General features: G+C 39.9%; 6 protein-coding genes across 12 annotated transcripts; 5 read left to right on the top strand and 1 right to left on the bottom strand.

The window, feature by feature from the left end:
- Positions 1–4,167: 4,167 nt before the first annotated feature.
- Positions 4,168–16,959, top strand: LOC117474587 (tubulin alpha-4A chain-like). Of its 2 annotated transcripts, none has more exons than XM_034120461.1 (4): positions 4,168–4,188; positions 7,812–8,040; positions 8,140–8,288; positions 15,769–16,956. In XM_034120461.1, exons 2-4 carry the CDS (start codon positions 7,974–7,976, stop codon positions 16,744–16,746), a joined length of 1,194 nt encoding a protein of 397 aa, XP_033976352.1. In that variant the 5' UTR covers positions 4,168–4,188; positions 7,812–7,973; the 3' UTR covers positions 16,747–16,956. The 2 variants fall into 2 exon arrangements, with proteins under 2 accessions (XP_033976352.1, XP_033976351.1); XM_034120460.1 differs by lacking the exon at positions 4,168–4,188 and adding an exon at positions 5,064–5,150 and having other exon boundaries at positions 15,769–16,959.
- Positions 16,960–17,597: 638 nt separating this feature from the next.
- LOC117474778 (DNA polymerase lambda-like) lies at positions 17,598–24,444 on the top strand. The gene is made up of 8 exons (XM_034120783.1): positions 17,598–17,637; positions 18,805–18,957; positions 19,705–19,822; positions 20,134–20,472; positions 20,626–20,799; positions 21,945–22,073; positions 22,659–22,827; positions 23,430–24,444. The coding sequence occupies exons 2-8, from the start codon at positions 18,836–18,838 to the stop codon at positions 23,783–23,785; spliced, it is 1,407 nt and encodes a 468-aa protein (XP_033976674.1). The 5' UTR covers positions 17,598–17,637; positions 18,805–18,835; the 3' UTR covers positions 23,786–24,444.
- A 597-nt stretch (positions 24,445–25,041) lies between these two features.
- On the top strand, positions 25,042–38,957 carry wbp1lb (WW domain binding protein 1-like b). Of its 2 annotated transcripts, none has more exons than XM_034120462.1 (4): positions 25,042–25,288; positions 30,270–30,372; positions 33,169–33,330; positions 35,425–38,957. In XM_034120462.1, exons 1-4 carry the CDS (start codon positions 25,202–25,204, stop codon positions 36,249–36,251), a joined length of 1,179 nt encoding a protein of 392 aa, XP_033976353.1. In that variant the 5' UTR covers positions 25,042–25,201; the 3' UTR covers positions 36,252–38,957. The 2 variants fall into 2 exon arrangements, with proteins under 2 accessions (XP_033976353.1, XP_033976354.1); XM_034120463.1 differs by lacking the exon at positions 25,042–25,288 and adding an exon at positions 27,988–29,125.
- A 3,728-nt stretch (positions 38,958–42,685) lies between these two features.
- as3mt (arsenite methyltransferase) lies at positions 42,686–48,870 on the top strand. 2 transcript variants are annotated; one of them, XM_034120700.1, is made up of 12 exons: positions 42,686–42,956; positions 43,050–43,091; positions 43,384–43,432; positions 44,223–44,350; positions 44,445–44,595; positions 45,002–45,138; positions 45,240–45,309; positions 45,391–45,472; positions 45,552–45,683; positions 47,014–47,153; positions 47,227–47,349; positions 48,287–48,870. In XM_034120700.1, the coding sequence occupies exons 2-12, from the start codon at positions 43,075–43,077 to the stop codon at positions 48,389–48,391; spliced, it is 1,134 nt and encodes a 377-aa protein (XP_033976591.1). In that variant the 5' UTR covers positions 42,686–42,956; positions 43,050–43,074; the 3' UTR covers positions 48,392–48,870. The 2 variants fall into 2 exon arrangements, with proteins under 2 accessions (XP_033976591.1, XP_033976590.1); XM_034120699.1 differs by having other exon boundaries at positions 42,686–43,091.
- An 850-nt stretch (positions 48,871–49,720) lies between these two features.
- cnnm2b (cyclin and CBS domain divalent metal cation transport mediator 2b) lies at positions 49,721–93,490 on the top strand. 2 transcript variants are annotated; one of them, XM_034120696.1, is made up of 8 exons: positions 49,721–51,358; positions 77,769–77,912; positions 79,726–79,863; positions 81,730–81,899; positions 83,372–83,465; positions 84,312–84,374; positions 89,116–89,294; positions 90,044–93,490. In XM_034120696.1, the coding sequence occupies exons 1-8, from the start codon at positions 49,861–49,863 to the stop codon at positions 90,347–90,349; spliced, it is 2,592 nt and encodes an 863-aa protein (XP_033976587.1). In that variant the 5' UTR covers positions 49,721–49,860; the 3' UTR covers positions 90,350–93,490. The 2 variants fall into 2 exon arrangements, with proteins under 2 accessions (XP_033976587.1, XP_033976589.1); XM_034120698.1 differs by lacking the exons at positions 77,769–77,912; positions 79,726–79,863; positions 81,730–81,899; ... (2 more) ...; positions 89,116–89,294; positions 90,044–93,490 and adding an exon at positions 51,998–52,071.
- A 2,320-nt stretch (positions 93,491–95,810) lies between these two features.
- nt5c2b (5'-nucleotidase, cytosolic IIb) lies at positions 95,811–121,008 on the bottom strand. 3 transcript variants are annotated; one of them, XM_034120693.1, is made up of 19 exons: positions 120,805–121,008; positions 117,212–117,331; positions 112,669–112,742; positions 107,152–107,269; positions 106,444–106,539; positions 105,821–105,912; positions 105,575–105,632; positions 104,899–104,992; positions 103,857–103,910; positions 103,683–103,766; positions 103,534–103,575; positions 103,296–103,403; positions 102,393–102,459; positions 101,960–102,130; positions 101,591–101,677; positions 101,012–101,063; positions 100,693–100,753; positions 99,936–100,112; positions 95,811–98,940 (listed from the first exon to the last, which is right to left on the bottom strand). In XM_034120693.1, the coding sequence occupies exons 2-19, from the start codon at positions 117,310–117,312 to the stop codon at positions 98,650–98,652; spliced, it is 1,827 nt and encodes a 608-aa protein (XP_033976584.1). In that variant the 5' UTR covers positions 117,313–117,331; positions 120,805–121,008; the 3' UTR covers positions 95,811–98,649. The 3 variants fall into 3 exon arrangements, with proteins under 3 accessions (XP_033976584.1, XP_033976585.1, XP_033976586.1); XM_034120694.1 differs by having other exon boundaries at positions 101,597–101,677; XM_034120695.1 differs by lacking the exon at positions 101,591–101,677.
- Between the last annotated feature and the right edge of the window lie 2,158 nt (positions 121,009–123,166).

The following is a 123,166-nucleotide window of genomic DNA, read 5'->3' as shown; positions in this document are numbered from 1 at the left end:
ATGCCACTATATAAGCTTGGAACCACCAACATAGAAAATCATATTTTAGCCTTTGGTCGTTGCCTGTTTTCAGAGAAAAAAATTCACATGTAAGATAATATAACGTGTTGCTGCATGATTTGCAAAGTGTCATGCTTCCTCCTGCAGTAGAGGCTGGAGTTTAGATGGTACAGTTTTCTTGTTTGTTGAAAATAATAATAATCACCTACAATGTGTTGTAGCGCTAGCCAATAGAAGCGCAAGTGTACATAGGGATGTCACTATTTCGTGGAAATAAACAAAGAAGTCCAATGGAGGCGTTTCAGGCAGAGGGGGGAGTGTGTGGGAGAGCATTTACATGCTCAAAACCTACATAACCTATATAAAGGGAACAAAAATGATAATAGAGCCCCTATAAACAATGAAATTGTGCTGGGATGTGGTATTCATAATTGATATACCCAAATAATAACTGCGTGTACAAAAGATATTTCTGTTTTATTTATTTTGTCTTTATTTATTTCAACATTCACAATCAGAGTTTAGTGCGTGTCTAATATCTGTGGTTGCTCCACAGAGTAAACAGTGTCTTGTTGTGGAGATAAGTACGGACTTGGACCTCTTGATGATCGAATTGATTATATGACGTCAAATTCCTAATGCAATACATAAGTTTACAAGCACGTAAATGTTTCACTATTATAACCAGAGGTTGGTTGTATTGGATCTGTTTGTGTTCCCCATGATATACAGCGTACCATTCAAAGCCGTGTGATTTATTCTGAGTCTAGCGATCGTGATTTCCTCCCTTCTGTTTCTTTCTTTATAAATATGAATTGTAATTGTCTTTTGTACTTTGTGATAGTCTTTGCCTTTCTGGTCTTTCTCCCACCTTTTCTGCCAGATCTCCATCCCTTTTTTCTTTAGCCAGTGTTCTTGTTTTCCATGTGCTCAATAAAGTGTCTTTAACCTGTTAAGCCCTGAGCCTGTTTTTCAGCTTTCAGGCTCGAAAATGCCACTTACACAACAAAGACTATATCTTCACTTCTAAAAGGGGGAAATTAATAATCTTTTTTCTCAAAGCAAGGTTACATCTGTGAGTTGGATGAAGAAGTGTCAGAAATCAATATAGATGTTTTTATTTTTAAAATAAATTCATATGGAACATAGTAAAAACATGTAAATTCTATCTCCGCCTAAAAAAAACCCATTACAGATAGTGAAAACCACCCTTGGATGATGGGTTAGACTAAAAGCTTTAGGAATCCAAAGTACAAAATATAATAAGTACCCTGTATCAAGATTGATGCAAAACAAGATACATTTGACCTTTTTAGAGAGATTTAGAAAAATAAAGTCTAGGCGGACTCACCTCTGGGTAATTTGGGAACCATCAGTTCCATTTGACCTTTTTCACTGTAAAAATCATTTTATTACTTTGAATTATCACTATAGGTATTCATTCCATCCAAATACAACTGTTGTAAAAAAAAAATAAAAAAATAAAAAAAATATACAAAATGAAGTTTGACTCCAACTGGAGCAGATTTATTTAAAACTTTACAATTTAGCATGCCATTCCTCGTAACAATTTTTTTTGGAAGTGAAGCACAGAGGGACCTCACACTTTCTGCAGTACACAGCTGTCTTCACCTTCTTTTTGCCAGCATCATGGCAGTTCCTGCAGTTCTTCCTGATCCGGACATCTTTCCCATAAAACTTGGGCCCGCATGCGAGTGGTGGTGGGGGTGGTGGGGGTGGAGGTGTTCCAAATTCCAACATTTCTGCAGCAAGCTGCTCCCTGAAAGTCTTCTGTGTGTGTGGCTTTGTCCTGCTGGGGTCACTCGTCATCTTGTGCAGCTCCTTGTGGAATCACCTGGGAAATTGAAGTTATATGGCCATTTCTTCCTCCAGTAGTCCGATCGGTTGGGAACGGTGACGAGGCCTGAGAAAATTATAATGGACAGGAAAACATAGAAATCCCTCACAGTCAGCATTTTCCAAACATGCTTCTTTCCAGCCTGCAGTCTTTTCAGGGCGTTGGCGTTCGTGTTGGAAATGATTGTATGAACCACTGAAGCGCTAAAAAAAAGTCTGAAAATGGAGAGGGGAGACCATGCTACAGTGGAGTCGAGCGCTGGGCCTGGGACCCTGGCTGGTGTGAAATTCAGTGGCTCTGGTGTTTGGTCATTCTCCTCTCTGTTGTGCCACCCGAGTTCTTCTTCTGTCATTCTGGAAGAGGAAGAACCTTGGCCACGCTTCCTGCGTTTTACACATTTATCTGATGCTTTTCCTTTTCCTGGCTGAGGAGCGGGAGCCCCACCTCGGCCACGCTTCCTTTGGTTTACAGATGCATCTGACGCTGCAGAAAGCTGGTAGAAACCAGACGATGGTAAGTGAGTGCTTTTTGGATGCAGGCTGAGTGGCCAATACTGGTGCAGATCTCTTTCTGGAGGAATGTGATGGTGAGGCAGGTGTGGCAGGTGTGGTCTGGGTGAAAGTAGGCAGTGGTGAAGCCATTGCATCCTCATCTCCATCACTATGAAAAGAAATGTGGAAAAACAAAGAGATTAGATTAATTCCTGTAATTCCTGTTTCCTTGGCAGTAAACATGCCATTTTGAGTGTGTGAATGAAACACATTTAGTGACTATAGAGCCATTTCATCCCCATCACTTTGAAAAGAAACACTTTTTTTTTTTAGATAATGTCTCAGGGCTTCTTAAATTTATGAAACTATTAATGTGTAGCACCAGATTAACGGTAATAATCTCAGCTAACTGAAGATGTGAACCATTTTTAGCTAAAAGAAACACAAGAGTAATACCAAGCCTTAGAATTAGCATTTTGCGAAAAAATGCTAACTAATGCTAACGGAGTTTTGCACAGCACTCACTCTCAAAATGCCCTTATTACTTATCGTAACTGCACAAACAAGATATCCGATTAAAGCTGAGACTCCACATATTCCATACATGTAGTGTCATCACTGTACGACCCCGAATTTGCGGAGCTTTCAGCCAGAAAAGAGAAAGTAAACAACATCCGGTTTCAAAAATATTACAATAATTACATCTTACCTTTTTTGATTTGTGATCAAAAGTTGTGTTCAACGGAATAAAAACGCTGCTCAAGGTTAATCCAATGTGTCTGTGTCACGTAGAATTTTTTACTGATAATACATCATCATATTTATGGCAATAAACTGGGTATAAAGTTTTGCAGTCAAGGCTTGTACTTTCAGATGTGCTTCGTTTGTTTCTCTATTACCTCTTAATTATTTATTAACTATATGAATAATCGTACACCAAATAACTAAGTAATAGATAAAAACAGAGAGATTACATACCTTTCCCGTGGTGGAATTTCATCATCAGAGTCACAACGCTCCGGGTTCCGTTCGGGCTGCAAGAGGTCCTCGTCGTCTGACTCAGAATCAACAGGTAACATGTCTGCATCGCTGTCAGCATTAGTCACCATTTCCATTGCCTGTAAAGTCGTAAGCATCTCTTTCCTGCAAGCCATTATTACAAGTATAGAGCAAGTATAGCAAAAGTCCTAAACGCCAATCTTGTAGTCTGCTCCGTTATCTGCTGTCCGCTCTGTGCGCTCTGGGTCCTGCTGCAATTCCTCTTCTTTACGTAGTAAACACTGCGTAGAGTCTGCTGCGTAATGTGTGTGCCGCTGGCATTCACAATTTATACTTTACGCAGGACCATATCTATGGAACCCATTGGTCGATTTGAGTGATTTACACCTTTTTCTTAACCATTAGATCCAATAGAATCCGATGGGCAGTTCCAAAATCTACGTAAACATTACCATTGCGGAGGTAATAGAGAAACAAAGGAAGCACATCTGAAAGTACAAGCCTTGACTGCAAAACTTTATACCCAGTTTATTGCCATAAATATGATGAAAAAGAAGAGGAATTGCAGCAGGACCCAGAGTGCACAGAGCGGACAGCAGATAACGGAGCAGACTACAAGATTGGCGTTTAGGACTTTTGCTATACTTGCTCTATACTTGTAATAATGGCTTGCAGGAAAGAGATGCTTACGACTTTACAGGCAATGGAAATGGTGACTAATGCTGACAGCGATGCAGACATGTTACCTGTTGATTCTGAGTCAGACGACGAGGACCTCTTGCAGCCAGAACGGAACCCGGAGCGTTGTGACTCTGATGATGAAATTCCACCACGGGAAAGGTATGTAATCTCTCTGTTTTTATCTATTACTTAGTTATTTGGTGTACGATTATTCATATAGTTAATAAATAATTAAGAGGTAATAGAGAAACAAACGAAGCACATCTGAAAGTACAAGCCTTGACTGCAAAACTTTATACCCAGTTTATTGCCATAAATATGATGATGTATTATCAGTAAAAAATTCTACGTGACACAGACACATTGGATTAACCTTGAGCAGCGTTTTTATTCCGTTGAACACAACTTTTGATCACAAATCAAAAAAGGTAAGATGTAATTATTGTAATATTTTTGAAACCGGATGTTGTTTACTTTCTCTTTTCTGGCTGAAAGCTCCGCAAATTCGGGGTCGTACAGTGATGACACTACATGTATGGAATATGTGGAGTCTCAGCTTTAATCGGATATCTTGTTTGTGCAGTTACGATAAGTAATAAGGGCATTTTGAGAGTGAGTGCTGTGCAAAACTCCGTTAGCATTAGTTAGCATTTTTTCGCAAAATGCTAATTCTAAGGCTTGGTATTACTGTTGTGTTTCTTTTAGCTAAAAATGGTTCATATCTTCAGTTAGCTGAGATTATTATTATTATGAGAGTGCTACACATTAATAGTTTCATAAATTTAAGAAGCCCTGAGACATTATCTAAAAAAAAAAAAAGTGGGAGGGGTCCAATGGGGGGATCGCCGGGTTTAAGAGGTTAAAACAAATTCTAAAGAATTCAACCAATCAGAAGTGGACCCACTTGTCTTTTCATCCAATCAGATTCCGCAGCAATTGCGCCACGTAAAAATAAGTAGCCACGCCTAGTGTAGAAGATTCCAGTACCGCCAAAAAACGAAGAGAAGAAGAAGAAGAACATACCAGAACATACCCGTTACTTCTTACCCTGCTGTGAGAGATAACTTTGCCTTTTCCTCTTCTTTATCGAAACCCTCCGTTTTCACATCTTCAGAAAAATGGTGAGTACGATAGTACAGGTTTTCTCCACTTAGAAGATGTGTATTTAACCAAATGCAGCGCTCTGAACGTGTGTCATCATGCGAAAACGTAACCAGCTTAACGTTTTTCAACCGCTTACTCTTTAAAGAAGACTCATCATTTTTATAGTGAAACAAAAATGTTGCGGTATAAGCTGGTAAATCAAGCTTCGTCATTAATAACTCGTTTTAACTGTGGTGTTGGTAAATTAAGTGTAACTCGACGTCACAGTAAAGATGTTGAAGTGACGCATTTACAATTGGCGCGAATTGTTGGAAATAAATATACTTCCTGTCTCATTAGTGGTCAGGTTTAATGGTTTCATATTTAAAACATGATATTTAAGGCGAGACACAGCAGGCAAAAACATCGTTTTTCCTGCACTGGTCAATTTTGAGATTTTGTGCTATTTTGATTCCATAACATGTTTTCTTTCAGGCTTTTGGAAGGAAAACGTACAAAATACACATTTAGGTGTTTATTTTACTATAGTTTGTCTATTTGCGTCAGTAGATTTCTCCTACATTCACCAAAAGTTAGCTTTCTAACGTAACATAAAGTACCGCGACCGCTGTTTGCACCATGTCTTCAGAGGTATCGTTGGAAAGCTCCGTTTCTCATGCGCAATCTCATCGGATCCAAATATGGTCATTTCCTTTGTATCAGCAACCAATCGTGAAAGTGCAAAGGGGTCTTAAACCAAGAAACGAAATCTCATTGGCTGGTGTCAATTTCTGACAACGTGATTCGTTCAGATGCGTCACGTGGTGTGCTAAAGCACTTCCTGGTTAGCTTTCCGCTAGAAATTTAAATCTGAAAATGGCAAAATAACGGAGAAAAAAACGTTCACAGAGAAGACGACAACAATTGTCACTTGCACAAAGCAAGGTTATACAAAAAACAAATGACCCCGAACATGAAATACCTTCACGGAGTGCGTCGATGCGCAAGCTATCATCCAGATAACAGGAGGGTTTAGCTAGCGTCACACTGCAATCTTTAAAGGTCGTTTTCTCAAAATGAGTTTTTTCTCCTACTCTGAGTTCGAAATTTCCACTTCAGTAGCAGTTACATACACCAAACCTTCCAGTTATATTCCTATCAATATTATGAAGGCTTTTACAGAAGGGTTTGGTCATATATAATTCATAGCCTGAATTATATAACATTTTATACCTAAAAACATGGTGAAAATTGATATTTTAGGGCTGTTGACAGTATTTTCTGATTTATGGAGTGATACAAAGAGATATCCAAAATCCCTTCTGTAAAAGCCTTAGATACTAATATGACTACAAAATGAAACAATAATTTTGATCCTGGCTTTATCCAAAGTTCAGATTTCGGTTCCTGAAATGTGTTAAAATATGTGCATATTTCATGAGATAATGGCTCATTTGCATATTTAAACATGCTATTTCAGAAAACTTGTAATACAAAAAACAATTGCCTTATTGTAAGTAATTAACTGGAGAAATGTTTAGCTGATATCTTTAAGTTAAAAAAATTACCCTATTCACCTGGGGTGTCTCGCCTTAAGCAATAGCTCACGACAGGCCGTGGTATATGCTCATATCACAGCTAAGGGGCGTGGTTTTACTTGTCCGTTTTATAATAACACAGATACAACATTTACCGAATTTCAGTGAACCATGGCGTTTTTCCAACGTACGTCTGAAATGATTACTCTCTGCCGATATTTAAATTAAATGAACGGACGGATTTGTGTCAACCTCTGTTTAGTGTCTTTACATTACATTGCATTTAGCTGACGCTTTTATCCAAAGCGACTTACAATAACGTATTGTCAATAAGTGCATTTCGACCAAGAAGATACACACTTGAAGAAAACAGAATCATATAAGTACATCAGGTTTCATAGAGCCAAAACATTTCAAGTGCTACTCAACTGGCTTTAGATAAGCCAGTCCTTTATTAGTAGCTTATATAAGTGCGTTGTTAGTAATTGTATTGCTCGAAGTGGAGTCGAAAGGGATGAGTTTTCAGTCTGCGCCGGAAGATGTGTAAGCTTTCTGCTGTCCTGATGTCAATGGGGAGCTCATTCCACCATTTTGGAGCCAGTATAGCAAACCGACGTGTTTTCTCTAATGTCTTCACATTAGAGAGATGAGAGACATGGTTCCAATTTTTACTTTATTTAGGTCGAATTAGATGATTATTAGCCTACATGTATGTGTGTTTACGTTCTGGCCTGCCACGCCAGTCTCCTAAAGGGGTGTGGCAGTGGCGCAATCCGTGTGACACAGTTGCAGAAAATGTAAATGCGTAGGACCCTCTCTTAACACTGGCCCACATTCACGTCCAATCGTGCCACCTGTCTGCCAACAACTGCGTCATTGTGCTTTCGGTATTAGACATAGGCTATAAACAGTATTTAGCCTCTTTTTGTTTTTAATTATAACAGTCTTTCTGTTCAGATGACAAATGTGTGCGTCAGGTGACTTAAATCATGATATGATGTTTGGTTCTTATTAAAATAGCCTTTTTCTCTAGAGCAGTCCTCCCACATGTGATGATATGCCACTAGAATGTATGCATGTTACACTGTTTTTGCACAAGAATCAGCCATCTAGGCTTCCTTTTTATGATAGTTTCTTAACAACCTTTTTTTCCTTTTACAGCGCGAGTGCATCTCTATCCATGTCGGTCAGGCTGGTGTGCAGATTGGAAATTCATGCTGGGAGCTTTACTGCCTGGAACATGGGATCCAGCCGGACGGCAGGAAGCTTGGTGACCAGAACATCTCAGGAGGAGGAGGGGACGATTCCTTCAACAGCTTCTTCATGGAGACTGGAGCTGGAAAGCACGTCCCATGGGCAATGTTTGTTGACCTGGAGCCCACTATCATCGGTAAATTCTCATTAATTATAAATGATAAAAGTATCATAAATGCCTTTTCCCCCCTCTGTCATTCAAAACCTTAAATAATCTAATGCTCATTACCCTTAGATGAGGTGCGCACGGGGCCTTACCGCCAGCTGTTCCACCCTGAGCAGCTGATCACTGGCAAGGAGGATGCTGCCAGCAACTACGCCCGAGGACACTACACCATCGGAAAGGAGATCATTGACCCAGTGATTGACAGAATCCGAAAGCTGGTCAGTACATTTAGAACAGAAGTCAATTTTTCTGAAGAGTATTAAATGGAAATGAATCAGTTTATTGCCAAGTAGGTTTTCACATACAAGGAGTATGCAATCATATTGTGGTGAATGGCAAAAATAAGTATTGCAAAAGCCAAGTGTCATAACTAATAATAAATATGTGAAGTATATGTTTTAAAATGTAGAGCTGTACAGTGTTTTAAACAAACACAAGACAAAACAATCTCGTATCACTCTTTCAAAGTGAGCATATTTCCCCGATTCTGGCCCACTTGCATCGGCTTCCTCCACCCTGCAGAATTCAGTTTAAGATCCTCCTGATCGCATTCAAAGCCCTCCATGGTATGGCACCCTCTTATCTCTGATCTGTTTTCATTGAATCTATATGTTTACATGCTGTGCACTAATACGCTTTTTATCATTAGCTGTGAACCCTTGGCACTGCTGTCTTTGTATTATATAAATACATTTATTATTATTAGTGCGAATGCTGTTTACAGCATTCCACTATAGTTCTTCGAATCTTTATTCTTCCCCTTAATATTATTATTATTTCAGCCAATACTTTGGCACTCCATAACTTCAGCTTATTTTCAGCTACAGAAACCATTCAAATATTAAACTATTCAGCCTGTTCAGGAATCGATGGGAAACCTTCAACTTTTAAAAAATATTTTATACTTTTTGAAATATTCAGCTTTTTAAACTCTTTTTTTTAACATTGAAGTCAATGGGAGATGCCTTCAAATCCTCTTTTCCTACACTTTGCGCCAAATGCTACTCCTTCCACATACTTTCAGCTAGACACTTCATTCCAACTTTCAAATTATCACAACACCTTCAGCTATTCAAAATTGACTTTTATTTTTGATATCTTTTACACTTTTTGAGATAATTAACTTTGTTTGGAGCTTGGTAAAGAGGCTTTCTTCAGATTTTAACATTAGTGTGGATGGAGCAGCTCGTTAAGTCTAGAGTGCTTTGATCTCAAAACAGAGTGCAGCAGTGCTCCCCAAAAAATGTTTTAAACTTGCCATAATTCCCAAACCCTACATTCCTCAGACATAATTTTTCATGACAAACGTAGGAAAACATCTCGTAGCTTGAAAAATGACAAATAATTAAGTAAAATAATTAAACAAAATGCCTCTTGAGGGCATGAAGTGACAAAAACGTTCAACATGTCTCCATTAACCCTTGTGCCCTCCTCGAATTTTCAACCTTTCGACCCCTTCGTGGCAAAAATGTACACGCCCATAATAACTGCTACTAAATCATCATACATCAACATTTCTTTCTACTTTTTTTTTCATGAATCACTTAAACAACTTATAACGTACTCAAAACTACCAAACATTCAATAATTTTCAGGATTTTAACCCTTTAAATGCCTGTTTAATTAACTGAATTATTTCATTATTTATGACAAAAAACACAAAAAATGAATTTTTTTCAATATAATAATTAGTAGAGGGATGGAACTTTGGTGGTTATTAGAGTCTTGGATGTGTCAAAGATTAGCAATAAAATTGATTCGACTGCATTATTATTTTTTACGTAGTGTCAGATACTACCTCTGGACCCCTTCGTGGCAAAAATGTACACGCCCATAATAACTGCTATTAAATCATCATACATCAATATTTCTTTCTACTTTTTGTTTCATGAATCACATATACAACTTCTAACGTACTCAAAACTACCAAACATTCAATCATTGTCAGCATTTTAACCCTTTAAACGCCTGTTTCATTATTTTAATTATTTCATTTTTTCTTACGAAAAAACACAAAACATAATTATTTTTCAATATAATAATTAGTAGAGGGATGGAACTTTGGTGGTTATTAGAGTCTTGGATGTGTCAAAGATTAGCAACAAAATTGATTTGACTGCATTATTATTTTTTACGTAGTGTCAGATACTACCTCTGGACCCCTTCGTGGCAAAAATGTACACGCCCATATTAACTTCTATTAAATCATCATATATCAATATTTCTTTCTACTTTTTGTTTCATGAATCACATAAACAACTTCTAACGTACTCAGAACTAGCAAACATTCAATAATTATCTGGATTTTAACCCTTTAAATGCCTGTTTAATTATTTGAATTATTTAATTTCTCTTAAAAAAAAAACACAAAAAATGCATTTTTGTCAATATAATAATTAGTAGAGGGATGGAACTTTGGTGGTTATTAGAGTCTTGGATGTGTCAAAGATTAGCAACAAAATTGATTTGACTGCATTATTATTTTTTACGTAGTATCAGATACTACCTCTGGACACCTTCGTGGCAAAAATGTACACGCCCATAATAACTTCTATTAAATCATCATATATCAATATTTCTTTCTACTTTTTTTTCATGAATCACATATACAACTTCTAACGTACTCAAAACTACCAAACATTCAATCATTGTCAGGATTTTAATCCTTTAAATGCCTGTTTAATTATTTCATTTCTCTCAAAAATGCCTCATTGACTTCCATTCAGACCACATTTGTTGATCTCACTGCCATTGCAGTATAAAACCATGCATTTTGTAATGTCAGCATTTCATTTAGAAGAAAAGTAGTGATATTTGATATTTCTACTCTATTCCAACAGATTAAACCATTTTCCCACTGTAGGCCGATGCATGAAATTCTTACATTTTTGCCAGTTATATTATGGAGCCGTGTGACTACCAGGGGGCCCCGAGAGTGGTGTATGTATGTATGTATGTATGTGTGTGCGTATGCGTGTGCGTGTGTTTGTGCATGTGCGTGTGTGTGTGTGCGTGTGTGTGTGTGTGTGTGTCATTTCCAGCAGCAGACTAGCAGGTCCTGCAGCATGTGACCTGGTGCTCTCTCAGGTGATAGAACAACCATTTTTTAGGCCTGTGCACAACCAGCACACACCTCTCCTCCCTCTCCGTGTGTGTGTGTGTGTGTGTGTGTGTGTGTGTGAGAATCTGTAAGCATGCACAGATCATTTCATGGGAACAAAAGGCCATCTTTTGAGGGATGTGTTTGATGTGTCTTTGAAGAGCTGCTTGATTACTCAAAAACAAAAAACAACTGTTAGTGTGTTTATGCACCTGGCTACGAAAGATAAACATGCAGTTTGACCAAGGGCTTATTTCATTAGTGAGCAGAGAAGGAGAAAGACCTGGAGCAAAGAGAAGGAACTCAAATGAAGAAGCATGTCAGTGCATAGGAGACTTCAGAAATAATCTTGTAGCCTTCTTCTGCCAGCGAGCTGCAGGACTCATCTGAAGAAGACACAAGGTTCGAGCTGGGGTCTGACACTGAATGCTTTCTGGAGTCCAGCATTTCTTTGAGTTCCTCTGACCCTTCATCTGAAAGTGGAGAGGACACTGAGGGTCCCGTCCACAGTGAGGGGACAGAGAAGAACGGAGGTCGTTCTCCCAGGAGCTGGGGAAAACCAGGGTGTCCTCACAGATTGTGAGAAGAAAGCCCCCTGTGATGGTGGATGGTGGGCCGGACCCTCAGTGTCCTCTCCACTTTCAGATGAAGGGTCAGAGGAACTCAAAGAAATGCTGGACTCCAGAAAGCATTCAGTGTCAGACCCCCCCTCGAACCTTGTGTCTTCTTCAGATGAGTCCTGCAGCTCGCTGGCAGAAGAAGGCTACAAGATTATTTCTGAAGTCTCCTCTGCACTGACATGCTTCTTCATTTGAGTTCCTTCTCTTTGCTCCAGGTCTTTCTCCTTCTCTGCTCACTAATGAAATAAGCCCTTGGTCAAACTGCATGTTTATCTTTCGCAGCCAGGTGCATAAACACACTAACAGTTGTTTTTTGTTTTTGAGTAATCAAGCAGCTCTTCAAAGACACATCAAACACATCCCTCAAAAGATGGCCTTTTTTTACCCATGAAATGATCCGTGCATGCTTACAGATTCTCACACACACACACACACACACACACACACACGGAGAGGGAGGAGAGGTGTGTGCTGGTTGTGCACAGGCCTAAAATATTGTTGTTCTATCACCTGAGAGAGCACCAGGTCACATGCTGCAGGACCTGCTGGTCTGCTGCTGGAAATGACACACGCACACACACACACACACACACACACACACACACACACACACACACATATACACACACACATACACACACACATACATACACACACACACCACTCTCGGGCCCCCTGGTAGTCACACGGCTCCATAATATAACTGGCAAAAATGTAAGAATTTCATGCATCGGCCTACAGTGGGAAAATGGTTTAATCTGTTGGAATAGAGTAGAAATATCAAATATCACTACTTTTCTTCTAAATGAAATGCTGACATTACAAAATGCATGGTTTTATACTGCAATGGCAGTGAGATCAACAAATGTGGTCTGAATGGAAGTCAATGAGGCATTTTTGAGATAAATGAAATAATTAAAATAATTAAACAGGCATTTAAAGGATTAAAATCCTGCCAATGATTGAATGTTTGCTAGTTTTGAGTACGTTAGAAGTTGTATATGTGATTCATGAAAAAAAAAGTAGAAAAAGATATTGATGTATGATGATTTAATAGCAGTTGTTTTGGGCGTGTACATTTTTGCCACGAAGGTGTCCAGAGGTAGTATCTGACACTACGTGAAAATTAATAATGCAGTCAAATCAATTTTGTTGCTAATCTTTGACACATCCAAGACTCTAATAACCACCAAAGTTCCATCCCTCTACTAATTATTATATTGAAAAAGATTCATTTTTTGTGTTTTTTTTTAAGAGAAATTAAATTATTCAAATAATGAAACAGGCATTTAAAGGGTTAAAATCCTGAAAACTATTAAATGTTTGGTAGTTTTGAGCACGTTAGAAGTTGTTCAAGTGATTCATGGAAAAAAAAGTTTAATAAAATATTGATGTATGATGATTTAATAGCAGTTTTTATGAGCGTGTACATTTTTGCCACGAAGGGGTCCAGAGGGTGCAAAATGCATCACGAGAGTATACAAAACATGTAAGAGTAAACGACATTGGATTTCAAAAATGTGACTCAAAAGAAGACTTCTTGCAAAAATCCATGCCAAAAGCTGTAACACAGCTGAAATGATCACCAAATCAAAAAAAAAAGTCAGGAAAAATGTACAAAAATGCCCGAGGAGGGCACAAGGGTTAAAGCCCATTGTAATTTCAGGCTGATATTTCCTCACAGCAGCAGCCGCACACCTTTCTTAAACTGCCAAAAAGGCCACATTATTAACCCGAAAGTAAACAAAAATTACACTTCAGATACTCAACTTCCTTGACATGCTTCACGTTTTGAAATTTCACAGATATCTGTTATCGTTCTTCCACAAAACGTTCACATGTAAGAGGTTCATCTCTCATTCAGAACAATGAAGCCTTTGATCTATACATAGCTCGTTAGCTCAACTATAAACACCTGTGTTTGAACACGATGATGTCATCACTCCAACTGACAGTTTTCAGTTCTCTCTCTCTCTCTCTCTCTCTCTCTCTCTCTCTCTCTCTGTCTGCAAAATTGTCAGATATACTCCTCAATGCATTATTATGGGACTCAGTGCTGCAGTTGGCTGTCTTTGATCTCTGGACACACACACAGGTGTTATGATTGGGTGTTATGAGTAGGTGCTCAGGAACAACACTGACAGACTGGACTTTAACAGACTGTCTCAGCCTATTATTTTCTGTCTGATGGAGACTTCATACTACTTACATCTGATATTTAACTCCTTCAGCCTAATTTCAGCTGCAGAAACCATTCAACTATTAACTTATTCAGCTATTTCAGGACAATGTTCTTTTAAATATTAAGCTTCTTCACTATTTTTCCTACTCTGCAATGCATTTGAGCTGTAACAATTTTTATTCAAATCATTTCACTTTTCTGCATTTCTCCGCTAAGTTCAGCAACACACATACTTGGTTTTTGTAGCTACAAGCAGCATCTAATCAGAGCAGACATGCCCACAGACAGACAGAGACACAGGCCCCGGCCCCACACGAACGAAAACGGGTTGTATCCGCATATTTCTCTTGTGTATAGCCCTTTTTGCCACACGAGGCCGTAACGAAACGATAGAAACGGACCCCGCAAACGACAACGGGTCCAAAGGTGGATAGATCTGGGAACGGAGCGCTCTGGGGGGGTCCAACGGCTTGTGATAATGATGACACAATAGCCCTGCCTCCCCCCCCCCTCTGCTGCTCACCCCCGCAAAAGTACACTGCACACTGAATTCAGATTATTTATCTTTATCTCGATATGGACATAAACGCGAGTGAAGTCTAATCTGACAGGACGGAGACACGCAGCTCCTACCGCTGTGATGCAGCGGGAGCAAAACACACACTTCAAGTCAGATCATCACCCTTAGCTATTTTAATTACCTCTCAAACTAAACTAGTTATAAATATGTTTATTTTTACTGTCGAGTCATCATTACTGGATCAGCTGCTGCATGAGACAGACACTGACACTGTCAGAATAGAGGAAAAAGAGAGGCTCCGTATATTTTATTATTATATATCATTATATAGAGTCGTTATTCATTTGTTTTAAAGCTCAATAAATAACAAAGAAGACCTTTGACCGGCACTTTTATAATTTTGTCCGGAAGATTTAAACTTTAACACGCGTTGACCGGCGAAAAACTCTGCCCGGTTCCCTCGGCCCCCACCGCGGAGAATAAACAGAAGTGCAGCCATGACAACCATTCTTCTTCGCTGCTTTTGTGGAGGAAGTTGCTGCTTTTGTGGAGGAAGTTACAGTGCCACGTACAGGCTCGGCATATGTACTGCAGCTTTTCCAGAGGTTGGATGTAAACGGAGCTGTCTCATGTGGGCAGACACTATCCGGTGTATATTGCGTGTGGACGGAAGCTTTTTGGCGATTGCGTTTGCGTTAATCCTATGCGTTTTGCCGTATGCGTTCCCGTGGGGCCGGGGCCACAGACAGACAGACAGACAGACGTAAACAGGTATTTTGATAATGTCGTCACCATGGTAACCTTTGATCTCTGGGCTTACACACACAGGTGTTTGTAAACATTCCTTCACTACTACTTACATGTAATATCTTTATTTAACTCCTTCAGCCTAATTCCAGCTGCAGGAACCATTCAAATATCAAACTTTTCAGCACATGATGGGAAACTTTCAACTTTTTCAAAATATGTTATACTTTTTAAAATATTCAGCTTTTTAAAGTCTTTTTTTTAACATGGAAGTCATTGCAATGCATTTGAGCTGTAACAATTTGATTCAAATCATTTATCTTTTCTGCATTTCTCTGCTAAGTTCAGCGACACACTGACTTGGTCTCTGTAGCTAAAAGCAGCTACCATTCAGCTAATAACATATTCAGCTTTTTCTGCATTTTCAGCTAAATTCAGCCACAAATGTTCACAGTTTACAGCATTCACACGCATTTTCTGCAGGAAATGCATTTTCTAGTTATTTGATGATTTGCTCTTTTTCTTTCAGTCCGACCAGTGCACCGGTCTTCAGGGTTTCCTGGTTTTCCACAGCTTCGGAGGGGGCACCGGCTCTGGTTTCACCTCCCTGCTGATGGAGCGTCTGTCCGTCGACTACGGCAAGAAGTCCAAGCTGGAGTTCTCTGTCTACCCAGCTCCCCAGGTGTCCACCGCTGTGGTGGAGCCCTACAATGCCATCCTGACCACCCACACCACCCTGGAGCACTCTGACTGTGCCTTCATGGTTGATAATGAGGCTGTTTTTGATATCTGCCGTAGAAACCTCGATATTGAGCGTCCCTCTTACACAAACCTGAACAGGTTAATGAGTCAAATTGTGTCCTCCGTCACTGCCTCCCTTCGTTTTGATGGTGCCCTCAATGTTGATCTGACAGAGTTCCAGACCAACTTGGTGCCCTATCCCCGTATCCACTTCCCTCTGGCCACCTATGCCCCTGTCATCTCCGCGGAAAAAGCTTACTATGAGCAGCTCTCGGTGGCAGAAATCACTAATTCCTGTTTCGAGCCAGCCAATCAGTTGCTGAAATGTGACCCACGCCACGGTAAATACATGGCCTGTTGCCTTTTGTATCGTGGTGATGTCGTTCCCAAAGATGTGAACGCTGCCATTGCCACCCTCAAAACCAAGCGCTCCATCCAGTTTGTGGACTGGTGCCCCACTGGTTTCAAGGTGGGCATCAACTACCAGCCGCCCACTGTAGTTCCTGGTGGAGACCTGGCCAAGGTCCAGAGGGCTGTGTGCATGCTGAGCAACACCACTGCTATTGCAGAGGCCTGGGCTCGGCTTGACCACAAGTTTGACCTGATGTACGCTAAGCGTGCCTTTGTGCACTGGTATGTGGGTGAGGGTATGGAGGAGGGCGAGTTCTCTGAGGCCAGAGAGGACATGGCCGCTCTGGAGAAAGATTACGAGGAGGTTGGAACTGATAGCCTGGGAGATGAGGATGAGGAAGGAGAGGTGTATTAGAAAGGCAAACATTCCACTTTATTGATCTCTGATCCATGCTGTTTTGTTAATGTCAAGAAAATAAAGTTGTTAATTGACTGAACCTGAACCTATGCTTTCCTCTCGTCAATAAATACACTGTTAAACATTACCCATCTGCCTAGATGGGTTGTATGTTTTCACTTGCTCAGTTCAATCAAATGTTTTCACACAGAGATGCTATTGCTCAATTCAGTCACTTGGAGGCAGTGGTGTTTAACATGTGTGTGTGTGTGTGTATATGTGTATATATATATATATATATATATATATATATATATATATATATATATATATATATATATATATATATATATATATATATATATATATATATATATATATATATATATATATATATATATATAGATATATATATATATATATATATATATATATATATATATATATATATATGCCATGGCTGGTCTGTTCAGAGAAAATATATATATATATATATATATATATATATATACATATATATTTTCTCTGAACAGACCAGCCATGGCATATATATATATATATATATATATATATGCCATGGCTGGTCTGTTCAGAGAAAATATATATATATATATATATATATATATATACATATATATTTTCTCTGAACAGACCAGCCATGGCAATCTAGTTAAATGCTAGATGAATCACTAAATTATTATCTCAAGCTGGCAGACAGGTGGTGTTTAAAAGTACTTAGTTCTGCTGTTCACAGACTGGAAAATGAATGAAACTGAAAGCAATACAGTAGGAACATAGACTGTATATATAAATGGACGTAGGGTCCGTGACGTCACCCATAGGATTCTGCAGAGTTGCCGAGAAGCCCTTAGTAGGCGGAGTCGACCTTCTGCCACCAGCTGACAATGGGTAAGAGCCCAAATATTAGTTTTTAAAAGCGTTTTGGAAATAAAAGTACAGTTGTATTTTGTATGTATTGTAGTGAATTAAACCGGGATTTAAACATTGAGTAAAAATAACAGTTTAAACAGTTTTAATATCGATTGTTTAGGGTTAGAGCCCGATAGCACAAGCTAAAGAAAGTTAGCTAACACGATTTTATCGTTAAAAAAAATCTCGTGAGACATTATATTGTTATCACAGATTGATAATTAAGCCTTTTGTATTAACTGCTGTGTCAGCTAGCTGGATATCTGTACTGAGTACAAGCTGAAACTGATCCCACTGTTTTCTATTCCAGTGTGTTTAAATCATAGACTGTATATGGTTTAAATCAATATATAATGTTGACAATGCAGAGCAATGTTATGCAACAAGTGTACAAGAAGTGTACTGTTCTGTCATAGATAAATGAAAGTAATTCGAGATCAACCGGCATCAATGAAAAGGCAGTCCTGCAATAGCATTTACTCATTCATTTACTTAAGTACTTCAAACACATTTAAGGACCTACTAATGCGATTTAAAAATTATATATATTACTTTGAAGATGAATACTTTCATGCTTTCAACATAACTGATCATGTTAATTACAACGTTTTGTTAATATAAATGTAACTACTCCACCGACTCCAGACAAAATTACTTCCACAATGACCAGATTTAACATAAAATGCTGCACATACATTTATGGATGTATTGTAGTATTACATAATTTAACATTAACAGGTGGCAATAAGTCTGCATACACAGTCTGCATATACCTTTGCTACCTAGTTAATTAAGATGAAGATAAATGTGCTTAGTACATTTAGATTAGGATACTTGCATTACTTCATTATGTAAATAAGAATGCACTACATTTTAATATAGCATTCTTCCAGTGTAACATCGCTACTGTCAAATAGTAAAAACTATGGCATAAGTATCACACATTTAGCAGGCAAAAGGAGCGTTTTGCAAAGGTTTAATACTTGTATTCAGTCAATATTTCAATGTGTAACTACTGCCAACTCAGACATAGTTAAAATGGTTGCTCTTTATGGTATCACACAGACATTATTATAGGTTTGTGGATGAATTTTACTGAACGAAATTCTAAATAATAAATAAATACATCTGTTTACCATTTCACAGGCCTCTGGCACCCCCTCCTTCAAGAGACACAATGGAGCCTCGTCACGGTATTATGAAAGCCTTTCCCAAAGTTAAAAGAGCCCGAGTGTTACAGGGAAAGGATGCTCCCCCAGTGAAGAAGAAACCTGAAGAACATGATGTCAAAGGTTATTTGTGTGTGTGTGTGTGTGTGTGTGTGTGGTGTGTGTGTGTGTGTGTGTGTGTGTGTGTGTGTGTGTGTGTGGTGTGTGTGTGTGTGTGTGTGTGTGTGTGTGTGTGTGTGTGTGTGTGTGTGTGTGTGTGTGTGTGTGTGTGTGTGTGTGTGTGTGTGGTGTGTGTGTGTGTGTGTGGTGTGTGTGTGTGGTGTGTGTGTGTGTGTGGTGTGTGTGTGTGTGTGTGTGTGTGTGTGTGTGTGTGTGTGTGTGTGTGTGTGTGTGTGGTGTGTGTGTGTGTGTGTGTGTGTGTGTGTGTGTGTGTGTGTGTGTGTGTGTGTGTGTGTGTGTGTGTGTGTGTTGTGTGTGTGTGTGTGTGTGTGTGTGTGTGTGTGTGTGTGTGTGTGTGTGTGTGTGATCTTAAATTCCAGCCATAAAGATGTCTGCCTTCTCTCGAATAAAATGGAATTAATTGGCATTTGGCTTGTGGTTTTCAAAGCGCCCAAAAAATACATTTGGAAAACTCAACAACAATTTGTCATTTCATTAATCCTGAGTGTTTTACTCAAGATAATCCACAGATCTTGTTGCGAGCAGTTTTATATAGGAACTATTTTCTTTCTATTGACCTACTCTACTACTACTGTTCGGCTGTCCCTTTCAAAACGAAGCATTTCCACAAGTCCTTTGAAATGAAACGCCATACATATGTTTGAAAATGCAACGAGTTGTCAGTCTTAAAATCTCTTTTAATGTTCTCCCCACTTAGGCAATCTGAAACAAAGAATGAAAACATTGAAGAAGAGCTGCCAGATGTCCAGCCGACTGCAAACGCTATTGTTGAGCCAACGTCTGATCACAGCAAGCAAGAGGAGACCTTAGACATGGTAGGTATCCTGCTCCTGTGTACAGCTTTTGCATTCTGTAATCATTTTGTAAAGAGCTTTTTGAACATTAAAGCATGGAGACATGTCACAGTAGAGACACTAAATATGAACTTACAAATGAGCATAATAGGGTCTATTTAAGTCTGTAGAATACTGTTTAGCATTGACCTATCTGCAGCACCACAATACTTTATTAAGAATGTTTTTTTCACATATTTAGCATTTACCAAATATTGCACCAATTGCCATTTGGATATTGCACTATTCCATATTGCAATTTTGATAACATAACCTTCATATTTTACTCTCAGGCAGTCCTAGACACTCAAGAGGAAGTGCGCGGAGAGGAAGACGGGGTCTCTCAGAGTGACCTGGAAGCTCTTATCACTGGTCAGACCCCCCAAGAGGAGACTCCTGGCCCCAGCCTGGAGCCCGCTACAGACTCTGCTGCTCAGAGCGTCGTCCCAGGGAAGTGGGTCTGTGCCCAGTCTTCTCAGTCCAAAAGTAATAACTTCAACAAGGACATCACGGACAAACTGGAAGTGCTGGCCAAGGCCTACACTCACCAGGGGGACAAGTGGAGGGCACTGAGCTACTCCAAGGCTGTCAACGCTCTGAAGAGTTACCACAAGCCCATAACATCCCATCAGGTAGCCTGAAAGCCTTTTGTTGGTAGTGTCTGGACTGTGTGTGTAGCAAGTGCTTTTAATTTGATGACGGGCAAGTATACATATTATTCTAGTGCACAATAGGAAGATTATTTTTTGTTCATTTTAAATCAAACCTTTTTTAATTTGTTTTAGGAGGCTTGCCAGATCCGAGGAATTGGAAAACGTATGGCCGACAAAATCGATGAGATCATGGAGAGCGGTCACCTGCGGAAGCTAGACCACCTCGGGGATGCTGTGCCAGTGTTGGAGCTTTTTACTAACATCTGGGGTGCAGGGACTAAAACTGCACAGCTGTGGTACCAACTGGTAAGACAGACATATAACCTGATTTAGAAAATCTTCTTGCTGATTTATATTCCCTATATTGAAATTACTTTATTGCATATTTTGTCGCGTATCTGCTGTCTGACAATTAACAAGAAACTGCACTGCAGGGAAACCATACATGAAGGATTAATAGAAACATTTATTTTCTAACTAAAAAGTCCCCTTAGTGCTAATCTTGCTTAAATGTTCAAGGGCATTGTTACAGGCCAAAATGTTGTCTGTTGAAATCAATAATCAGTTTGTGCAGTTTTAGACACAGTAATCGTTGTCCAGAGCAGACCAACCCCAACCGATTAGAAACCCCTTGTGAGAGTTGTTTAACATCATTTCGAAGCGATCCCTAGTGCAGTTCAAATGCAATGAGAATATACACCGACCCAATGTTTTTGGTTTTGGCAAAACATCAAACAATCCCTTTTTTCACAGATTTTTTTGGTTCTGCCAAAACATAGGGATTATAGGCTGCCTACGCAGGCATTTGTTGAGATCAAGACAGATTAACAACCAATGCTTGTTTGACATCTCGCCTGAAGATAACATGTAGAATATACTAAATGAAGTCCATAAAAATAGTGACGTTTGTAGACGCAGGGTTTTCACTGTTTCTGTGTATAATTTTCTAATGCAACATTTTCAACCAATAAGAAAGGCTTCTGAAAGTACATGTCCTGGTCCGCCTCCTATGTACATGCCCCTTGAGTATCAATTTCCTTCAGATTTGGAGTAGACAAACAGACCATGGCTTGTGAAAGCGCCCATAAGAGAACCTTAAATAAAATATAAGTTATCCTTTCTAAAATGTTTGTTTATACATGTCATATGCATTGAATAATATGTTAATATATATGTTAATATAATTATCTGATTTTCTCAGATATCAACTGAAGTATCATCCTTAAAAATATAATTTGTTGGGCTGTGAATCCCTATAAAAAAACAAAGAAACTATGAAAAACATTTGCGTTCTTCATCAAAATCATCAAGGAATTGTAGTTAGGCTGTGAACTAAAATATGTTATCATAATTAAGTGCATAATAGAGAAAAGAACGACACAGGAGACACATTTCTATTATATAACATGCTTTTTTCTTTTAAGATTTATTTAAAATGTTTTTCCTTTTAGGGATTTCGCACACTGGTGGACATCCGCACAAAAGCCCACCTGAGCACCACTCAGAAAATAGGACTCAAGCACTACGATGATTTTCTGGACCGAATGCCCAGAGAAGAAGCAGCTGCCATAGAGAAAGTGGTAATGCATCTTCATCTGTCGCAATATTTACATATATCATTCTGTATAAAAGACTCAAATATGCCTGCATCTTTCACCACTTTGAATATGTAACATGAGGTGAGATATCTCTGAAAAAAGATTCCCCCTCTAGCCCTCAGTAATTTGGAAGGAGATGCTGGAAGTAGAAAAACGGTTGTGTCAGCTTTCCTTGACTGCTTGATAATGGGAAAACCAGACTGTGCTCTCACAGAGTGGAGCATCCCAAAGGGGAAAAACTACTCCTTAAAAGTAGCCGCATCTTACGTTAGCCAGATACCTGTTCACTCCAGGGCGCTGAGTACAAGACTAGTTGTTTTCATATTGTATTACTTATTTTTCCTTGAAAGCTGCCAGATAGAAAGTGCACATTAGATAGATGACTAAAGCAGGTGTATTCCCTCCGGCTTGTCAAAAAAATGATGTGCTGGTTCAGCAAACCTACCTCCCAGGATAAGGCTAAAAAGCGTACTTGTAAGAGTAAAGAACATATCCAAATATTTGAAAAAAATCCTCCATCATACTCGGAAAGACGATAGCCTATATTCTCTGTCTTTTAATGTGCAGGTGAAGGATGCTGTCCATGCAGTAGACCCAGGCCTGTTATCGATGGCGTGTGGCTCCTACCGTCGGGGAAAAGCCACGTGTGGAGATGTTGACGTACTTATAACTCACCCTGATGGCAAATCTCACAAAGGGGTTTTCAGCAAACTGTTGCAGAGCCTCCGTGACAGTGGTAAGCTCCATCTTCTTTAGGTGTTAAAGGTCCCCTATTACACTGTTTTTCATCAATATATTATAGGTCTCAGATATATACAAAACATGTCTCTGAAGTGTTTGGCTCCAAATACCAAACAGTTCATGCATTGTAGCATCCCATAATCCCCTCTGTTTCAAAAGTGCTGATTCTGTGTCTGTTACTTTAGATGAAAATAAGGAGCCACTCCCCACGCCCCTCTGAGAGATATTTGGTTAAAGAAAACACAATGGTGCTCTAGGAGGAGATTCAGGTGATAAGGTGGGGGGGGGTTACCTTGGTTGGTGATTGGCTAATGGTTACACAAGCCAAATAAACGTTATGACATCATAAAGTGGCCAAAATCTAATCAGCTCATTTTCAGACAGGTTTTTATATAAATGGATCAGGACAAAAAGAGAGAGAATCTTTTTTTCCTGAAACTTTCAGAATCTCTTAACGCAGAGGGGACGCATGTTTATGTATAAAAGACATGAAAAAGAGGACTTTGCATAATAGGTGACCTTCAAAAACCGCCTGATGTCTTTCTAAGATGTTTTCTTTCCTAAAGAGAAACCTTAATAATAAACGTTATTTCTAAGGGTTTTTGACGGACGACCTGGTGAGCCACGAGGACAACGGAGAGCAGAAGAAGTACATGGGCGTGTGCCGTTTGCCAGACCACCGCCATCGCAGGCTGGACATCATCGTCGTGCCCTACAACGAGTTTGCGTGTGCTATCATGTATTTCACCGGGTCGGCACACTTCAACCGCTCAATGAGAGCCATGGCAAAGACAAAAAGAATGAGCTTATCGGAACACTCGCTGAACAAAGATGTGGTGCGTCAGGGTAGCTTAAAGGTGTTTGGCGGCACTCCGTTCACTACAAAGACAGAGAAGGATGTTTTTAGTATTTTAGGCATACCATACAGAGAGCCCCATGAAAGGGACTGGTGAGGTTTCCCCAATCACACTGTTTTGTCTGTTTTTAAAGAATAATCATGATGATGAATGATGACAAACTGCAATTATGGCCAAACAACTATTTTTAAGAATGTTTTACTGCTGAACTTATCATGCATGAGCCCTGTTTTACTTAAATACCATTTTATTCTACAATTGAATTGATACGTACCATTTAATCATAAGAACTACCTTTTTTCTTACACTCAACCCTAATTGTATCTTTTCTTCCAGATTGTTTAAGGGATGTGTACCAAAGTTTTGAGATATCCATCTCTGAAACTCCTACTGACACGCCATTACAAACAAATATTGGGAATTTTGCTGTAGGGTCCAGAAAAAGTCCAAAATATTTTTAATTGTATTCTTAAGGAAGGTTTCTTACGTGTATTATTCACAGTGTAGAAGGTAGCTGAATTAAGCTGACTAAACAGGAACACTATGAAAAATAAATGTTGCTTTGAAGTTTAATCAATGTTAAATTGTAAAACTTCTATTATTCAAGGCTGACATCAAAGGTTTTAAAGGTGAATATATAAGCAATTCAACAGGTTAATCAAAAAGCTGTGTGCAGGCCTGGATACAACTTGAGGTGAATATAAATGTATATATATATGATTTTGCAAGTTGATTAAATGTGTCTTTTAAAGTCATTTTAACATATATGCTTGATACTTTGTATTTAAAAAAATAAAAAAAGTGGGTTATGGTAATAAAAAAAAGGGAATTGAAAATATCTTCCTGTGTCTTGCTTTCAGAACTGCACAATAGAATGTTTTATGTTTACAAGCTTTAGTCTGAAACGACAAGACAGTTCTAGCTGCAGTATTTACTGGCTTGTACTTTTGTGACATTCTATGTAACTTGACCGGCGTTTGGTACAATCAAAAACTTCTCTAGTCATTTTTACATTGAATATGGCCTCATAAGGGGGGGATACCACATTTAAAAAGTCATGAGGAAATAAATAACTTTCCCCATAAACTGGAGAAGGGGCACCCAGAAAGACAACAAGGCCATGCACTGGAGACGCACCGGTCCCTGATTGGTCAGTCTCTCCCCAGCTGGCCTTTGCTGTCCAATCACGATTCAGTCCGCAAAACCGGTGGCGATCCACGCAACCGCACGCGCATCACGTTGTGCACTGCACATGGATCGGGTCGAGGTTACCACGCCACACCCAGCGGACCGAGGCGGAGTGGCTGTGCTGAACTGTATCCGCCAGTAGCACCCACACAGCCAGCGCCAGCGCCAGCTCCGAGTGAGATGTCCAGAGGAGGCGGCGCGTCCAGCGGCCTCTCAGCGCCACAGGGGCCGCGAAACAGTTGAACATATTCGGGCATAGTTTGCGAACAACACTGTTTGCGTGCGTATATTTTTGTCGGAGCTGTAGCCACTTTTTTTGGAGGAATGAGAGGCGTATGTCCGGCTCTCAACATGGGATTGTTTTTGCACGCTGTTGGCTCTGTCACCCCCACCGAGTCCGCAGCAGACAGGGTAAGACTGAGCAGTCAAAAACAAGGCTCTCTCTCAGGGCTGTTAGCTAGCTAGTTATCTGGCTAACTTAGCAAACTGGAAAACTTTATATTAACTGGCTTATAAAACAACATGTCAAGTCAGTATAGCAACATAGTGTTTCTGTTTTCATTCTATATTGACTTTCTTTCACTTATAGTGTGCTGTCAAGAAAGATATTCGCATGCTTGTTGACTTCGTCTGCTAGCTGCGATAGCTAACCCAGTTAGCATAGTTAAAGTGAAGGGACGCTCGAGTCAGGGCCCTGCTGTGTCTTGTTTATGGTAAAGGCAGGGTTTGACATTTCAGTCAGAAGTGTGTTCCAAATAAAAATAAAAGCAGTTCTACAGGTATGGAAGTGGCCACACAGGTAGACATAACAAATAGCATTGACTGGTACATGTATTGATTACTGCCATCTAAAAAGAAAATAGTTCTAATATTATAGCAATTTATTTTATAAGATAATAAAATATGTTATTGGCAGTGTGTTGACAATGACGTTGTTAAAATAAGTTGACCCAGTCATGTCATCAAGCAGATTTATTATTTATACAACTGTTTTAAATACAAGAATAACTGTATTATGTGTTAGTGTTATCGTATGTAGAACATAATTTGAAGTACAGTCTCCATACATTCTCCTGTCTTTTTTATTATAATAGTCACCTAGGCAGATAATGATATGCTGTTAAATAATTCATGTTGATTAATAGGGGATAAGAGTTACCTTTTTTAAACTTCTGAATCGATATTCTTAGGGTTTCTTCCTTACAGCTAAACTTGTATTGTAACCTGGTGTTATTTCCTGTTTAGTACATTCACATTGCAACTTCTGAGGAGGTAGACATTAGTAGTGAGCTTCAGATTATTGTCAAAAACAAACCTACCTGCCAAGAGGGATATTTGTTTTACATTCTCAATTTTTGCAGTCTTACCCTGCTTTTGTTTTGGAGAAATGCTGTGGTTGCAATAATACACATTGTTGTGTTTCTTATGGCGTCCCTTGTGCATGCACAATATATATAACATAGAGTATATTTAGTCATGCAATTGTCCTTGGTCTTGTGACTTTTCAGTAAACATTTTAAAGGCGTTGACATTGCTCTGAGAGAAGCAGTTTGATTTGTAGTGTTATTTCAGGACAAACATTAGTACAAATGATGCCTTCAAGAAGTATGTTATTTGTTCATGTATGAAAGACTCATGGCCCTTAGGAGACCATTTCAATCACATGGCCCTGAGCTATATCTTCTATTTGAATTCATCCAAAAACAGAGGCAGCTATATTTTTTCTGTCACAGTATTTTGGTAACCTGTTATCGTCAGTTATTATGATTAACACTCAGATCTGTTTTCATCACCAGTTTACAGCAAAAAGGCAAACGATTTCTTCTAGTTTGCATCATTTCTGTAATCTGTCAAAAATGTGTACCTTTCACTGATAGATTTGAAACGTGATGTATTCAAGAGCTGGAGTCTCAAAAGCTTTACAAGTGTTTTTGTTTCTTTACACAGCTTATCATAGCACCTAGAATAAGAAACAAAAGTTGTCAGTTACTTTTTTCACATGACATCATGGGGTAAAAAAAAGCTGGGGTCTTGTCAGCATCCTCCACACACACATCTTAAATGTATAAATACAGTGTTTTGTTTTGGGGGGAAAAGGACCGTTATTAATTTCTTTTTTTATTATTACTTACTTGCAGGTATTAACATAGCAAGTTATCAATCTCATGAACTTTATCATACCTGCCACTTTAATATATTAACTGTGTAACCAAAATAAGACTTATAATCATGATACTACCATCATTTCTGAAGCCATTGTCAAATGTCATGTTTTTACATCAGTGCATTTCTAACAATGTTCCTTAGAGACACCTCTAGTTGACGGCAACATGTTTGTGTCCCAGTTTGATTATAGTCCTTGAATAGTACCAGCTACAGTAAGTGTAATCTTGTATTCTAAAGTCCTGGCAAAGTATGTTCTGACTTGTAGGTAGAATGTAGCTACTTGTTTGTTCAACTGAACTCCTCAGCTATGTGGGATAGTATTGCATTTCAGGGACAGTTCACACAAACAAATGCATACTTTTTTCTTTTACCTGTCAATCTAGATTGTTTTTAGAATTTAGGGATTTGAGAAATCTCCCAACTAGGCTCTTGCTGGTGACAGTGCCAGATGTAAACAGCTGTAACGTTAGCCAACTCAGTAGGGCTAGGTGAGCTAGCATTAGCTTCATTCTCCGCGTTGATACATTGGCCGGTGTTGTTCGTTAGAGAGAAAGTAGTTCCTCTATGAACCTGTGCACAACATGCCTTTTGGATTATCTGAGTAACCGGGCCTTAATTTCTAAGAGACATTGCTGTCGAGTACTACTTCCTTTTTCTCCCTTTTCTTTTAGAGAAGGTAAAAATGTCTACGACTAATACCTCCAAAACAATTTAGATTGATAAATAGCTCTTTAAGTAAGAGGAAAAATAGATGTTTTACATTTTTGGGTTGAACTAGCCCTTTAAAGGCTGTTTGGAACGTATCAGTGGTGTTGTTACATCCATGACCTTGATGACTATAAAAAGCGCATTTCTTTGTTGCAAGACAGAATAATAAATAAGGGGTCGGCAAGGTCTTTATGTGCATCAGCTAACTTGCCAAGTCCCTACAGGCCTGTATTAAGTGGATCAACTCAGAATTAACTCAGAACTGTACCCTCTTAACTCCAGTGACTGTAATCGATAGCCGTTCTCACTGTCTGCTCATTTCAGCAGCTTCTCATTAATAAGGATTATTATTTTCTAACGCAGCGATCATTTCTGGGACGGAAACCAAATCCAACTTTAATCTTGTAGCGTAGCATGAGAGAGTGGATTGTTGCCTGTTTGGATGATAGACAGAGGAATCTAGTCTCTCCAGATTCTTTGCTCAGTCACTGTCTCCTATAAGATAAAGGTTACAGGGATAGTCTCAGATGAGCCGCATTTTTTTCAGGTTAAGGCTTGATTGACGTCCCATCCCGCAATTTAACGCGCTGAGTGACATGCATGTCAAAGATTAGATGGAGCACTTTTTCTCCACGAAAGGCCTGTTTACGAAGCCCCCCCCGACCCACTTCAGTGCTCTGCTATCTTTATGCGGCACAGGCTGAAGACCCAAACAAACTAGATCTGTATCCAATTCCAAAAAGGGCTCAGCCTGCCAAGTGGGGAGCAATATGGTGGGGAGTAGTGAGTCAGTGGAAACAGCTGAAGTTATCAGAGGAACAGAACATTATGTGTTTATTACACAGACAATTAAATCCCTCCGTGTTGGGGGTGTTTTTTTTGATAAAATGTCATGTTGATAAGGTTGAAACAGCTGTTGAGAGAACTTTTGAAGGTTGCGTCCACATTTAATGTCAGCAGTTTAGATTGTGCTGATCCAGCGTGTGACGAATCATTCCCGCGTTACCTACCGCTCTGTGTCTGGATTTCACTCTGCTTTTCTCTCGCCCGTTCTCCCCAGGCCTCACACTTTAAAACACACACCTCTCAGCACCCTGTACGCCTTATTATCATGCCCAGCTAGGAGCTCGCCCTCCGCTGCTGCTTGGAAATTTCCGTAGAGCAATCCTTGTCCATTGTTTGGGGTGAGGGAGTGTGTGTGGGGTGGACAGAGGGAAGAAAAAAAGATAGAGAGGGAGGCAGGGACTGGGAGAATGAGAGTATGTGTGTGAGTTTCTTTTGAGGGATAATGACCCATGAGGTTGGAGGGACTTGTCTGGGATTTTTGGAACCTGGATCCTCATCGGCATGCATCGCAATCTGGGACCTGCACTGGTAATCTGCAGGGATCAAACCTATCCTTCTCTAGATCTTGGGCTAGCTAATCATTAAGCTCATTTAGAAGAAAACATCTGAGGGATCTAGCTGGAAAACCCCATTTGAACGGATTTTGATTACTCCCTTGTCTTCTGGCACTATGGGAATCATCGGATCTGATTATCCTCCTCAGTCAGGTTCGCTTTTGATCATTTCATTGACACTAGACAAATACCTTATTGGTTTTGGATTAAAGTTGACTCTTGTGCCTCTTTTAGGCCTCAGCTAAATCTTTTCAAGTTGAGTTTGTGTCTCAGATCTTGGGCAACATACTGAGAGGTTTTCACTGGCTGCCGTTCAGAAGTTTGCACTTGATATGTATCTTAAACACTGGTGAAATTCAAGCACCTTGTTTACTCCAGAGCTAAGTTTAAATGTGGCTACAAGATATGTCTGCAGTGTTATCATTCTAAATCAAATATCAGGGCTAGGCATGTAAGACATGCTTTTTCCAGGGTTCTTTTCACCACCGTTCCCAAATATTTGTGTTCTTTCTTTCAGCTTTGAGTCCTGCTTCTCTTTCCCTTAGTGAATTGTTGTGTGGGAAAGTGTTGTACATCAAAAGAAAGTATGCAAATACATCATACTACCTAAAACCTGTTTAGAAATGTGCATTCTCTTTATACAACTGGAACATGGGCTGCTTAGCAACAAGGGTTTAGGTATTTGACTTAGAATACACATTTCAATATAATTGCATGAAGCTATATTCTAAAATTGTCTAAAAAAACGGAAATGTATCTTTAAAGTTCAGAACAAACAACAAAAACGTACAAACATGACTTCTTATGTAGCTTCTGAGCAGGTGAAATGTTCTGCAGATTATCTTTTATTTTTGCTTGCTTAATGCAGATCATTTTATCTTTTTGTTTCGGCAATAAATAGTTTTCCAAACAGAGCAAAACATGGCACAAATGTAATTTCACACTGTGTGTCAAGGAATACAAACATGAATCATTGTGGGGGGTTCTGTTATTTTTAATTTATTGGCACAGCTCACTGTAACCAGATTACTTAAGATTATGTTTCTTTAAGGTTGTTTTCTTTAGTAGAGATTTTGATAACACTTTCCTTTTAAAGGGACACTGCTCCTCTCTTGCAGAGCCTACTGCACTGTGAAGGTGTGAACAACCAGAGCTACGTCTGTGAGTCCGGACACTGCTGCGGGGAGTCCCTGTGCTGCAGCTACTACTATGAGCTCTGGTGTAAGTATCCTGCTTAAGATATACATACCCCTTGTCACTTTCTCGCAAAACCCCTCCACTATTGAGGGATTGACAGGCCTGGGATATTTAGCTACCTCAATAATTCTGTTGTTGCCGAAACATCTCAGCACCCCTGAGGATTATTAGTAATAACAAATACATTTAGATTTATTTTAAGTATGGGCGTGTTTTGGATTCTCCAACATTTTTCAAGAACTTTATTGTTATTATGAAAGCACAACCACATTGGAGTTGGGACAGCCTCAAATGGTACATATAATTAAAAAAAGAAACACATGGAATAGATAAGGCATGGATTGGCCAATATAACAACATTTTAGCATTATAAGGATAAAATATCCATAAATTCCAGGAAAAAAAGTGTAATATATTAGCAGCAGCAAAAGTTACAGCCAAGCATCGGTCCAGTTCACCAAACCGACATTGGGACAAATCTCATCTGGACAACATTGGTCAGTTTCTAGGAATTCTTTTTTCCCCCTCATTCCACAACCCATGTGCCTGTGGTACCCCATCCCCTGCAGGACACTGGTCTGTGTTACAGAGTACATGTTGAGATCAGGGAGTCCTCTCCGGGCCAGTGTCATCTACATGACTCCACAACACCAACCTGTGAGAGGTGTCATGTTCGATGTTCAAGAGTCTGACTGCCGAGAACTGGGGCGTGACTGACTGCCAGCACAACAAGTAACTGCACTACTGATCTACTAACAAAATTCTGAATGAACACTTGTGTCCCCACCTTCACTGGCAACATTTCCCTGAGGTTCAAGGGCAGACTTTGGAAAGGCGCTCGCTTAAAGGCCAGCTCAGATGGACATTTGGACTCAACACTGCTCCTTTAGATCAAATGTCACATTTCTCAGACGGCAAAAGGGTGATATCAGACGCTCGACTGAAGGGCAGGATGTTCCTCACAGCGGGGACTGCCTTCAGGCGGGTGAAAAATACATACCAACCATAAATTAGTAACATTCAAACTAATTTGACAACATTCAGATTCAGATTCAGCTGATAGAGCATCAGAGCTTCCGGAATTTGACAAAGACTACGTAGAAAATGTCCAAAAATGTTCATTTTTTACAAATGCTTCTTAGATTGGAGTTTTTTTTTGCAAAAAGTAAAGAACCTTAAGTTTAAAATAATTAATAATTTAAAGATATCTTTCTTGGGATTACCATAAAATAGTGATGGTAGGAGTCCCTGGGTTATTGAAACACAAAAAATGTAACGTAAATGAAATTATTACATTTTTTGAAACATGTTAAATGTACTTTTTGATTCAAGGTATGTTATGTTTCAGCTAAACCTCCTTTCCACTCTGAAAAATGTTTACATGTGATATAATGTAATGATACGTGTATATGCAGTATTAAATGTATTACTTTACACAGATTCTGCTTGGAAAATATTCAATAAATGTCTGTGATAATGTAGCCGCATTATTTCCACAAGGTGGGCATGACATAAGATGTTTGATATGCTCAGACATGATGTCTGTCTGGGCTCCATCCATGTTTCTGACCTGACCCTGTAACCTTTTTAAATCGTCTGCTCCAAATCTTCCATGACAGTTTCTTCTGGCTTTCATTGATGTCATGAGGCTTAGGAACAGGCATTAATGATGGCATATGGGCAGTACTTGCAGTCAGGATATAATGGTTTTAACTTAAGGGCTGGAATCCTTGTTTACACACACTACAGAAACATGTTTTCTACAAGATAACCCTACTTACCTTATTAGATAAGACTTTTAAAAAAAGGGCGTGAGAAATGCACTTGTGATGATTTAACGCAGATTATTTCATACGTTCCTGTTGCTTTAAAAAGTCACCATGGGTTTATGTGCTTAGTTAACACAAATATTGCATACATGTATTTACTGTACATGCCACTATATAGGCTTGGAACCACCAACATAGAAAATCATATTTTAGCCTTTGGTCGTTGCCTGTTTTCAGAGAGAAAATTCACATGTAAGATAATATAACGTGTTGCTGCATGATTTGCAAAGTGTCATGCTTCCTCCTGCAGTAGAGGCTGGAGTTTAGATGGTACAGTTTTCTTGAAAATAATAATAATCACCTACAATGTGTTGTAGCGCTTGCCAATAGAAGCGCAAGTGTAACATAGGGATGTCACTATTTCGTAGAAATAAACAAAGAAGTCCAATGGAGGCGTTTCAGGCAGAGGGGGGAGTGTGTGGGAGAGCATTTACATGCTCAAAACCTACATAACCTATATAAAGCGAAAACTCCAAAAATCATAGAGCCCCTTTAAACAATGAAATTGTGCTGGGATGTGGTATTCATAATTGATATACCCAAATAATAACTGCGTGTACAAAAGATATTTCTGTTTTATTTATTTTGTCTTTATTTCAACATTCACAATCAGAGTTTAGTGCGTGTCTAATATCTGTGGTTGCTCCACAGAGTAAACTGTCAGTGTCTTGTTGTGGAGATAAGTACGGACTTGGACCTCTTGATGATTGAATTGATTATATGACGTCAAATTCCTAATGCAATACATAAGTTTACAAGCACGTAAATGTTTCACTATTATAACCAGAGGTTGGTTGTATTGGATCTGTTTGTGTTAGCAACAGGCAGAACAAACTAGCACAGTTTATGGACATTGTAGAAGACACTTTCCTGTTCACACGCCTTCATCATCCAACAAGTTTATTATACAATATAGTGCCAACCAATCTTATATATTTGTTATAGTTTCACTGTAAGCAGAACATGACAGTGTTGATTCCTCTCTCTTCAGGGTTTTGGTTGGTGTGGGCGATCATCTTCATCCTGAGCTGCTGCTGTGTGTGTCACCATCGCCGCACCAAACAACGTCTACAGCAACAACAACGGCAGCACGAGATCAACCTCATCGCCTACCGCGAAGCACACAACTACCCCTCCGTGCCCTTCTTCTTCAGTAAGATCTGCTACACCAACACAGACAAAATAATAAGGAAATATGATATAGTTGTTTGTATTTTTGTACGCCAACCAGGAAATTATCATCGCAAAAGTTCCCTTGACAAAAAAACGCAGGATTCTCTATCGGATTTTTGGAATATTGCAGTAATAAGATTTGTGGCAAACACACGTTTATGACACTTTGAGAAAAAAACATTCTGATCAGCAGGATAATCTCAACACACGATTATAATAGATGAAGCTTAAATGCAATAGCTGGAATTAAATTGCTAACACTAGTCTGTAAACAAACTACATTTTGCTCATGGAGCATCACCCCCGCTAAACTAAAGGCTGTCTCGTGATGGGTGAGAATATTTTTAGCAATCACATTTAGTTGGCTCAGTGTGTTTGTGTTGGAACGTCTCTCTCAAAAGGTAATTACTCTCACTGCCAGATGGGGGAGACAAAAGTTCTACAGTACAACTTAAAAATGGATGAATACCATTAACGCCAACAAGTGTTAGCTTGCAGAAACATTTTACAGAAAAAAATCAAAATAAATGTGTATTTAAGATCAGTGGCACACATTTGATTTTTGGGGACATTTTCCTCAAAAGTTGACAAAAAAAACATTTGTTGTGTGTTTATCATGTCAAGGCATCTTGAGTGCGTAAACAAGGCCTTCCTGTCAGAATTTCAGGTTTAAATCTAAATGGATAAAACATATTGACGTATGTTTTTGAAAGTGTAATTTTGAAGTGCAATTGTGCTGAAGCATTTAATTGTTTGGTATGTACAGTAGTGCAAGGGGTTAAAAGCAGGGGCATCACTCTGTTTTAAAAGTGGTTATTTAAAAATAAAACTGTATTGCGCGTAACCCTTTTTTTGCACACACTAATTTCCGTCAGGCTACAGACTCATTATATGTGTGGCCAGGGAAAATGATTGAGGAAGCCAATGTTCTCTTTGATGATCTCTCGTCTTGAACCCGCCTGTTCTCTAAAATCTATGTTTGCTTCCTCCCCCCATTATATATATATTTTTTCTTTTAACATGTAAACTACGCATTCTGGTACTCTCTGACAAGAAAATAAAGCAAAAAGACAAGATGAACTTCAGGCAAACAGGCCAAACAATATTGTCGCAAGCATGTTGTTTGAGTCATTTTAGAATCAGTAGAGTAAGGAGGAATTCTTTTTAGTTTACTTTTTTTAAATTACATTGCCTGCTGCTGCAAAGTGGGAGCAATGTTTTTTTTTACATTTTCTATTAAAAGTTTACTAACATGTCCAAATTGAAATACTTTGTGCACGCTATTTTTCAGAACATTTATAAGTTGTATTGGTCATTTCAAAAAGTGGTGGGGACATGTCCCCAGCGTAAATGACGCCTATCCGAGAGCCAGTGCTGCCCCCCCCCCCCCCCCTGCAGTCATGCATAATGTTGAAGTGTTAACCCCAAATTGCTCGGTAGGCATGTCTGCAGTATTGAAGTGTATGTTAGTCGCTTTGGATAAAGGTCTCAGCTAAATAACATGTAATGTAATAACTTGACCCCATTACAAGGATTACCAGCTGCGTGTCGAGTGTACGACTCAAAGGTCGCCTATGTCAAGTCTATCGTAGAGGTGAAGGTGTTTTGGAAAACAAAAACTCAGTTCCTAACCGTTAGAATTTCAAGCACTAACACGTAATTATCAAACTGAGGAATTAAAAATGAGTGACAAACAGCGCGGTATGAGCCTGGCTCAGTGTAGTGTTTGCACTGACATGTATCCCTGGTTTCACACAGCGTCAGAACCTTCCCTGTTTGCATGCCCCAGTTTTCAGGAAACGGCCGGCATCCTTGGGTCCTTGCCAGTGTTGCAACAGCATCGCGCACAGAGCTGCAACGGCCTTCAGCACAGAATTGACCCAGATATGAGCTTGTTTTGTCACATTTTTCCCCCTATTGCTTTGGGAATGTTTGAATAAATGGAAGTTCAGTGAGGTCATGTTAGAATCTTTAGGGGTCAGACAGCGAAGTTATGTGAATGCAAAAATAACTAAGTGTTGCTGCCATGAAACATTTTCAGTGCTTAAGCTGATTTCTGCTTTTTTTTAATCAGGGTTTCTGCCAAACTACCTCCTGCCTGACTACGAAGAGGTGGTCAACCGGCCCCCGACTCCCCCCCCTCCCTACAGTGCCTTACACACAGGCCCATCCTCAGTGGCTACTAGCCCCCTGGCTCCTGATCAGCAGGAGGGACACTGTCCAAACATCCAGCCCACTCCGGTGCCCCCGGTCTCTGACAGTCTGTGCAGACCCGGGACAGAGGAACCACAGCCCCCCACCTTAGACTTGAGGCCAAAGCCTGACAACAAGCCGCAAGAGTCTGGCGTGATACCGCTGTCAGATGGACTCAGGGAGGGACTTAGCAGCCCGGAGAAAAGGAGCGGAGGTGCGGAGGACTGCTGCAAGGACCCCCTGTTGAAGGAGCCGACGGAGGGTCCTGCTGAGGACAAAGATCGACTCCCCAATGGACGGAGGAGGCGATTCACGGGGGACTCCGGGATTGAGGTGTGTGTGTGCGGCTCACGAGGGAGCAGCGGTTTTAGTGGAGCTGGAGGGACAGGCCAGGAGGGAAAGGAGTTGAGGGAGCTAGAGAGCCTGCTGGGGCATGAGGGGGTAGATGAGGAGCAGGGGGGAGAGGAGGAGGAGGAAGAAGAGGAAGAGGCGGGCGACTTCTGCGACAGCTGTGGCAATCGAGCCTCCTTCAGTGTGGAGGAGGAGCAGGCGCCGGGCGAGCCGGAGAGGCGGGTCGCACCCGGGCCTCCTCAGCCGGCTAACCAAACAAGCGGTGCCGCGGCCCACCCCCCCGTGTGCCTCCTCCTCCACACCATCAACGAGCAGGAGGGGCCGCACCTCGGCCCCAGCACTGAGCCGCAGGGCTGACACACACCTGCATGTCGGAGAGGGAAGAGGCTTTTGTATCTGACGGGTGTTTTATGTCTAAATACTGAGTGTGAGTATATGTGTGTAGATAAAACAGGTGTGGGAGCGGGAAGTTGAAACTCAACGAAATATGACTGAGAGAGTTAAGAAAACCTGCCCCCCCTCACACTGGAACGGTGGCCTTAACCTGTGTGTTTTTGGGTTACGTTCGGGCAGTCCAAGCCCCTTTAACAAGCCTGGGGCAAATTGAGACTCCTCACACTGAATCTCACACACACACGCACACACACAGTCCTTCAGTTGACCTTGTCATGCAACAGAAACTACTGACACACAGTCAAAGACTTGAAAGCTAAAGCTGTGACGTCAGGAAGGGACATTCACTGCCCTGGATTAACGCAGCTCTACATTTTGGGTGCTTGCAACGTTTCTACCAAGCCGTTTTTCAAGGCAGGAAACTAGGTAGTAAAAAAAAAAAGGAACACACAGCAGGAACATTTTTGGGTGAGTGCAATGTGGATTTGCCACTGTGCGTGCTTATGCAAACTGATACTGTACAGGGACGCTAGAACAAGGCTGTGTGTGACGTCCCATCAGATTTCAGAAGTGCTTTTTTAGCTATTTAAAAACCGCTCTGCCTTGTGTGTGTTTGTGTTGCTCTCTATCTGCCCCAGCTAGTCATAGACAAGTATAAGTGCATTTACAAATGTTCATGTGAGCAGTTCCTATTTTGCACAAAGTGTATTTATCTTTATAAATGAAACTTTAATGGCTTAAACAAATCAAAACAGAAATAGCATTCAGTCTTAAATTGCAGTTACATAATTTAGTGTCTTAGGGTTTTGGGGCAACATCAATAAGAAATGGACCTCTGTGGATTGTTAGTAGGGAATGTAACAGATTCACTCTGTACACAATCACTTAAAAAAAAATAATGGAATGTTTGTAGTATGTGCCTACGCTCCCCAAAGAAAATGCAGAACTTTTATGAACAATGACGGTTTCTATGAAACTGAGAGACAATGAGAAAGCAGGTACAAAAAATAATATATAAAAAGCTTCTTAGAGATTACAGATGAGAACGTCAGACCTCAAACTCAGTCACTTCTATACATAACCACCTTCACCAGCTATACAAATATTGACACCCTGTACTGGAATTTCATAGTAGCACAACCTGAATACACTTTTGCTGTGGTATTCATCCATTACACATCAATAGCAGCTTCCTGTAGGGTCTGTTAAATTGGATTTAATTAGACTGGTGCAATTTAACCAAAATAGCTATATGAACAGCTATATAACTATAAATATGTTTTACTAATTGATGACTCAATATAATGCACTGTGCTGTACAATCTGAGAGAGGAAATGTTCCGTGTATGTGTATTTTCCTTTATTTTTATACCATAATTTAGTCTGTTAAATGGAGTAATACCTATATGGGGACTTGAATTAATGAATAAAGTAAAATAAACCAAGTAGCAAAAAATAAGATAAGGTAATAAAATAAGTTTTGGTAGTTGTCCTTTGTTATTATCAATACCAGTAAACAAGAGGATATTACTTGTTACATGTTTTATGGACAAACATTACAGTTTAAAAAGCAATATTGATAATGCTGCAATGCGAATAGAAAGCAAAGACCACCGTTGTTCCATCATAAGTATGTTGTAATGCCTTTAAGATCGTGAATGTTTTAAATCTAACCTTTTAATCCAGATTTTACAGAAGTTCTGATGATAAATGGGCCATGAAAAATGACACTGGTTGTAACAGGAGCATGCTATGTAAAACTTTTACAAAAATAAGTGAAATTAGACTGTCCATTCCCTAAAGCGAACTGGAACTTGGTGATGCGACATGTCATTGTGTCATGATAATGTATTTTTTTTTCTACTTTGGAGCACCCTGAAAAATGCACACGTCCCAATGTTTGCAAAGCACAAATGTTTCCTTTCACAGATTTCTATATAACGCTAGATTTTAGGGCCTAAAACAATCTAACGAGATCTCAAAACTTCTAGCACAAATTAAATTGTATCGTGAACTTTCTGTATAAGCAGTAAGATGATTGAATCTTACCCATGAATGCCTGAACACTCTAAAGTGCTTTATTTGTTAATTCTTTTTGTGAGCTAAAAAGTGATATTGTGAGATTGTGGTACATGTAGTATCAAGAAAAAATATTTTTCATATCGACTGAAAACCTTTAAAAAAATATTGGAACTGTATACAATTTCAGAACCACTTTTTATTTGAAAATATGTAAAAATATACTGTAACATGTTTTGTGAACCAAATAGTTGCTTTCATAATTTTTATGAAATCATGAGCTTTATTGTTATGGACAGCTTTTCTCATTATGGCTATTATTTGTTTCTGTTATGAGAAGATTTCACTTCTTAAGCTGTGTGAAGGGTACGTTTTGACTAACAATACAGTCGATACATGTAAACAAGATCAGGGGCATCTTGCCAAAGACACCTTTTCTTTCTTAAACCAGTGTGTATGGTGGTTTTGCACGTATTCTTTGAATGTTCTGATCAGCCATTTATTACAACCAACAAGATGGACGTATGTTAAATAAAACATGCCCTTTCAAATTCAAGCTGACTCTTGTTAAGACTGAGTGAAGCTCTATTTTTGTGTGTGGAAAACTAAACTTGCACTTCTAAAGACTGAATAAAAAAAGTATAACATGCATGTCATATCATTTGATGCGTCGTCGGAGGGCTTGAATAATTGCAGCAGCAAATCACTAGCTCAACGTTAGCTAGGGATAGCAGTTGGTATTCAGCAACAGACACCACGATAAAACATTCTGACAGATATAATAACCCAATATCTTCTATCCGGCTCAAGCGCCATTTTGTCTATTGTTTTACAGCCCATCCATTTAGCTATGTAGGAAAAATGCCAACTATTAAGGTAAGAAACCATTGATAGACAGGGTTCCCGCGGGGTCTTAAAAAGTCTTAAAAAGTCTTAAATTTGATAATCTGAATTTAAGGCCTTAAAAAGGTCTTAAATATGACCAAAAAAATAAGAAAGGTCTTAAATATGATTTAGAAGGTCTTAAAAATGATGGGATTTGAAAGGTACTTCTGTGTTGCGATCGCGTCTATATGTGTTTTGGGGGAAATGTCCGGGCTGCAAAGTAACCAGTACGGTAAGAGCCTTTCAGTTCCCCCCAACAATTTGTATTGAAATAAATCAACATGGAACCAGTAATCACTAACTTTGTTTCCCCCGGCCCCTTATTGGAGAACACCCAGCTAGTAACCTAGCAAGCAAGCTTCAGCTAGCGACAGTCAGAAACTAATGTATCTTAGAATCTACTTACAAATAAATATGGGGAAGTGTAAGTTCAACCGTATTTGGTTGGAAAACATCGAATTTAGTGCTTGGTTGAAACCAGTGGAGGGGAACGTGTTTGAAGCCCGCTGCACCTTTTGAAAAATAAATTAGCGTTTGTTTTGCTAATGTGTTAATTATTTAAAACAAATAATAATTTGAACAGTATCTTTTTAACTGATTACCCTGAACCTATAATTCAACTGCAAAACCAATACAAAAATAAATAATATCAAAATAATAAATACCAATAAACAAGATCAACAAATATTTTGGAGCGCACTTCCACAAGCTATTAAACATGTATAAATATGATAAATAAATTAGACTAAAATTAATTAGATCAAATATGTTGTAGTGCACTGTCACAACCTAGCAAAGCAAAATCATTTCGTAATTGTGGCAGGCCAAAATCGTAATTGCGATTAAAATATGATTAATTGCACACCCCTAACACACAGACACACACACATACACTTTTTGTCTAACACGCTAACACAGTGCTGTACTGTTATGCCTTTACATTTACTTTGTAAGTAATTATGGGACGTATTTCTTCTTTCATAGCAATTTTCCTTCATACTTTCTTGCCGTGAAATAGGTCTTAAATTCTATTCAAAGTGGTCTTAAAAAGGTCTTAAAAAGTCTTAAATTTGAGTAGGCGAAACCTGCAGGAACCCTGGATAGAGACACCTCTTTTAATCCTATGAGTTGTTCAGTGGGCATGAAGCCAAAATGGCTGACTTCAGAACAAAAATATACTTTCTTACTATTTTTATATCCCATGTCATTATTTTGGGATTGTTCTTATATACATATATTTTTTCAGTGACAGAAATGTGCTTACATACCGTTTAACTCAAGCTAATAAATGAAAGCACTAAATAATTTGGTCATAGTTCAGTTCAGGAACAACACGATGTAGCACCAAATCATAACTCTGTAGTGATCACTGATGCATACACTGGGGTTACATAATCCAATCATGGAACTACAGGTTGGGGGTATTGTTTCCGCCCGGACACATATGTTGACGGTACCTCCGGGGTACCTACTGTGTGTCCTCCTCTTTCACTTTCTCTTCTCCTCTTTCCTGCAACCCGACAGCACGTCGATTTCTGCTCTCCAATAAAGAGAGATTTGCAACTCTGATACACCGCCTCCGTCTCCCTTCTCTCGGCACTACAGTGGTGACCCTGACATAAGTCTCGCGAAGGATCCGGGACTGGACCGAACACGGCAAAAAGCAGACTCTGCTTTTCTCGAAATGCCGGAGATTTTTGGGGACCTCCGTTGCTGCCACGTGCGCACGGACTGAGGCTCGGTGCGCCCCACGGAATGGACGCGGACGACGCTCGCCATTTTCACGGCTTTTCGGCTCTGGGGGACGGCAAGCCTTCCATGGGGCCGGTACGCGACCGTGCCGGGTTGGTTCGGGACGTGCGGCTGCATGTCCGGCCAGCGACTGACGGCCGCCGAGAACGGCTAGCGACGACTGCTAGCATCAGCTAACGCCTTGCAGCTACCGGCGGCTATCGACAACCGACTGTTTTTTTTAATTTATTTTTAATTTTTTTGTGGTGCCGGAGAGGGGGTTCGATCATGTCTGGTCGGCCTCGCGTGGATCCTCTCGCTATTTCGCCCACCTGTTTTTGTTCGTGGACAGGACGACCTTTTGAGCTTTTTCTGGTGCCGGAGAGGAGGTTCGACCATGGCTGGTCGGCCTCGTGTGGACCCTCTCGCTGTTTCACCACCTCGACGGCGGCTTCGGACGTCACACAGTGGCGCGCTTCTGGACCCCGTCTCGCCTCTTCCCTCGCCTCGGCGGTTCCGGACGTCGCCCATGCCTTCATCGGCCCGTGGGTGGCGCGCTTCGGGACCCTGCCTGGCCTCACCTCTGACCGCGGCTCACGGTTCGCCTCGACGGCGCCCCGTCTGGCCTCTCCCCTGTCCACGGCTCCTTCCTCCCGAGGACTTCGTGCCCGCCGCCGCTGTGCCTTCGCCTGCGGCCGGGCAGCGCTCCTCCCGGCTGGGGACCACCGGGTTTTTCACGCCCGTCCCCTGGTCTCGACACAGCGACCCTGCTTTCTGCGGCCCCCTGACGACGGCCCGTTCCGCTTCACATTTGATGTTATAACATCCCAGTACACGCATTGTAACAGTGAACAGTTCCTTCAAAACAATTAAGCTTCATATCAAAAACAAATGAACCTTGCAACTTGAAAAAAAGAGTGAACAAAAGACACAAGATAAGAACATTGATATCCAAAGCAGGAAAGAAGAACAGAACGTGTAAGAACACAACAGACATTTAAAGAACAAGGCGGGACAAGAACTGTTATCATTGTGCGACATGAAGAATGTTGACCACGCCCTAACTTTAATCGTTTGTTTACGTCCCTCACTTCCGTTTCGCTTCTCATTTGCTAGCTGAACAGCTGATCAGAGTGGTTTCTTGGCCCGATAGCTTGTGTCCGACACCCGGCCGATTCAACATGTTGAATCGGCCGGGTGTCGACCGTGAAAGGCCAAATAAGGCGTGTCACGGCCGAGGGTTCGGGACACACCAAATTGACTTTGGGCGACAAGGAACCCGTTGTCGCCAAACAACGCAAGACGGCCGATATCGGCCTGGTGTGTAGGGGCCTTTAACAGTGGAAATTGAGTCCATGATGTCGGATGATCTGGCCGAGGGGATGTACTTAAAGTATAACAAGTTAAGATAAACATTGCACAGAAAAATTGCCTTCATGTGTGATTATCATTATATTTGTAAGCGACATTTCTAGATACTATTGTTGAATCACGTAGCATTTAACTGTTTTAGACAAACAAAGTTCTGATTTACTTTTTGTAAAATATTTAAATAATTGTACTCTTTTGTAACTTGGAAGAGTCCATTAGTTTAATGTTGAGGGATGCATTTTGTTAGAAGTAGCTCAAGCTGTTAAAGAAATGTAGTGGAGTAAAAAAACATTGTTTCACTTTTAATTGTAGTGGAGTAGAAGTATAAAGTAGCATAAAATGGAAATACTCAGGTAAAAGTACAAGAACCTCATAATTGTACTTAAGTACAGTACTTGAGTAAATGTAGTAAATTACTTCCCACCTCTGATATGGACATCAGTTGGGTTTCAAATAACATTTCCAGTTTTTCTAGTAGGTAGTCTACTCAATTGTTGTCTTGGCATGTCTCAGAGAGACAATTGTTCCATAATATTAATTTCCTGCACTATTGCTTTCCACTCTGAAGTTGCTGGACATTGTCTACTCTTATCTTTGGGATTTGTTGACTGTACCAGGGTTCAGATGTGATATCAGACCGTGAGGGGCAGGACGTGCTATTAAGTAGGAAGTCATTTCATATTAATTTTGTTCGGAGAGCAACTAGGTGTGCATCAGAAAGCTTTCCTCTACAAATAAAATAATACTTTACTTCAGTAGGCTACTTGAAACACTCGAGACAATGGCCGAAGAAAACAGGTAAGAACATCAAAACATGCCTCTTTTCTCATTCATCATATTGTATGTTCATGTAAACTATCATAATAAATTGAGCGAGTGGCGTGTGACATTCGAACCTTCAACTTGAATGACCATAGTGGTAACGTCACATATATTACGTATTAAAAATAGCTTGTGTGCAGTTATAACTTGTCATGTTGTTGTTGCAAACTAGCAAACTGAGTGAGCACTTAGCAGATAGCTAACATTAGAGTTAACGACGAACATGCAATTTGAAGTTAAGTTCACTTTCAAATACTTGTTGTTAAAGTGCGTGTGCCAAGGGCTTCGTCGATAGCAGCATTCATGTCGACGTCAAGGTAATTTCACGTGCATCACATATTTACACAGCACATGTCATAGTGTTTGCTAGCTTAGCTTAAACTTGTGCTTTCATGAGCTTAACCACTGACAACTTGTAGTAACAACGTAATGTCTATTTAACGGTTTCAAGGTGAATTAAGCGATCAAAGTACATCTCACCGTATGAGTCAGTTTACTACTACCGTGCCATGTGGGCTACAGTAACATTGATGACAACCTGATGTAAAAGTAACTAAATACAGTTACTCAAGTAGGCTACTGTACCGGTACTTAAATACAATTTTGAGGTACTTGTACTTTACATGAGTATCTGTATTTTTGCTACTTTGTATGTCTACCCCACTACAATTCAGAGGTTAATCGTGTACTTTTACTCCACTTAAATAAGACTTTAGTTACACCTGGACTAAATAGCATGGATGTATAATAAGAACTAAATAAATAAAACTAAAGAAAAGAGCTAAATACCCAGCAGTAAATAAAATAATAAAAATTAGTTCCGCGGTGTTAACCAGCTGTGACAAACATATGAATTCATTCAAAACAAATGATATGTATCATTCTAAATGGGCCAATCTGCATAATGAGTACTTTTACTTTTGGTACTTTAAGTATATTTTGATGCTAATTATTTTATACTTTTACTTGATAAAGATTTTGAGTGCAGGACTTTGACTTGTAACAGAGTATTCCTACTCTGGAACTTTAATTCTACTTTAAGTACAACATCTGGGTACTTCTTCCTCATCTGCAACCTGCTGTGTGTGCTTTTCTGCACCCAAACAGGATTATTATGGCAAGGTGCTGAAGAAAACCTCTGACCTGAAGAGCAATGCCTGTGTGGCTCCAGCTCAGCCCATTCCTGCCTTCATCCGCCAGGCTCTGAAGAAAGTGCACCCTGAAGTCACCGCCAGGTAACCGGGCAGCTTTTGTTTCACCCTCAGTGAAGTGTTAGCAACCATCACTGATCCACAGAAGCGTACTGTTGGTGTCTCTCTTCTCCCTCAGGTACTATGGCTGTGGTCTCGTGGTGCCAGAGTGCTTGGAGGGCTACAGGATCCTGGACCTGGGCAGCGGGAGTGGGAGGGACGTGTACATGCTGAGTGAGCTGGTAGGCGAGAAGGGCCACGTCACTGGCATTGACATGACTGAGGACCAGGTATTGTATTAGACATATTTATGGTAAATATTGTATTCTTCTTGATATACATCATTGTGTTCATTCTGTATCAATGTTTCTTGTAGCTGTATAGCATGTTTGAATACTTAGTACATTTCATTTAATTGTATAATTATAATTATTTATGTATTTTTTCATTATATTAATAATGATCCCTTTTTAATTTATCATTATTATTTATATTTATTTATTTTAATTGGTGAGTGTGTACTTTTTCTGTACTGCTCTTAAGTTTACGTTACATTTCAATAGCTCACACTTTTATCCAAAGCACCTCTACAGAAGCAGATCACACACTGTTGAATTTGGGGTTCAGTATCTTGCCTACAACCTACAAAAAAGATATATATTTCAGCTTTAAATGCAAGAGTGTTCTATTTTCTAGCTTGACGTGGCCAGGACGTATGTGGACTATCACACGAAAGAGTTTGGCTTCAAGAAGCCCAATGTGAGTTTTGTCCAGGGCTACATCGAGGCTCTAACAGAAGCGGGTCTGGAAAAGAGCTCCTTTGATATCATTATGTAAGAAGTATTTCTCAACTCTCTTCCTCTGTCTTTATTTTGAATTGTAATGCTGTATACTTCTAGAAATAATGTGTTCAAACGTTTGTTTTCTGTCATAGTTCCAACTGTGTGGTGAATCTCTCTCCAGACAAGAAGCGAGTACTGGCTGAAGCCTACAGTGTGCTCAAGGTATGCTTCTCTCTCACAAAACATGAAATAAATGCTATGAAAAATAATTTGAACATTCACCGTTTACCTGTTGATCTTTAGGATGGTGGTGAGCTGTACTTCAGTGATGTCTACAGCAGTGGAAGATTAACAGAGGAAATAACAAATCATAAAGTCCTCTGGGGTGTGTAAAATTAATATCCTACAGCCATAAAAAGCTCACAGATAGTGCTACCATATCAAGATGTAATTTATCTTGGCAGGCGAGTGTATTGGTGGAGCGCTCTGGTGGGAGGATCTGCTGCAGTTGGCAGAAGAAGTTGGTTTCAGCCCGCCACGCCTTGTAACAGCCAGCTTCATCACCGTGGACAACAAAGAACTGCAGGACATCCTCGGTTTGATATTTATTATATTTGATTTTTTCATAACTTTCTTTATTAAACACATTTTTTAAAGCATGTTATAAAGGAAAAGTGGGAGACACATTTCCAGACTGTGATTGATTTTTAAGTAGAGAAATGTAATCTTTTAACCAAAAATATGTGATAGTAGTTAGGATTTCTGCTATTGGTTCTATTTTATTCTTAATATGTTTCTTGTTTACTCATCTTTCTATATCACGTTGTTTAGCTGTTGAAGTAACAAGCATTCATTTTGAAACTAGACATAATTAAGGTTCTGCCAACATAATTTTACGACACAAATTCTCTTTACTGATTTAAATATTTAAATAATTTTTTTTCTAAATCAATCCTGAAAAACCCTGCTTTTAGAGGCTTTCACACCCATAGGTGTCCACTTATTCTTGCTAAGTAGACGTAGGCTCTGGTCGAAAGGGGGCAGAGAATCTAATGAGGTCACCAGACATGAACCATTAAGAGTGAAACTTGTCCCACACTAACATGTGCGTTAAGCTCACAGTACAGAGGGGGAGATGTCAATCAAGCACAGTTTGCACATGCCCACAGAGAGGTCTAATTAGGCATACATTGGTAACACCTGTGTGGATTGTGCAGGTGTTAATAGACAGTTTCATTAGGTTTAAATGTGTTACTACGTGTCCTTACTTGCCTTTAGTCCTGTGCATCTAGTAGCATTCTGGACATGTTTTCTGGTCACCGAATATCTAATTGACCACTAGTTTTCTCTTTAGAGTTTCATGTTCTTGTTATATACTTTACATTCTGTGCAGTTATGTTGACAGTGGCATTCTCTGGTAGCTAAATTGCAAGGAACGTGTTGTATTTAACAGGAAATATTACATTCAAATCCAACTTTAATTTGAAAAAAGAAATTGAGAAACCCAACATTGCAATTCTTAGAAATCCCATTAGCATTGAACAGCTCCAACTTTTACATTGTTTGTTGCATTGTGGAACAAACAATATAAAAAAAAGGAACAGATTCCGTATTGGGATTTTTCCAGCGATTTAATACTCAAATCATCTACATGTTTTTGGTATCCACCATACAAATATTTATAGTATCTCTGTAAATGAATTTATTCAGGTTTGCTTCATTTAGATTTACAAAACTAAGGGTAGGTGTATATTGTGCTGCAAAGCTTTGGTTAATGTTTAACTTATGTTAAATTGAGGTCTACTGAAGTCGTATCACAAACTGTGTTTGTGAAACTGTTGTTCATTGAATATACCATACAAGACATTTTAGATTGTTCTCGATGTTGACTGATTCTGTTCTCTCTGACCTGTTCTGACAATACAGGCGACTTCAAGTTTGTCTCTGCCACATACCGCCTGTTCAAGGTCCCTAAAGGCGCCACCAATCCCTGTCAGGTCATATATAATGGGAGCATTACAGGAGTAGAGGACAGCTTCCAGTTTGACACTCAGTTCACATTCAAGGTCTGTACATACCACAGTTACTTCAGCTCAAGCTCTGTATGCACATTTTATAAGACATGTGTGGATGTCACAGGTGGATGAAGTGGTGGAGGTTGATGGAGAAGTGGCCACCATACTGACCCATTCCAGATTCAGGGAAGATTTCACTCTCCAGCCTCAGGGAGGCCCCCGTGAGTCCTGCGGAGTCAAACCTAAGGTCAGTGTCACGACTGAATTCCAGGATATGTAAATGTCTGTATGATTATTTTTTTGTTAAACACTAGAGGTCAGTGTGTTTGTCGTATTCGTTACAAGTGTGTGACACACCCAGAGAGCCCCTCTGTCTGAACTGTGCACACAGTCACACACACACATGTGTGCACCAGGACGCATGCTGCAAGTTCTTACACACACTCACATACGCAGTCAAACATACATACGCACACATCCACACGCACAAGGTCAAGCAGCTGTCTTGGAGTCATAACCAGACTGTGGAGTCCTGCTGGGGAACATTGAACAAGAAAGAATGTTCTCTTCTCAGCTAACGGAATGCCATCTTATCAGCTCTCATGGTCGTTCTGTGCACACACACTCACATCTACAAACACCACTATATATTTTTCAATGACTACCCTAATCCTATGATCACTTGCAACATTTTATTCTGCTATTGAGGAAGTTCCATTTGGTTTTTGTGGAGCAAAAAACGAAATTGAAAATGTATCATCTGTCCCTGGGTTCACCCTTTGGCCTGTCCCTCTGAAGTAAAATCATGTCCAAGATACTTTTCCCTTATCAGCGCGGCTAGTTGGTGATAATAGGTAATACATAGCCTTTGATCTTGTTTTTGAAAGCATTGCTAATGTGAAATGTTTATTTCACGAACAACTAGTATCTCATAAAAGAAATAGCATGTGGACACAAGAATTAAAAAACTCAACATACAACACCTTTTTATTCTGCTATTATGAATATTTTTTAGGATGTTTAATCCTGGAATATCTGAAAAAAAAAAGGGAGAATAACCTTTTCAAACTTTTCTATAATTCTTAGATTTGCTTTCACACCATAAATATAATACATACGTACATAAAACTGTGTGTGTGTTGTTAACTCCTACTGATTTCTACCTTGTTTTACTTTTGATACAGGCGGGCACTGTGGATCCCTTCCAGCTGGTCCTTCAGCTGGGGAAACAACAGCCAGGTTCAGCCACAGGGGGATGCTGCAGCACTCAGTCTGCCTGCTGCAAGTGATGGTGTGAAGAGCACTCAGAAATACAGCCCCATCATGATATATAGCATAATAACAAAAGCGCAAATGTCCTGACTTAATTATGCTTCATTCGGTGCTATTATGTCGTGCCATATTAACATTTGAAATTATGACTTTAATTTATGTGAATAATAATGTTGCATAAATGAAATGACTTTGGCTTTGTATCAAGGCAAAATCAAGATACTCACACATTCAAAACGTGTGCACAATCTTCTTATAAGTCTATTATTTTCATATTTCTTAACAATTCTAGACATCTGAATTTTCTTATACGTGTCATTGATTTATTTTATTGGGACTTTTCCATCTTTATTATATAAAAAAGCCTTTTGCTGTAACACCTCTAATTGAATTCATTCGTTAAGGGAGTATATTGCCATAAGTGTTTTAGTGCACTGCTTTGTTAATTGTTTTGTGTTATATCTTTTATTATAATAAATGCTGTCAATCAATCTAATTAATAGTCATTTATTGCACATGCCATATGATGGGATCTTTACAGCAACAGGTGGGTATGACTTAAAAAAGGCCTTCGGTACTGATCACTGATAAATACAAACCCTCTCGGAAACTGTATAACGTAGGCAATGGTTCCCAACATAAATCTAAAAAAACAAAAGAAGAAGAAAAAAAATAGATAATATGTATCTGCTATATAAAATCTTTATAGTCTGGAACTTGTCTCCTGTAATGTGATTTTGTTCATTAAGAAAGGCTACATTTCACCTCTTCAGGCCTCATGAAATCCTTCAAATAGAACACTTGGAATTATTTGATGCAACTGCATATAAGTCACATACACATTAGGATTTGGATGTTGCTTTTTTTAAGTGGTCACAGCTCAACAAAGTTTGGAAACTACTGGTTTAGGAGACATATCATTGCATTTTCTATTATGTGTTCAATGCATTGCAAGATCATAATATGGACTCCCTCAAAAGTAACAATGTAGTTTAATGGGCATTTTCAATATAAATATATCATTATAAAGTAGAATTCATTTCAATGAGGTTATATTGCATTCAATTGGGCAGTTGCTAATGTTACCGTTTTTATCTTTATTGATATGTCATTTTTTAATTGAATACGTTTTAAGTTTTATTAGTTATCTTCTGTATGTTAAAAAAAAAGTCACCAGTAGAGTCCTGTCTGTCTCTTAACATGAGGTGCACTTGTTTTGGAATGTGATTGGCCAAGGAGGCTGCGGACGCCCCGCCTCCGGCCAAACGCCTCTCCTGATTGGTCGCCTCCGTCGCCTGTCTTGGGGACATCAGGGGAGGCACGAGTTGGCCCGTAAGCCTGCGCTCGCGAGTCATCAGTGTCGGACACGTAGTGGGAACGAGCAGGTCCCGATGCACAAGTCACGGCAGCCCTCGGCGGAGATGAAGGCGGACTCCGACTGGCTCTGATTTTTAAAAGCGCTTTTCATTCAGGCGGTAGGTTGCCAATGGTTATCAATATGGCAGAGCCGTCATCCCAAGCACCCACTGCTGCAAAAATGGCGTCACTTAACTGGGTCCGAGCTTTGGCGATGCTTTTCTTGACTGTCACTGGCTGTTGTGTCGCCCCGACAAGTGGCAAGGAAGGGTCCGAGGAGACCGTCATCATAGGACTCCGACTGGAGGACACGGACGAAATTTCCTTCATGGATAGGGGCTACCTGCGGTTGAGTGAGCGCTCTCGGGTGAAACTAAGGGTGTACGGGCATAACATCAACAACGAGACCTGGTCCAAAATTTCTTTCACGGAACACGAGCGGAGCAGGACGGTAGGGAGTGTTGACAGCTCCTCGGGGGATAACCAGAGCCAGGAGGACTCGTCCAGCTTTCATCCCTGCGGTATTAGGACTTCGGATATAATTATATTACCCAACATCATCCTAAATCGAAAGTCGTCGGGAATAGTTGAAATTGAGGTCAAACCTCTGCGCAAGACCGAGAGGAGTAAATCGTATTACCTTTGCATCGCTACCGCGACACCGGCCGTGGGCGGGATGCACGACCCGTGGACGGAGAACACCTGGATCTACCACAACGGGGATGACACCAACGTGATAGTGGTGGAGGAGAAAAAGTTTCTGCTGCCTTTCTGGCTCCAGGTCATCGTCATCTCCATGTTGCTTTGCCTGTCAGGCATGTTCAGCGGGTTGAACCTGGGGCTCATGGCTCTGGACCCCATGGAGCTCCAGATAGTGCAGAACTGCGGCACCGAGAAGGAGAAGAATTACGCCAAAAAAATCGAGCCGGTCAGGAGCCAAGGGAATTACTTGCTATGCTCTCTTCTGCTGGGGAACGTGTTAGTGAACACCACGCTGACCATCCTGCTGGATGACATCGCCGGTTCTGGGTTGATCGCGGTGGTCATGTCCACCATTGGAATAGTGATTTTTGGAGAAATCATTCCCCAGGCCATCTGCTCCAGACACGGCCTCGCTGTCGGGGCCAACACCATCTTTCTCACCAAGTTCTTCATGTTGCTCACCTTCCCTGCTTCCTACCCGGTGAGCAAACTTCTCGACTACCTCCTGGGTCAGGAGATAGGAACCGTGTACAACCGGGAGAAGCTTCTGGAGATGCTGCGCGTAACGGACCCCTACAACGACCTGGTGAAGGAGGAGCTGAACATCATCCAGGGCGCGCTGGAGCTCAGGACTAAGACGGTGGAGGACGTGATGACGCCCCTGAGAGATTGCTTCATGATCCCCGGGGATGGCACCCTCGATTTCAACACCATGTCCGAGATCATGAAGAGTGGCTACACGCGCATCCCAGTCTTTGAGGGCGAGAAGTCCAACATAGTGGATCTGCTCTTTGTCAAGGACCTGGCCTTCGTGGACCCGGATGATTGCACTCCTCTGAAAACCATCACAAAGTTTTACAGCCACCCACTGCATTTTGTGTTCAATGACACGAAGTTGGATACAATGCTGGAGGAGTTTAAAAAAGGTGAGGCAACAACATAGAATGCACTATTTTCACATGTTTTATTTTTATTATGTATCTATAAATATGATTCCATATACAACTATAAAAGAGAGCCTGCTTATTATTAGTTTAATCTCAAGTGAAAAAAGTCAGGGCACATCCTCCTTCCTTTGGATGAGGGAGGATAGCAGGTGAATTATTAGGGAATATAATACAATAGGAGTGCCTCATGAAAAGGTCACATTGTGCTTCATGAAAAAGGTCATATTGTGCCTCATGAAAAGGTCATATTGTTTGAGGGAATGGTAAAATAAAAAAAACCTATCTACAGGACTTAAAGGGGTTAGAATAATGTGTGTCCCCTTTTAAGATTGAACAAGAAACTTCTAGGTAGTGAAGGAAGACAAAGTTATTTTGTCATTTCCTATCCGGCCTTGCATCACTACATTTTGAGGCAGCTGTAGTGAGGTGCACTTGCCCACAGCCTCACAGGTCATTTCCTGTAAAGGGGAGGAGGAGGTTATCTCTCCATCGCTTCCATTCACTGTTAATGTTCACACGGTTTCTCTCTCCTCTTGCTCTAACCTTGCCCTCTCATTCACTCTTTTTTACTCTTTCCCCTCCTTCCTTCTCTTTCTCTCTGATTTGTGAATGCATTAGGACATGTGGGAATGGTGCAACGGCAGTGCTAAGGTTATCAGGTGGGGGCATCTTGTTTGAGAACCTGCTTAAATCCCTCTCTACCTCTCTTGTGCTTGCCTCTGAATGATGGTGGCGATAACTCCTTTTGTCCAGCCCTGGAATGCAGTCGTGTGGATAATGAATAACAGCCTTTAACACCCTCAAGTCCCCCACTCATGTGTTTTGTGTGTATGCGCATGGCGTTTAAGAAATATGTTTACCTCACCCATGGTTTACCTGATGTTTTGCGTAGCCATCCCCCCTCTCGGTTGTTTTCTCTGACTCAGTTGTTCCTGGCAGCTTGTGTGCGGAATTTGGTACTTTCTTTATTCCCAGATAAGCAGCTACAGGTGTGACCAAGTGATACATGGGCACACATGTTCAGAAACTAATTTATCAATGCTTAAAATGTGGTGGAAAATGCATGATTGTTGCATTGCGTGCTCATTGGAATATTCACTTCACCTTTAAGACGATTAATTGGGGGGAAAACAGGGCAAATCATTGAGCTCCATTACTAGAATTTAGCTGTAGCGCTCATTGCCAAATTAGCATTACATAATACGGGGGTTTGTTTGTTTTCATCACAGACTATTTACAGACACGCACTAGCAGCAAGAAACATCGATTCCCTTGACCTTGTTGATCGTTTCAGAGACAGAAAGTTCAAAAGAATATGCATGTTACAGAACCAGGGGGTGCCATGTTCTGCTGGATTATTAAAATAACCGTGTGACCGAATATGACCCCTGCAGTATCCCCTGATTCACTTTTTATATTAGTACAAGTGGAGTGTGGTCATCTGAGGGAGGAGATGTTACTTTGTAAATATTATTACATCATTTTGACCTGTGAGTCTGTGTGTAAAGACTATTTTGGGTATGAAAAACATCAGATAGGAATGATGTAAGTATATCCCGCTACATCAACAACTTCTTAAAATACACATACATACACAACAGGTGATTAGAAGTTGTGTCATCAAATCACACACATGATTTTTTAATAATTTTTCAACAGAAATCAATACTTCTGTTATACTTCATTGCTGTTTAAGGAGCTGTCACAATACAGAGTTCGGATTTTAAACCACAACTTCCTTGGCGGATGTAACAAAGTGCAGCAAATAACGTATGTACCTATATTTGAAAATAGTCTTATAGTATGTGTGGTAGATATAAAGTCCTACAATCCTGCAATGTTATAAGCTACGTTTGCAATATCAGTTTTAGAGGGAGGGACAGTTTTTTGGTCTTTTATTATAGTTTTCATTATACCAGTTTTTTCCAACTGATTTAGCTTGTATGCTAGTCTGACACTTGTTGAATAGTAGCCTAAATTGTCAACTGCTTCCATAGCGGTCTCAGGTGTATCTGTTTACTCATGTTGTTAATTCTGTTCCTTTCCTCCCAGTAAAACCCAAAACAGCGCATTTTGTCGGCGACATAGTTCTTCTCATATGTCCAGTTTTGGTGTGTAGTGGCAGAGTGTTTCTGCGGCTGGCCCCTTGCCAGAGGGGATTCGCCTTCAACCTCTCATGTAAGTCATAAGCGACTGTTGTAGGGAGGGCTGCAGGGTCAAAGTTTCCCGTCAATCTGGCTCTGTGCGCAGGGCACACTCTGTTCAAAGTGCTTTGTATTGTAAGTCATTGTTAATTAATTTGATGCCGCTTGCCGAGCTGCATAGACGTCTGAAAAAACGCTCATATTAGAGACTGTATCGCAGTATTGGGTATAAACTTTGTGGCGAGGTGGTTTCACTTTCCAGTTTTATAGGATTTACTTTCACGCTCACATTCTCAACCTAAAAACTATTCAAATTTCAATATTATACTAGTTTAAGCACTCAGAAATCAAACTGAACAAAGTAATCCTAAAATAATTATACATATAAGTAGTTGAACAGTATTAATGGAGCTTCAAATGTAAGATTTGCTCTACATTTGATTGGTAGTGGAAAAATGCTCACATGTTTAGGTTTTACCCGGCTTGACCCTGGTCCTAGGTTAGGGGTTACAGTCAGATTCATGCAGGAGCATTTTAATTTGGGCAGACACCCCTCTGGAAACTTCTGACCCATTCTTTAATTACTCTCCGTCTGCGATTGCAACAATTACTGTCATCCAGGGGGTTGCTTGTCAGGCTGCAGCTTTACCGGTTAATGAGTGGGTCACTGTGCACCATTTGGGAAACAAAGCAAGCAGCACCTGAGTCAGAAACAGGAATTTAGCTGCCCTTCTCACCTTCAATTATTTGTGATATTCCTGAAAGTGAAAGCTATTCACTCGCTCACATGCAGTGTAACCAGCCTTGTTGGGGGGGGGAGACAGGATCTACTGTATGGATATTTGGAGAGCTCAAATCAGGTTATGTGTGTTCTGTTCCCCTGGGGAAGGAAGAGTACTTGTCTAACTTGAATTTGGGAGTCCAGACGGGGGACTGGGACTTGACCCAACAGAGGCAAGGAGAAAATACTGTCCAAAACAGTCCCCATGCTTTGCTAGCAACAAACACACAGACACAAACTCTCAGTTCTTCTCATCTCTAAACCTGGTTTCTAAATGTATTTAACAACTGCTTATATCTTATACAGACTTTTGAGGTCAAATATATAATCCTGACTAAGAATGACATGAACAAACCCCTCAGTAAAGTCTTTCAGAATATATATAGGAATGGAGCTTAGAGGTTTGGTGTATGAGTGATGAGTGATGCTGAAGTGGACATTTCTAGCTAAAAGAATGATAAAAAGACACACTTAACCTGTTAAGCCCCAAGCCTGTTTTTCAGGTCTCAGGCTAGAAAATGACATTCCCTGAACAAATGACTATATCTTCACTTCTAAAAGGGGTACATTAATAACCTTTTTTCTCAAAGCAATGATAAACCTGTGAGTTGGATGTAGAAAAGCCAGAATCAATATAGATGTTTTTATTTTAAAGTAAATTCAGATTGAACATAGTAAAAAAATAGTAGACAAAAAGCTTTAGGAATCCAAACTATGACACATAATAAGTACCCTGTATCAAGATTGATGCAAAACAAGTTAAATCTGACCTTTTTTAGAGAGGTTTAGAAAAAAAAAACACTTCTGGGGTCATTTGGGTGTATTTGCCATATCTCTGGAACCCATTGGTCGATTTTGATGATTGACACCTCTTTTTAACCGATCGAGCCAATAGAATCGAGGGGAAGTTCCTAAATCCATCTAAACATTACCATTGGTGAATGAGAGTGATGCGCAGCCAGCACGCCCAAAACCGGAAGCTCTCATACACTCTCGTAGCTCTCATAGCAGCTATATATGAAAACTACTCTTATTGACATAAATGTTATGATGGATTATCAGTAATCATTTCAAAGTGACACAGAGACATTGGATTAACCTTCAGCAGCGTTTATATGCGTTTTAATGCCATTGAACACCACTTTTGATCAGAAAACAGCAAAGGTAAGATATATTTGCCGTTTTGGCCCCGTAAAGCTAAGTTGTGTGTTGTCTGGTTTTGCCTTCGCTGCCGCTGGAATCTGTGGAATCTCAGCTTTCATATGATATCTTGTTTGTGCAGATCCGATGAAGCATAACATATTTCTACCGTGAGTTATGCGCTAAGTGCGTTAGCACCCTTTCGCTTAGTTCTAATTCAGACGCTTGGCGTTAGAGTTGTGTTTTGTTTCGGTAACAATTGTTCATATCGTCAGTTAGCTGAGTTTCTTCCCGTCAAGTGGGTACGACACATTAATAGGTTGTTAAATGGTAAGAAGCCCTGAGACACAGTTTCGTGAACCACGTGCACCACGCTGCAGTCTTATGGAGCGCCGCACGTTCCCCAAAACCCTAACCCTACCCCTAGTATAAAAGAACACAAAATTGCCCAAAGTTTCTAAACTTACCAATGCAGGAAACAGCAATGTTTTTGCCTCTGGTGTCTCACCTTATTGCATCCAATTATATTAATGTTTTTATTTATGTTAACAGTACTTCTTTCTCACCTTCCCACTGTCTGTTTAGTTATCCATTCATGTCTCATAGCCCAGGGTATACATGCTGCTCTGTTTAAAGTAAGGTCCCCAGTGTAAAAGAGCCTACATGAGGCCTGGCACGTCTTGAACTAGTTCCCCCGATTGCTGCAATATAGGCCAATCTATGCTTAATTCAGATTCAACAGCCTTCACGGTCTCTTTGCTCAGTACTTTGTCTTAAAGTGAAACTCTTTTCTCTGTCGGCCTTGCTGAAAAATGGTGACAGGAGTTTTGTGGTTTGCTTGAAACGCTCTGTTTCTATCTGGGTGTTTGTGTGCAGCGTATCATAGCAGAATGTCTAGAATTCTGTGTGTTTGCCTGGTAACCCTTGGTGCTAATGCTGCAATGAGTGTTGGGATTAAATGGCATCATGTTGGTAAGAACACTTAATGTTTCCTGATGAGGGACACCCCTTTGAACTCAGCGAGAATTCTCCTGCCAGCCGCTCGCTTTCTCAGAACTAATTACCTCGAATTAAAGCTTGTCTGCATTTTGCAATACCGTTTGGTACGGGAGACTGCAGTAGTAGTTATTTTTTGCTTGTGCATGGAATGTCATTTGATGGAAACCGTTCATATCACACGCACAAACAGCACAGTTAACACATTGACACATGCTGTCAACTTAAAAATCACAGCAGCTGTTTTTCTTGCTTATGTTTCAAGTAATCTGTGCTGCTATTTAAGGTTTTTATGTAGCCATAGTTAGTTTTTGTAGTCAAGTGTAACCTGTTCATCAATTAATCATCAGTGTTTGAGTTTTTATGCAACGCCTTTGGAGAAAAGGCCAATGCTGCTGTTGTAGAAACCTGTTGCGTGGTAACTTTTCCTCCATTGTACTGTTGACTCTCAATTTTAAGGACCACCTGTTCTTTCGCATGGTTTTGCTTCAAATCATGAATACTTTATGTATCTGCCAACTGTTTCAGTCAAAGCATAGTTCTGCAGAGACTTGAAACCATCTGGAAAGGTCTAAGGTAATCCATCACAGTGAAAGTGTCATTGTCTTTACATGTTGTTGCAGTAGGGCTTACATGCTAATGTTGCTATGGCAAATGGCAAAAACAGTTTGCTTTGGCCAAGGAAATGTATACAGCAGACTTAGACTTGAGTTTTTTCCCAGACATTTGGTAAATATAAGTCTATATCTCTTTTCAAATCTGTTTGGGCTTACTCCAACTTCACAAGGTTAATATATCTGGCTCTTTACCTGCTTAATACTCAACTATGCTAACCAGCTAGTGGCTAATGGTGTTTGTCTTCTGTCTGATGTTGAGTTGTTAGCTTCTAGTGGGTTTATGGATTAACAGTTTGTGTGGTGGAAAACCAAAACGTTGGGCTAAAAGACGCTCAAATGGTCTGAAGACGTTTGGTCATATAAGTGTATGTATAAGGGGTTTTCAGGAATCTTAATTTAAAAAAAACAACATCAAACTAAACAGACATTATCTATTTATAACATGATTGTTTGTTCTTTGTCTTCTTGGTTTGTTTTTCATGAATGCACAGCGCTAAATATCCTAGTGTCTATCAGTGAACAACCGAGTAGAGTTTTTTTCTTTAAATGGTCCATTCTAACAGTTTCAGCACTCCACATTATAATTATTTTGATAAAGAATGAAGGTGTTGATATCATTACTATAAAATATTTTGTGAAGTCGAGTTGTCACGATGTGGTTGATTTGAAGGTAGAAAATCCATCTAAAACACAGTTTGTTAATGTAAAGTTTTTGTCAATAATCCATCCGCCTACTTTAGTAGTGATATAGGATGATAATGTTGAACGTAGCAACAGGGTAAAGTATCTTTGTTTGGAATTTCCAAATTGATTATTCACGTTTATTCAGATGTCAGACTTGTTAATCGCAACGTGAAATATGAGCAAATGAGTTCTCGATTGACTTTAGGTGATTTGGACATTGTCTTGATTGAACTCTCGGGTTTGTTGTGTTGGCTTTTGAATTGGCCTACATTCTTCAGATTCTGGTACAACATGGAGTAGGCTTTTAAGACCCGATTAGTACAACAGTTGAGGAGTGTGAATCAAGGCGCAGTGCATTCCCAAAGCTTGTCTGATCTGGCATTATGTCTTTTACTTTAAATTTGTATTTTCTCCTGGGCACCCCATGCTAGGCATTTCCCCCGGAAACATCATTCATTTGCACAAGGTGATGCTATTATAAAAAAATCTCTTTGTGTGTGTGGTCATATCTTAAGGTCTCTAGCATGATGCTTCATATAAGCTTCTGTCTTTTATCAAACTGTATCGGTGTCAGCTATATTCGGCATAAGTTGCTATATGTGTAACCCCATACATTTGCCCCTCTTGGCTGAACCCGAGTGCAACCAACAAAAGGTAAAACTGAAAATACAATGTGCTACTGTTTCGCATAAATCAAAACAAGGTTGTTTTCCTTGAAAATGTCAAGTTTTTTAAGCCTCACTTTGAAGAACAAATTGTGTGAATTTGTCTTTCATGAAAGACTTTTGATCCAAACCTCTGTGATCCGGCTTCATCGCCTCTGTATGGCAACACTGATGTATCAAAAGACTGCTTATAGTAGAGGCACAATGGCCTACTAAGATAGAGCGCATACGAATAAGTCCCATATTGTACCCAGGACATGAGTAGGATTCATCTGAGGCACTTTTTGTAACAGATACTCATCTTTTTGTATTACTACTGTGTTTGTTGGTCAGAATCCTGTCCACAGAAATCAAAACAGTATAGTTTTTGTTTTTCAGCACAGTTGCACATCGTGCTTCACCTCTTTCCTTCTTAATACCTTGACCCTCGCCATGGACTCACTTCATTACTCATGATGATGCCTATTCCTGAAGCAAGGCGTTGGTACTTTTTGTGTTGTGGACGTAGTTAAGGAGCAGAGTCTGCTTCCAGCAACATGTTTGTCTGTAGCCATGCACTACTGAGGGAAATGTGTTATTACGCAATCGAGAATGCAACCACCCCCACGTTCTTTTTAATAACCGGTTTCCAAAAACAGAGATCACACTCAACCTGTGTGCTTTTTTCATCTTTTTGATGGACTAAAGTGTTAAGAGGTGTTTTGATATGATGGCAGAACTATAACCCTAACTGCAAACGGAGACCGACAAATAGGTGTCTGTTTATGCTGTAAATGGTACTGGTTGGTGCTTCGTTGATATCAACCAGTGGTGGAAGACATATACAGTACAGATCCCTTAAGTTTAAAGTGAGTAAGAGCAATCCTCAAAATGTACTCAAAGTATTACACGTAAAAGTATCCGAAGCAAAAATCACCCACAAAACTTGAAAATTAATGTAATGTTTAACAATGCAAAATAATTATATCTCAATGGGCTTGTTGATTTAAAAGCTAATTTGTTCTTTGATAAAATTACTGACTACTTTAGTTTTTAACAATTATTTGTTAACCTTTCATTTGTTGTACTTTCTTTTTTTAATTGTTTTTTTGTCTATGAATCTTAATTTGAAAAATAATACCTAAAGCCAACACGACAACTAAGTTCTGTATGTTTGAGTGGCCAACACAATTTTGCTTAAAATCAAATCAAAAAAACATATCCTATCTAATTAAATGGCACATTGGCATCTCTGAGCTGTCCGTGTTGATCGCATTCCAGATTCAGCTCTTGGTTTTGTGCTCTCAAGCTCTGAGAGACATTGTGAATGTCCACAGTGTTGATTGAATGGTCGAGGCAATCATGAAGTTACATCTCCTTTGTCTGAGGGAAAATACAATAAAGAATGACACAAAAGTGAATTCAAGACCATTCAATCAGCGTTGCCAACATAAACACTCTCCCCTGGAGCTGAAAAACACTTCATTGTGTAATGTAATCTTTAATGTCATTAAGACATGACAACACTGCTGATGCTGACTTACACTGACTCATTCAGATCTTGTCTTACTCAAGGACACCAAATAAAGGTTATTTATAAAACTTTGACACTGTTCTCAGTAAAAATCCATATTTCTTCATCTCTAATGAGAGAGGAGGTTTATTTTGAGTGCAGTCATGTCTTTAAGATAGTATCATGGTAATGGGGGTGCATTATGTCATTCTCATGAAATGAAGGGAAATTACTGCTATTAGTGTCGCTGTCTGAAGATACTGAGGAGGAGGATAATGATGATGGTGTTACAGTGAGGGTTGAAATGTACATATTGTGAAAGATGTGTTCTTTCTGTCACCTTGTGAGTCTTTGACAAGCTAAAGCTGCTGTCAAACACGTACTGCTGTCAATATTTTATTTATTCTTTAAACCACGCGCTCCATTCCTCCCACAGTTGAAGCTTTACTTATATGTGTGTATCCGCAACCGAAGCTTCAAATAGTTTCTTCTAACTTTTACTAGAGCAAAAGGAAAAGTGAGGCCCTTTCAGGCTGTGCCCCCGAGAGGGACAGAAAGCCCTCCAGCTTGGTCAGCCTAGTAACCAGGCTCTGTGCAGCACACTCAGGGAAGCAGAGCCACTTGCTTGTGCAGCGAGCGGTCCCATCCCCCTCCTCCCACATTCCCTCTCTCCCTCTTCTCTCCATATTGTCCTCTTGCCCATTTCCCTCTGTGTTATAAATTACAAACGACACAAACCTCCAGGCCTAATGCCTTGCCATGGACGCCTTCCAAGCTGCACTTTTCCGAGAGCCAAGAGGCTGGCTTCATTGATAACACCGGGCACACTGTCCGTCTCTCCATTTGCTGGCAGGAGGAAATGCCCAAGACAGACCCTTCCCAGGCCCGAAAGACACCAGCGCCTTTTTTACAATCGACTGATGAAGCCTACTTCTGTGAGACTTCACCAGCACTAGTGTAGAACACATCAACAATAATAAGTACATCAGTAAAAGTAACTTCAGGCTTATTCTTACATGATGCCTTATGATTTAAATATTCATGGGTAAAGTTGTCCATAGCCGCGTTCACACCAAGTACTTTCCTGTACTTAGTTCCGGCACTAAGAGCCCCGGTGCTTTTAACCCCAGGGCACTTAGTACAGATCGCGTTCACACCGGAGTACTTTTCCCTGAGGGAAGATTACGCAAATGAGCCGCTGACGTCACTTCTTCTTCTTCTGCTTTGGCTTTACTGGCAGGCCACAAACCACTTCACGGCGAGTACAGTAGGTGGCGGTATGCACCTTAAAGTTGTTTGCAATCCGCTGCAAAACAAGAGAAGAAGAAGAAAAACTTCCCGCGTATACTGCGACGCCCACCCACTCGCTGTACATTAGGCGTCTGTTGTTTACCTTCCGACCTCAGACATGATGGAGATGGAGTCGACTGAAGTTGTGCTGTTTGTGCTCATGTTATACAGCTTTGTAACTGAGTTAATGCAGCCTGAGCAACTTGCGTACAATAACAAAACAAGCCGAGCACGAGTGGTGGTGGAGAACGCTTTTGGCAGACTGAAGGGCAGGTGGCGGTGCTTGATGAAAAGAAACGACTGCAAGATGGACAAGATCAAAATCCAGGTGGCAGCATGTTGCATATTACATAACCTTTGTGAAAGTAATGAGTACAGGGACGAATGGACTGCCTTACCGGCGACCCAGCTTTATGAGGCATCTGAACAGCGTGTAAATTGTAAACATTTTGACAATAAAGCTGATCTTTTGTACAGTGCTTTTGTTTCTCTTTTATTTTCCAGTCAAGACAGGCAACATTACAATAGTGTACAGTGTGGCAATATAATAACAATAAACTGTGCCAGGTGTGTTGTATGCACAGTAAATAGTAGGGATGCTCCGATCGCCAATTTTGGGGCCGATCGCCGATCGCCGGAATCAGTATCTGCCGATACCGATCGCCGATCCGATCGAGTGGGCGGGGCCTAAATGGAAGATTTAAACATCACTTTAAATCTTCCATTTAAAGTGATGTTTAAAACTCAGTTAATGGGGCTCATTCACTGGAGCTTCCACAAACAACAATCAACTTAATTATTACATTCAAATTATGTATATTATTCAAGTTTACATTCACTTTGGATAATACCACGGGAGAAATGAGCAAGCGCTCTCTTTTCCTCTCTCTCTCCCCCTCTCTCCCCCTCTCTCCCCCTCTCTCCCCCTCTCTCTCCCCCTCTCTCCCTCTCCTGACAGCCCGTCAGTATCGTCTCATGCAGCTCGCTGATCCAGTAATGTGTGAGGCCGACAGTGAAGAATAAACATATTTATAACTAGTTTAGCTTGTTCCAGAGGTAGATAAAATAGCTAAGTGTGTTAGGTCTAACTCTTGTGTGTTTCGCTCTGCTCACCGGTCCGTCACAGCGGGTGGAGCTGCAGGATTTCTGCTTCACACACATTGCATACCGCTATTTTACTGTCTTTTTCGGACACCTTAAAATAATGCCAGACCGGTGAAGCCATTTTGGCGAGCTTGTTTTGCAGCGCACAGAGAAAAGTGTCATGTATTTTACGTCATGCGATCGGCCCTCGCGATCGGCATGTTTAGAGAGCACCGATCGATCGGAAGAGAGTGAGTATCGGCAGATCTCGATCGGTGACCGATCGATCGGAGCATCCCTAGTAAATAGGCTCAGCAGCAAACCCACCGTTATTATATATCTTCCTGAGACCCACTGCATCCGTCTGCCATAAACACTATGGAAACATACATGTTAGTTTCGGCCCATAGTGGACTCCATTTTGTGTTGTGTAAAATGGGGGGGGGGAATTAAAGGTTTGCAAATCCCCATGTCCTCCTCAGAGGACAATCATAAAAACATTTAGTTTTAGGTCAAATAATATTTAAAATGATATAAATTATCATATTTGTGTATGTGCCCCTGCCATTCCTCCACAAGGTTGCAACATTGATGATAAATAAATGACAAATAAAGCTTTGCCAGTTTATAACCGATGAAACATGATGGTATCAGAATAATCACTTACATGTGATGTATAGGATGCTACGGTCACTAAAGATAAAGTGTCAGGAGAAATAAGCAAGCTACAGGATCTGTTTAACAGTAAATAGAAGTTCACATTTTTAATGTAAATAAAATAGAAGTTGTACATGTAAATTAACATTATCAATATAAAATAAAGTGTCAGTTGTATCAAGACTATATAATAACAGTAATAACAATAATATAAAATGAACTGGTGAGCATCTTGTCCTCCGTTTCCTGGGCCTTGGTGAACAGCACCATCTGATCCCCGTGCATCGACTCTTTCACCACGGCACGCCGGTCCTCCAACGCCTGGACGGTGTCAAAGAAATTCGCATCCCGTGTCCGCTTTCCTAAGAGGGGAAAATAAGCAAGATACAAGATCTGTTTAGTCGCCATGTAGTTTTACAACATACTAGGAATGTGTTTTTTGTATTTTCACAAATAGAATTAAGGTTTCACAAATCTCAAACTGTGTTATAAAGAATCTTTTGACTCTCTGGGATAATCCAGTCCAGATTTGATGAGTCTAGGTATAGTGGTTTTAGATCAGGACCTGGTCTAATGTGGTCTACATGTAAAAAAAGCACTGAAATCTCCCTTTTTTGTATTTTCACAAATAGAATTAAGGTTTCACAAATCTCAAACTGTGTTATAAAGAATGTTTAGACCCTCTGGGATAATGCAGTCCAAATAAATTGGCTATGCAGCGATTTAAGAGGTTCAAACACGGAGGATTGTGCTTCATGTATGCTTGAACTTTGTTTAATGTTGTTGAGGCAAGTTTTCGTACCGGAAGTCATGTGACCTCTAGCCCGGATGTTTACAATGTTTGTGAGAGAGTAAAAAGGCGCAAACATTTGTAAATGCCGGTCTAGGCGAATACGTTTTCACGCTGTTTCATAATTGTACCAAGAAGGAAATAAACATGATTGTGAACATCAGTTCGATGCGTAACGTTCTTTCAACACAAAGTTACAGTGTGTGTACCTTTGCGTTTGGTTGCTGGTAAGGGGGGCGAGCTAGCGCTGTGATCTAGAATGCAAAGCTCGCTTGTTTCCAATCCCGAGAGTTGTCCATCCTCGCCTGAAACAGACGATTAGTGCCATGAGTTAGTGAAGCAAATTACAGAAACACTACACAGTTATTCACAAGTCAAAACGTTTTCATACGGCCGAGAATATCTAGCTAGCTAGATGTAGCTAGCTCGGGGCCGGTGTTAGCCTATTCAGCCTAGCATGGCTAGCTTGATCTACTGAGCAAATAAAAGTACATCTGAGACCATTATTGTGCAGATTAAAACCCCAGTGCATGTAGTTGATTTTACCTTCGTCGTGGTCGTCATCGTTGGCCACTGAATCTGCCGTTTGTAGTCCTGCCTGAGTTTCTTTATTTTTAGCTGGTGTGCGGTGGGGCTGTGCACGATTCCCAGGTCGAGTGAAAGCTACTGAACTGGCTTCAGTAGCATTCCCTGGGTCGCGTCCTCGGCGTAGATCTCCAGAAGCGCCGACACCTCCTCATCATTTCTTGATGCTTGCCATAACTGCTTTCAAAAACAACTCCGTCGGTGCGCTGGATTTTTGTAGCGAGGAGAAACAATGGCGGCTCTACAAAACATTTTCACAGTTGTACGGGGCGTGGTTTGCAATTCACCCAGCCAATCAGCACTGGGGCACTTTTCACCCACAGGAAAGTACGATCTCTCAGCGGGCTCTAAAAATGGGGGTAAAAGTTCCCGAGATTAAGTACGATTTTTGGTGTGAACGCGACATAAGGGGTACTAACGGAACTAAACGCGAAAAGTACGGTGAAAAGTACTCCGGTGTGAACGCGGCTCATGAGAAGTATTTTTTGGGGGCATTTGGAACACACTGTTTTGGTTTGAGAGAAATTGGCACCAAACATTGGTAAGCATTTATTAGCAAAGCCAACAGGTCATAAAGTGTCAATCTCACAAGTTCATCTGACCATTTAATGCCCTCACACACAGTACTGGAATTAGCTGTTTCCACTGACATTGCAGGCATAACAAGAGGTGCTTGCGCTGCTTTTATTTTACAGTTTCAAATAGTTTCACACTGCACACACACAGGTAGGGTAGGTAAGAATGGAGAAACCAGCTCGAGTGCGCTAGAATTTGAAAGTACGCAGCCGAAAAAAATCTGCCCCTTCCTTCAGACTTCCTTACAGAGCTCCTCCTCCAACACACACGAACACGCACATGACCAATGAGGGCACGGGCCGGCTCAGATAATTGGTCGTGCTTTTTACAGCGCTACGGCTTCCACAGATGACATTTATTTATGTATTTATTGTCAAAGCATTTAATGTATTCATTGCTATCGAGATGTTAAGAGCATTCCATGGAATATAACAAAAAGTGTTTCTGAAGTGAATTACCTACCCTACCTTTAACCCGCTTGAGGACTTTTTGAAATGCACGCCCTGTGTCGGGAAATACAAATAGTGGCTCAAGTAGTTATAATTGTGGCTAGTTTTGGTATGTAATCTGCTGAAACTACAAACTATGATCTCTCAAACCCCAGTTTATTTTATTTATTATTTTTGGTCCATAAATGACTTTTGTGAACCCAATACTTTATGAAATATGCACATTGTATCCCTGGTGCATCCACATGTCTTCCACATTTTTATTAAGCCAGTGTAAAACTAATCTTGGCATTGAAACGGGCCCGGGTGATGCAGCAGAATTGACAGCTAGCAGCGCCGGTTAGCGGACTGAGGTGGCGCCCACCTGTCACTCAAAGCAGCCACGCCCCTCTTAATGCATACCTTTCAGCCTTACTGATACGTTTCAGTTATATAGAACGCAAAGTTTTGTTTAATATGGGAAAAGCTATAGAGACAACAAGTTAGCCATTTTATCAATGATGATTGACACCTTTTGGAGGCAGCCTCAAGTGGCCATTGGATGAACTGCAGCTTTGAAACTACTTTTTATAGGCTTTACTACAATAAGTATTGCTGTAGTTCAACATTTTCAGTGTGAAGTAACTTATTGCTTACACACCTATGCCTAAAAAAGGAACTTTCCCAACCCAATGTGCTTAATTGCGTGCACTGATGCATCCAAAAGCCCATTTGGATGCATGCGCTCACATCAAAACTATTAAAGTGTTAGTCACCAATTCACAATTAAAACAAACAAACTCCAAAAAGTGTAACCTCAGCTTCTTTCATGACACCATTCAGATGTTTTTCTTACATGTCATAAGAAACAGATAATACATGTATCATGTTGGTGTCAACATGAAAAAGTAGCTTGAAAAAACACTGTTTACAGATCATTTTTGCATAATTTGTAAGAAGAATTCCACCAAATGGAAACCAAATATCTTCCTTTGCAGCTGCAGGCCGGTGTAAATGCACATGTTTGAGGTCATATAGAGCTCTTAGTATATTTGCACTTTTACCCTCTCCAGTGTCTCCCCTCCCCGCGGGGGTGGGGGGAACTGCTAGTAGAGCCCCTCTGCTCCAGCTGACCCCCAGACCCAGGTGGTGCAGATGGGGATTTTGCAATGCTCATACAGTGTTTAAAACATGTGTGTTCAGTGGGTATGAGTAAGTCTCTATATCTCAGGTCACAGCTGTCAGTATTTGTAGATATTAACTTCACATATTTGGTTTTAGGGTGGATTTTCCCTTTGGGTAGAAGAGCTGTTTAAATCCTTGTGTTATTTTAAGAAGAATGGTTAATTAGTGGGAATTTGTGTATACTGTAGAGACACAGTATGTATGCCATTTGAAGAGTTGCAGGGTAAGCATTTGAATAGTTTAACCAGAATCTTTTCAGATAATATTTATAGAAAATTTGTGTTGATTTTCTTTGTTAGGGATTTACATTATTTGCGGACACAAATCATCGGTCGTTTTTCATTTTAAACGCAGGAAGTTCTTACAGATTTCGTGTTTTCCTCATCAACCCACATTCTCAAAGCTTATTGCACAAAGCACGAGAGCTTTTTTTATAGAGTACTTAGCTCATTCTAGCTTTAAGGATTTCCCCCCAGCTAATTGTTTTTATTAAGGTATTAATTATTAGTTTCAAAGCTCAAAGAACCCGGTGCCAGCAATGCGTGTTTTCAGGTGTTTAATTAGCTTTCTGTGTCACAAGTGAAGAGTGTGTCAAATAATATCGCATATTAAATACTGTGTATTTAAAAAAAAAAAAACATACAAGTTTATACATACTGTAATAAGAGATGACTAAAACAAGTTGTATTCTAGTACTTGTAATCAAAGAACTTTACAAAAGCCTATAATGCTCCCACTCATACACACAGCGATGGAACCGCCAACCCTGTGGGGGGTGTGGTAGAAAAACTCCCTCTGGTGGGAACACAGGGATTTTAATCTTTAAAGATCATTTACATGCACACAAACCTATAGAACACACTACAGGAGAGAGGAAACCCAACAAGCATTATAGGGCCCTTTTAATAAAAAGCTGGCAAGTAAGCTGAATGGTATGACATTATTATTATTTGACAACATTAAACACAAATCATATGTCAAAACATTTTAATGTCACAGTGAAGTTGGAGTGTTTTTAGGTTCCAAGTGATCCAGAATAGTGGGTCTGGTATAATTTAAAGAAGGCCTGATATTTAAATGTATTGGTGGATCAAAAGCAGATGTGGCTAAGCAAATATGGCCTGATGTGGAGCTTTACAAAGATGGGACTCCCCTAAAACTTGTTATTTCAGCCTGGGGGAGATGCCTCCCTGCGACACATACAGTGTTGTGTGCCTGAAACATATTTTCATCAGCTTAGTGGGTTGTCTTCCCCACTGTACCCTAAATAATAATAATACATTTTATTTAAGGCGCCTTTCATGACACCCATAGGACACCGAAACATGGTTGTATAATAACCTAATGATTGCCTTAACCTCAAAATAAAAAGTACATCTGTTTGTTACTTTATATTAAGATGATTTGATATTATGTTTTTGTGAACATCAATAAGAAAAAAATACACTTAAATGTTTTCTGCTTGTATTACCGCAACCACAACTAGCGTTACCTTTAGACTTTTGTCTGACCCCTGATACAATTATCCTGCAAAAACCTGCTCATCGGGCTTGAATACCAAGTTTTTAAGCGTCTTTCAGTTCCTAGAAAAGTGCTATATAAGTGTCATGTATTATTATTATTATTATTATGGTTGAGGTTAGCTTTATCCAAATCATGAAACAATATATGTAAAGGTGCACAAGTTCAACATGTATGGCATAACAAAATATGATGGAGCAAAGAAGACAGTCATTTTTACCTTTAGAAAATATAACACTTTGAGAATTATCCTCATTTAATTGTTCATTCTGAGAATAAGAGTAAACAATTAAGCAACTCAGTGTGCATGACTCTAACTCTTACTGAACAGTGACTACTGTGGCGTCACTTGGGAGCTACAGGATAAACACACTGAATGTTCCTTCACTTCCAAAAAGATGAGTCAGTTCTTTGTTTGACTTTTGTGATTAAACATCACTGATTTGTTATTCTTTTACGTACTGAACCAAAGTTTAACAAAAGCTCAAGTAGAGAAAAGTGATGATTTCACAAACGGACTCATTTACACAACAACATCTGAAGTTAGCTAACATTAGTCACCATAAGTCATAGCAGACCAAGTAGTATGAGCAAAACACCAGGGTGTATAAAAGAAAATAAATGTTAGCTTGGTGTCCCTTTTTCATTAACAATCCAATGAATCACACTCTGTTACCGTCTTTTTATTTTCTTAAACACCAAGCTGTTGTTAATACGGATGGATGGATGCACTTAACCTAGCCAACTAAAAACATCATTAAAACTATGAGACTAATATCCTGCCACCTAAAGAATGAAAAACATAGCTCACAACATGTCTCGGTGAGGAAACTGCTGCTTTTTCTTGTATAATATTTAAATACACAGAACATTTAGCATCATTTTCTGATTGTTCAACATTGAAACATTCTAAATGATTACTGATACTGAGTATAAAAAGTTCTTACCATTCCACATGTGTTTAATGAATCATAAGGAATGGTTGTGAATTGTGACTTTCTTTTACCTGTTGCACCAAGTTAGGGCTTAAGATCTTTGAGTATGTTGTCAAAAAAAGTAATTTAACGTGTCCTGGTGTATATAGATGCCGTATGAGAGCAGCCAAGCTTGTATTTCTAAACCTGATCAAGAACCAGAAATTAATGACCCTAGTGATAAAACGTGAATGATTTTAGCACTTTGATTGGTTTTAGCGTGGACAAACTAGTCGCAGAAGTTTATAAGAACACAATTTAGTTTTACTTAGCAACATTAAAGCTAAAAATAGTAACGCACAGATGTGTACTTTTATGTGTTTTAGCTACTTTAAAAACACCCCCAGTTCTTGTCATTGTTGTATGATGTGCTCACCATTCAGCAGTTGCAACACTCACTAACAGAGCAGCACCTGACCGCGCGGCCCATTCAGTTATCCCCACTGCTTTCCCATTGATGCCTCTCCTTATGACTGAGGCCCAAAGGAATCTCCACCCAGGGGACCTTTCAACAACAAACGCAGCCAGCTACGACAGCAAGCTGCTTCTCTGAATGAACAACAATGTCATTCCAGCAGTGTGCGGGTGTGTGGCTGTACTGTATGTGTGTGTGTAGTGAAACACCACTGGCAAGTAGCAGCAGAGTGATCTTGTGACCAAAGCCCCTTAATGACGGTTAGTTAGGAGCCCCAAGCAGACTTAACTTCTCTGCGTTAGCACTTATCATGCTAACTATTGTTTGACCCGGAGGAAAAGGGACCCAAGTGTCAGGGACTGGAATGTAATTAAATACATGTACACATTTCTACACATTTTCTGCTTAATACTTTAATGTATTTTACAAATGGTTAAAGTGAGTGAGCTTGTAGACTTCTTCCACTTGTTGATTTCTGTTGCGGCAGGCTCCGAATGTGATACAGGTCATGTAAAAGACATATTGCGCTAGGATATCGTGAAATATGCAGGACGTAGCATTTTCTTTACACATGTAGGATATGCCGATATTATGGTCGGGAGTTAGGTTTAGGAGTATTCGTTGAGTATTCGTTGGACATGTATGGTGCACGTTAGTGTACATGCATCCAATTGGGTTTTTACTGCCCTTTGCGACACAAAAATGTTTCGCAATGTTTTCTTTAGGAATGTGATTGGTGTAATTATAGAGTGAGTAAGAGGGAACTTTCCCCCAGTGGAATATTTAAAAAATAATAATATCCAAATATAGACATTTGCATGTTAACGGCATTGTGATTGAATATTCATTTTCTTTGGCAATTTAAATAGTTTATCGTAGTACTTTTTCCAAAATAAGGCAAAAAAAACGGAATATTTTGTGCATGTTAACGTATTCACTGAATGTATAAATGCTATGTCTTTTAAACATAGGACAGTGCACAAATCTGTCTCACTTCATGCCGGCAACTACATTTCCCATAACCCCCTTAAAAACAAAGTAATACTTTTGTGCCATTAATTAGCCTCGGCTAATGACTTGTTGCTACAGTCCTTCAGAAGTGAACCAGCTTTAATGTTTGGTTTCATCAGTAGAACATTTTACCTGTTTGTATATGATTGGAATCAGACATTAAATAGAAGTATAAGATTTCAATATGGTGACAATTCAAATTAGTTATACTTTGTGATCTGTTTAGATGCTTAATATTTTTTCTCTTTCTGAACTTTGAGTGTTCAACCTTGTTTGTGTGAATGCGTCTCATATCTGTGTTTCCTGGCTATCTATCTGGATGACCAGTGATTGACAGACCATTCCCCTTACTCAGAGGTAATAAATTGAGATTAGGAAACCCTACTTTTTCACAACTAAATCGCAGTAAGAAAACAAAGTGATATGGTGAATATAGCACCATGTAGATTAAATGTTGAACAATTTGTGTAGGGGAAAGCACAAACATTGTGTCACAACTGTTAACACGCCAGCCTTTTTTTGGCACATGGGTCCCACTAACTGCTGATGTGTTGTATTAAGTCCCAACTTATCCTCGATTTAGAAAGAGAGGCAACAAAGTCATGGCATGTCAATAAGCTGGGTGCGTAACATTTAAAAATCATGACTAAGTGGGAACCAAAGAATCCCTTGCGTAGTCACATTTTCTGAGTGATGTCACTGTTAGGTTTTCCTCTGAGTTTTACAGATCAGCTGTACTTCCAGGAAAGTGACTATTTATGGTTAATTTGTTCCCTCATTTATATTAATAGCATTCAATGTATCCATAATGATTCCAGACAAGAAAATACAGACTCTACTAAACACAACATACAGGCAGACACACATTCCACTTGTGTCTCCAGATAACACAGGCCAAGACATAGAATAATGTTATTACATTGCATGTGTACTCAGACTACAAGCTTTAAATGGTCGACATGCCACCAGCATCAGGGTAAAGTTTGTGTCTGTGTCAATGGAAAAAGGGGTCAGGATGGCTGGAAACTTTCACTGGAGGTAGATTTGGAGGAAGGACTTTCCGATGGGTTCCCATCACCCTAATATTGCACTATATTTGTCAGTGCTCAAATATTTGGAAAAATAGGGGGAGAGCAAGACAAGGAGGGGGGCAATGATGAGTGTCCACAACAGATACTGACCCCTCATACTCCCACCCCAACTCTCCGAGCCTTACGTGCCTATTTATAGGGGGAAATTGCGCTATGGAAAAATATGACAAAGCTGCATTCCATAAATAAGCTGGGAATGGTGGAAAAGAGCACACAGCCTGGTCTCTGAAGGTTTAAGAGGAGGTTCTCAGGCTTGGCTTTGGATCACGGATAAATAGACTGATGGATAGATGGATAGATATTGGTGCAACTGAGTGTTTTTAATGTGGGCCTTTGTTAAAGGGGCCTTATTATGCTTGTTGAGGTTTTCCTTTCCCTGTAATGTTATAAAGGTGCAACATAGTGACATCATTATGTAACACTCAGACTTCTATTGGCTTGCACGCCAACCAGTGGAAGTGATAGACTTTGGGGCGGGACATCTCTAAGCAGTTGACCAAACACAACAGCTAACCAATCAGAGCAGACTGGGCTCTGGTTTCAGACGGAGGGTGAAAAGAGGTGCAGCAGCACAGGCAGTATGAGAAAAATAAAGAGCATTTTGAACATTAAAGCATGGAAATATGAATTACGTCTGTTTTAATCTGCTGTAGGGCTATATTTTACGATTATTTCATTATCGAATAATCTGCCCTTTATATTCTCGATTGATCAATTAATAGACTCAAAAGTCCAAAGTTATGTTTAAAGTTGTTCTTCTTGTTTTGTCAGTCCAAAACCCAAAGTTTTTCAGTTCAATATAATGTCAAACAGAGAAAGCAATAATCTCAATATTTGAGAGGCTGAAAACAGCATTTTCTGCCATTTTGCTTGGAACATAACTTTAGCAATGAATTGATAGCAAAATAGTTGGCGATGACCTTCTATCGATGGACTGATGTATTCTAACTTAAAACATTTTTTTTCTTCCAATGGATGTTATTTATTTGTGAACAATGGGTGCAACAATTAACCTGTATCATCAGAGAGTATGAAGAGTTTGATGAAGTCAGTGTACATTTTTGAGATAAAACTTCACTGAGTAAAGTTACACATAGTGGGAATATTAAAAGCTCATACCAGCATTTTTAGCTACACTATTATGGCATCTGAGAAAGTACTGGCATATGTTACATGACACAAAACACTCACCAGCATTGTAAAATAAATACATTTATATTTTGGAGTGGAAAAAAGGAAGCTGTATATCTATCTGGCTGTATTCAGATAGGCAAGTCTCCAGACTAAAATATCTCAACAACCTTACATAGACTTCAAACAAATGTAAATGCATGTATTGTCCCCAAAGGATAAAGCCTATAGAGTTTGATGACCCTTTGACTTTGTCTATAGTACCAACAACAGTAAACAACTATTGGTTTAGTTGGTATTGATTTCAAAATCCCAGTTATGGCGCTCTTGAGTAGATGTTTTACCGTGCATCTTCATACTTCTGCAGCTAGTGTTTAATACACACAACTTGGGATCTCCAACCTTCTCCTCAGTGAGATTAAGCACTTCCTGGTACCTGAGTCATCTGCTGCTTTGTTGTTAGGGGAAACACAATAATCCTCTGTGTGTATGTGTGTGTGTCTGTGTGTTTACGTCACCCAATTACAAATGCAAACTAAACCTGCCGGTAACAGGTCTAATGACACAACCATTATTCTCAGAAGTGTTTTCGAAATGGAATAAGAGAGCTTTTAAGTGCATTTTAGGCTTTCAGAAAACACGCTCCCTTAATGAAATTGAAAGTGAATCAACCCCCGACCCCAATATGTGCAGTGTGCCTGTGTGCTGGAATACCCAGCATGCATTCAGCCTCAGCCCAGCTAGACAGCCCCAGATGTCAGGCAGCAGTGATGGCGTATAGGACCCCAGACGACTGGTCCTCGCAAGGACACACTCTCCCTGTGGCCCTCTGCCAAGCTCCAGTATTTGTGGGAAACTGGAAAGTATGCACTCATCTTGTGGGACTGCGAGACAATACGATGAGGACTGGAGCTACTGTGCAAAAGACCAGTGTGCTTGCGTGTGTGTGTGTGACTGTGTGTGTGTCTTGATAGAGACAGAAATAGATTTTTGATAGACTAGGCAGAAACACCAGAGTGGTCTACATGGGTAAATTGCTTTTAAATTGGCTGCATTTAGACTTTCACTGCATTTTGAATGCACTTTTTATTTGTCGCAATGGACAAAAGCTTCCAAAATAAAAACATTTGTTTTAAGTGGAAGAAATTATCCAAATATGTCTATCCTTCTGTCTTGAAAAGTCAAATTCTACTGTATATTTTCAACTCTGATGTCTGTTCTTATTAGTATAAAGACTTATGTTCTGTCAGTCGATATTCAGAGAAAGTACTGGCATATGTTACATGACACAAAACACTCACCAGCATTGTAAAATAAATACATTTATATTTTGGAGTGGAAAAAAGGAAGCTGTATATCTATCTGGCTGTATTCAGATAGGTCTGTCTGCATGAATGTACCCATGTTTGAAGCATGGCTCTGGGGATGGCTGTCCATCACTCCAACACTAAAGTCCAAAAATGGTTAATTGCCATGAACTTTTGTACATTTCTACTGACCTTTAGTCTTGCTTATGGCAATTCTAAAGGTCTACAACCACGCTAACAGGACTGTTCTTAGACTCAGTGATGCTTTGAGCTAAATGCTAACATCAGCTTGCTAGCATGCTCACAAAAATAATGTTAACATGTTGGTGTTAACAGGTAATATTTAGTATGGTGACATCTGAGTTAACCATGTTAGCATGCTAACATGTGTTAGTTATCACAAAAAGCACAGCTAAGGCTGACGTGAATTTCATGTTGTACCAATCCACCAATTATGGTTCAGATACATCTCAGGATAAGGGAAAACTTTGACCTGTTCATGGTTGCTAGAGGAAAAGTCAAGAGTTCCCCAAAGTTGTTCCAATTTAACCCATGGGAAATGGGAATTAACCACTTTGTAGTCCTTACCATTTGTTATATCGTAGCCATTTCTTGAATGTCTGTACCGCACATTGTGCCAATCCATGTAGAAGATGGGAATATTTCACAGGATAAGTAATACTATATCTAAGTTGCTGATGGCGTTATTGGAAAAGTAAGGACTTCATGACATCATGGTCTGTACAAACATGAATTGCAATCCATCCAATATTTGTTTACATATCTCAGATGGACACTTTTTACATAAAGTGGTTGCTTAACCAACACTGTTACAGATATTGCCATTTTTGGCACTTTGTGGCAAAATATGTGATCAATAGATGTCACTAGTTTCTATTTCCATGAAACATACCAAATAGTATGATGGAATGATGGGTGTATCCATATCACTTTATTTACTTTTTGTCATTTTAAATGATTAGCTTCCCCTTGTTTTCTCCTTCTACTAGTGACCTATGCTTCCTCTGTTAAAGCTCTTACAATGAGTCATCTCTAATGGTTAACCCCATGTAAACTTTTGTGTTGAAGGAGGTGATAGCAAGTGCTCTTGATGGGAACAAACATCCTGATGGGATTAGTTTAACTTGTCAAACGAGTCACTCGCGCTGTCCCATGTGTGTTTAGTGAGTGTGAGCTTGTAGAGATGAACAGATTGTGAGTGGTATCAGTGATGGCCTCCATTTCTTATCAGGTGGCTCATTTAAAAGTCGTAGGTCAGGCCTTTTTTGTGTCTTTGGAATGATCACTTTTTGTTAATCAATCAATCAATGTTTATTTATATAGCCCAATATCACAAATGTTACATTTGTCTCAGTGGACTTCACAGTTTGTACAGAATATCAATATCAAGTTAAGACCTCGACTTTGATTATTGATTTGACTTTTAATGTTGTACAGTCAAGATTCTTGTTCTGTTGAGCATTATGTAGTGATTTGAAAGAGTATATTGTGTTTTATCAACTGGTTTTGAGTCCTTGCTGATGGTCTCAACCCAAGGTCCACTTACCATCTTTTTTTCTGACCTTTCAATTAAATCACACAGTAGTTGCTCATTGTAAGTAGTTCTAGATAAAAACAAATGTAAGTCTGAAGAAGAAACAGAGTAGAAGAGAGAAGAATAAAACAGTGCCAGACGGAAGCAGACATAACGGTTTGTTCTTGAAAGCTCTTACAAAGTTTTGATTTAAGATTTATTTGGTCAACCTTAACTTTTGCTTACCACCACATCCCCTAGAAGAATAGTTTAACTATTTGGTCAAATAAACTTTCTTGCTGAGAGTTAGATGAGAAAATCATTACCACTCATCATGTCTGTATTATACATTTGAAGCTGAAGCCAGCAGCTGGTTAGCTTAGCTTAGCATAAGTACAGAAAAGCAACAACAGCAATGTCCTATTCAAACCATGTTTCTTTTATGGAATAGCATGTAAGATATAAGTGAACTATTGCCTGGCTAGTCGGTAGATTTTTTAACCTTTGCACAGGCTAGCTGTATCCTTCTTTCTTTGATTCCTAATGCTAAGCTAAGCTAACTGGCCGTTGACAGAAGCTTTATATTTATCATACAGACATGAACGTGGTGTATGTTCATCTAAAGATAACGAGATTATTTCCAAAAATGTATTCCTTCAAATATTAAGAACTAAATAACGACTCCAATGTTATACAGAAAAAAGTCTTGACAAGTGTATTTGTGCTAAAAAACTAACTATTTTAAATTAGGTAATCTCACTTTCCCAGCTGGATTTTCATGTTCTGTTCACTCTAACAGTATAATTATGTGACATTAAGTTCGACCACCACCTGCCATGAGTGGAGTGGATACCATTAAAGAGAAGGAAGTAGCATTGATCTGTTTCACTGTACTCTGCTTTGTAGAGTACATTGCTTGCCCAAGGACTTCTGAGGCTTGATTGCTTTAACCCACTGAGGCTCCATGTGTGTTTGTCCTAGTTAAACCCAACCCTCAGTGACAAAGAACACGCTCAAGATCGACATTTCACTAGAAATAGGACGCCTTTACCTTTTTCCCAGATTTCCTGCCATTTTGAAAACTATTTTTCATGTTGGATTTCTGGTGTTTACATTATTAATACCTTTCCCTGCCAGGCTATTAAGTGTAACCTGAGTACATGTTTTGAAAGCATCAGTTCTGCATCTAATGCTCACAACATTCTCACATTGATACTCTCAGGGTCTGCACATCAGTGTGGAAGCTGCAGTGCAATAAAACAATCAGTGCTCTCAGCCCTCAGTCCTGCACCAAAGCAGACAACATTAGCTGAAACAGCATGTGAGCACTGACTCAGTGATATACCTGTGTTCTCCAGAAACACACACACACACACACACACACACACACACACACACACACACACACACACACACACACACACACACACACACACACACACACACACACACACACACACACACACACACACACACACAGGCTTGTGCACTCGTACCCTCATGCACTCTGACACACTGGAGTATCTGCATGCAAACGGCCCATTCCGAGACAATCTGATCACACAGCGGAGGCTTCGCCGGGTCTGTTCCTCCGCTCGGTGAGAATATCGCCGGGGCTGAATGGAAACTTCATTTTGAACGGGCTAATATTAGCCTGGGCCTCTGGAAAATTCCTTTTAAATGATCACAAGCTGAGAAAAGGCAAAGAATTTGTTTAGCGTTTTACTTGACAGTATTCTCTGCATACACGGCAGTTTGTTTCTTTTTTTTCCTTTTTTCCCCCGGATGGTACGGCTCAGAGGAGGGTCCTGGGAACACAGATGTGGAGGGAGGGAGGGCTATGGGGAGCTATATGATGAAATTCTGACTGTTTGACTGTCACTTTGTATGTCTCTGTGGCTGTTTGAGCTGGCACTGTAAACACTTGAACTACCATTGTCCTGCATCCCTGGTTATTTTAACTGATATAGAGATAAAAGTCCTCCTTCAGATCACTTTGTGTCACCTGCTGTATGACAAACTGCAGCATCAGTGTTCTGTGAGTCTTAGCTGACATAAGTGATTTATTTTGTCTATTTCACAGTATAAAATACCACTAATGACCTATGATACAGGGTGTTGAAAAGAGAAACTTTTCAAATCAAAGTGGATATAGCCATGTGTTTCCTTGCCTGTACGTATGTTCCCTTGTACCTCCATCATCACCTGACCTTTTTTACTATACTATATAACTCCCTTTATCAATGTATGACCCTGACTTTATAACCTGTGTGCATCTGTGTGTTTTGATAGGTAAATCCCACCTGGCCATAGTTCAGAGGGTGAACAACGAGGGCGAGGGAGACCCTTTCTACGAGGTTCTGGGTATTGTGACCCTGGAGGACGTTATTGAAGAAATCATCAAGTCGGAGATCCTGGACGAGACTGACCTGTACAGTAAGTTCCTCTCTCTCACGTACCCCCTTATACTGTAGGACCCCAACAGGTATATAGCCTGTTAAAGTATCAGGGCTCTATTTAACGGTTAGGATTAGGGTTAGATGGGGACCATCTTAACCAACTTAATGTACGCTAACCCAGGCAGCAAATGTATTTAAATATAAATGTTGTGTCCTTTCGGGGGCTTTCAAATACACACTAATGCTGCTACACCTAAATGGCACATGGCACAATATATCATGATACAAACATGTGACAGAAAACAGGCCCCAAAATTAGCATCATAAATATATCTGATGCTAGAATTTGTAAGTGAGGAAAACATTTTTTTTTTCATGCGCCTAATATACATTTTAATGATCAATATTGTTATACTACCAATGGATCAAATTAAATGTAATTGAAAAGGTATTGCTTGTATTGATGAACCCACAAATAATTATCATCTGGACTCTGCTCTGTCTAGTACCATCTTATCTGAGAAATTGTTAGTTTCTTAAAAACGAATGTAGCTCTCTTCACGTAACAGACACAGGTCGGTTCTTTGAAACGGGCGTTTATTCTTGGAGATAATCTTGTAGTCTCCCCTCTTCCGTTACGCAGTGAGAACTACACCAACGAACAACATATATACATAGCCCAAAGACATTAGCATAGTGTGCTAGACATACAAATAAATTAAAGAAAATAGGACATGGCATCCAAACCGATTGTTGTGAAAGGAGATTATTTGAATCCTGAAAGTTCTTCTTCTGCTGATAGCTTAATGTCACGAGCCGCAGCAGAGCTTCAATAAAGACGTCTACCTGCGTTGAGTTGCCTAGTGCGTCAACAAAACACGCAGTACTAGTACATGAACAAACATTAGTTCCGAGGCACCAAAAACAACAAACCCTTACGGTCACAAAGCATAGTTACCGGTCTGCACATCGGTGTAACATATAAAACTAAATTGTTTAACGATTTTAATATTACATTAAATAAAGTATTTATTTATTGTATTTAATTATGAAATGAATTAAGTTATTCTTCTTAAATAAGGCAACTTTGTTAGGTCATTTACATCTAATGTTCATAGCTAATCGCTAACGTCGCAGTTCGTAGCAGTAGTAGGTAGGTACACTACTGTAGTTTTTTATAGATATGTCAATGCTGCCTCGGTGAGTGTAAACCGAAACAGTGAAGTTCCAGCAGCTAAACCAAAACAATAGAGCTGAAAGATGCTAAAACGGGGAGGAATCGATAGGAATTGCTGGTTCATCAATACGAGAGATCCCTTTCATTACATGTGGATTATTGTTTATCATCATTTTGTGTAACAATTTAATTTAAGTTTAATAATTGCGTTTTTTTTAGAAGATTCGATTAGGTTATCATGGTTGTTGTACACCGAAAAGTTAAAAAGTCGTTTTTTAAAGCAAATATACAGAGGGAGAAATCAATAATGTTATAGTGTCACAATCTGTTTTATATTTTTCTTAACGTTTTAGTAGAGTGTATTTGACCAAACAATGAGCTGTCTGGTGGTAATGGCCAGCAGATATAGCGTACGTGCCAGTCTACATATGGCCTAATACATATGGCTTTAAGTAATGCTAAGAATGTGGTAAGCTAACAGTGTAGCCCCCTATAGCTCCCTTTTAGTTCTGAGAAGAACGCCACAGCTACATTTCAGGAAAAAGCAATAAGCTTTGGGTAACTCAAGTTTAGTCACCCTGTGACCCGGGGGACGAGCTCACAGTCTGTGGAGTGGCGTGGGTCCACTACAACTTTTTAGTTTGTGTCTTACTTTTTCATTTCCCCTCCTCAGCTGACAACAAGACGAAGAAGAAAATCACCCATCGGGAGAGGAAGCAGGATTTCTCGGCCTTCAAGCCTAACGACAATGAAATGAAGGTTAAAATATCACCTCAGCTTCTGCTGGCTACCCTGCGTTTCCTAGCAACAGGCAAGTGGGCTGCGTTGCTGCTTGACTTCCCCCAGTGTGCCCTCAGCCCCATCGCTGCGGGGAAAGTGTGTGTGTGTGTGTGTGTGTGTGTGTGTGTGTGTGTGTGTGTGTGTGTGTGTGTGTGTGTGTGTGTGTGTGTGTGTGTGTGTGTGTGTGTGTGTGTGTGTGTGTGTGTGTGTGTGTGTGTGTGTGTGTGTGTGTGTGTGTGTGTGTGTGTGTGTGGTGTGTGTGTGTGTGTGTGTGTGTGTGTGTGTGTGTGTGTGTGTGTGTGTGTGTGTGTGTGTGTGTGTGTGTGTGTGTGAGCTGTTTGTGTGAGCATGTGCCAGTATGGGCTTTGAGTTTTGGGCAAGTGGGTGTAGGGAAGAATGAGTATGTGTGTGGAATGAGTATCTGTTGTTTGTGTGTGTGAGGGAATGAGTTGTGTGGGGACTCACAACAAGTGTGTTGGTTTGTGTGTAGAGGTGGTGAAGGCCTCTCAGCAGCGCGACACGGGATGTCTGTGCAGACTGCGCGCAGATCCCCCCCCAAAAAATGCAGGCTTCTATTTGCTTGCGTGTCATACTCTGGAGGTTACATGTTGAGATCTTAGCTCACAGCTTTAAAAACACCACCCTGTTTGCTTACACGCGTTCCTCAGTGACATCACATCCAGCATTTTTGGCCTATGATCGTGGTTCTCACACAAGTCGACATACTTAGTGTAAAATGTGAAATATTTCACCCGCGTTCCCTGGGGAAATGGATTTCTGTTCAGGTGGCTGAGTATCCGAGTACTACTACAGCAGCAGAGGTTGACGATGCCTCACTGCAGTTGGATTTGCTTCAGAACTTTGACCTAGCAGCTAAGCGATGATTAAGTTCCTCTAAAGGCTATTAGGGAGTTTAGTTCCTGGTGGTGGAGCCAGCAGCCAGCTGACACATATCACCGCCGCTCAGCGGAACGAGCTGATTGGCCCGTCAGCTGGTTGAAGCAGATCAGTCGCAGTATGGTTGTTTAAAAATAAAAAATAAAAATTGGGCAGGTTTGGATGTTAGTTTCCTTGTAGCATCCTATGATAACATATCACACACTTAGAATTGGATACATAAAAACAAAACTTTTAAAGGAACATTTCACCCCCAAAAGTGTGTCCATTTCTCAAGAGGGAGTTTTTTCTTCCACACATTACCTCCCTGCCTGAAACACCTCCATTGGACTCCTTGGTTTAGTTCTGGAACATAGTGACATCACTATGTAACACTCATGCTCCTATAGGCTAGCGCTCCAACACATTCTACGTGATAGGCTAAGGGGCGGGACACCTCTAAGCGGTTTACCAATAACAACAGAGTCGGCCAGCTAACCAATCAGAGTAGACTGGGCTCTGGTTTCAGACAGAGGGTGAAAAGAGGGGCTGCAGCACAGGCAGTATGAGAACAATTTTTCAAAGTTTTGAACATTAAAGCATGGCGACATGTCACAGTAGAGGCACAAAATACAATAGGGTTAGGGTTAGATGAGTATTATATGCCCTCTTCAAGATTGAACATTTGTACAAGTCATCCCCGCACGAGGCCCAGTCTGCACATTTGATGTTTATTCATTGAAAAAAAGTCAGATTTCAGTATAAAGTGTCCATCACAATTATTCTGGAAGATGACGTGGTATAAATGTTTTGACTGTCCTTATAGCACTTAATAAAAAACATTTTTGTCCTGTATTTGTTGTGTAAATAAAATGCTGTGGGTCAATATATTACAATATTTATATATCTTTTTTTAACTAGTATATTAACATTGGTATAAGCCCCATATATATGTGTTGGATTTTAATTGATATCTCAAATTCCTTACAGTCTCCCTCTCTGTCTCTCCCCGGTTCTTCAGAGATCGAGCCTTTCACACCGATGCAAATGTCAGAAAAGATTCTGCTGCGCCTGCTGAAGCATCCCAACGTCATCCAGGAGTTAAAATACGATGAAAAGAACAAGCGGGCGGTGGAGCATTACCTCTTCCACAGGAACAAGCCCGTGGATTACTTCATCCTCCTATTGCAGGTGTGTGGAAACAACGAGATACAAAGTGAAGAAAAAAGGTCCAACATCAGACCCACTGCTCAAAAAGGAATTTGTGTAACATGCTGAAGGACAATTTATCATTCAGTGATCACAGTAATTGATCAAACTACTTTTTACATTACATGCAATGTTAGTGCTACACGCTCTATTTCCCTTGTTCCCATAGTTTTGAACAGTAAAGCCATCCTCCTAACAGAGCTGTACTGCAGGTTTGTTCCCACAGGGGCATCCTGAAGAGGTATGCATGGTATGACTGTACTGCAGGGCCGTTAGGATTAAAGCAAGAAACAGTACCCAAGATAAACAGCTCATTAGCAATACAAATGTCTGGCCGGAGATATGTCTGCCCACTGTCTTTTTTTCTACTAATTTCTTTCTTTCTTATCTTTGTGTGCAGCAGGGGGGGAGCAAACTGTCTCGTCCACAGTCAAAATGTTATTTATAGTTTTGACATAGAATATTTTTCGCAAGAAAAAAAAAAGAGAAATTATATTAGCTTTTTCCCAACCAAAACATATTAACTTTAAAACCCTCTGGAGTTATTAGAAATGTTATCCCTGCTGGAATATCATTTTACAAAAGTATCATAATAATAATGCTAAGCGCAACTGTGGAAAATACTGGGACAATACACATTTAAAAAAATGCTGTGCAACATTCAGAAGTTAATTTGGAGTGCGACATTATATTAACCTCATAATAAGAACATGAACAATATAAGAAGACATGATGTATTCATTTTTGACGGTAGTGTAAATTCCAGAAAAAAACACCAATCAAAAGTTAAAATATATCTGTTTTCATATTAAAAATGATCAAAATGTCATGCTACTGTCCTTACCAATCTCTCTTTGCAGGCAACTAAAATAAATCCCCCTATAGAGTTACACTTATTTATTCAAAAGCAGATCAAACAAAAGCTGCCGAGCTTCATGTAGCCAAACAGTTTGAAAACTGGTTTTAATTGTGCGCTCTGTCTCTGAATACACTGGATCAGAAGAAGACCTTAATCACTGGCACTAAATATGAGTTGAAAGTCATGTTTGAATCCATATAAAATCGAATATTTTGCCGACACTTCCCCTATGCACCCACTTAGATATGTGTAATATCCCTGGATCAAATAAGGTCCAGATTGAACACGTGGGGTGTCAATGACCTTCAGACCAGGGTTTTGCAGCAGATCGGAAGCTATTAAACAAGAGTACGGATTTACAAATAGTAAAAAGGAAGGGGGGATTTGTTCTAAACTCACGGCAGCATGAATACATATAGCAGGGAAAGTGGTTTAAAAAGAGGTGAAAGTGTGACTCCAAAGCTGTAGCGGACATCCACAACGAAGCACTATGGTTACAAACTGCAAATGTACAATGAATATGTTTTCTGTATGTGGACAAAGTAAATACCAGAGTAAAGAACATAGTTTGTGTAACACTATCTTTATGTCACAGGGGAAAGTGGAGGTGGAGGCGGGAAAAGAGGGGATGAAGTTTGAAGCGGGACCGTTTTCCTTCTACGGGATGTTGGCTCTGACAGCCTTGCCAGGTAAGATCAAAACTAGTTTCAAAAAAGATTCTTGTCAGGTTAATTTTGTTGAATTTTCAATGCAGGTGTACTCTTACTCTTTATTATGTATTTATTTTGAATTCATAGTCTTACTTCTTATGTTATATAAATATTTGTTTTAGTATTTTATTTTTATTTTATTCTAAAATGGAGTAGCTGTCACTAAAGCAAAATTCCCAGGATAAATAGTACTCTGATTACTATATTTCTACTTAAAAACATATTAGGAAAATATTTAGATAGCTATCTCTCGCTATATCTGACACATTTCTGATTAAAAATGTTCACATCCTTTCTGTCAAGTGAAGAAAATGTAAAAAGTGATATGGATCAAATTTGACTTGTCCAATTTCTACCTTCACATTGCCCCATGTGTCACTGAAGTACATGTACGTTAAGGACCTTCTGTGATTTTAGGCCTACATTTCCCTCTGATGAATGTTGACATACTATGATTGTAATACTGACTGCCGTCCTGCAGTGACATCATAACAAAGCCTAGTGATCCTCTCAGTCCATTCATAAACTACAGTCCTATTATTCTCAGCCCTTTTTCTGAATCACATCGGTGATGAGATCTGAGAGACACCTACTGGTGAAATAGTAGAATACATTTTCTTGTCATGTGTGCAGGAACACAAAAATCAAGAAAGAAATCAAATACTTTATGATGAGACTTGACAACTTTGCTCCTGTTGTGCCTGCTAATGATGAGGCTTCCCTACCAGATTGAATCCACATTTACCATGTGTGTATATGCATCGATTGTTTCTCAACTTGAACACATTCTTTTTTTTTCCTTCTCCTTTTGGATCTCCCCCTCAGTGCCTCTGTCCCTGTCTCGTACCTTTGTGGTCAGTAGGGCTGAATCATTAGCAGGATCTCCAGGTACAGTGGCCTTTTCTGCACATCCTCACATATAACATGCTGTGGTACTGTTTGTGCTGGAATACAACAATGTTCCACATGTAACCCTGCATGCTTTGCATAAACCTACACAGGGTTTTAATCCTATTTTCTCCTGTTTGAGTAGTATCTTTTCTGATTGTTCAGTGTTCCTTTGTAGTTTATTTAGTGCCTCTTTGTAGTTGTTTTGTCTCTTTGTAGTTGTTCTGAATTTCTTTGTTGTCATTCTGTGTCTCTTTGTAGTTGTTTGTGTCTGTGGGTTTTTTGTATCTCTTTGTTGTCATGTTATGTCTCTTTGTAGTTATTTTCTCCCTCTTTAAAGTTGTTTTGTGTCTTTGTGGTTGTTCCTTTTTTCTTTGTTGTCATGTCGCTTCTCTTTGTAGTTGTTTTGTGTCACTTTGTTGTCATTTTGTGTCTCTTTGTAGTTGTTTGTGTCTTTGTGGTGGTTTTGAATCTCTTTGTTGTCATGTTATGTCTCTTTAAAGTTATTTGGTGTCTTTGTGGTTGTTTCTTTTTTCTTTGTTTTCATTTTCAGTTACTTTGTAGTTGTTTTGCATCTCTTTCTTTTCATTTTGTGTCTCTTTTTTAGTGGTTTTGTGTCACTTTGTATGTGTTTCATGTCTCTTTATGTTTTTGGAAGCATGCCTGAAAGTCTGTTTTCACCTGAATGCAACATGCACTGTATTTCCATGCGTACATAAGTGAAAGAGAAGGGGGGAGAGAGGAAAACCGATTCAGGTTGAGACTTAACACCCTCATCTCCTGAGCCATTAGTCAAGTGGCTGAATGGTGTTGGAGACTGGAGGCCCCCGAGCGGACCCAGGCTCCGCCCCGCTCGCCCCTAACCTTTAACCCTCCGCCTTACATAAACAAGACCTACAGCTACAGCCCCCTGCCGGACACCGCTGAGCGCACATACAAAGACACATATGTTCACACGCTCATGCACATGTACGCACACATACCTACGGACATGCTGCCACGAACACAAACACACCCACATGAATCCGGAAATGCAGTTTAACAAATACACTCTCTTCCTCTCTGTAGCGGTGACCTACATTGCACCTCTAAACATGTTTTTTTCACCCGAAAAGCACAATCGTTTGAGTGTGGCTGTATGTAAATGCATTATGTGTGTGTATCCATGACACACATCTTTGCATTTTTTTTTATTGCGTATTGACCTGGCCCCTAAGGCCCCTAGAAACTGGAGTACTAATCCGCAAGAGTTCACATGCCAGGTCTTTGGCCCACTGTGCTCGGTCCGCGCGCGCACACACACACACACACACACACACACACACACACACACACACACACACACACACACACACACACACACACACACACACACACACACACACACACACACACACACACACACACACACACACACACACACACACACACACACACACACACACACACACACACACACACACACATTCTAACATGGGATTACATACATTCCAGTCAGCGTAGTAGCATTAGCGTTGGCCAATACTTTTCCACTTTGTTGTGTGTGATTTTCACTAGGCTTCTTTAAGAAGTGGAAAACATAATCTCGCTTTAATTAAAAAATGTCTAACAAATATTAGAAAAAATAACTAGAAGTCTTCCATGTGGTAACCGTAGAAGGAAGCAGCATCACTGGAGACCACCTACTCAATACCTGCTGTATGAAGCTCCCCCCTAGCACCTAAAGACTTACGTTAGAAATTAGATTTCCATACATCACAGCAAGCATCTGTACTGAGGTCTTAGAAGTTGACCTGGAAAAATGTCACCAATAACACAGGATTTTAAGTGCTGCTGAAGCTGTTGAGCAGCTAAGATTAGGCGCCTGTCGCCACACCGCAGATCTGTCAGGCCATACTTAAAGGTATAGTTCAATTGATTTTTTTAAGTGGGGTTGTATGAGGTACATATCCAGGATCAGTGTATTTCCTTCAGTAGATGCAGGTTGGCAAGTTTGGAGAAACAGACAGGTGTAACTGGACAGAAGTAAAGCCTGGACAAGTAAACTGTGGACAGCAGAAAGTTTTAGCATCCTAAAAAAGTATAATGTAATCTCTATTTCGATTTTTTTCACACATTTCTGTGAGATAAAATGTATGTTTTTGTCAATCAAGTCTAGTCTGGTCTGCTTTGAAGAAAGCATACTGGCTTCTGTTAAAAAAAAATTCAAATATAGCATACACCTACCTTTTCAAAAATCGGAACTATCCCTTTGAGTGCAGAGGTGCTTGGAGCTAAAGGCTAACATCAGCATGCTAACATGCCCACTATGACATTGCTAACACGCTGATGCTAGAAGTTTTAGTGTTTGCCATGATCCCCATATTAGTTTAGAATGTTAGCAAGCTAGCATTAGCCTGTTACAACAATACAAAGTACATCTGTGGTTGACAGGACTTTGATTAGTTTTGCAGATATTTTGCCATAAACCAAAGCCAATGTTGCTAATACGTCTAATTGTTATGAAGCAAGTTCATGTAAAGCCCGCATTTGAACCTCATTTTGTTGCTAGAGGGCAAGTGTAGGGATTACCAGAGTCATTAGGACTTATCGCCTTGGCACCACAGTTATCTATACTAAATGTCATAGTAATTCTTCTAATAGTTACTGAAATATGGACCAAAGTTGTGGACTTGCTGACCGACTGACCAACATTGCCATCCAGAGCCAAGCTGCTGCAGGTGTGACTAAAAGTGCAGATCTGTATATTCAAGAAGTACATTTTGGCCCCCGGGGCGTAGTTTGGACAACCCTGATGTAGTATGAGCAGCAATGCATTATTGATGTGTGAAAGGGGTTTGGTTGCACTACATTGTAAAATGTCAAAGTAATTTAAAATAGTTTGAAATAAAAAAGCCTGAAAAATATTTAAAAGCATATTTATTCAAAATAAGTGTTATACTGTAACAACAACATAACCATTGATGTGTTAAGAGATTTTGGTAGCACTACATCTTAAAAAAATGAAATTATTGAATTTTTCTATGAGTATATATTTTTCGGTGTTGCAGTTTGTAGACGGTCCCTAAGCACTCCTCCCTCCTCCAGCTGCAGATTGTGACCAATTCTTGATGTTTAGCTCGGATGACGGTGCGTATCAAACTGTTCTGATAAAAACGACTCTGTAGTTCGTTGTCTATCTTGTTATGATTGTAAAGTCATGTTATGTGCATGAGTTATTGATCCGCGAAATTCAAATCTGTCAATAACTCAGCTCAGAGTAGGCTATGCTTTGCGACGTGCATGTCCCCTCGCTCTGAGTGTTCTCTTGAGGTGTCTTTCACTTATGTGAAACCCGTGACTATTGCCAAGCACTGATGTTATATCTTTATATTTAAGGCCAAGCTCAAAGTAAAAATCGATGAACCGCTCCATTATTGTGGTTTCTGTGTTGCTGAAATGACCCGGAAGAACATTGAGCTAAATGAAAAGTTTTGCAAGATCTCACAAAGGTTTTGCGATATCTCGCAAAACAAGATCTTTTTTAACCAATTTTGTGTTTCTTCTCCATGTCCCCTAGGGGGCTCCGTAGAATAGTCCCCGCTTCAAACTCTGCATATAAAAATGGCCTCAAGCTATTTTTCTCTGGATATGGCAACCCAGGAGGGACAATTGAAATGACAGAATAGATGACAGCACACATGTGAAGTAAAAGCATTCCCTAATAATGAGTTCAAGCAGAGATCAGACTGTGACATGAGCTCTCTGTTGTTTTTCCACGTCTTAAAGGTCCCATGTCATGCTTTTCTGGTTATTACCCGTCCCCTTGTGTGTTATGTAGCTTTTTATGCATGTAAACGGTCTTCAAACCCTCAAAGTACACCCTGTAGCGAGTAAAACTCTAACACAGAAAAAACCTGTCTATGCTGCCCCAGAACGCCTCGTTGGAGATTTTTCTTTTTCCATTTTTTTCTTCCTGGTCATAGTGACGTAACAGTCATAGTGACACACTCACTCAGCCTTATCTTTTCTCAGCCGCGGCTCCACGGAACTCAGTCTAAGCACACACACGCTGCGGCTCCGCGGATCTCCGCACACACACACACACTCACAGCCTGGCTATGAGTGTGTGTGTGTGTGCTCAGGCTGAGTTCCGCGGTGTCTCGGTGTCTCCCTGTCTCGCTGACCCCACGCAGCAACCAGGAAACGACACCAGTAATCCAGCTCACACTGTCCGCTCCTCGAGCCTCAAAGGGCGGAGCAGCGAGCCCCGCAACGTCCCGCCAACACGGCACCCAGACCCCACGCAGCATTCTCATCTGTTTGTCATTACTGGTGTCATTTTCTGGTTGCTAACAAACGCCATTGTAACACATAAACACTGATGTTCCGCTGTAACTGTGGTGGACTCATCAGAACAGAGTGGGCGAGCTGACCAATCAGAGCACAGTGGGCTCATAGGGAGGGTCAGCAGCTCCAACAAGGCGTGTAGGACAGAGAGTGAATACACATACTATACAGAGATGCTGTATGAGAAACCAATGTGAGTTTGGAACATTGAACAATGTAAATTTATTCTAGTAGACCTCAACAATGGAATTATGATCAGTAGAAATGGCCATGACATGGGACCTTTAACCATTTTTAGTTGTGAACGAAACATATAGGCACTGACGACAGCCAAGGTTGAAAATATATTTTCTGAGATACTTTTACATTTACTGGTTTAAATCCATTCTGTTCTCTCATCACCTCCTCACAGAAAATAAATCTCCTCCGCGGCCATTTGGACTCAACCACTCAGACTCCCTGAACAGAAGCGACCGTATCGACGCCATCACCCCGACGCTCGGCAGCAGCAACAACCAGCTCAACTCCTTCCTGCAGATCTACGTACCCGACTACTCAGTCAGAGCGCGCACAGACCTGCAGTATATAAAGGTGAGAACACACACAGATGAGCAGTATATAAAGGTGAGAACACACACAGATGAGCAGTATATAAAGGTGAGAACACACACAGATGAACAAGACCGGCCCACTGAGACTCAAATGTGTAAACATAAATGCTGGAATAGAAGATTCTTACAGGCTTTTTACTAAACTATGACTTCTTTTTTAAACTTTTTTTATTATATACTTTAGAATTACTTTTACATTCCACACTATGATATTTTTACGTATAACTATTACTTTTTTATGCTTGACTTAATTACGACTTTTTGACATACCTTTTTATGACATCATATATTATGACTTTTCCAAAAAGTTCATAATGTACAATACTATAACTTGTCTAAGACGATACAATACTGACTGTTTTTGGAATAATATACTGTATGATGACTATGTTTTATGACAGCTTCACAATTTCTTTTGAATAATATATCAAAGTATATACCGTGACTTTCTTATGATATTTAATACTATGACATTTTAATAACTAGCTATACTTATAATATAGTATACTGTACATTATTATATTTTGGCATAATATACTTTTGTATTTTACACAAAGGAACTTGAATACACAAATAAATACACATATGCAAAAAAATATATAATATAAAAACGTTTTCATATATATATATTTAAAAAATGACGATTTTCTAAGTGTGAAATCATCAGGCCGGTTGCTCTGGGAGTACCTACCATCACAACTGCGGTGACATTTGACCTTATTATCCTAGGTAACACGCCAGCAGTACCAGAACGCTGTAATGGCGTCCCGGATGGACAAAACGCCACAGTCGACGGACAGTGAGTTCACTAAGATAGAGCTAACGCTGACGGAGCTCCACGACGGAGTGGAGACCCCCACCGTCGTTGTCACCAGCACCGCCAGCACCACCAGCACCACCAGCACCACCAGCACCACCCCTGCCGTGTCCGTAACCGTCGCCAACGAGACGTCCCACCTGCTCAACCAGCAGCAGCAGAACTGTGTGGGTCTCAACAGGAGCAACCACACCGCCCACAACGAGGGACCCATCTAGCCCCCGCCGAGCCCGGTGGAGACCCAGACTCTCCACCCTGTCTCGTGGACACGCGCGGCGTTGTGGCGTAGGTGATGAGGGAAAGTGGGGAAGTGGAGGCGGGTGGAGTGAGGGTTCTGCTCCAACCAGTAGCCCCCAGTCAGTCAGTGAGACCCTTTCATGGAGGGGCAAGTGGGGAAGACGGGTGCTGCGCCCCCTGAACGCCCCCTACCTGAACGCTGTCAGAATCCCTGCTGTACTCACCCTCTCACAGGGGGTGCACTCAGACAGTACCTGCGACTGAGCTTCTTTTTGGGACAATCTGACACTTTCATAGTGCTGACTAAAAGATGACAGAGTGCATGCAAACCCAGTTCCTATGCCTGAAACACACAACAAAACGCAACACTCGCTGTATTTTTTTCTCAGGCCAAAGACTTTGGTCCCCCCTTCTTACACTGGACACAGACTGTTTTGCTACACACACGTATTCAAACAGTTACAATCCCCAAACACACACAAATGCAACTCCCCCACCCGTGCATCTTTCAGGGAGGCTCAGTCGACTGTTGATCCCATCAGCAAGGACTCAAACCCAAACAAGCAGAGATTGGTCAAAGACTGCACCAAAAACCGCTTTGAAGGAAAACCGTTAAAAACCACGAACCAAGAATGTTATCCTGTATTTATTTATTTTATAATATTGTATGTATATATGTACGCGTGGAGACATGATATGACATAAACTGGCATAAGAGCATGCACAAGCATGTACACAAAGGTGTGCGCAGGGGCGCACGTGTCATATCAAAAAGGACATGCTACATATATGGAGACGAACATCCATTCATGTAAATGAGGAGGTGAGGGTCTTTTACAGATACAGTATGTATATTACAGATCTTGTTATTTTTACTATTATCCTAAATCAGGCTTATGGTACACTATCTTTTTCACCTTTAAAAAAATCACACTATTGCCTTTAAGAGAAATCATATAATTAATTATTTTAACAAAGTGCAATGAAAAGCAATTTATTTAAGAGATGATTATGAATTTTTAAAAAATCACTGTATTATAAATTGACAGATATATTTGTATGTACTGTATGTATATTTGTTTTTTGAAAAATGCTAAACTGCAGCCATCCACAAGCAAATTTGTCCTAGTCAGTCTCTCTTTCTCCTCGTCTCTTTCATGTTTCTGCATCCTTTGACCTCACGTTCATATGGGATTAATGATGCCGACACTATTCACCACAGTGTAATGAAATGGGGAGGGGGGGGGGAAACGGATAGGGTGTGAAAGTGCCAACACGGCACCTATTTGTGGGAAGGTTGTGTCTTTTTTTTTGCCAATTTTACGCATAATCAAGCTTGATAATTGCACAGTATTAATGACCTCATCTAACATGTTGAGCATCATCAACGTCACAAAAAGTAACCTCGACATTAAACATGTCCATGAATGATACAAAGCTATGCTTTTCCACTGTTTATGTGTGTGAATGTGCTTTTTTGTGTGTCTACAAAACATAGCCCTTTGGTTTAGTTGATAAAGGCTGTTGACAGGAGTGAATGTGAAAGAGACTAGACTTTCCTTGTTTTGGCTCCCCACACATTGTGGATTTTAATCCATGTTTAATAATTCCTGATTTAATTCAGTTTGACGTTTTAAGTATATTCTTCACAAATGTTGGCTGCTATTAAAGAGATATATTTATATTGATTTCATTTTATCTTAGAAACACTGTAGGCCTACCCATATATGTTTGTTTCTTTCACACTTTAAAGAACACACAATCAAGGAATAGTTTGACATTGTGGGAAATACACTAAAATGTCTTCTTTTTGAGAATTAGACAAGAAGATTGATACCACCATTTCTTTCTGTTCAAATATGAAGCTACAGTCGGTTAGCTTAGCCTAGCATAACAACTGGAAACAGCTAGCCAGCAAGCCTGGCTCTGCCCACAAGCTAATAAAAAACACACTCTACTACTCTACCATATATGAAGCCTATTAATTTCTCCTTAGCCTTCAACAACTTTTTTCTTGGACTATCACATCCCTCCTGGAGTAGTAATTAATAATCTTTAGTCTACATGCTAAACTAAGCTAACACTCCTTGCTCCAGCTTCAAATTTAGCATAGGCATACGTGGTCTCAATCTTCTCACGGAATTCTTGGCAAAAAAGTAAATAAGTGTAAATGTCAAACTATTCCTTAAAGTATTTTTTATGTTATTAGTATTTTCTTTCTTTTGTACTTTCTTGCCCTAATTGTTTTACCCCATAAAGACAGGAATGAGTGATAAGATACTGTAGGCTATTTGTGCTTGAAATGTTTCCTAAAAGTACATTATGTCTTAATGTAGAGTACATTCAGTTTACTTAATATCTGTAGAGGCGTAGATTTTTAACTCTCTAACAAAAATTACTTTAATTCCACTTTCAGGCCTGTTCATTAACATAACTGTTGGTTGGCAGTTTTCTGGCCACCTTACAGGCAAACAGTGTCCTCAAAGCTGAATTATTTTAAATATTCAGTTGCAGTTTGAATCCACTGGTGGTCGCTGTTTCCACATGTAATCCAATGTGTCTGTAACAGCCCCTGAACACAGCACACATGGACAAACAGCCCCATCATCTGCTTGGCTACGAGGGTCGTCTCGGTTGCATAACCAGAAATAGAGTACGTCTGCATTGTTTGCAGCTGTGTTGTTTATTGTTTACTTGAAAGTGCTCCTATGCAGCGGGCCGCTCCTGCTCTGCTGGGACAATCACTCCGGAGATACAGCAATGAATGAGATCAGATTGTGACATTGTGCTTTACAGACTCAGTGCCTGACAGGATAACAAGAAGCATGGAGACAATTAAAAAAACGCACAACAGGAAACACTGGGGAGAAGCATCACCTGTGACTGAATATTCTGTTATACACACGTTTTATCTTCTTTTCCTCCCATCCTCTGCTGAACACAAGATTATTATCCGTCCATTATGTGAATGCTTTGCCGGCCTATGTTTAACTGGTCTTTTGTCCATCCCAATGCTGCTACTTCTGTACCCATGTGCTGTCCATAATGCTTCTTCTACCTGACGACAACATTCCCATTGCCTCCTGCAGCTGGTGGTTTAATAAAAAAGTGAATGATTAACAGACAGACAGTGGCTTAATGTCCTCGATTTAAAAGCTCTGCTGCTTCTGAATGTTCTCTTATCAGGTTTTTTATTGGTACGCTTTAGAAATGTACAAACACTTTGTAGTATTGTACAAGATTAGCAATTCTAAGTGAAGTTCATGGGCAATAAAATGCACCCCTAATCAAACTTTAGCTGGATATTGCTTTGTGACAGACCCTGTGGTCGCTTTGCTGACTTGAATGCTTTTTGCTACTGCTGTATACTACTTTACAGCATAGTACTATCCTGTAATTGTGACTAAAGTGGCTACTTTTAACCAAATAGTCTCACTTCAAGACTTGGAAAGTCACATTTTTACTCATGTATAATAGTATTGGCCTAAAAATATACTAAAAGTACTCCCTATAAAGAATAATGTGAATTATATTACTACATTATAATCATTATGCACTGAAGTGAAGAGTTGGAGATCTTTGAATTACTTTTCATACTTATTTTGTTGGTATAATATTACCCCAATAGATACAAGTTGTATCTTAATCTGCATTACATCATAATTGATTTGTTATATGTATTTGATGTATTATTATTATGAATCTGCAGTTATAAAATTAATGCAGTGGAGTAAACATAACCTGTGCCTTTCAAATATAGCAGAAAATGAAAATACTCAAGTCCAAGTAGTTCAAAAGTTTACTTGAGTATAATACTTGAGTAAATGCATTTAGTTATTTTCCACCACTGTGGTAGTTCTCGCACAATTTGCCATGATGACACAGACTCACAAAGTGAAAACACCACCAGCGTTCAGACCCAGCTGGTAAATAGAGGAACGATTCTTAGGGTTTGAACAGCGTTTGGCTGCGCAACATGAATGTGTATTGAGTTACAGCGGTTTGTATTTACTGCCCTTGAACTTATTCTTGCGTGTGTGAACCACCATGACATGCACGTCTGCCATCAGGCATTGCATAAGTCTTACGCCAATGGAAACATTACATTGTAGAACTTTCTACAGCCTCCACCCCTTTGTCTTCTTTACTGTTTCTACTCTTTCTAGATCCATGATGACGATCAACCTCAGGGTCAAAATGAGCTGTTAATTAATTTTCCATTAATGATGTATTAGCTATGGATATGTGTTGGTCTACTGATAGATCTTGTTCATTTGTACCTTGTTAACTCAAAATGCTGTTTATATTCTGTTTTACTTAGTTAAAAGCAACAATACTACAGTGTAAAAATACAAGAGTCTGGCATGCAAAAGCTAGTTGTGTACATAAATACCAGCATAAAATAAACATTACCAACAATAAAAGTAATTACTATTTAGAATATCCAATTCATTATTAAATATATCACTAAGTCCATAAAAATACAGCATCATTTATTTGATTTAAATTTTGTATTTAGAATTTGAATAATTTGAATTACAATACTGGCTTCCAAAATATGAGGAAGTAGAGGTAAAGATAATCATGTGAAATGGAAATGGAAAACCCGAGTTAAGTAACTAAAAATTCAGTATTTGAGTTTGAACCTCTGATCGTGAAGACATGTATCACAATAAGCAGTTGATTTGTATACCAATATATATTTATATTTTTCGCATGTAGATTACCATCCAATTTACATTTTTATATTTATCACACAATATACTATACTAAATTAATATTTTGGACAGCATTGCTATTTACAAAATGTTAACTCTTTCAACATTTCTCAAATGAATATACTAAATACTGTATACACTGTAATACAGTGCAGGTCAGCATATTTATAATAAGTTGTGGTATCGATGTACATTGCACATCCTAGTTCAAACACTAGATGTCAACTACATTTTGTGAAGTCTTCCGATTGGCACAAACCCATTTGACCATGCCTGTTTGATAGTTACATCTGAATATTTAGGTGTTATGGTCTAGAAACAATGATCAAGAACTGGTTGAAAACTATGCAGTTACTTTTGTTCGCCCGTGACTGCAATTTTTTGTATGTATGGCCCACAATCAAAAAAGGCTTGGCCACCCATAAGAGGTTTTGTGTACTTGAATACATTCCACTTTTTTATTTAATTGTTATTAACAAAGCTATCAGCAATTAAAGAGGCCCTATTATGCTTTTTGGGAGTTTCCCTTTAGTGTGTTGTTAAGGTTTTTGTGCATGACATGTAATTGAACATTAAAGCATGGAGACATGTCACAGTAGAGGCACTAAATACAAATATGAACCTGAAAGTAAACATAATAGGGCCCCTTTGTGTAAAAACAACCTGACACAAGGTGAACCTGAGGTAAATAATATCACAGTAGTAAAAAAAACAAACAAGAAAATTATGAAAAACTATCTTTATTCTACATTTTTATGTAATTTACCTCAATGTACAGTCTGTAGGATAATTTCTGGAAACAAACAAACAAAACACTGTTCGGGAAAACATGAAGTGATATGCATAAAAACAAAAGATAGTTTAGAAAATGAAAGGTGAGTGGCACCTGTTAATGTTGATGCATTAGGGCATATTTGCCAGGATTAAGTCAGGTAAAAAGGTAAGAAAAAGAAAATGGAAAGGTCTATTTACAGTTCTGTAAACCAGGGCCATTTAAAAACACTAGCTTATAAAAATAAAAAGAACCCCATGGTATTGATAACAAGTCACATCTGTTACAGTCCCCTCATGTACGTTTTTCTTCTTTTAATTTACAGGTTTGTCGTTTTTTCTCTCCGTGTAAACTACAATGACAAATGAAAAAAATAGCTTTCCTATAACGGTCCACATAGAATTCCAACAAGACGCTACCATAACCACCGCCTCAGCAGAGCAGATATGTTTGTTACTTTCACATGCATATGCAAAATATGCAAAGAAAAGACTACTTCCTATTAGCAGTGCAGCTGCCTGGTGTAGCATATCCAGTTATTCTATGTTAACAAATCAAAATGAAGATACAAATTATTCATTTGTAAAGAAAAAGGAGGAAATATAAAAGAATAAAAGAGAATGTCCTACAAGCTTTTCTTCCATTGAGTAGCAGTTAAACAAATGCACCTGTCTCCACAGCAGATCAAGCCAAACCAAAGAAATTATGCAAAAAGTAGACGGCATGTTTCTTCCCTTGTGTTGCCTCAATCAACAAGCCGCTCCAACACTTACAGTATCAATACAGCATGTAGAGACTAAATATAAAAAGGTGAGGAACGTTAACATACAGGATACAATGGTTAAAATAAAATAAATGTGTTTTAAAAGAATCAGGCAGTTCTCTTGGTGTTCTGCAACACTGATGCATTTGGACGTTTTTAAAGAACACAAATGAACAATAAAGGATCAAAAAAGATATTGTCATTGGTGTTGGGGTCTTTACATGAACTCTCTTTTGACTGACGAAAACAGCTTGTGTTGTTTCACACAACAGATATCGGAGTTTCTGCTGGTCTCTGTGCTCTTCCCAGTATTTGAAGTGGGCGGGGCTCTGTTTAAAACAGGTGATGTCACTTCTGTTAGCCAATCAGAATTTAGGAACATATAAATCAAAATCTAATGACAGTAAGTTGGCTAATGCACATTTCTGAACATGCTAGTTTACATACACGGCTGTTCTGCATATATTAGGAGTTGAATCAAACCGTTGGTGGTGTCATTGCAGAAGAGGAGCATGCAACAAGTTATTATATTTAAAAACTCATTAAAAAAAGACTGCTTCCATTGCACTTGTCCCACTTTGCTGGTGCTATCCACCTCACACAGGCATACAAAAATGTCTTGTCATGTCTTCAAACTCCTGGCGTTTCCAATCCTTTTTTGCCAAGTAAAAAAATGGATGGATGGAAAAGAATGTACTGTCAATAAAGTCTTACCACAACGACCTGATGAGCTTTTTCAGAGTTTAACTCTTCATAAAGAAACCGAACGATTTATATATCTTGATAACTATCGAGTTGCCGTTTTAGCCATGCAAATGTGAAGTCAAGCGCTTAAACTCAGAGATCATCATCTAGTTTTCAACTGCTAACAGAGCTAGAATTAGCATATAGTCACTTCACAGTGTTTAGAGGCTGCACAGGAGAATACTATACAAAACTGTTAGATACACAGCAGATGTTACCCAACAAAGCCCCAAAACCAAAGAGAAAGACAGTCACAGTCTATCTAAAGTTATCTGTATACTATACATCCTGAAAACACCTTATTTCCTTGCATACTAAGGCCACTTTCACACTACACACTGGACAGATCACATCTCTAAATCAGCTTGGACTGCAACATCTACCCTTTCAAAAGGCAATCTTCAAATTAACTGTGCAGAAGAAATACTGCATGTTAACAGCTGGTGGCATTAAACCGCTCGCTTGCTATTTCCAGCAACACTGCGGCAGGCATAATACACATGTACAGAACTCCGTCCTTATTGTTGCTTGGTAACAAAATATCGTGTTTTCTCTCAACCAAAAATAAAAGCATCTGTTTAACGCCAGCTTGTGCTTCAGTTTAGTACGAGGCATTCTTAGCTTACCGTCACTCAGGATGCTGCGCTCTGAGTGAGACACAAACACAGAAACACACACACAAGGTTCAAAACAAAGTACTAGTGAAAGAGACAAAAAGAAACTAAACAGGTGGCACACTGAACATTGTTCCCATGTTGCATAAAAAGAAAAAGAAAGTGTTTTAATACAGTGTGCATCTTTTGTTTTTACACTGAAGCCGAGCAGTGTTTTTTTTCTGTTATCGAACAATATGTTAGGAATCTACGCAATCTACTTCATTCACCAGCAGGCCTTTAAAGTCAGATTATAAAAACAGTATGGGATGTTCTTTAAGTCTGACGGGGAAAATAAAACAGAAATATAATTAAGTTCATTAAAAAAAATCATAAAGTGTTTCTTTTTTATATAGGAAGGAAGCTAGGAAAAGTGAGCTTTTTGAGGACCGAGCATGCATACAGTCTTCTGACAGTCATATGATCTGTTTGCTACTGGTCCGTTTTTACTTTCCTCAGGAATCTCCAGTGTGTGTGTGTGTGTGTGTTTGTGTGTGTGTGTGCATACAGTATTGATATATACACACACACACACACACTGGAGATGCCTCACTTTGAGAGACAACTACCCAACTCTACTGGGAACATGAAAAGGAAGGAGCAGGAAGTGCCTTTCATCTCCATGTCCAGCCTATTCCTCCTCCTCCTCCTCCTCCTCCTCCTCCTCCTCCTCCTCCTCCTCCTCCTCCTCTTCTTCTTCTTCCTCCTCCTCATCATCATCCTCGTCGTGGCAATGAGTGATCTCCTGAGGAGTCTGGGGGAACAGGTTGGGGGGTTTGATCTCGCTGAAGGAGCGGGTCAGCTGGCTGCGTTTGCACTCCAGGTCCTTGCAGTCGCTGCAGTGGGTGCGGTTGCGCGTTGCCAGCGGCGACTCCATGTCGATGTCCACGTGGGCGTGTTCCACCGTCGACTCGTGAGGCATCTGGGGAGGAGGAAGTAGAAATGTGAGGGGAATAAAAAGAGTGTTTAACAGAACAGTTTATTGATCTTGCTGATTAATTACAAGCATAACTCCCTATTTCAAAAAACAAGAAGAAAAGAAGTCCGGCAGTGGCTCAGTCAGTAGGGGCTTGGACTGTGAGCTGTAGGGTCGCCGGTTCAAGTCCCCGAATAGATCTAAATATGGAGTGTGGACTGCTACTTGGAGAGGTCCCAGTTCACCTCCTGGGCCCTGCCGTGGTGCCCTTGAGCAAGGCACCGGCCCTCCAGAGCGATATAGCATTAACAACGTACATTTGAGTTACCTCTGTCGGGGGATCCAGGGGGATTTTTTAATAACCAAGATTTATTTTGATGCTTTTCTACGTTCTTTCTACTCATTTACATGCATAGAAAATGCTTCAATCATTGAAACATGTACATGTGTAACACTGCCACAAACTCACACGTTTATTTTGAGATGAAATATGATTTTTGATGTTAAAGTATTCACACTCCTCTACTGCCTGTGTCACTCAGGGCTGATGGCCAGATTCACACACAGGGTAAGTTCAAAGACCTGTTAAATGAGACCTAGTGCCCTACTTATGAGCCTTGTGGGTATCTGTGTAACAGGATATGATAACCTACTTTTAGTTAGAGATAGCGCTGAAGCTGTAGGGCGGAACTAGCATTTAGTTTTATACTCGTCTCATCCTGTGTCTGCTGTATCCTAGAGGCAATATTTAGTAAATGTCTTTTTGACTGTTTGTTTATTTGTTTACCATTACCCACAACTTTTGCAGTTGATCCCGCCCTTGTTTCAGTTATTGTGATCTGAACATACTTGTGTATCATTTTCCTAAAATGCATTTTTAATCTTGAGACTTATGTTTGGTGACTGGGGAAGGAAAGCCCTTTTCTGACACTTGTGTTTTCCTTCTCTCTCATTCGAGGTCCTTCATAACAGTACTTTTTCATTTCCACACAGACACTCACCAGCACGTGAGCGGCTCTGAAGAGGTAGCTGAAGGGGTAGTACAGCAGGTTGATGAAGGAGGCGGCGTACAGGTCGGCGTAACGCATCACCTGGGAGGCAAACAGTGTCTGTCTGGAGCCGCTGCGGAACAGACTGCCCATCATGCCGTAACACATGTCCATGTCGTGGGTCACTTTCTAAAAGAGACAAAGCAGAAGAGAAGACGCGGGTGAGTCGTCAAAAATAACTTTGACCCACAAATGATTCATTAGGGCTGCACAGCTCACTTAGTAGAGCTGGGGTCCCATTTGCAGAGGTTTGAATAGGGCCTGGGGTCCCTATAGGCGAGACCCTTGATCCCCCCCCATTCATATATATCTCTCTGATAAAGGCTCAACTGGCTCAGAAATACTTTTTATAAAAAGGTACAATAAAAACAAATTTAAAATCAGAATCAGTTTTTTACGCCAGTTGAAATTGGTTAAAATATTTATAATAACATAAAAAGTAAGAATGTGCCATAAAAGGATAACATAAAAGATAATATAAGAAATGTAAATAAGTCAAAAAAATTAAGTGTAGTATCTTTATCAGAAATATAGGTGTGGTTGTTCATTGATAAGACCGTAGTGACTCAATGTTAATGATTCACCAATAGTAGGCTCATAAACGGTATCATACACATTGTAAATGCGGGCATTGATAACTAAGCCGTTTCCGGGCGGCATGTGGAAAGGTCTCCTGTTGTCATAGAAACAGGGGTGATTAAGGCCGTACCTTGACTCTTCTCTGAATAGTGCTGATGTCCGGCCTCTCATTACTGCTGCTGTCCAGATGTCTGAGGAAGGACGAGAGCAAGACAGTGAGATGATGAGAGGAGGAGGGGGGGTGGGGGGTATAAATATGTCTGCTGAAAGGTAATCTGTCACAGAGTTGATGCAACGACAAGTCGTGCCAAGTTAAAAATAACATCAGTGAACCCCGCTTATCAGGATAGAGTCGACCCTTTCGACTTTACTCTGTCGAACCTGTTGTTCTCCCTCAAACAGAAAACTGATGTAAGTCACGTGAAGAGGTCAAAGGTCGGAGTTCTTACTTATAGAGTTCTGCCAAGAAAATGTCCAGGCCCTGCAGTTCCTCGAATAACGCTGAAAAACACAGGAAGAGTGTGAAAACAGGGTTCTAGTATCAGTGTATCAATGAAGCGTTCAGGAGGCAGTGTTTTGACTTTGTACCTTCTGGTCTCATGATCTTTATCACATTTAGCGTATTTACTTAGAGTGTTTTTCTGAGTTAACAGGTCTGACATTGCGGCTGCTGTTCTAGGTCACATCCCTGCTGAGACGGTTTCTATGCCACTAGGACTGCAGTACTGGGAAACCAGTCTAAATTCAGATACATACACATATACCTACTAGAGGTGCACCGGCTCACTTTTCTTGTCTGATAAAATGTCTTTCAAGTGGGACATTCTGACTTGGTTTTCTTCTTCCTACACAATATTATTTACAACATGAATATTTATGTAATTTTTGGAAAAAATCTGTGTGCTCACAATAATACATAAGACACAAGAAATACACAAAGAGACATATGTTATACATTTAAAAATATGTAAAAGAAATGGTATAATTCATTTAAAAGAATGAAAAGGTGTTTATTAAATTATATTAACTCCCACTCCTGCAGCAAGCGTTGTCCTTCTGCCTGCCCCACACCCACTGACTGCACACACAGCAAGATGAGGGGGAGAGACCCCCCGCTGTTGGCAGAAGAGCCAGTCACTACGGTTACTTTATATGATTTACAATATGATATTTTTGCTAAAAATGTGGCTTGTGGCTTTTTTACAGGCCATAGTATCTCTATGTGCATGATGTAAACGATTGTGCATGTATGTCAATTTGACACTGAACATTGTCCAAATCCGCTCAGCAGCTGATATTTCGGGGCATCTCTAGTATATGCGGTCAAGCTAGTATTTCTATATGTCACTACACACGTGTGTTAGGGCCCGTGTTTACGTGTTTGCCTTCAGACTCACAGCTCTTGTCGGTCCACACGTGCAGCTCCTGGGCGAGCTCGGGGATCACCAAGAACGTCCTCCAGCCTTGGCGCTTCTTGGACTTGAGGATGTCTCCGAAGATGTGGTCTCCGATGTACACGATGTCCTTCCCCTTGGCCCCCAGCAGGTCGCACACAATGTCCGAGGAACCTGGAGTAGAAGGAGTTTAAAATACCTGTACCTGTAGATACCTGTATCTATCTTTGCTTTTAAATGAGTGTTTTCAAATCCCATTTTATAATGTGTTTCTTCTGCACTATTTCTTAATTCTCTTAATGTCTTTCATTTTTGTAAAGCACTTTGAATTGCCTTGTGTTGAAAGGTGCTATATAAATAAACTTGCCTTGCCTTGCCTATCTAACAAAACTAACACAAGGTCAAAAAATGGAAGACTGGTAGACAATAATCAGACCTCCAGAGTAGACGATGCCGTGCTGCAGAGGTCCAGTGTAGGTTCCAATCTTTAAACGCCCTGTTATCTGAAATAAAGAACACAACATCCGATTGGTTAGAAAGGCCTTCGCACAATCACAGAGGTGAAACACTCAAATGGACCAGAATAAAGCCACATGCTAAAACTACATTTTACACCTTAACACATTTGAAGATGGATCAATACACGTTTTCTTTTTTCGTGCATAACTAGAAACTCTGTAGTTGTTCCCCATGTCATTCATGCTAATGATAATGCTAATAATGCTAATGCGAGCAAATAAAATGGCGGCTTCACAAAACTTTTCGGAGTTTCACGGGGCGTGGTTTGCAATTCGCCCAGCCAATCAGAAATTGGAACCTTTTCCTCCCCAGGAAAGTACCACCTCTCCAGCAGGGACTGAAAAGGGGTGAAAAGGTTCCCGAAAAAAAGTTCTAGTTCCAGATCTTTTTGGTGTGAACGCAAAATCCCAGGAACTATCGGAACTATTCCTGGGAAAAGTACTCCGGTGTGAAAGCGCCTAATGACTCATGCTTGTGTTTGAGACAATTACTGTTTTTGTGACATCAATTCAGCTTTCCCCACTCTGACCTGAACCATGAGTGAAGCTGAATAAGAGCACGAGCATCTAGATGTTGTCTACTTTTGTCTGGGTGCTGTATTTTTGAACTATATGTCAAGACAACAAATTTGAAATCCATTCTTTAAAACCGTTTTTTCAAGAAGCAGTGTCAGATGTCAGACTAAATGGGAGACAATGTGACACATATTATAATTTTAGTCTGAGAAAGGTCATGTATTTCTAGAAAAGAGGCTTCAACGTGTCCATAACTCTCTGCGTTCCACATCGATAAACACTGTCTCAGGTCTGTGTCTGCTCACCGTGTCCACCTGTCTGAGCACCGTCCCCTCTCCGAAGAACAGAGGCTTCCTGGCGTCCACCAGGATCAGATCGAAGTAGGACTGCCAGGGCCGGTGGGAGGTTCCAGGCTGTAAAACCAACGCACACACAGGATGTAAAGCCACGCGTAGGTAAGAGCAACAAATGTGTCTTCCACCTTCACCTGCATGTTCAACACATTAAAAAGTGTGAAGAACAGGGGGGGGGGCAATGTTTTACCTTGGGGCCGTGGGGGAAGTCAAACAGGTAGGTCATGATTTTCTGAAAGAACACAACACACACAGCAGTGTTTAGAGTAGATACAACAGCCTAACAGAGAGATTTGGAGCGCACAGTTCATCATAATCCTTGAAAACACCGTTACTCACCTCTGTGTATTTGTAGTCGCTGTTGGTAGCCAAGAAAACCTTGGCTACTTCATTCATTCTGCTGAGGAGAAGAGACAGCTTCCCCTGGAGGGAAAATAAAAAGACTTAAGCATCTTTACAAACCAGCAGATTATAACAAGAATGTGTTCCTATGTAAATACAAGTACTACTTACATCTCTCACAACATATTTCTCCAAGTTCTCCACCGTCTTCTGCTTCAGAGTACCCTGCAACGAGAGACACGAGAGTCAGAATAATAAATGCCACGGTAACAGTTGAGTAACAGTTGTCAGTGGCAACCCACACAGAGCACATAAGGACTTGTGGCATTTAGCAGTAAGTACTAAAAAAAAGGGAGAGAGCAAAGCAAGGTTTTTTATTTTTTTAGATAGTGAAAAGATGCAACTGGTCACACAATGTGAGAGCAGTTGCAACAGAAATGATTTGAAATAGAAAGTGATTATGCTATAGAATGTATTGGCCCTTTTTCCCACAACTAGAGAGTTAATGGCCTATGGATTTTGAGGAAAATGTTGCAACTTCCACGAGGTCAAATTATTGTTTTTGTCTGGTGGCATTAGAGAGCTTAGATAACACACTACTTAAACTTGTAATGGGAATTGTTCACCATTTTGTATCATTTAAAGACAATACAATGAATTCATGAATCTAACCAAATAACCAACCCATCAATCAAAATTGAAAGTAATTTTTAGTCAAAGAAATGTCTGAATATCTTTTGAATCCCACGTTCTGTGAGGTGAAATGACTGTTTTTGTGAATGAGTCTGGTGGCTTTGAACAGGGGGTAGATAACAAACTACTTAAACTGGAGATGAGCGTTTTCAAAATGTAACTCATTTTACGTGATAGGCTAAGGGGAGGGACATCTCTTAGTGGTTGACTAATCACAACAGAGCCGGCCAGCTAACCAATCAGAGCAGACTGGGCTCTGGCTTCAGATAGAGGGTGAAAAGAGGTGCTGCAGCATAGGCAGTATGAGAAGAATACAGAGCTTTTTGAACATTAAAGCATGGAGACGTGTCAGAGTAGAGGCACAACACACAAATATGAATCTGAAAAAGAGCATAATTTTGAAGGGCCTCTTTAAAATGACTTTTTTTGTCATTTGTGACTGGTGGCTGTAAAGAGAGTGTAGATAACTCAGTATTTACTAACTGACAGACTGAGAAAAGGACTTTCAAAGGGGTCTGACCTTGAAGTGGACCCAGTCGACGGCGTCGCGGACGTCCTGGAACATGCTCTGGTAGGACATGAAGAGGTCGCCATTTTTGAAGCCACTTTCACAGCTGGGGGAGAGGAGCACAGACACACACGAGCACAGCCGTCGGACAGGCCACATTTTTACAGAAGGTTTTCAAAAACATGACATTTTGTTTTTTTGTTTGCTTTTAAATGGGATAGCCTTCCCTTGTTGGAGGGGTCCCCAGCCAAACAGGAAAGCATTCTCCCCCTAAAAGACCAACAACCAGGTTTCAGAGGACAAAGGACATGCAACCATTCCAGATTACACTCTCAACAGATTTACAGGAAATTAGATCTCCTCCGAGTAACATTTGAAAAGATTATCTCGTAGCTATATCAGGATTTCATTCTCTTTAAATAGTTAGTGAGAACATCGTTCATTCCTATCTCACTCTGATAATAATCCATGCTTTTCTACCATTAGTAGAAGAGAGATTAATATAAATCATTGTTACAGAGAAACAAAGATGGCTGTACTCCCATTTGATTTCCATTTAAAACAATTAGCTTAGATTAGCGGTTGAGACACCTGCACCCTCCCATGCTGACCCAGGTTTGGTGAGCAACTGTCTTTGTGTCACCCGACACTTGTTGCATGACAGATAGTGTTACAAAAAATTCCTTACCTTGTGTATCTATCACAGTTGGAGAAAAAATCCCCAAGACAAGCAAAGAGGTAGGTCTCTGTGAAGGAGAAAGAAAGGAGGGAAGGGGGGTCTTTAGTGAGGAAGCAGCTCGATCATCTGACAGGGGAAATGTTCGGTTTGAATCTCCCATAACATCATGTTCAGCTTTTAATCAGATTAAAAGTCTTGCAGGTTTATATTCTCTGCAACAGTCCCGTGATGTTTCTCTGAGCTCAGAGGCCTTACCTGGCAGGTTGAAGAGTGTGTTAAGGATATAAAAGCGCTCTGTGTCATCCCTCTGGATGAACTTGTTTGGGTACCGTTCGCGGATCTCGGGGCTGGGAAAGGAGAAAAAGACAAGAGTAAATCTTTGTTGGCCCTTTTTTTTTTTTTTAGCTCACATATATTTAGAGCTGACAATGTCAGAAAAAAGCTAAATCAAGGTTGGTAAAGCATTTTAAGAGTTAAACTCAAAGACTTTTTAAGCATTTTCGAGGTCATTTTCCAACCTCTTGTAGCCTAAACTGTTCCTTTCCCTAAAGCAATTCATGTAACTGCTTATTCTAACAGCTGTTCATTTCATTTCTTGATCACGATTATTTAATTTTGAGCTAACTAAATTCCCAGAAGACAACCAACTAACAGCTTATAATTCAATAACATATTTGTAGACATGTGATTATAATCAAGCATTTCTAAAGGAGTTTAATTGAAATCAAAGTATAATACCAAGCTTGAAAACAAACTGTTATTTTAAGCATTTTCCAAACTTTCAACACTTTGAACAAACCTGCAAAGTTATCAAACTGGATTATGATTTATGATCCTTTTCAGATGATGGGGGGGGGGGGGGTGTGGGACACACTTACCCTCGGAGGAAGTTGAATCCATGGCAACAGACCAGGATGTTACCGTAGGCATCAACCTTCAACAGGTTTCCATACATGGTATCATACACAAGACCCCTGAGAGTCGGAGGGAACAGATGCTTCATTAGTCTACAGTGCAGCATTCACACCGTGTATCACAATGTTGAACATTATTGACATATAAAACTCTCAGTGTAATACAGAGCTAAAAAAAAACTGCATAGTTGTATAGAGTGGCGAAGTCCCTCCCTTTCCGGTGGACCTCCATGGGACCTTATTTCGGAAAAGTTATGCATTGAAGTCAATGGAGAGAGAAAGATTATCTTTCGATCCCGTTTGAATTGTGCCACGAATTACACATATGATGTTTGTCAATTTAAAAGATAATTTTACAAGTCAAAAAAATAACACATATGTGTAATTCGTGGCACAATTCAAACGGGATCGAAAGATAATCTTTCTCTCTCCATTGACTTCAATACAAACTTTTTCCGAAATAAGGTCCAATGAGTCCCACCGGAAGGGGAGGGACTTCACCTCTCTATTGTAAACTATGTAGTTGTATAGTACAATAAGTAACCAAAAGAGACCGAAAAATAGATTTGTATATCGAGACATTTCCAGTGTGTATTTCCATAATGAAACACATCTAGACCTTACACACACAATGACAAAACTAATTTACATATGGGTGTCTCGTTTACTGACCTGGTGGGGAAGGTCGGGTCGTAGACGAAGCTGAGCAGCTCCTGGGGGTAACCGATTGAGACCAGCCGCTCCACCGTCAGCTCGAAACCCAGGGACTCATACTCTGGTGACTTGTACACTGGAAATTAAACAGACACACACATTTAACACAATCAAAGGTAACAATGCATGTGATGCTACAGTACAATTTGGGGTCTAATCTGCTATATAAAAGGTTTTAGTTGTTGACATTTAAAAAAAAAAGATTCAATTCTACATATACAGTATGTTCATAGGTTGTTTTATTTCTGGCTTATTGAACCGATTACTCTGATCGCTGCTTTATTGTTAGACTTTGTTGGTCACTTTGAACTGAATAACAACAGAGTCAATTAATCAATTAGTCGTTCGTCAGACAAGGAATATATAACAAATATCATATTTGACATTTATGAAGAAAAAATTCAAAAAGTCCCGTGATTTCAGCTTTACAAAAATGAAGTTTTTCTTCAGCTTTTTCTCTGATTTAAGTTAATATAATGTTATTATTTTTTAGGTCTTTTGATTGTTGATCTGACAAAACAAACTATTTGAACTTGTGATGGCCATTTTTACCTATTTTCTGACATATTAAGAACAAGAAAGAATCTGATCAAATGATTAATATAAAAGATAAACAACATTTCAATCAGTAATTAAAGTCATTTTGAAATTAAAACTTTAAATTGTTGTATATGTTGGTCAGAAAATCACAAAGCAGTTAAAAAAAGCGTATTTAAAAAAAAAGTGTGTATGGAAACTTGGTTAACTACAGATTTCTTCAAAAGGTGACAGTAAAGTTGTCCTGCTCTACAACAGTCACCCATTTACAGCTGTTGAAGTGGTACAGCTCAAGCCTGTGGAACATGTGACATACATGTAGAATGTACACAAACACTATATTATGTATACAGTTAAAGGAACATGACCTGCCATTACACAACTAACAAGGTTTCATTAGAGGCAACACACACTCAGTGGAGCTCACAGTGTCACTCAACATGCACACAAGACTTCTCTCATCCCCTTGAGAGTCCGTTGTGCTGTCTCAGTATTTTGACATGTTCTCACTCTCCAGTGAAACCCCCCCCACACCCCTTCACACACACACTTGCCCTTGTCTTTCCTCGCTATCAACAAGGCCCTCTGTGTTTTGCACACAAATCCACAGAAAGAAACAGGATCAGGCGTGAAAATGAAAAGTCACTGATGAGCCCTTCCAACCATGTCACCGCAACATATTTACCAAAACCGAGAGGAGGGAGGGGGGGGGCTCTGAAAATAAACAAAACTCAGATTGATGCTGTGCTCAGAATAACCCTGCAGAGGATTTAAATGCTATGTGACACTGGGAAGAGAATATGTCAGATGTTATAAATACGATGGGAGAATGTGCTTGTGTTGTTGCCTGCTTTTCACAGTCCCAGTGGGGCTTGCGGAAGGCCCTTGGAGGGGGGGGAGAAATGTTGGCTGATGATGCTTGGATAGAGGACAGTTAAGGGTTGGGGGGGGGGGGCAGCATTGGACAAACATCTGTGTCCTACTCCGTGCTGAGTTACACACAGAAGCTTAATGTATGCACGGGGTTACAGGAAAATCTTGTGTAGAGCAAAGCTTTTGTTGATGCAGCTCTGAAAGCATGAGCCTGTTTCTGCATTACAATCACGTAACCTCTACCCCTTTCTCCCTCCACAACCCTGCTGTGGTCTCCCAGCAGAACTGAGGCTTTGGGCCGGGTGCCCGGAGCAGCAGCATACAGCCACTAAACTGCCCGTACTACTCCTGCTTCTTGTCCATCGCTTGTCATAATCTTCTTTGAGCTCTACAAAGAAACCTATTTTAAGAGTCGTTCCCCTCCGTCACCTTTGCTATCATCACTCTCTCTTTCTCTCTGGGGCTCTTTCCACGTGTTGACCTTGGGACACTGGGGGGCGGTCCTCCCACTCGCATAACAGGCAATAAAATCTCATCTCTAGGTAATGTCAAAGTGAGTCACGCTTGTCATTTAGGACCAGGAAGTTGTTTTATTACATAATAACAGATAAGGGTTGTTACACGCCATCAATTTCACAACTGAATTGAACCGAATGAAAAACCTGGTTTCAAATCAGAGGATATAAAAGGCTCATTTTCAGGTTCATATTTGTATTTTGTGCCTCTCCTGTGACATGTCTCCATGCTTTAATGTTCAAAAAGCTCTTTATTTTTCTCATACTGCCTGTGCTGCAGCACCTCTTTTCACCCTCTGTCTGAAACCAGAGCCCACTCTACTCCGATTGGTTAGCTGGCCGGCTCTGTTGTGATTGGTCAACTGTTTAGAGATGTCCTGCCCCTTATCCATACACTGTGTTAGAGCGATAGCCAACCGTAGCGCGACTGTTACATAGTGATGTCATTATGTTACAGAAGTAAACAAAGGAGTCCAATGGAGGCGTTTCATGCATAAAAACCTATAAAACACACTAAAGGAAAGCTGAAACCAAAACATCAAATGTTTAAATCTGATTTGTCCAAAGAAATACACAACACCTTTTTTCCCTCTGAGCCCCTCTCACAGAAATATCTTATCGGACATAATAACCAGATCTGTGCAAACAAAAATGTAAAAACCCTGACCATAAAATCTCTTTCCCTGTTTCTGTGACGTTAATGACACTGAACCCATTTGACATCTGAACGACCCCCCCCACCACACAAACAAACTCAACACTGACACACAACACCCCTGCCCCTCACTATCTGAAATGTTTAAAGGCTTGAGCAGTGGAGTCATTGACAGACCTGTTTCAATGACTGAGGGCTGTCATGAAAGGATGCATCCTTTATGAAAAGAGGCATCTGAGATAATACAACAGAAAAGGAGCGGAAGTCCTGTTACTGTCGTTTGCCAGGTCTTTGACTTTTTCACATTTCTGTTTTATTGAGGTATTTGCTCCACTGCTGCGCCCCTTCTCACATTTCACACACACACACACACACACACACCTCTTTTACGTCCAGTCTGATGAGATCGTTGCCAGTTAATTATACTCCCGCTGCTCCGATTGCTGAGGTGTGAGTTTCTCTCCAGAGTCTACAGGCCAGGTCACCTCAGGCCTGAATGTAATGTACTCCCCCCTCACACACACACAAGGTAAACAACCCGCACCCTTTTCCTAATAGAGCCCTCAAACACAATCCCATGAAAGTGTGACTTAATCTGAACCATGCCACATAGCTATCTATATTAGAATCTAATGCAGCATCGGTCTTATTTTATCTGCGGCTGCTGACACGCAAATGTAGGCCTTTGTCACAGATTTATGACACCATGAAAGATATCGGGAAGAAAATAGAAGCGCAGCCTCTGGGATCTACAGGGCAGCCAAAAGTGTGTTTGAAAACTAGGACAAAAAGATGTGTTTCTCTCTGTGAAAACTTGGCTTTACAGAGTGGTTGGGTAACATTCTGCAGGCAAGTGCTTCCTTTGGGGCACAAAGAACAGATGAGGCAATGTTGTCTGATGTTGGTTGCAGTCTTATGAAATACTACAAAATGTGACGTGTTATGCACGCATTGTAGTAGTTGTAAATCCATCTGCAACCTTTGAGCTTTATATGTTTTTATGGATGAATTAAGATCAATGTTTAATCAGAACATGAAGAGAAACTAAAAGCAACTTGGGCTGTGACATGTTCAATCAGCTTGATCTTGATAAGGTGGTAAATGCAACTATTGCTCAAAATATACTTGATTGTTTAGTTTTAAAACCACATAAAAGGTGAAAAGGTATGAAACATGACTGAATAAGGAGTGTCCACTTAAAGGGCTGAAACCAATGACTATTTTTTAGTATTGATTATTAATCTGCCGATTGTTTTCCAGATAAAACAGTCTCCGAAGTTTCAGAACATTTGTAAAACATTTCTAAAAGCCCAGAGAAATGTTTAAATGTCTTGTTTTGTCACTCCAAAAACCAACAATATTATTTTCTAATATGTTATTAAACAGAGAAAAGCAGAAAATCTCCACATTTTAAAATCTACATTTTTTGCATTTAAAATGACAGTATTATTACAATTACAATTACTCGTGATTATTATGATCTTATAATATAATTGTCAATATAATATATTTGTCAACCAACTTATTGATTAGTCAACAACTGGTTGCTGCGCTAGTCATTAAGGATAAACTTCTCTATGGTGGAATATCTGATTAGTATCATTCACATAAGTTGTTATATAGCAATTGGTATACAACATCAATGGACTCCTGTTGGCCAATCAGAAAGGGCGTACCATTTTTTTCATACCTTGATTTTTCAAGGCAAAATTCCTCAATATATAGCAGACAAATTTGTCAACTTTGTCAAAACATTTATTTACTTTTCAGCTTGATATTTCCTACTTTCTAACTGAATTCCGGAAAAAGTTGTGTTTTAGATTTTTCCTCACAGAAATACTTTGTATAAACAAGCCCACATTTCGAGCATTTTGCACATTTGAAATGCCGTTAACAACCCCCTGATAAACAAATACCAGGGGGGCTGTGGTTTAACTGCAGCCAGGCTGTGACACCACCAGCTCCCTGATGATGGAGTACCTCTGTGAACCTAAACCTGAACAGCATTCAGAAAGATACATGATAGCCGTGCTTTCAGTAAACATTAACACTCGGTTATGAGCACCCATAAAGAGCCTCATGTCAACAGCTGAGCGTCTGTAATATCTCCGGCGGCCGGAGCGGGGATCGGACCGCGGAGCCGGAGAGGGACTACGAGTGATCCCCGTTCTCATGGGAGCCATCACTGGAGAACTCAACAAACAAACGTGACCCGCTTTTTCAAAGTCAGGGAGGATGTATTTATAGAAACAGCGAGACCAAAAACTGCAGCTGAGTCACAGCGCAGAGTGGCTTTAAAATCAGGGTATTTTCAACCAGGTTAGAGGTCAGTAGGAAAAAGAACATCTCTATACTCTGTGTATCAGGGAGCTCGGCTTAACATTTTGTTATCTAAGTGTCACCGGCGTTGACCTAAATAATATTTTGTGGAATAGCTGCAGTCCTGGGGGGATGGTAGGGTGGCCAGATATAGAGTTGAAAAGATAGGATAGTGAGAATTTAACTTCCATGCAAAATATGTTCATATCCAATATTTGGAGATTTGTTTTGTTATGGATTCCAAATTCTTTAAAAATCTAAATTCACCCAGGAGACTGAAGATCTGTTATGCAATCCTCTGGCCAACTTTGACTGCTACCGAACATTTAAAAGTACCAAAAAGTAAAGCGCAGTGTTGGAACTATAGATTACTTTATCAACCAAGACATTTATCAACTGTGTTCCAATCAACAATAATAATTTATGCCACATAGTTTTAGAATAAACGTCACATTTCTGTAAAACATTTCGCCAAAGTTCAATTGTGAAATTTAAAAAAAAGTTAGAAAACCCATCGACTTAAATCCTTATTTTCCTTAAAAGATACAAAATATATAAAATGTGCATCAAACTTACCTGCTAAAGTGTAATCCATGTCAAAGCCAAAGCATTTAATCTTCTCCATTGCCAAGCTTCTGTTGACAAACACTCTGTGGGACACAAGTAGAGGTACATGTTTTAGTTTGAATGCAATTTTCAACAATAAGATTAGCATGAGCAATCTGGCAGACCCAAAAGAAGTTGTGTCTCTAACTGGATGGACTCACTATAACCAATTTGTGGGCCTAAATAATCGGTCTATTCAGTATGAAGAAAAGCTGGCAATGTGAAACTGTCTAAAAATACTGCTGCAACTCAATAAGCCAATTACACGTACAATGACATTTGCAAAAGATCAAGCCCTTGGCCATTTGCATTCAGAACTTTGGGTATAAATGTTGACATTCTTTTTTATCTGATTAAAGAAGACAAACGACTTGCCCTATTTTCATGAAACTTTGTTGACGTGAAATAGGGCCAAGGAAGCATCCATAACATTTAGTAAGTGATCCGAATCACGGGGCATTAAGCTCATGCTTCACTTGTATTAACAGTGCCGTAGGGTATTTCTGCTTCTTTGATGTGACGTCGGAATAATCAAACAATGTTGTACCCAACGCCCTCTTAAGTAGGACCAACAACTCAGCTTAAACAATTAACGGGTTGTTTTAACACTGTGAGCAATAAAGACAACACATCTTCTTTATAGCGCTTGTAAAAACAACTTCCTATCCCAGAAATCAGAACACCATTGACCTTCGCGGAGGTTCCACTTTGTCCTCAGGTTAAATGATCAGTCACCTAACAACCTTCTCTGCATTGCAAGAATTCTAAAATCAACCAAAACTATTAAAGTAGGGAACGCCATTCAAGTTTAGTCTTACTGTTAAAGCGTGAAAACTTCATGAGGTACCAGGAGGCAGTTTACTAAGTGTTACATTTGGGTTGTATTTCTAGGTTGGTGAAAAGCAAACCTAGCTAATCAAAAGCAAAAGTACAGATACTTAAGCAAAGATCATCAGTTGTTAAAATATAATAAAATAAAGTCCAGGGAGGCACCAAAAGACACAACTGTACATAGCAATTGATGACACTTTGATCAACATATTCAAAAGGAATATGTTCAACTAATCAGGGATCAGAAACTACTATCATGTGACACATTATTGCACAGCATAAGGATAAACTTGGGTAACAAAGACTCAAAATGGTTGAGTAATGCTAAACCCCATGTCTTGAGTCCAGCGGCTGCTAAAACCACAGGAAGTTCAGAAAACCAGGGTGTGTTGAAACCACACTGAGCACATCTGACAGGGATCAGCTCTCCTGTGATGAGTCATAAATCAATCAGGAGACCGCGGAGCTCACACTGACAGACAGTGTTGACACGGTGACAGGGCTACCAACCAAAGGACACATGCTGCTAGTTAAACTGCTGGCACAGACCTTCATATCTTATCCTCAGCATCTGTGTCTGAAGTCAACATGTAGCTTCCTAGATCTTTCCACACAAGTCAATATTTAGTCAAGCTACAAATAGGCTGAAAATCGGCCAAAGGGTAATCAAACACTCAAACAAAAACAAGGTTAGATCTCTCTAGCAAATCTATCAGCAAGGCATCTTATCTTGTTGTAAATCTGTGACAATGAGCTTCTCATCATCACCAATCTGTAAATCTGTTGTGAAATACCTGGCGGCAGATCCATAGTGAACAAGTTCCCATTTAGACGTAAGTCCAGCAGACGAGTGGCGATGCATTCTGAGCAAAATTAAAGCTCACTTTGACCCTCCGTTGTTCTAAACTGCTCGGGCTACACACTGTAGCTCTGGCTCACAAACAAAGCCCCCCCACCCTCCTCTCTCTCTCTCTCTCTCTCTCTCTCTCTCTCTCTCTCTCTTTGCTTTCTTGCCATTCACACATTTTTCTGACTTGTTGCAAAAATGATTGTGGCCATTCTGCGTCATTCTCTGTTGTTGTGAGCCGTCAGTCAGGGTTGTTGTTGTTGTTGCTGCGCAGCGTGGTGTTTGTGCGCCCTCAAAGACATCCAGAACAATCACAAGTCAGGTAGAAATAAGCAAGCCCCCCTTAACTTCTCTCACGGGAGCATTAGGTTTTTTCTAATTGTATCTTTTATAAAACATGGATGTATTTTATGCACCTCACTGCCTGATTGTTAAATGTAAATAATAGTAAATGTTGTTTAAGACATTCATTACATCTTAACTGTTTATACTTGGAAATTCAAATAAAAAAAAGAGTTAAATATAAAAAGAAATGTTTAAGATGCTCAATTTTGATTGGTCAAATTGCATCTCAAATGTTAGTCAAATTCAAATTTGCTCAAATCAATTAAATTGCTAGCAGAGAAAGAAAATGTTGTTCAGTTTCATTTGATTCAAGAAAATAAGTTTAGAACAATTATTAACCCAGAACAATTACTTTTTTTTTTTTTTTTTTTTAATCTGAATTTATTTTGGGAAACTTTTTTTTTTTTTTTTTTTAAATAGCCAAACTTAAATATTAACATATTTCTATGTTATCCATTCAGCGGCATTTGAATACCATTTCTGGTTGTTTATCTGGCTATACAGTTGCTTATACAAATTAATATGGCCTTACCGTCCCTCCATTACCGACATCGTCTGTCTAAAGCACAGATATGCCTGAATAAAAACCAATATATTACTCCTGTCAGAATTTCTCAGCGTTGAACGAGCCTACGCCTTTTCAGGAGAGGGATTCAAATCGAATTCTTTACTATTTTGTTGAGCAGTTGTCATTTCATGTATGACCTCTTGCTTAATATATGTGGGAGGTGTAGTAAATGAGAGCCATAAATCATAACCTAAGTGAGATCATGGTCTAAAGCTCGCCCATATTGACAATGGGTGGGGGATGGGATGGGTGGGGGCACCTTGATTAACGGAGTCGGCCTGGACTTTGGTCCGACTGACAACACGATTGCCTCAAATATCCCTCATGGGCCGCACCACATCTAGGACAGAATCCTTTAACCACTTCTACTCCATGTGAGCTCAGCTGTGTGACAATCGGTCAGATTTTTTCCACTGCTCTCTAATCTCCTGCAGACAGTGGTTCTACTCCCTGAGATAGAAAGTTTATCTTTTCCGAGCAGAGTCGTCAGCCCTGTGCTATGTGATACCCACAACTCGCTGCATTGTTTCAGCTGAGCACTTACTTTAAAAAGGAATGCTCTTTGTCCCTTCTTGAGATAAACAAAAACGTCCCTTTAATTAAACTGAACTGAACTGAACTACTCACTTTAGATTGTTTCTATTGAGCTCAACTCCACCTTTGTACCTTTTGTTTTTATCTTTGCACGTGTGGTTGTTTGCAGGAGTGTGTCTGGAGCGGGTGGGGGGGGGGGGGAACTGGGCACATGCAGAGCTAACAGATGAGTGACAGTTTCATAAACCCTGTCAGCGTTCTGTTGTATAACAGTGTGAAAGAGCAGAAGTGGACACGCATATCTCAGGCTGAGTTAAACATTGACCAGCATAACATGTTTTATAGCTCTCACAGGGATGAATGCTTCCTAACATGAGGCTTTCAGAATGACTGGAGGGCGTTTCCAGTGAGCAGGTATAACTATAATGAGACTCTTTATTGTGCAAGTTAACAAAAGAACAAACAACTTAATTCCATATTCAGCAAATGTGGAAAGTATCGTTTAGCCCCTAAGCCAAGCTGATACATGCACTCACTCACTTCCAGGACCTCAACAGACCAGTGACATTTTGCCATGCGTGGGGCAATAGTGTGAAAACCACACCCAAAATCTAATAGACCAAACCTGTTCTAGAAATAAAGGGTTCCGCGTGACTAAATAACAGGTTTATGCTGTATCACTCCCCAGTTTAAAAGGGGAGTGATACTAATCACTCCCCTTTTAAACTGTCCTATAGTACACATTGGAATGATTTCTTACTTTATTTTTTACAACTATATTAAATAGATAAAGGTACCTGGCTGGCGCCCCGTAGCATCGGCGCGCATACATTCAGCAGCGGCGCAGCATTAAGAGACATACTACACTGAATAAACTAAAATGTTGACTTTAATTAAAAGTATTATGTCAACAATTTACACATCATTTAGTTAGGTTGGATGAAAGCAATTATATGAAGTTGAACTCAAAAGTATTGCTTTCAATTTACCTAATACAATTATGTGTATTTTGTTGACATTTAATTAAAGTCAACGTTTCAGTTGAGTTCAATGATTATCAAAGGCCTTGCTTTAAAAACAGTCTGGTTAAAATTAAATAATGTAACATATTTTGAGTCAGTTCTAAGTGGAAATGTAAGAGGATGGAAATAGACCCAATGTTTTTTGGATGTATATTTCTACATGGAGATGACTTTCAATCTTTAGTTTCATGATAAATATGATCAAATATGCTGCTGATGCATCTACTTGACACATTTCAAATACAACCAACTGGAGTGGACTGACCTCAAAGTGTGGCTGTGTATTTTATGGCCTGAAACACTCCCATCTGGATGTAGTTTCAGTTAGTCAGAAATGCACCTTGTACCTCCACATGTGTTCCTCACCTGTGGTAGGACTCTCTTCTGTATTTTTTCATTGTCACGCGGTCCATGTTTGCAGGCAAGTCTGCAAAGTTCTGCAGTCTGTCGCTCCATGAAGTGGTCATCTTTAAAACCGTTCAGTGTCTGGGAGAAAGAAACACAAATGGAGGGGTTCAATTAGAAAATATTCAGTTAGACACAAACACAATCTAATGCCATCACATTAGACGATTGTTGAGTAACAAGCAAGCTAAACTATAATGTTCTTCACATTTAAGTAGAGAACATATTGTCAATCGTAAAAGAAGCACCCAAATCTGACTGAAAATAAGCCCTGTTTGTTTTCATCTAATCTCTTTGTCCGTGCACCTAATTGTGCTGTCAAATGACAAGTTTTTAGATATAGAAAAAAGATTCATGCACTGTGAAAAAATATGCATGAACACAGCGTTTTTTCAACCAAATGTTATTCGAAATGTTGCACTAAAATGGTAAATGTATCTGCAAACGAAGAACTGAACAAAGCCATATGGTGACTACTGTTCAAACCACTTCTCCAGCATACAAAATACAATATGTAAAATGCAGTCATGTGTAAACTGACCACTTGAGCATCTATGTAAATGTTTTATCATTGAACACATCTGTAACTTAAATAACCTGAACATTAGTCTGTCCTCTCATAGTTAATGTACATGTATAATCAAACTATGCTCTGGTTTGAATCAGAACCTAGTCTTCCAGTCTGCACGTACACAACGCTGTGCAGGCAAAACCAAAGCTGTAGCATTTGCACCTTCCACGGCATTCACATATGCATCCACACTTCATCTTGGACCAACTCTCGGTCTGCAATAGATCTCCCGCAGATGACCTTTCCTGATGCATCCCCAGTCTGCAGGACTTTGTGCTTCTGGTTGAGAGTATTGATTGACCCATATGCATTCTGCTTGGTTGTCAGCACAGTATTACATGCAGGAATAGCTGCAAGAGTAGGAGAGATCGCTTCGAGAAAACATGTCCAGCCCTCCATCATCAACACCATCCGTTCACTTGACTTGTCATACATTTTGACCACAATATTTCGAAGGCGTTCAAGTCCACATTGACCATGTTTGGTAGATTCTGGCTGAGTTTGCTGACAGAAACATCCCAGTTGTGCCTTGTAGACTGGTTCTTGCCACACACTGCTGCCGTCTCTTGATGTTATGCAGGTCTTTTCAAAACATGCAACATGGTATTTGAACTCCTGTGCAATAGCAGTCCCACCAGCTGTTTTGTCCATATGTTTTCATTCAGACTTTCATTCAACCGTTCATTAGGATGCATTGTCATTACCTGCTACTGGAGCTTCTTTATCACAGTTTCTGCATCTCGGTCTTCATTTTTGCTCTAACAAAAGTTTAGCAATCTTCAGTCAGCTGATAACTTTGACTAGAAGTTCTTCTTTTTTATGCCTATTAGCGATTTAATGTTTGTGAAGCGAATGCGACAGGTCCGATGGTACCTTGTGTTGTTCTTTTTAAATGTTCCAATATGCAGTTACGGGAATCCAGACTTGTTGGGTCAAGAACAATAAGGAGTTGGTTGACGGCTTAAAACAGAGGAACATTGGTGGCAATCATGGTGTAGCCAATATTATCGTCTAAGGTATAAGAGGTGGTTTGAGGGCTTCCTTACTATCCTTTGACAGAGGCAATATTTGATCCAGAATGCTATAGCAGACGATCAGAATATAATATAAATCTTCTTTAGGTGGAGTGCATGGCAGCCCTAAAGCTTCAACCACCTACACAACGCATCTTAGCAGCCAAGAGCTTAGTAAGCAGGTTTTTTTTTAATGGATGCAATATGGTAGAAAAAAAGGTTCCTATCAAAACATCCCCGTTTCACAGCTGGAGAAGTGCTGGTTTAACCTGCAAAGGCAGCAACAGAAAGTTTGAAGCCCCCTGGGATAAACCAGCTGTGATGTTGCGTTTTCTTGTTTCAGCCATTATGATTTAATTCCTATAACCAAACTAAATTACATGATGGGACAGGCCCAGGCTAGTCAGTTAGCATGCTCATTTCAGCAGATAACTATTAAAAACCGCTCTGACATAACATCAACCTGTAACCCCCTTACATTCTGTTGATAATTGTAGTTATCCATCATTGCACTGTTATTCATCATCATCATCATTTAATGCGGACTTTGTCATGGTGTGTTCAACTGCAAATAGAGGTCATGGTGGGGGAGCAGAGGATGGGGGGGGGGGGGGGGGGGGGGGGGGGGAGCAGAGGATGGGTGTGGGGGGGGGGGGGGGCATACTGTGTCAGGCCAGTGAGGCCACTGGGTTCATTTATGAGACAGATCAAACCATGAAGATTCAACCTAGTCTGTTTATCAAACCATAACTATATCACAAGGCAGAGTCAAAGAACAAAGCCATGAGCAAAAAGACTGCATCAAAAGCTAATGAAACAATTTAACACGGCCAGGTCATAATAGTACAGTATTTTACGGAAATAACACAATCAAGTCTTTCTCTGATAATGAATCATCAGATTACGCACAAAAAGGATCAAAGTGGAAAGGACAGAGAGGATCATGTGTGGAATCAATGTCTCGTGAATGCTATGTAAGCCTAGTCTCGTCCTAAAGGCCAGAGTTGTAAGTTTGTTTTCTCCCTATAATTCTCCTGTCACTGGAGAGGCTGTGCTGCAGGAAGCAAAGGCAGATCAGCTTTCTTGTTTTTGGTGCCAACAAGATGCAAATTAAACTAGCACGCTGACGCAAGTGTCAACAAACACTGCGTTAGAGTACTAACAACGCAATAAATGTTGACTTTACATGAGGGTAAACAAAAGCGTTGACATGTCTGTCTTTTACAATCTGGAATCTAATTTCATACAGGGTCTGAAAATAACATAACTAGACAGTTTCAAAGATGTTTCTAATCGTGGTAATGCATTTCTATTATTTCAGCTAATGCCTTTATGACACCTTGGCCCATTGTCTGAACTGGGTCCACTGGGCTCTGAAGCTAAAGGGAGCAGTGGCTTGGAGAGATTCACATCCCAACAATAGGAACACCTTCAGTTCTACCCTGCAAACATCCTCTGGAGAAAGGGCATACCATAACTTGTTACAGGCTTTGTTGCCGCAGGTCAGACTTGAGAAAGAGGGTCGACGCTCATCTCAAACAATGGTACACGTAACGTTAGCTGTCACTCAACATAGGATGTGGTTTACGTGTAGGAAGATCGTTTACATAGCTGTTTACATTTAAAAGGGATATTATTAAACCAACGGTGGGTGAAGCGTGAGAGATTAGCTTAAGCTAACTTACTGTAAAAGTATATTTTCAAGCTAACAGCAAAGAAAGCCCTTGTTCGCAGGGGTTAACGACGGTACAAGACAACGTCCAGTTATTTGCCTAACTGTGAAGCTAGCTAACAGTCCGCTCAAACAGTCTCTGTCCGGCTCTGTATCTCATAGCTGACATTAGAAGGACGGATAAAAGTGATTCGGGCAAAGCTAACGCGCTAGCTGGCTTTGATGCAAAAACAAAAGCCACAAAGTGTCGGGGACAGATTTCACTGCGTTAAGTCGTGACTGGCATTACTGTACTCACCTCCGAGTTCCTGAATAAAACAACTGCACCGTCACTTTGTCTGTCTGAGCATGCGCCTTGAGCTGTGTAAAAGTCGGAGGAAAATAGCCGCTGTGTTTTCCTAAGTGTCTTCACTGTAAAACGCCAGGCAGCAGATGAGTGCTGTTCCTGCTCTCTGCTTAGCTCTCACTCTCTTCCTCTGTGCTACCAGCTGTTGTTGTGAGGCGTTCAGGGGCGACGCGTCTCCTGTCTGTCAGGAGGAGGCGGGACTCTCTGTCGTCGTGGCACAGAAACGTGACACCGCGGTCCTGCTTCTGTTATCAGTTCACTATAAGAGACACCTAAGCAGCAGTGAAAAGATTACTGAGTTATCTACTCAGGATTAAAGACAGTCACAAACCTATTAAAATCACAACAAACCGCACAAATTAGGTGATGATTGGATTCCCATCTGATCAGGTTCATCTGATAACATGTATTCTATGATAAGTATCAGATATTTTACTTTGGTGAAATTAGCAATACCACAATAAAAGTCTTGCATACAAAATATTACTTATATTATCAATGAGCTAGTAAATCAATATAGTACAAAAAGTACCCTGCACAATGATGATTATATCATTTAATAGCAGTGGTGGGAGAAGTACTTGATCTTGTACTTGAGTAAAAGTACCAGAGTGTAGGAATACTCTGTTACGTAAAGGTCCTGCATTCAAAATGTTTCAAGTAAGAGTACAAAAGTATCAGCATCAAAAAATACTTAAAGTACCAAAAGTAAAAGTACTCATTATGCAGATAGGTCCATTTCAGAATAATTTATATTATGTTTTGATTGCAATCATTGATGCATTAAAGTGTTATCAAAGCTGGTAAAGGTGCAGCTAGTTTTAATTACTTTGTATGAAATACTCAAGAAAAATACAAGTATCTCAAAATGTTACTTAAGTACTCTACTTAAGTAAATGAACTTGGCTACTTTACACCACTGTTTAATAGTAATGATTCATTAATGAATGTGTTTATCACGTGTTTACTGGTGCAGATAGTAAACGTGGAGCTCTCATTTTCCTTTACTACAGCTTTTACTTTGTTAATTTAATTTTATAATGTCAGGTAGCTTGTGAAATTTCACCTAATCTATAATATGACATGTATTGATAATATGTTGTGTTTCTAGTCCGAGTTGGAATTTTCAAATTAATTAATGTAAACAAAGTAATGTATTTGAGTAAAAAGTATAAAATATACAGAAAATGTAAATAAACAAGTTGAAGTGGTAAATGTACTAAGAAGGTGTCCACTACTGATAATGAATCAATGCATACATGTCCAAGAACATGTTCCTTATGTAGCTGGTCAATGTGGAGCTATAGTTATCTGCATAATATAGTTAAGAGTTTATCCCTGAGGTTATCATCTTAGAGGTCGCCGTTCCAAAGTCTAGTCGTAAAAAATGGTGAAGGAAATAAGAAAAAATTCTCTGACACAAAATGTGTCAACTCTTAGCTTTTTTTTGTTAAATGTTGTAGAATAACCTCTTTGGGCCTCAAACGACTAAGTGAAACCATTTGAGAAGTTATACTCTTTAGTGAAACTGCTGACAACTCACCAAAAACTGTAGTGGAATGAGAGGCCAAAACTACACCCTTTTATTTAAAGGGGACCTATCATGCAAAATGCACTTTTGTACGTCTTTTATACATGAATATGTGTCCCCGGTGTTCCAGGGAACTCACCAAGTGTCAGAAAACACAACCCTCTCTATTTTCCCTGACGTCAGGACAGTGCGGCACTACGGCTATTGGGCCAACTCCACCAATCAGGAGGAGACAGCCACGGCCATTGCCGTTCGAAAGCGCTGGAGACGCTGTAGTACATATGCCAGGCCTGTAGATGGTGCTGTTCTCACAGAATCAGCCCTTGCAAAAACAGAGCTAAAAAATGTCAAATTGAGCTAAATGAGGCATGGCTAAAATGCATGATCTGTTTGGTATTTTGAAAAAAAAAAAGTATAAATATGCCTTATATAGGTATGGTCCTACACTATATTATTCAAATATAGCATTATAGGTCCACTTTAATGGATCACAAGGATGGAGGTACTATTACCAATATTTTATACTTGTTTTAATGTTAACTGGTAATCTGTTAAAGGACCCCTATGCTTTGGGGGGTTTTCTCTTTCCTGTAGTGTGTTATAAAGGTTTTTCTGCATGTAAATGGTAGGCAAAGCCTAAAATCCCAAAGTTCCCTCCTGAGGAAGTTTCTCTCCCTCAGATCCCCCCCTGCCTGTAACGCCTCGAGTGGACTCCTTTGTTGTCACATAGTGACATCACTTTTCAACATTCACGCTTCTATTAGCTGGCTCCAACACATTGTA

Source organism: Trematomus bernacchii, unplaced genomic scaffold, assembly GCF_902827165.1.
Source record: "Trematomus bernacchii unplaced genomic scaffold, fTreBer1.1, whole genome shotgun sequence".
In the NCBI taxonomy this organism is placed as follows: Eukaryota; Metazoa; Chordata; class Actinopteri; order Perciformes; family Nototheniidae; genus Trematomus; species Trematomus bernacchii.
Note: the sequence above shows the minus strand (reverse complement) of the source record. Positions and strands in the feature narration are given on the sequence as shown.

Coding starts and splice junctions, on each gene's coding strand:
- LOC117474778 (XM_034120783.1), top strand. CDS start 18,836: ATGGAGCCTCGTCACGGTATTATGAAAGCCTTTCCCAAAGTTAAAAGA. Junction 20,473..20,625: donor AGCCCATAACATCCCATCAG/GTAGCCTGAAAG, acceptor AATTTGTTTTAG/GAGGCTTGCCAGATCCGAGG. Junction 20,800..21,944: donor CACAGCTGTGGTACCAACTG/GTAAGACAGACA, acceptor TTTTCCTTTTAG/GGATTTCGCACACTGGTGGA.
- cnnm2b (XM_034120696.1), top strand. CDS start 49,861: ATGGTTATCAATATGGCAGAGCCGTCATCCCAAGCACCCACTGCTGCA. Junction 79,864..81,729: donor CCTGCGTTTCCTAGCAACAG/GCAAGTGGGCTG, acceptor CCGGTTCTTCAG/AGATCGAGCCTTTCACACCG. Junction 81,900..83,371: donor ACTTCATCCTCCTATTGCAG/GTGTGTGGAAAC, acceptor TTTATGTCACAG/GGGAAAGTGGAGGTGGAGGC.
- LOC117474587 (XM_034120460.1), top strand. Junction 8,041..8,139: donor CCTGGAGCCCACTATCATCG/GTAAATTCTCAT, acceptor CATTACCCTTAG/ATGAGGTGCGCACGGGGCCT. Junction 8,289..15,768: donor TTGACAGAATCCGAAAGCTG/GTCAGTACATTT, acceptor TTTTTCTTTCAG/TCCGACCAGTGCACCGGTCT.
- wbp1lb (XM_034120462.1), top strand. CDS start 25,202: ATGAGAGGCGTATGTCCGGCTCTCAACATGGGATTGTTTTTGCACGCT. Junction 25,289..30,269: donor CCGAGTCCGCAGCAGACAGG/GTAAGACTGAGC, acceptor CCTCTCTTGCAG/AGCCTACTGCACTGTGAAGG. Junction 30,373..33,168: donor CTACTACTATGAGCTCTGGT/GTAAGTATCCTG, acceptor CTCTCTCTTCAG/GGTTTTGGTTGGTGTGGGCG.
- as3mt (XM_034120700.1), top strand. Junction 44,351..44,444: donor CACCCTGAAGTCACCGCCAG/GTAACCGGGCAG, acceptor CTTCTCCCTCAG/GTACTATGGCTGTGGTCTCG. Junction 45,310..45,390: donor AAGCCTACAGTGTGCTCAAG/GTATGCTTCTCT, acceptor GTTGATCTTTAG/GATGGTGGTGAGCTGTACTT.
- nt5c2b (XM_034120693.1), bottom strand. CDS start 117,312: ATGACCACTTCATGGAGCGACAGACTGCAGAACTTTGCAGACTTGCCT. Junction 112,743..117,211: donor AGAAGAGAGTCCTACCACAG/GTGAGGAACACA, acceptor TGTGTCCCACAG/AGTGTTTGTCAACAGAAGCT. Junction 103,576..103,682: donor GCGACTACAAATACACAGAG/GTGAGTAACGGT, acceptor GTGTTCTTTCAG/AAAATCATGACCTACCTGTT.